At 34.9% G+C, this 144,179-nt stretch overlaps 1 protein-coding gene and 1 pseudogene across 1 annotated transcript; both read right to left on the reverse strand.

The window, feature by feature from the left end:
* Positions 1 to 55,652: 55,652 nt before the first annotated feature.
* ND-49 (NADH dehydrogenase (ubiquinone) 49 kDa subunit) lies at positions 55,653 to 117,012 on the reverse strand. Its single transcript, XM_089093062.1, has 9 exons — positions 116,880 to 117,012; positions 88,667 to 88,904; positions 84,711 to 84,912; positions 78,629 to 78,816; positions 75,907 to 76,070; positions 71,518 to 71,637; positions 65,064 to 65,193; positions 59,599 to 59,695; positions 55,653 to 55,878 (listed from the first exon to the last, which is right to left on the reverse strand). The coding sequence occupies exons 1-9, from the start codon at positions 116,948 to 116,950 to the stop codon at positions 55,700 to 55,702; spliced, it is 1,389 nt and encodes a 462-aa protein (XP_088949188.1). The 5' UTR covers positions 116,951 to 117,012; the 3' UTR covers positions 55,653 to 55,699.
* LOC148949691 (uncharacterized) lies at positions 110,143 to 111,200 on the reverse strand (annotated as a pseudogene).
* Positions 117,013 to 144,179: the final 27,167 nt, after the last annotated feature.

Below are 144,179 nucleotides of genomic sequence, written 5' to 3' on the forward strand. Positions count from 1 at the left end.
TCTCATCATGAACAGATTTCCATTACTCTAGTTCTACACAACCTCTTTCATCAGAGCAAATGTATGCGAACACTTGCATTGAACTGCACCTACTATATCATCTACAGAGTTGTTCATGATTCTTGCTCACTAAGAACTCTCAATAAACAAATCTATCCGGGCGCCCCCAAATATTTGCTGTCAGCGTACAATCAGGCAACTAATGAACCCCACGGCTATATCCCTTTAGTTCTTAATAAAAATAAGCTCGAGGATTTATTCGCATTCAGAGATATTTTTCACAATGAAATTACAGTATATCTCCCCGTGAACAGTAAAAATACCTATTAGTTGCTGTCATGACACTGAAGAAACTACATGAAAATATACATTTATCTTTAGTTCTAAGCACTTCAAACCCCCCACTTAGGAAAGCCATATTCAAACATGGTGTTAACAATGATTTCATTAATCTAATATCTGAACTTTGTTTAAATTTGACCGAGGGCAATGTTCAACTGCCAGAAGTAGTTGAGCAACAGGCAAAGCAACATCGTTCCATTGTACATACATTGGCCTCTAAAAACAAAGGAAAGAATTTTAAATTTAAGAATTTAAGAATTTTGTCTTCTTCAGGCGGGCGGTAACTTTTTTACACTTTTACTACCGATAATTGCAAGACTTGTAAACAGTTTTCTCTAGAGAATGGCCAAACCCTATAAATTGACACCAATTTAACTCGCTCTTTCACCCGTGGAACACTTTAAAGACAATCTGAGTAAATTCATTGACAATGAGAATATAGAGGATGATAAAAAACTACTTTTACTTCAAGATGCACTTCGCCGAGTGGACAAACATAAGCCCTGTCGTGCGAAGACCAGTGATATTGATCACAAAAAAGAATCATCTCCTCAGGATTCTGCTGCTGCTGTAACAAAATTAAAGAAGGAGGAATTGTATTAAATTGTATCTAGCATTGGAAATCTAATGCCCCAATCATATGGTGAACAAAGTACACGACTCCTAACATATCTCATGGAAAGTGGTCAAGATCATATTCAAGTTGATAGCAATGGGAAAGGGATTATAATTCAGGGCCAGAGCTATAATCTACTTGATTTAATCTATGATATGGTTACAAATCGTAAAGGGCTATTATTGGAGGTTTATCGTGCGGGGTCACCACTTTTAAAGGCAAAAATAGCGCAAAGAGTTGCTATGCCACTTACTGGAGGGGGAAGATCCCTCTTTGCCCCAAACTAGTGGGATTTCCGCGGTTACTCCAAAGGTTCTGTATACTAACGTGATCGGATGTTCTATAGCCAAATTCAAAGCCAAAGTTTATCGATAATGTTTTTTAACCAGCTCTTTTAGATTCGACCTAAGCTGAAAAATTAAAAGAGTATATAGAAAAATCTTAATGTGTTAACAATCATGCTGCATAAGAAGAACTCACTAAAAAAGGGACTTTTCCTCCCAGCCCGCTAGCCGCAGCACGCGGCGGGGGTTACTGGGGTGGTAGTGAATCTTTCGAGCCAATCCTTGGACTTGCTAATTTACTGGCCGACCTCCCTAACTGCGCAAATCTTTCCCTCGTGGTCTATTAAGCACGTACGCAGTTAAGAGGACCCAAGATGGCGACACAAAATAATAGGAAAATTAATATTTATTACTTAAGGAAGGAAAATAATTAAGGGGCCAAAAGAAATGAACCTGGGAGGGACATTTATCTGAAAAAACTAGGACCAAGGGTTCCAACACCTCCCTCCTAAGATAAATGGCCCACATCCTCGTTGGATTGGCTGGAAATTCGGACACAAAATCAAATTAAAATAAACACTAAACTTGTTTTTCATCTTCCTCTGGTCTTCCAGGTCTTCCAAGTTTATTTCTTCCTTAGAGCTCCTGCCGTACGAGGGTTTCTGCCTTGCCGAGTAGTGTGGGGTTTTTATGAAGTTTTCATCGTTTTTCAGTAGCCTCTCTTCCTCCTCCGTTGGAAATAGTTGCAGGATGTCGTCCTCGGGACTCGTAGAAATTCATTGTGCACAGCACAATCAAAAACAAAAATTTTCTTGCTCTCAGGAATTTACATTTGAGAGGAGCAGAGAATCAATTTCTGGCACATGTGATGATGCCAGCCATCGTGAAAAATTGGCTGCACTAGCCTCTTAATTTCCATCTGTGGAAACAACCCAAATCTCGATAAAAAAAAAGTAAATTGCCCCTTGGCATAATTTCAAATAGTCTAAGGCCGAAAATACACAGGCCTGTGAGAACGATAAGGGTTCAGAAAAATGAAGTAAAAATCTGAGCGAACCATGAATCGCTTTTTTCTGGTTTCCCTCCCCTGGGATAATTAACTGAAGAATATACGTTGATGCTAATTGAAAATGAAATTTGGATACATCTACCACTGAATACAATTTGCCGGAAATACTTGTCGACTCTCATGAAGAATAAAAGCTATGAATAGGGTTCCTGGACAACGGTTTGGGTGAAGTATGAAGTGACTGAGTGGAGAGAGTATCCCCCAAGGACTCCAGATCAGAAAGGCAAGATCTCGGTAAAGGGATCAAAGCTTGTCCGCCAGTTGTGCATTGAGGAAAATGGCTACCTTTTGCGACTTCCCGGAGGGGATATTCCCCAAGAAATTCCTCCCCATCATAAATGAACAAACCCTCTTTTGAGTTGATCAGACAAATATCAGATTTCTTTGCAAGTTTTTTCAATCCGAATCGACATTCAATATTTCCCAACTTTCCCCCAACCCGTTGTAGGCCCGTCATCTGTATTTTGTAGCCGTCTTGTTTTATTCCCCATGGGTCTTTGACCTCTTTTCCCCCTTATTATCTATGTTTTCAAGGCACAGCCCATCCAACATTTTTTTGTTTTTCGCCATTGCAGGCTGAATCTCCAAATGTCTCTTTTTTACACTCCTCTTTTCATCTCTACTTTTCTCAATGTCGTCATTCTCGCAAAATAATAAATCACCATTATATCTAATTTGGACTCCAGTGTCCACTATCTTTGACTGAATAATTTCATTGTAGCTCCGTTAAATATCTCTTTTCTCTCTCTTAGTTTTCTTTTGTTTTGTAGTAGAATTAAATAAATCGTCATGAAATCTGAATTGGACTTCAGTGTTCATCGTTGACTGCATTTCTTCATTGTATCTCCGTTTAATATCTTATTTCTCTCTTTTAGTCTTCTTTATTCTTACCGCAGAAACAATTATTTCGTCATCAAATGGGAATTGAACTCCGACATTTGGTTTTTCATATTCTACAAAAATTTCTCGAATTTTCCGACGAAAAGCACGCACAATAAATTTTGTCTCCTTTTTCTCTGGTACAATCGGTGTTTCATTTTGGCCTGTACTTGTTTGCGTCTCATATTCATTAAAAGTGTTCTCAAGTTTTCTATTATTTGCATATTTTCCTGAAAAATCAATTTCGCGCGTCTTATTTTCAATATTATCTTGTCTATTTATTTCCGCACCCCTTTGTTATCAACATTTTGAACACGCGTATCATGTATTTCGTTTTTCCAATAGGGTGGCACAGCCTTCCCATTTGTTTTATAGGCCGGTTCACCTCCCCGCCTTGTCAACGAAGTATCATGTTTTCCCGTAAAAGTCTTTTATGTTTGGTAATTTTTTTTTTCTCGCGATTGATTCTTAGACAAATTATAATGGCTATCTGACAGCCTAGAAGTTAGTTGTGATAAAATATCACTTTCTGGAATTCCCCAGCGGGCTTCTATTAGGCCTATCATGGTTCTTTTAAACTCTTGGTGATATCTTTTTTCTTTCTCTCTAGCTATTTTATCATTCTCCTTTTTCCGTTCTCTGGCTATTCTATCAGCTTCTCCCTTTTTTCTCTGGCTATCCTATCAGCATCTTCCTTTTTTTCTCTGGCTATCCTATCAGCCTCTTCCTTTTTTTCTCTGGCTAATCTTTCATTCTCTATGAAATTAACTGGGAAAAAACTGGAGAAAAAAACTGGGACCAAGGGTTCCAACAGCTATTATCATTTGACACACATCTATACAACTTTCTAAATACATTAAACTTCCCCAAAACCCTTATTAGCAATAGACAAATTCTAAAAAAATTAAATGAACATGCACCATTGTCAAAACCATTAAAATATGAACATGAAGAAGAAGAATAAGATTTTATATCAATTTTGGAAAATACTAGCACACCTAGTGGAAACTTGACAATAATAGGTAGCAGTACACTACTGATAGCTAGACAAAAGCAAAGACGTATCAAGTCAACGTCACCACCACCACCAACCACCAGTATACAAAAGGGTAGCGGACGTTACACTACACGTTTCAATTCAGAATGGTTGAAGTTCTGAAATGTGTTTATGAAAATATTGGTGAAGTGGGGAGTTTATGTTCCCCCACCACTCTTTCCAAAGTCACTGGTGTTAACGCTAAAAGTGTACAAGACAATCTACAAAATGAATCAAGTTACACTCTGCATAGAAATCATAGACTTCGTGCTAATAGATATCAAAAAACAAAAGCATTTTTCTTATTGCATATTAAGCAAGAAGATCTGTTATCGCTGCGTGAGAGTCAAAGACGTTACAATATACCGTAAAAGTATAGTCTAATTTTAGTCAGTACTTACCGTCATTTCGCCTACGCCATTCCTTTGTGGTAAGAGAGAGTTGTTGAAGTTGCTCAGGCCGTTGAAAGTATTCTCGAACAGGATTCGTATAAAAAATTCAAACGGATCGTGGTAGTGAATTTGTTAATCCCCATGTTGCAAAAGTACTAGCGAAATATAATACACTGCTCTATCATTGTCATAGCCCTATAAAGGCTGCATTGGCCGAACGATTGATGAGAACTATTCGAATTTTAATTTCAAGATATTGTGCATTGAAAAATACATCTGCTTTTATTCACGATTTAGATAAAATCATGTTGATTTATAATCAACGACCTCATCGATCATTGTCCAATTCAACTCCAAAGGAAGTTCATCATTCTGATCGTGATACAATTGACTCCTTTCTTAAACAATATTCCAATGAAACGATTGTGAAGAATAAAAAATTTAATGTTGGTGATACTGTTTGAATTAATAGAACAACTAATGTTTTTGAAAAGGGTAATTACTTGTGTTCCACAGAACTTTTTAAAGTGGCAAAAATCTTAGACACTAAACCCATAACTTATTGTTTGCGCGATACCAAAGATGAAGAAATTCTCAGTCGATTTTATGACTTTGAATTACAAAAAGTTGAAAATAATAGTGAAATCTTTAAAATTTAAAAGATATTAAAGACTCGTAATCACAGGGGTAGGAAACAGTTACTTGTTCGGTGGCTAGGATACAACTCTGATTTTAGTGTTGAAGATATTGACAATGCCCAATGATTTCTATGTAATATTTATGTCCAACGTTTCCGATCCTCTCTATAATGACTTGAATAAAACAAGTGATTTTTGGACGAAACTCTCCCCCGCCATCAAATTCGATGACGGAAAGTATGAAGTGGCTCTTGTTGACTGTATTCTCATAAATACCTATGACATCCTGAGTAAGGATCGTGTGTATGATATAAAAGTTATACCATTAGATTGGTCACTCTTTGTCAAGTATAAATGGGTTGAAACAGTTAAATCTAGCGAATATCCACATGTCAAATTGAAATATATTGAATATTATAATATGACAGATTTGTGTCGTACAATCAATAGAAAAATCTCATATCGTAGGAATGGTACATTCCATTTTAATTATTTAATGGAACACGATAGGATGTACATTACCTCACCTGTTGACAATGAAATAATTATTCTCAATGATAATCTGAGAGACGTTCTTGGCTTTAAACAGAATATGATCAATGGGAAAAACGTTGGCACTGTTTACGGGATGGATCAAGTTATTTTTGCTGACTATCCACCTGGTTTCGCCTTGGAGTCTTGCATATTTCTTTATGCATCCTTTGTGGAAACATCGAGAGTTGGTAATTCAACTGTCCCCCACCTACGTGTTCTTGAACGAAAAACAACCCATGAACTTGTTCATCACTATAACATAAAGCACCTTCAGTATGTTGCTGTAAACACTTCATATTTGGAACTCTGTTAGTTAACACTAAGAAGTGAATTGGGTGATCCTATAGCAATAACAAAAGGTTTAGCTGTGATTACATGTCGTTTTCGACCTATTGTCGGCGACACCACCTAAAATGAACAATGGAAGAATTCCATTTGTCTGTCCCGATATCGATTGCTATGTTGGTACTCTGAGTCCACGTCAAATAGGCAATGGATTGGACTACTACAAGGGGCGTACTACAATGTCTGGCTATGGTCTTGGTAGCTGGTTTGCTAGGCTATTTTGTTCTGCACTACCCCTTAACTGAAAATATCTTGTACCTGCTGCATCAGATTTTGCTACCTCAACACTACAGGACTAGGGTCGGGTAAGAATTTCAACGAGAGTGTTAAGGAAAATATTAGATCTTCAGCAAGAGCCGTTGGTGAGCAATTAAAATCTCGGCAAAATGGGGAGGGATTGAAAAGGATGCGTGCGCGTCATTCACTCATCAGTCTCTACCCAGGTGGAAAGCGAAGGACATCAACAAGGACTTTGAGGAACAAAACAACGAAGACCAATAAGGAGAAGAAGAAAAAAAAAGATTGCTAGATCAAAGAAGGATTTCTCCTTCTAAGGTTACTTATTTCCCTCAAAAAGAATCACATCCATCAATCAGTTCCTCACTGAATCTGTTCAATACCGAAAGTGTTGATGCTAGTATCAAGAATGGCTACTATGAACAATTTCATCCCCAGCAACCCCTCTCGGAAAACTGACACTTTCAAATATTTTCCAATGAAGACTATTTCATTAATTTGTCATCAACATTTATTGATTTAAATGGGGCGTTGAAGAAAAAGTCAGATAATACAACTCCAACTGCTGCCGATGGTCTCTCCTACGAAAACTGTATTCTACACAACCTGTTCAAAAAAATTAATGTATTTATTAATGGAACATTGGTGAGCACTAGCAATAATTTATCCAACTATGCAAGCTACATACAATTTATGATGATGACATCAAAGGCTTATAAGGAGTTGAGCGGACAATCATTGGGCTATGAATATCGATCAGGTGTTGATACTGACGGTGAGTTGACTACTGCCGTGACCCAGGAGTATCATCTGGTTGGAAAATTAAATCATGAGATATTCAATATATCCCAATGGTTACCTCCCAATGCCAAGATTGACATGAAGTTGCAACTAGCCCCATCGAATTTCATTTTTAGAAAAACACTTCCTGCAGCAACCAATGCAAATGTCGTTATCACATCGAAAATTCTCCACGTCCGATAACAACAGGTTATGAGCTCTGTTGCATTGGCAGTGGAAAAGCGAAGAGCCATTGGCAACAACATTAAACTTCTTGTCCCCCATACGATCACCAATCAACGTCGCATTGCCACCGGTTCTCGTAGCTATAACGATTCATCATTTATCAATGGAGAAATCCCATCAAAATTGGCTTTGGCCTTTGTGAAGAGTGGCAATGCCGTTGGATCCTGGACTGAATCCCCCCATGATTTAAATTTTTTCGGTCTATCTAGCCTTGTGTGCAAAGCGAATGGTATTTCACTGTACACTCTATCATTTGACAAAAGATCCTATAGAACTCTGTACGAGCTGACCATGCAATCCCTAGATACTGACTCCCAACTATTTGAAAATGGAATAACCGATTCAATGTTTTCAAAAAATCATGGTGTAATTGTTTTGGACTTGTCAGGGACCCAGGATAAGAGCATAGTACGAAAAGGGAACGTAAGTTTAGAGTGTACATTTGCCGATGCTTTGACTGAGAGTATCACGCTAATATCATTGAGTCAATTTGAAACCTATTGGGAAATCAAACCCGACGGCAGTGTTCTACTAGACCTAGCAACATGAACACAAACCAAATAATCAACGTATTGAGTATGGATCCATACATATCCCAGTACAAGTCCTATTGCATACCATCGGACTTCACTGAAAAAATTCCAAGTGTTAACAATACCCTAATCATTGTTAATAGCAGTCCATCGACTTTGAAGACAGGCCATTAGCAATGCATATTTCAAACAGTGAAAAATATTGAATTTTTTGATCCTCTTGGCCTATCGTATAAATTCTACACTCCATACATCAGCAACTTTACTGAAAGCAGTGGGAAAACTATTATTCAAAATCAACGAAGAGTACAGGATTTAACGACTAAGACATGTGGTTTTCATGCACTACTCTTTTTCATGTTCAGATGTCGTGGCTATACCTACAAACAGTTTCTCGACATCTACGTTGACTTACCTCGATTGAACGACTTTCTAGTGGGAAATATACTTACAAGCGTGTTTAATATTGATTTTAGTGCCCTAAAAATAAAATGTTCAAAAATGTATGTGAAATTGTTTATTAATAAATGAAAAATGTATATACATGATAAAAACGACTTTTTCTACTCTTTAGATTTCATCTTCTACTAAGTATAGGTATTTTTCGAGAACAAATAATGTAGGCAGAATATCTGAATTCACGGTATACTGATCCTGATGTGCTGCAATATCACGTTTGCATTTTGTACGGCAGAATTTTACTTAACTCTTATCATATCTCTTTGTTTTGTCACTAGTACTATCCGCTTGCATTCTATAGATTTTGCATGTTTTAAATTTTTTATTTCTAACAATGTCTTATATAGTTTCCTCAATTGGTAAATCACATTCCGTCACAGCCAAATAAAATCAGTGGGCTTATAATCTTAGTAGTCATTGCCTTCACAATGATGACGTAGAAACCAAAATCTTTCGTTTTTCCAACAGTTGAATTGTTGACCCGGCCCCTCCTCCCAAAACAATCTAAAGCCACGACGATACCAATCTCTTAGCAATAAACTAAAATCACGTTTAGAATTCTTTCCAATCATACCAGGATATGTATTCTCCCGCTGATTACATTTATCATAGTGGTAATTGGAGCATAGGTGCCTTCTAGGATGAGTGTCACACACCTCTTCAAGACAGGAATTACGACCTTTAATTTGTACAGCATATCCTCTATGCAATTTACACGGGTTGCATAATCTACACTTTTCATCATACTCATCAATCATTGTGCAATTCTCACATAATGGCCAGCTGCCCAGTGTGTATATACATAGTGGACATGTATGGAACATTTTTTCATGTGTGTTGACACTCTCACTGCCACAATGAAACTGAGCTATCAACAGCAATAAATTGACTGGGATAGAGAGAGAGAGAGAGGAGTAAATCATCCTTAAACACCATCTTTCTCACGAGAAAAAAGTCCTAAATTTCTAAACTAGTGTTTAAAAGCATATCCACAATATCATTTTGCCGTGTCGTGATTAATATATCAATAAATTGTGTAAATGCATTTGGACCACAACGTAGAAGCTTCATGCAATAGTCTAATGATGGAGAATCAGTTTTCATTATATCGACAAGCATTCCCTGTGAAAATATCTTCCTTTGAATAGGCAGCTCTAGAAAATCTTCATTTAGAATCAAACGTTTTTCCATAAGCACTAGATTCCCCATGATTCGCTCCTTCTCAAATCTATCCAATTTTTAGAGTCCTAACACTCTCACAACCAACTTCAGACTAACCAGAATTTTTTTTTCTAGTCTAAAAATATACGCTAGTCTACTATAGAAAGAAAAATACCTTTGATTTAGAAAAAACTTTTTTGAGCATAATTACAACAATAATACTCACTGATTCATTTTGTTCTCATCAATATATTTCACTAGCACATCTAATGCTGCCTGAAGTCTATTTATATGCACAATATTCAGTTTCGCAGCAAAACATAATTGCTCCTCAATGATATCACAATGATATCACATATTTTAGCATGCATATCATCCCATTCAAGGCATAGTCTACAGCCTCCTGTTATTTCTATAGCCACGTTTGGTACTCGTATATCTTTGCTGCTGCCGGCTCCAACATCAATCTCCAATAGTGTAAATGCTCCACTCATTTTCTCTACTAATATCCTCTCAAATAAACTATTCTCTCTGAATTCAACTCTCTTACTAATATGAATTGCAATGAAAATCACTCCTTTTGTTCGAATCCAATTACCAATCAAGTTATCAGTAGAAAGGGTGGTGCTACTCCGACGCGAACCACGTGGTTTATGGTTTTTGTCAGTGAGAATGAAAAAAACAGGAACTTTCTCACTTGAAAAAACATGAATTTTCTCACTTTTATGGATGTTTTTCTCACTTGAAAAAACATGAATTTTCTCTCTTTTATGGATGTTTCTCACTTGAAAAAACATGATTTTTCTCACTTTGATGGATGTTGTTTGGACAGTTATGAGTGTTGGTCAATTTATTTGATGTTTTTCATGGATGTCAACATCAATTTCTGTCTGTTTTATGGTTTTTGTCAGTGAGAATTAAAAAACAGGAATTTTCTCACATTAATGGATGTCAACATCAATTTATGGATGTTTTTTGGTTTTTGTCAGTGAGAATGAAAAAACATGAATTTTCTAACATTCATGGATGTCAACATCATTTTATGTCTGTTTTATGGTTTTTGTCAGTGAGAATGAAAATACATGAATTTTCTCACTTTATGGATGTTTTTTGGACGGTTATGTGTGTTGGTCAATTTATTTGATGTTTTTCATGGATGTCAACAGCAATTTATGTTTGTTTTATGGTTTTTGTCAGTGAGAATGAAAAAACAGGAATTTTCTCACTTTGATGGATATTTTCTGGATGGTTATGAGTGTCGGTCAATTTATTTGTTGTTTTTCTTTGATGACAACATCAATTTATGTCTGTTTTATGGTTTTTGTCAATTGATTACATAATATCTCCGAACAGATAACACTACCCACTAATTTCCTATTCTTATGCTCTATAAACAAGGGCTTTCTCACTCCAGGAACTATATTCAAGCTTTAGTTTTTTGGGGTTTAGGAGGAAAATAGGTACCTAGGTTAGTTTAGGTTATGTATTTATTATATGCTATGCTTTATCCCCACCCTCCTAATGTGCCAATATACAGCCAAAATTTGTTTCTAAACTATTATATTTTTATCCTATTTTGTTTTATTTAACTAGCATTACCCAAACTTAATTTCTCGCATGTTCCCCAGATATTAGAACAGAACCTTTTTTCCTGCATTGCTTTAGTATAAGTGTGACATCCTTTTCACTAATAAATACCCATAATTTTTTGAAGGCCTATAGGATATATGTTCTGAAAATTCAATCGATTATTATTATTGTTGCTGGTTTGTCTGTGAGTCCAGGCAATTTGATGTTCATAAGTTAGTCCAAAAACTCAGCTGCCCTTGCCTGAGACTATAGGCAGGCAGACCTTATGTCACTTGTTCACCTGCAAATCCAGGCAACTTGTTGGGTCAACCAATTTTGAATGAATTTTGTGGTAGTGTAACTGTCTGAGCTTATAAACTGTGTTGCCTGTCTAAGACTTTAGACAGGTAGACCCTATTCCACTTGTTTGCACACAAGGACTGGTAACTTTTCAGTAAACCAATTTTCAATTAATTCTGTTTTAGTGTAACTGTCTTGGCTTATTGGGTTTTCTGTCCGCGAACTGCAAGTCCAGGTGACTTAGTGGTCATGTTAATCCTAAAACTTGGTCAAAATGCCTTAGACTCTAGGCGGACAGGCCTACTTGGAAAGTCTACTTGAATTACAATAGAGATGAGCTGATTTTTGAGCTGATTTTTGAGCTGACTCACAACAGACAATGTCTATGGAACTTGCTGATGAAGAAGCATCCTAAGCCTAATTTTCCTGGCCATATAAATTCTCAGGTAGGTTGACTAAGTTTTAGGATTGATATGTGACCACCAAAGTTGCCTGAACTGCAATTGGAACTATGAAAGGCCATCTGTATGACTTAGTTGTTTTCTCTATGTATCACTGGGGTAATGTAATTTCTTTTGTATGACATTTTAGTGGATCATATATTCAATGAGAAAACCAAAAGCATTCTGTATAACTTTATTCATATTTCTCTATAATAATTTGATGTTTAAAAAGTCATACAGAAGGATCATTCTCCATGTTTAAAGGAAACACAATATTGCCTATTGTTTTGATTTTATAGTGCTTTGTATATAAGAGTAAATGACAATATTTATTGCTTAGAGTATAAAGAACCAATGATTTTAATAGGCCTAGTCAAACAGTGCTCACCCGAGTAATTTGTATTTTTAATATAAAAAAAACATAAAAGGTATATGCCACTATTATATAATAACTATGAGGTAGATTTATATCAAAATATTCAAGCAAATCACACAGCCTACTAGGTGTCTTACCGTAGCCTACATAAGGTAGGCTATCAGTGGAAGTCATTAGGTCTGCAAAACTACCAATAGGGTAGCCTATATATTGATACTTTCTTTTAGAATCATTAATGATTACCTTTACACTGCTTCATGGTTAAAAGATCCTGGAATGCCAAAAATCCTAGTAACATGAAGACTATGCCTAGTCTAGCCAAGCTCTTTTCAAGAAGCATTCCTTAAAAGTATTCTTCAAAGAAAAGAGCTTTGCTGAACTAGGTTCCGATTTCTGTTTTACCAGAACATACAAGAACACAACACTTTCTAAGGCTATATGCTGATTTATTTATTTTTGTGTCATTTTCTGCTGTTTTTCTGCTTTTTTAACAGCACACGTTCTTTATTTTTGAAATTGTCACGAACTTTCTTATTGGAATACATTATGTAAACAGGTGATCTTTCTCATTAAAAAATGAATTATTGGTTTTTCACACTAATTTAAGACATATATGGCTGTGTAAGTTTGCACTTGACCATTTTAAAGAATTAGTTTTCATTTTAGGTGTCCTTGGTACTTTAAGAGTTTAGAATTTTAGCTTAGAGTCTTAGCTTAGAGTTTTTGTTAGAGTTCTAGTTTATTTTAGTTTTAGTTAAGAGTGAGAAAAATCATGTTTTTTCAAGTGAGAAAAATTCTGTTTTTTCATTCTCACTGATAAAAACCATAAAACAGATATAAATTGATGTTGACATCCATGAAAAACATCAAATAAATTGACCAACGCACATAACCGTCCAAAAAACATCCATAAAAGTGAGAAAATTCATGTTTTTTCAAGTGAGAAAGTTCCTGTTTCTTCATTCTCACTGACAAAAACCATAAACCACGTGGTTCGCGTCGGAGTAGCGCCCCCCTTTCTACTGTTATCGTATATGGAGTAACCACCGCTCTCTCTGATTGGCTCTAAAAAATGGGTGTTGCCTCAAAAACCAGTCTGATTGTCTTATACAATCTCGACTATAGTTTCAAAACGTGTTTAATCACGTTGCTTGGAAAGGTACCAAGAGAACATAAGGCAAGCAAATAGCATGGCGAGGTACCAAGGAACGTGCTTCAAGCAAATAGCATGGTAATTCCTATGGCAGCAAGCAAAATGGTACTTAGCCCTCTACTCTCAACCCCTCGCTCTTAACGTTAAAGTTTGACTTTTTGAACCAACTCTTTCCGAACAGCTGCTGAAAAACAAAGGACGTTGAATTGGAATAAAAACTGTTTAGATCACTAAGAAACTTTAGCGTAACAATCAAAGTGTTGAGGAGGGGGTAGTCCCCTTCATATACGGAATAAATTTTGTTCGTTTTAAGCTTTAACTTTGATCCCTACTTTCAGTTGAAAAAAACATTTCCACTCGAGAGTAATCTTTTCTGAATTCAGAAAAACTTCAGAAACCTAAACTTAAAAAAATTCAGAAACCTAAACCTATCCTAAAGTTTCCCAAATTTCTAATTCGCTAATAACTTGTTTTTTTATTTAATCAAGACAAACGGATGCTATTTTTTGTCAAAGAAAGAATCTTCCTTTTATATTAAATTCTAAATATAATAAAATTATGTTTAGCCCTAAGACTAAATATAAATATTTTAACGGCACATATTTTCCGCTTTTGTTTTCACTTAGGCAATTCACTTCGTAGTAATTCATTCAAAATCAATTTCATATCCCTTTTTCCTCATTTTAAGTACAAACAAGCTCTTCTTGGCAATGATTTTCTTTATGCTTAAATAAATCTCTTTTACTGGTAATGCAAGTTTTGAATAGGTTCTTATAAATTGCTTTGGAAGTCTTTCGCCATCAAAATGCTACAAGCATCTTTGATTCCATTATTAAACCTGAGTGGAAGGCTTTACTAATATGTGCTCAAACTATAAGAGACCAGGGAAGCATAAAATATGGTTCGAAACATAAACAAAAGCAAAGAGTAATACAAAAAGCCTCTTAAAATACATCTTGGTCTGAAAATAGATATAAACGCTAGAATATCCATGTCTTAAATAAGAGGAGCTGATTGGAGCAGTGGAAAAAAAAATGTAAACTGGGAAATGGTAGTATTTCAAGAAATGCTCAAAATATTTTGGATCATTAAATTGGAACATGGTAAGTGGACAAGAAGTAATAGAATTTTTGAAGATGCATTTTCACGTCAAGAGATATGGGAAAAGTATGCATTATAAAATATTTGAAATTGGGCATTTTATTTCAGAAGAAAACCATACGACACATCATAATAGTTGACAAGTGTATTATACTCTATAGACATTTGTTACACACCTTAAGATCTCGGAGGATCTAACCTGCACACAAACCATATATTTTGGGGAATCTACAAAATATTTTGATAGGTAAATGTTTCACAGCCTGGGTTGTATCCAGGATTTTTTCTCTTTTTTGGGGGGGAAGGGGGGAGGGTACAAGGGATTTTTTTGGGGAAGGGTCCCAAAAAACTAAAAGAAAACGCATACAAAATTTATTTATATTCATTTTTTTTATATTTTTACGGGTTGGACAAACATTGCAGGGGGAGGGGGTTCAAACCCCCTAACCCCCTACTGGATACGGCCTTGTTCACAGCTTTTTATAACACTGCCGTAGACTGGGAAAAATCGGTAAAAGCTTTTTCCACATTTAAAACTATAAAACTATCGATTTTACTTGGAATTACTTTGGATTTTGGTCAATGTCATTAGTAACTTGAAGTCAAAATTGTCATTCTCTGTATAAAATTAAAAAAAAAAAAAACAAGTTTTTTTAACTGAAAGTAAAGAACGACGTTAAAACTTAAAACGAACAGAAATTATTCCGTATATGAAAGGGACTGTTCCCTACTCAACGCCTCGCTCTTCACGCTAAAGTTTTTCATTGTTTAAAAAAAATAGAGTTGTGAGAAAGTCAAACTTTAGCGTAATGAGCGAGGCGTTGAGGAGGAGACAGCCCCTTTCATATACGGAATAATTTCTGTTCGTTTTAAGTTTTACCATCGTTCCTTACTTTCAGTTAAAAAACTTGTTTTTTATTTAATTTTTGAACGTTTTTGAATTAATGCAGGTTTTGATTTTGGCTCACCGTACATGAATAATTAAAAAAAAAATTGAATATTAATTTAACTTTTATTTGGTTAAATGGCTTTCTCGAAACCTGTTTAATTTTATTTACGAACGTTTTTATTAGTAATAAATATACGTAACTTACGAATTAACTTACGTACTGAACCTCTATATTCTTATATTTTTAATACGTATATTAGAGGGTTCGCCCCCTAGTCAATACCTTGCTCTTTAAGCTAAAGTTCGAATTTTGTTCCAATTCTTTAAAAATGACCCCTTAATCACAAATGCCGTTAATTAGAATAAATAGCTCTTATGAAAGTACTAAATAATCTTTGGCTTAAAGAGCGAGGTATTGACTAGGGGATGAACCCAATCATATACGCAATGTTTTCTGTCGTTTTAAGTTTTGATGTTGCTCCTTACTTTCAGTTAAAGAACTTGTTTTCTTATATATAATTTCTGATCTTTATTTAAATAATGCTGGGCAATTCGGCGCCCCCTTCATAGCAATGTCCCTTCTTCCATGAAAACTTCCTTCATGGTAAGATCCTCCCATATAACCCTCGACGCACTCCCCCCCCCCCACTACCCGAAAAAATCCCTTCTGAAAACGTCTGTATACTTCCCAATAGCCAATATTATTTGTTAACATTGGGTAAAGTTCATAACTTTCAGCCCTCCCCCTGGGGACGTCGGGGGATTAAGTCATCCTAAAAAACATAGTTATCATATTTTCGATGATGCTGAACAAAATGGCTATCTCAAAATTTTGATCGGGTGACTTTGGGAAAAAATCAGCGTGGGAGGGGGCCTAGTTGCCCTCCATTTTTTTGGTCACTTAAAAAAAACCACTAGAACTTTTAATTTCCGTTCGAATGAGGCCTCCCACGATATTCTAGGACCACTGGGTCGATACGATCATCCCTGGAAAAAAAAAACAACAAATAAACACGCATCCGTGATCTTTCTTCTGGCAAAAAATGCAAAATTTCACATTTTTGTAGATAGGAGCTTGAAACCTCCACAGTGGGGTTCTCTGATACGCTGAATATGATGGTGTGATAACTTTTAGGGGGTCTTTCCCCCTTTTTTCGAAAATGAGGCAAATTTTCTCCGGCGCGTAACTTTTGATAGGTAGGACTAAACGTGACGAAACTTATATATTGAAATCAGAATTAAAATTTGATTCTTTTGGTGTATCTATTGGTATCAAAATTCCGTTTTCTACAGTTTCGATTACCATTGAGCTGGGTCGCTCCTTACTTACAGTTCGTTAACATGAACTGTTTGATAGCGGAAAATGGCGCATTATTGTACATGAGTTTATCGTTATATCAGAGCTATTCCCATTGATGTTATAAAAGGATGTTAGAGCATACGACTTTGCCACTTTGATAATTTCCTGGGTCATATGTCTAGTAACATTTGAAAAGACGTTATTCCAACGGAAACATTCCACACTAAACTACCTCAGGGTCTAGCTTCAAGAGTCAATTGAGTAACTGCCACAAATGAGCCTTCATTTGACATTTCAAAGGCGTTTCATTGAATCGGTTATAAAGACTTGCTAAAGAAACTGAAATTATGTGCAACCCGAGGTCTGGTATAGGGCATGATTGAAATTTTCTCCGCTATCTTCTATGAATATCTTATATGAAGATATTCTTTGGGTATTTTACAATCCATAAACACTTTGTGAAAGGTATGGTTTCCCATGTCCATGTTGATTATTGCACTCTTTTCTTCTTATATGAAGGATAAAAGTGAAGTGCCAGCCGAGTGAATCCCCTACAACCCTTTATCAAGGAAAAAACAACCCGTCTAACCGTATCAAAGGCGGAAAATCCTGTAAGCGCTTCAATTTCCTTGAAGCCCTTTTTCTTGAGATTACAACCAGATTTGAAACTGGGGTGACTACTTCAACACATGAAAACAAAGGGGCTATTTGATGGACCTTAGTTTTTAAAAATTAATTTGCCATGTGGTATTCATTTGAATATCTACCTGGATCAGGTCTAGTAAGTATTTATTCGTGAGTAAACCAAACAAGATATTTCACTCTATATACTAAACTAAAACAACAAAACATCAAAAAATACACAATAAAACACTATCAAATCTTAAAGTCTCAAATGAAGAAAAAAAACAAAAAAAACACTAATTTAATCTTAAAATCTCAAATGAAGAAATATGATCACCAACAGTAGTAACCAAGGTTCCATTTTGCTTGCGTATATAGCAATTTCCATGTTATTTGCTTGGACATATAGGAAATACTTTTGCTTAGACATATAGGAAATACTTTTGCTTAGACATATAGGAAATACTTTTGCTTAGACATATAGGAATTACCATGCTATTTGCTTAGACATATAGGAAATACTTTTGCGGAGAAATATAGCAATTTCAATGTTATTCTACAGGGCATTAAACCTTTTCAAAGAGAGTGAGTATAACTTGATTTGTGGTTGGGATTTGAATAAAAGGAATAGTTTTCTTTACAATTCATTTTAGTAAGAGAATTGAATTCAAAGAGAATAGTTTATTTGCGAGGATATTAGTAGAGGAAAAAAGTGGTGCATTTACATTATTGGAGATTAATGATGGAGCTGACAACAGCAGCAATGATGCACGAATACCTAATGTAGCTGTGGAAATAACCGCTGGTTGTAGACTATGTCTTGAATGGGACACTATGTATGCTAGATACGTGATATCATTAAGCAAATTTAAGCAGGAGGAGCAGCTATGTTTTGCTGGAAAAGTGAATATTCTCCATATAAATAAACTTCGGTCAGCATTAGATGTCCTATCGAGATATATGGATGAGAACAAAATGCGTCAGTGAATGTTATTATTGTAATTATGTTCAATAAAATTGTTTCTAAATCAATGGTATTTTCTTTCTATAGTAGACTAGCGTATATTTTTTTAGAGTAGAAAAAATTCTGGTTAGTCTGAAATTGGCTGTGAGAGAGTTAGGACTCTAAAAAAAAATGGATAGATTCGAGAAAGAGCGAATCATTAGGAATCTAGTTCTTATGGAAAAACGTCTGATTCTAGATGATGATTTTCTAGAGTTGTCTATTCAAAGGAAGATATTTTCTTGGGGAATTCTTGTTAATGTAATGAAAACTAATTTCCCATTATTAGACTGTTTTTTGAAGCTTCTTTGTTGTGGTCCAAATGCATTTACACAATTTATTGATATATTGATCACGACACGGCAAAATGATATTGTGGATATGCTTTTAAACATTAGTTTAGAAATTTAGGACTTTTTTCACGAGAAAGATGGCGCTCAAGGAGGATTTACTCCTCTTTCTCTCTCTATCTCAGACAATTTTTGTTGATGCTAGCTCAGTTTCATTGTGGCAGTGAGAGTGTCAACACATGACAAAATGTTCCATACATGTATGTTTTGTATGTACTCACTGGGCAGCTGGTTATCATGTGAGAATTGCACAATAATTGATGAGTATGATGAAAAGTGTCGACTATATAACCCATGTAAATTGCATAGAGGATATGCTGTACAAATTAAAGGTTGTAATTCCTGTCTTGAAGAGGCGTGTGACTCTCATCCTAGAGGTTACCTATGCTCCAATTGTCATTACGATAAATGTAAGCAGTGGGAGAGTACATATCACGGTATGATTGGAAAGAATCCTGATTTTAGTTTATTGCTACGAGATTGGTATCGTCGTGGTTTTAGATTGTTCTGGGAGGAGGAACCAGGTCAACGATTCAACTGTTGGAACAACAAGAGAATATTGTTTCTACGTCATTGTTGTGAAGACAATGGGTGTTATGATTATAAGCCCACTGATTTTTATTTTGCTGTGACGGAATGTGATTCGACACTTGAGGAAACTGTTTATGAAATTGCTTCAAATACGCAAATTGAAACATGTGAATTCTATAGAATGAATGAGAATAGTATCATTGACTATACAAAGAGATATGACAAGAGTGAAGTCACACTCTACTGTAGAAAATGTGACCCTGACAATGCAGTACATCAGGATCAGTACACTGTGAATTCAGATAATCTACCTGCACTAGTTGTTGTCGACAAATAGCTAGTAGTGGATGAAATCTAAATAGTAGAAAAGTCGTTTTATCATGTATATAAATTTTTTTTTTATTAATAAACAATTTCACATACATCTTTAGAACATTTATTATTAGGGCACTAAAATAAATATTAAATACACTTGTAAGTATTTTCTACACTAGAAAGTCGTTCAATTGAGGTAAGTCAACGTAGATGTAGAGAAACTGCTTGTAGGTATAGCTACGACATCTGAACATGCAAAAGAGTAGTGCATGAAAGCCACATGTCTTAGTCGTTAAATCCTGTACTCTTCGTTGATTTTGAATAATGGTTTTCCCACTGCTTTCAATAAAGTTGCTGATGTATGGCGCATAGAATTTATACAATAGGCCAAGAAGATCAAAAAATTCAATATTCTTCTCTGTTTGAAAGATGTATAGCCAATGACTGGTCTTCAAAGTCGATGGACTGCTATTAACAATGATTAGGGTATTGTTAACACTTGGAATTTTTTCAATGAAGTCCGAAGGTATGCAATAGGACTTGTACTGGGACATGTATGGATCCATACTAAATAAGTTGATTATTTGGTTTGTGTTCATGGTGCAAGGTCTAGCAGAACACTGCCGTCGGGTGTGATTTCCCAATAGGTTTCAAATTGACTCAGTGATATTAGCGTGATACTCTCAGTCAGAGCATTGGCAAATGTACACTCTAAACGTACATTCCCTGTTCGTACTATGCTCATATCCTGTGTGCCTGACAAGTCCAAAACAATAACCCCACGATTTTTTTAAAACATTGAATCGGTTATTCCATTTTCAAATAGTTGAGAGTAATGATCTAGGGATTGCATGGTCAACTCGTACAGAGCTCTATAGGATTTTTTGTCAAAAGATAGAGTGTACAGTGGAATACCATTCACTTTGCACACAAGGCTAGATAGACTGAAAAAATTAAAATCATGGGGGGATTCAGTCCAGGATCCAACGGCACTGCCACTCTTCACAAAGGCCAAAGCCAATTTTGATGGGATTTCTCCATTGATAAATGATGAATCGCTATAGCTACGAGAACCGGCGGCAATGTGACGTTGATTGGTGATTGTATGGGGGACAAGAAGTTTAATGTTGTTGCCATTGGCTCTTAGCTTTTCCACTGCCAATGCAACAGAGTTCAAAACCTGTTGTTTTCGGACATGGAAAATTGCCGATGTGATAATGACATTTGCATCAGGTGCTGCAGGAAGTGTTTTCCTCAAAATGAAATTCGACGGTGCCATCTGTAACTTTATGTCAATCTTGACATTGGGGGGTAGCCATTGGGATATACCGAATATCTCATGATTTAATGTTCCAACCAGATGATACTCCTGGGTCACCGCAGTAGTCAACTCGCCGTCAGTATCAACACCTGATCGATATTCATAGCCCACTGATTGTCCTATCAACTTCTTGTACGCCTTTGGTGTCTTCATCATAAATTGTATGTAGCTTGCATAGTTTGATAAATTATTGCTACTGCTCACCAATGTTCCATTAATAAATACATTCATTTGTTTGAATAGGTTGTGTAGAATACAGTTTTCATAGGAGAGACCATCGCCGGCATTTGGAGTTGTATTATCTGACTTTTTCTTCACCACAACATTTAAATCAATAAATGTTGACGACAAATCAATGAAATAGTCTTCATTGGAAAATATTTGAAAGTGTATATTCTACGAGAGGGGTTGTTGAGGGTGAAATTGTTCATAGTAGCCATACTTGACACTGACATCAACATTTTCAGCATTGAATAGATTCAATGAGGAACTGATTGATGGATATGATTCCTTGTGGGGGAGATAGGTCATTTTAAGAAAAGAAATCCTTCTTCTATCGAACAATCTTTTTCTATTTCCTCTTATTGACCTTCGTTGTTTTATTCCTTCTCAAAGTCCTTGTTGATGTCCCTTGCTTCCTGCCTGGGTGAAGACTGATGAGTGAATGACACGAACGCATCCTTTTCAATCCCTCCCCATTTTGTCGAGATTTTAATTGTTCATCAACGGCTCTTGCTGAAGATCTAATATTTTCCTCAACACTCTCCTTGAAATTCTTGTCCGACCCCCAGTCCTGTAGTGTGGAGGCAGCAAAATTCGATGGAGCAGGTTCAAGATATTTTCTGGCAAGGGGTAAGGCAGAACAAAATAGACTAGCAAACCAGCTACCACGACCATAGCCAGATATTATAGTAAGACCCATCTAGTAGTCCAATCCATTGCTTAATTCACGAGGACTCAGAGCACCAACATAACAATCAATATCGAGACAAACAAATGGAATTCTTCTATTGTTCATTTTAGGTGATTGTGCCGTCGTTGACAATGGGTTGAAAATGACATGTAATCACTGCTAAGCCTTTTGTTATTGCTAGAGGATCACCCTATTCACTTTTTAGTGTTAACTGGCAGAGTTCCAAATACGAAGTGTTTACAGGAACATACTGAAGATGCTTTATATTATAGTGATAAACAAGTTCATGAGTTGTTTTTCGTTCAAGAACACGTAGGGGGGACATTTGAATTACCGACTCTCGACGTTTCCACAAAGGATGCATAGAGAAATATGCAAGAGGCCGAGGCAAAACCAGGTGGATAATCAGCAAAAATAACTTGATCCATCCCGTAAACGGTGACAGCATTTTTCCCATGGATCATATTCTGTTTAAAGCCAAGAACATCTCTCAGATTAACATTGAGAATAATTGTTTCAGTGTCAACAGGTGAGCTAATGTAAATCCTATCATGTTCCAATGAATAATTAAAATGGAATATACCATTCCTACGATATGATATTTTTCTATTGATTGTACGACACAAATCTCCCATATTATCATATTCAATATATTTCAATCTGACATGTGGATAGTCACTAGCTTTAAGTGCTTCAACCCATTCATAGTCGACATAGCTCAATCCATTCATAGTCCAATCGAATGGTATAATTTTTATTTCATATTCACGATCCTTTCTCAGGATGTCATAGGTATTTTTGAGAATACAGTCGACAAGAGCCACTTCATACGCACCGTCAAATTTGATGGCAGGGGAGAGTTTTGTCCAAAAATCACTTGTCGTATTCAAGTCATTGTAGAGAGGATCGGAAACGTTGGACATGAAAGTTACATAGAAATCATTGGGCATTGTCAATATCTTCAACACCGATCCAAGAATCAAAATCAGAGTTGTATCCTAGCCACCGAACAAGTAACTGTTTCTTACCACCGCGAGTACGTGTCTTTAATATCTTTTCAATTTGGTAGATTTCACTAGCATTTTTAACTTTTTGCAGTTCATAGTCATAAAAGCCGCCGAGAATCTCTTCATCTTTGGTATCACGCAAGCGATAAGTTATGGGTTTAGTGTCTAGGATTTTTGTCACTTTAAAAAGTTCAGTGGACCACAAGTAATTCCCCTTTTCAAAAACATTAGTTGTTCTATTAATTCGAACAGTATCACCAACATTGAATTTATTTTTCTTCTTGACATTTGATTCATTGGAATATTGTTTAAGAAAGGTGTCAATTGTATCACGATCCGAATGATAAACCTCCTTTGGTGTAGAGTTGGACAATGATCGATGAGGTCGTTGATTATAAATCAACATGATTTTATCAAGACCATGAATAAAAGCCAATGTATTTTTCAATGTACATTATCTTGAAATTAAAAGCTAAATAGTTCTTATTAATCGTTCGGCCAATTAAGCCTTTATAGTACTATAAATGTGATAGAGTAGTGTGCCAAATTTCTCTAGTTTTTAAACATGAGGATTAAAAAATTCACTACCAAGATCCGTTTGAATTTTTTTATATGAATCCTTTTCGAGAATACTTTCAATGACGTGAGCAACTTCAACACCACTCTTTGTTTGCAATGGAATTGCATATGCATAGCTACTAAAAACACTGATTGCAAGTAGAATGTACTTGTACGGCGTATTGTGACGTCTTTGAAGCTCATCTAGAGTCAGGAGATCTGCTTGCATTATATACAATGGGTAAAAGGCTTTAGTTGTTCGATATTGATTGGCACGAAGTCTATGATTTCTATGCAGAGTGTAACTTGATTCATGTTGTAGATAGTCTTGTACACTTTTGGTGCGAACACCAGTGACTTTGGAAAGAGTGGCGGGGGAACTTAAACTCCCCGCCTCGCCAATATTTTCATAAACACCTTTCAGAACTTCAACCATTTTGATTGTAAACACGTTGTGTAATGTCCACTACCCTTTTTTATACTGGCTGGTGATGACGTTGACTTGATGCGTCTCCGCTTTTGTCTAGCTACCAAGGGTGTGCTAGTATTTTCCAAAATTGATTTAAAATCTTCTTCTTCTTCATATTTTAATGGTGTTGTTGGTGAAGATGATGATGCATGTTCATTTAATTTTTTTAGAATTTGTCTATTGCCAATAAGACTTTTAGGGAAGTTTAATGTATTTAGAAAGTCGTATAGATGAGTGTCAAATGAAAATAGTCCTTTACCATTTGTAACCATGTCATATATTATATCAAGTAGATTATAGCTCTTGCCCTGAATTATAATCCTTTCCCCATTGCTCTCAACTTGAATTTGACCACTTTCCAAGAGATAGGTTAGGAGTCGTGTTCTTTTTTCACGCAATGTGCTGGGCCATATATTTACCAATTTAAAAAAAAATTAATACAAATACTTCTTCTTTAATTGGATTCCAGCAGCAGCAGACTCTTGAGGAGATGATTCTTTTTTGGGATCAGCAGCAGCAGCAGTGGGCTTCGATCGATAGGACTTGTGTTTGTCCTCTCGGCGAAGTTCATCTTGAAGTAAAAGCAGTTTTTTATCATCCTCAATAGTTTCATTGTCAAGGAATTTACTCAGATTGTCCTCAAAGTGTTCCACGGGTGAGAGAGCGAGTTCTATTGGAGTCAATTTATAGGGTTTTGCCATTCTCTAGAGAAAACTGTTTACAAATCCCGCAACTATTGGCAGTAAAAGTGTGAAAAAGCTACCGCCTGCTTGAAGAAGTCGTTTCCTTTTAAAATTCTTTCCTTTCTTTTTATAGGCCAATGTACGTACAATGGAACGATGTTTCTTTGCCTGTTGCTTAACTACTTCTGGCAATTGAACATTACCCTCAGTCAAATTTAAACAACGTTCAGATATTAGATTAATAAAGTCATTGTCAATACCATATTTGACTATTGCTTTTCTAAGCTGAGGTTTTGAAGTGCTTAGAACTGAAAACAAATGCCTATTTTCATGTAGTTTCTTCAGTGTCATGATAGCGACTAATAGGTCTTTCTAGCGTTCAAGGGGAGATATACTGTAATTTCATTGTCGAAAATATCTTTGACTACACGCAGATCCACGGGTTTATTTTGATTAAGATCCAATAGGATATAGCCGTAGAGTTTATTAGTTGCCTGATTGTATGCTGAGAGCAGAAATTTAGGGGCACCTGGCTAGATTTGTTTATTGAGGGTTATTAGCGAGCTAGAATTACGAACAACTCTGTAGATGATTTAGTAGGTGCAGTTCAAAGCAAGTGTTCGCACACATTTGCTCTGATGAAAGAGATTGTGAAGAACCAGAGTAACAGAAATCTGTTCATGATGAGAGCAAAGAGTGAACATTTGTAGCATTTCCTGGGACCATTGTTCAATAGATTCAGCCAGATCGTCAATGATCAGCCAAGAGTTTGGTTCAATAATGTTGAAAACATCAAGTCGCTGTATGAACTGTATCTGCACCAATCCCATGGTGGCAATTGCTTTTATTTTATCGTATGACTCCTGCCAAATACAATAGCAATAGAATATTTTTTTGGCTTTTTCGCAAACATCTTATCGCAATTTTTAATTATTTTAGTTAAGAGTGACGTTTTGCCCAACATTGAGGACCCACACAGTAACGATCTGAATGGTGTTGTAAATTGATAAAAATTCCTTTCAACAGTTCACCTGGACAACTAACTGTAGACCCTAATTGTCTAATGACTAAATAATTTCCCTACTACTACTACTCTGTTCTTCAAGACGAATAAAGAATCATATTTTTCTTTTATTATATACATAGAAAAAAGTAACAATACTTAAAAAAAATACACTTTTTTAAATTTATTTATAATAAAAAAATACAACATTTACATAGGTACAGAGAGAGAGAAAAAACACTTGAATACTTTTTTTTGTTTATTTATAGAGAAAAAAATACAGCATTAAATTAGAGAACACTTGAAAAAAAAAATCACTTTTTTTTTAATGAAACATTTACAAAAAAAAAATTGCTCTAAGTCAAAAAGATAACTTTGATAGCGGCGGTGCGCCCCCCGCTGGCGGCGGCCACCCCGAAATTCGGCGGTCGAAATTCTTATCCACATAGCGCGTGGGTACTCCTTTGCAACGTTTCTTGATTTCCTCGTGTGTCTGTATAAAGTACACCTTCGGACCTACAAACATACCACGGGAAATCAAGTCGCTTCCCGTTTCTGTTTTAAAAAATAAAAGCTGATTGGGTGCCCGACGTTTCACTATCTCAGGGTAAAGACCACCCCAATTAGTGTAGTCCATTCGTGAACTGATAATTTAACCGTGCGCCAAATCATCAATTAGATTTGGGGTTTTTACTTTTAACAGTAGAGAATCCGTGTCCCCGTAGCAGACCTCTACTTGCCCCTTTTCAAGCCACTTTACCCTAACCACATTGTAGCAGAATTCCAACTTGAGCTTTTTAGAGATCTCAAAGATCGCACTGCCTGCAGAAATATTTTTATTCAAGACAATGCATCTTTTTTTCCTATTCAAAAGAACCATGTCCGGGCCGATGATTGTAAAGGAAGTGTATTTTGGATCGGGATTAATTTGAGCACATTTTTCAGGATTGGTCACAGCGTCAAAACGATTCCTATTGCGAACACTCTCACACATTTTGCTGAAAGCCGAATTCAAAATGAGTTTATAAATTCCTTTTTCGGCGTTCGTCTGCGGTGCGTTTGCTGACAAAAGTGTAAAAAAACATTTTCAGTTAAGGATTTTGACTGAACTCGAGTGCTCGATGAACCTGTGTGACACCGAAAGCATTGTTGCACATTCTTTTTAAAGACACACGATGTACAATTATGTCTTTTTTCGGCAGAAGGTCAGCGATGAATTTTTGTTTTGAAGGTGTCCAATGCAATCCGTCCACCTCGACTAAACGCCTATTGCGAGGGCCCAATGAGTCCTTAGTCACAGGTCTATTGAGGCATGGGAAAACAAAATCCTTTACTGAATCGTGAAGCTCGACTGGTATCTCTCCATCAATTTCAAAAAAACATCCAACCGGTCCATTCTCCTCAACACTGTTAATGTTGGGGAAATGAGGAGCTTGAGGGTCATTGAGCCATTTATAGTCACCGCAAGGTAGTGCATAATGGGACATGGCCAAGGGGTAGAGAGAATTCATATCAAGGAAAACTGCATCCGATTTTGTCCCCGTCTTCTCTCCAGTTGGATCAGTTTCCAAGATACGATACCCGTGAAAAACAAAACCCCCCTCATTGATCTTTCTATGAAAAGGTGCGGATCAATGTCATTGATTAGCCCAATTTTTTCCACACTAATTTTTTGGATAAGGTCAATCACTAGATGAGGAGATGAAAAATAATAGCCCAAATCAAGATTAAACTCCTCATAAATTTTGTCCGTATTTTTACATATAATATCTAACAGAGTTAACACGTCAGTCGACAAATGCAGCTTGCAGTAGTCAAACCCATTTTTACACCCTCCCTCGGCCCAAATTTTTTTGTTTGGAGCAAACGATCGTGAAAGACTGTCGTAAAACGATTCAATTGGAGGAATAGTTTCCTCGGCAAATCTCGACATGGAACAATAATAGTCATAAGGATATATCCCCTTGACCGTCAACAAATCATATGAATCATTTGGAAATTGTTGCTTGAGAAGGGGGAAAGCATTGCAACCGTCATCGTTTTTCTGCACTTGAATTAATTCGCTCGTTGATTTAGGGAAAAAACTGTATGAATCTAAAAAGCGAATTTTATTCGTATACTTAACGCCGGCTTCAACAAGTTTCCACATAAATTCCAAAACAATCAACTTTTCCGCTGATTTAGGTATGATTTTGTAGGTAAAGCTGTCTATCACCCATGCATCATCTATTGTTCCATTTCTTTGAAGATGTGCCAATGCTGGTACTAGCACATACTTCAGATCGTAGTTAGCATTATGTATAAAAACAGGAAGAAAAATTTGCTGTATAATTTTTAAATTACATGACCTGTGAGCTCATTCTCGAAAGTTACTTTTTTCCCGTTGAATTTGGGTCAATAAGGTGGTAGTGATCCTGCACCACGTCTTTTGAAGCAAGGGCACCCCTACATACCCAGCAAATCGTCCCCTTTTTCAGCGCCAGTTGCTCTTTATCTGACAATGTCATCGGGTAGTTGGTGTGACGCAATCGTGAAATTGCGCCGGTTGCTGTTTTTATTAAAGATATCAATAACTTTTCCATGCTGCCCTCCTCATCCATAGTAAAAAAAACTCTTCCAATTGCATTTTATTGTTGGAATCGCGACGAGCGGGCGCATAGGAACACGCAACTAGCTTGTATTCCTTGACTATACTCGCCCTTGATGGGTCTAATGCCTCAACCAGTCTTGAGTCACAGTCTAAACACACATCATAAGCATTTAGCAAAGAATTTTGGAAATTTTTAAATTGTAAAGTGTCCTTGTCTTCTACTGACATTCCAATTCGTTGATTGCCATGAGTTTTTCAATGCCCCATGTGGTCTGAGAATTTTCGATCAGATGTGAATGGGGAAAGGCACATAGGGCAATAGAAACGTTCCCCTTTCTTCAAATCTTGAGATAGGAGTCGACTTATTGCTGTAACGGGAAAAAAATGACCATAAGAATTTACATCTTTGGGAGGCTCGTAAATAACCCATACCAAATTTTTAACATTATCTACTGACGGTGTCCTCACTGAATACAAAACCCCTTTTTTATTTGGTTCTTTTCCCCACTCTACAAATTCAGTGTCATACTGGAGAACAACCACCCCACCCCAAGATTTTCATTTGCTTTTTCAAATATACTTAATTCTTTCAAGGACACCGGACACTTTCCCTCTAAACAGTCAAAATTTAATCTAGGGAAATTTTTACCACCGTGACGTGCAAGTTCGTCGAGATTTTTCATTGACGATTCTTTTTTTAATGTTTTATGGGCTGCCGCTAAAATTGCATACTTAAAACATTGAAGCCCCGTTTCAAAACCGAAACCTCGAACTTCTCCTGTAGCCGTCAAATCTGGGTGGCATTTTATTCCTTTACCTCGCCCTCCCCTTAAAATAAAGTTCTTTTTAAATCTACTGAGATTCAGATCCATGCGTTCAATGTATAAAATTCTGGCCCCACTACCTCTCTCATTAAACATGTCCAAAGTTGAGGTTAATTTATTTACCCAGTTGAAAAAGTTGTCTTCGAATTCGTTTAGACCTGGGTAAAAAGTCTGGTTGCCAGTTGAAAAATTAAAATAAAAAATATCCCCGGATGCACCCTTTTGTAAATAAACTTTTTGATACACCGATGCTTTAACTCCCCCTTGACTCCCCCATTTCTGAATCTGAATCTCAATTTTTGCTCGAATTCTGTCGATATAGCTATGGAGAACTTTCACAGGGTCAGTTAAAATAATGCCCGCGTTTTCCTCGGGAGGGTTAAAATCTACCTTATATGTTTGCAAATGACTTAGAGCAGACTCTTACGAATAAAATTCACGCAATTCCGGGGACATAGCACTATTTTCATGTCCTGCACCTGTTTGTACAGGACTCAATTCAATAATAGTAAAGTTATTGTTAAAAGTTTCCTTTGAAGAACTAGGCCTAACAATGTGCGTTGTTGCATTATTAAGTAGAAGAGCAGAGGGTGGATAAAAAGTGCTAATACTACTTTTCTTTTCAATTGCAGGGGGCTTAGATTACACGAGGTCTCCTATTAGTTTTTATAATGGATTTAGGGACGGTTGATCTAATAAGCCTGTATTTTCCTGCGACTTAATTTCTTTACAAAACCTTTATTTGGTTACACTAGTAGCACCACATAAATGTTCATGCATAAATCCATCTATCCGGTCCAGATCCTTTATCATATAAGTATCCCAATTTAGGCCGTCTAGGCTGGCTATGTCCCCAAAAATATAATTAAAAAAACTATCTTGTCATTCCATATTATCTACAACTAATGTATGCTCGTGTCTGATCTCTATTGACGGTGATAGACTGGGCCCAGTAAATTCCGATGTTTCATCATCCAACGGCAGTGCTATTCCATTAATCTGTAGAAAAAAGGTTTTATTTTCCATGTGAAATAACTATCATTTTTAAAAAGTTAATAAACTATGTTAATTTTCTATTGTCATTTACCCAACATCTTAACAATTAAAAGAAAAAAAAAGTTAAATTGTTCTATGTCTGTAATACTGAAACTTTAACATGTTAAAAAATATGTATCTCTTGCGTCAGGAAAAATGAATTTCTATTAGGAGAGGATACGTTAGAACAGGGGGGGGATATTTAAAAAGCTTTTAAAATGAATTTTTGAGTTTGGAGGGAAGGAGGATTTTAAAACCCGCTTCCTGTGATATAATTTGACCTATAACGCCGATTATGAAACGTGTATCGCTCAATCTATTAGGGCTTTAGGGAGGGACCGTTGGAGGCTGGGAGCTTACGTTGGAGTAGCAGGATTGGCGCTCTTTCGAATTAGGGTAGAGGACTTCATAATAACGTTCAAATAGAACTTGTGTATTATATCAACCCTAGAATTTCAGTCTCAAATTCTTGTTAAAAACAACTTTTAAGAATCATTTTTTGTCGTGTTAATATCTTGTTAAAGATAAACGCACTTTTGTAGTGATTGATTAGCATTCCAATTTATACCTGTAGGATTAAAAATTCACTCTTCTCGATGGGACATTTGATAAATGGATTAAATACATACAAAAGCTAGCCTAGTTTAAGAACGCTTGTTCGACTGTCAACAATGAAATAGCAAATTGATTTGTTTATATATTTATATTTTTTAAAGAAATAGTGTATTATTGCATTATAAAAACGTCTTGCTTAAAAGAAAAGTTACAAGGTAATGTTTTATGATCTATTTTGTACTTCTGTTTTACAACCATTCTTTTATATACTGCTAATTTGGTTAATGAAAGAATATAGAATAGTTTAGAAACAAATTTAAGTTATGCGCCTGAGAAAATTTGTCTGATTTTTTAAAAATACGGGAAAAAATATATACATTTATAAATTCTGGCTGCATTTGTACATCAGAAGTCCCTGGCAATGCATGAAGAGGAGTGTTCCTTCCATCTTGATCAGATGAGGCTGACTCGAATTTCTTGTCAGGTTGCATAGAGACTCCTGGCCGGTCCAACGAACGTGCATTGGAATTAGCAATCTGATGACTGATCGTCTTGCAGCTTGCATTGATGTGATATCATCCAGTCTTGGTCTCTTTTCAGAGGGAGGACATGAATCCATCTCAACATCCTTAAAAAAAAGAAGAAAAATTTAGTAATAAGCCCTCTTTTACAGATAAATTGCCCTCTAAAGTTTATTCTGGTGTTTGTAGCACTTTAGAAATATTTAAAAAGCTTTTAAAATAAATTTTTTGAAAATTTTGAGTTTGGAGGGAAGGGAAGGAGAGAAGGGTGATTTCAAAACATCTCCCCATAATATAATTTGACCTATAAAGTCAATTCTGATGTTTGTAATGCTCTATGTCTTAAAGCTTTACAAATATTTAAAAACCTTCTGAAGTAGAATTTTGGAAAATTTTGAGTTTGGAGGGAAGGTGGATTTCAAAAACATCTCCCCATAATATAATTTGACCCATAAAGTCAATTCTGATGTTTGTAGTGCTATAACTATTAGCAATTTAGAAATATTTAAAAAGCTTTTAAAATAAAATTTTTGAAAATTTTGAGTTTGGAGGGAAGGGGGATTTTAAAACCCTCTTCCCGTGATATAATTTGACCTATAAAGTCAATTCTGAAACTTGTAGCGCTCAATCTATTAGTGCTTTAGAAATATTTAAAAAGCTTTTTAAAATAAATTTTTTTGAAAATTTTGAGTTTAAAGGGAAGGGGGATTTTAAAACCCTCTTCCCGTGATATAATTTGACCTATAAAGTAGATTCTGAAACTCGTAGCGCTCAATCTATTAGTGCTTTAGAATGCCTGCTACTTTTTATAAATCAATATTTTTCTGCTCAAATGTTCCTTCGCGTAAATACAAAACGGGGGGGGGGGGGGCATTAGGCCTTAAATTCCATAGTAACAAACACGAAAATTTGACAATTATATATTTTTTTTTATATATGCAAAGCTTTTTTAAAAACTTATATGCCTAAATTACGAATATAATGGTACTTAAACCTAAAAATTTGAAATAAAAAAAAAATGACAAAATTTAATTACCTAGCTCAATTCTTAATTATTCACAAGATTAACAGAGGACATTGGACCTTCAATTCCATTGTATCGAAACACAAAAAAAAGTTGACAATTATGTGCAAAGCTTTTAAAAGTTATATACCTAAATTACGAAATACTTAAAATCACAGAAAAAAAAGGAAGACCAACCTTTGTGATTCGAACGAAATTCGAACTTTAGTGTAAAGAGCAAGATATTGAGGAGGGAGGCGACCTTTCATATCTGTCGAAACTAATATGCAAATTCTATTTTAATTTTTCATATACAATGAGCCAAATTCAAAGTGAACACGCCTCTCTTTTTTTTGAATATTTACTAAAATTGAAATACATGGACTGTTTTTTTCATATTCAATGAACCAAAATCAAAGTGAACATGTCTCTCTCTTTTTTGAATATTTACTAAAATTGAAATACATGGACTGTTTAATATTTAAAAGAAGGAAGCTTTTTTTTAAAAAAGAGGTAACCACACAGTGTAAGGAAGGAATTTCTTCCTTAAATTAATGACGAGACAATTTCTTTTTATTATAATAATGAGAAAATTTTACTTACCAGAAGCTGCTTAGAATATTCCATATCTATGTAAATGATCGCAAAAATACCGATACTGATAGGTTGAATGAACTATTCAAACTGTTAAAAATTATAACCTGAAACCTGAATATATACAAAAAATAACTGAATACATTAACAGCGAAACAAGACACGCTGGTTTTCTAACACAGGTTTACCCTAAAAAGACATGTATACCGTGAATTAGAAATCTGGTAAATTGCGTCAGAAAAACTTGCCCTTCATCAAAGTGAAAGACAAGTCCTCAAAGTATAAGACCATGTCCGGTTGGCCTAGAAACATGTCTGGTTGGCCCGGAATGGGAGGGAGCTCTGAATCTCTTTGAAAAGGTGTAATGCCCTGTAGAATAACATTGAAATTGCTATATGCATGGGGATAGTCACTCTCTTTGAAAAACCAAACCAGACTATACCCATCAAACCAGACTATACCCACCAAACCAGATTGTACTTACCAAACCAGATTATACCTACCAGAAACCTGTTTGGTACAGGGGCGTAAGCAAAGTATAAGGTTGATTACTACTACCAACTACGAAATTTCTAATCTCCTAGTACTTTTTTTAAAAAACAATAACGAGGTTTCTAACGTACTTACTACTAAATTCAGACTAAAAGTTGGATCAGGTCTGACGGGTATTAATTAAATGGGAGGGATTCTTTCCTCCGAAAATCTTCCCTCATCCCAACACGATCATTCCTCACTATGAGGCATGCAGCAAACATATTGTCGGTTATAACCTCTGGTAGTAGGGGAATATGTGCAGCCATTGTTTTTTATTTTGCCAATACAAGTCAAAGTGGCTAAGTGGACATACGCTGGGTTGAGAATTCTTTGTCCAAGGGGCACGGGTTCGATTCCTGGCGTGGCCAGTTATTTGGTTTGGGACGCGGGTCAGTGGTTTGACTCTGTAAGCTTAGCCAGAGTTGACCCAGCTCTAAATGGGTACCTGGAGAAATCTGGGGAAGGTAAGCAGGAAGGGTGTACGAAAGCACAGGATGACTGGCCCCCAGTCCCCCATTGTACTTCGGAGATCAGCAACGCCGGTTTGGACCTTAAGGCTCTAGTGCCGACATACTTACCTTTATTTACTACTTACAATACAAGTCAAGCAAGTGATTAGTGTAGCCCTCTTCGTACTAGCTTTTGATATTCACTAAAAACGAATTTTAACATCTAAGTCACGTCTCACAGCTACAGATTAACTTCCCTGTAGTATCCTAAATAAACTTTTCCCCCTTTTCCCTTAGAATCATCCGTTTAATTTAAAATGAAAACAAAGTGTCAATTTCTGATATAGAGCAAAGTTTTGACAGTAACTATAAAATTCTTTATAGGTTCTTATATGTAAAAATGTCATGTCTAAGTAGAAACAATGAATTCAAAACGTGGTTCGATGAAGCAAGAAATAGTAAGGAACTCCCAGGAGAATTGAAACGAGGGACAGGTTGAAAAATTGAAAAACTGAAAAATTTAAAGAACATCGTTGAAATGTTGATATTCCCATCCATACCATTTGTTATGCCTCTAAATTGATTTCCCTACAGGCTATTGATTCTGGAGAGAATCATTTAAATATTTACATGATATTTTCAGCTATTTATATTACACTTACATATTAGCAGCTCGTTTCGATGGTACATTTATCGCCGGTTACGGTTTAGGAGCTTAATCAGACTATCTAGTATAAATGGAGGAGGGGGAGTGGAGGGTAAAATTCAAACCAGTAATGCTACTTTTACAAACATCGGAGATCCTTTCACACTAGCATAACGTAAGACTATGCTGTGTATGTATTTAATTTGAAAAAACAAAGTTTTTTTGAGGGACGTAAAGAGCCAGGTTTAAATTTAAAACACAACAAAAATTGTAGCTTAACAGCTTATCTAACAAATATCAATAAAACTAGGTAAATAAACCAACTGATGATATTTCCCTATGATTGAATGATTATAGAGAACTAGCGCTGCACCGAAAAGACAAAACAATATAGGAGATTTGGTATAGTAAAAGCAAACTGATTAAAGAAACTTTTTACAGTATGAAAAAGAAGTATTTTAGGATTGTTGCTTAATTTCGTTTGTTTAATTTGTTATCACTTCTGCACAATGAGCTCTCGTTTTGGTTTTGAAAAGGACATTTCATAATTATTTTGTAGACATGTGGGAAGTGAAGCCAATTTGATAATATTAGGAATATTTTTTAATTTGAATGGTAACTTATAATAATTCGCTGTATAGAAATGTAGCTGGTTTTCCGAAGTTCATATTATGTTTTATTTTTTCTTCATTTTGAGTAATACTAAAGTGTGTTTTTTACAAGTAAAATTGTATTTTATTCACTATTGGCATTATAGCTGGTGATACCAAAATTTTACCTGAAAAATCTATCCGTTATTTTCGTAACCTGTTCAATGACTTTGCTGCTATTAAAATAATATTTATTTTTATATTTAAAATTTTGAGATAGTTTTCATTGTGTATTTTAAAGTTATTGATATCACAGCTGGTGTTAGACCGTGAAAAGCACTACAAATTAGTTTGTTGTTGCGAGGCTACGTACTCACTTTTGACTCCCAAATTGATATTCTTGCATTTTATACTTAGCTTTTGTGTTTTCAGTAAATTGCTAGTTTTCTATGATCAGGCAAATATAGGAAAATATCATCAGTTGGTTTATTTGCGCTAGTTTTATCGATATATCTTAGATAGGCTGTGAAGGAATAATTTTTGTTGTGTTTTAAGTTTCCACTTTGCTCTTTACTTCATAAAAACTTTCCATCAGAAAAACTTTGTTTTTTAAATTAATTTTTGCCTGTTTTTAATTGAAATTAACTTTTGTAAAATTGCATTCATCTGTTCATCCTAAGTAAGCATGTGCTATAGTAAAAGTCAGTTTGTTACGTTACGATAATTTCTAACTTCAGTTAGGCTCTCAATGAGAGAACTGTTTAGGGTACAAAGCAGCTATCCGATGTCGACTATATAATTGAGGATGGATATACATTGTATTCCGTGATTTGTTATTTTGAATGTCAAGCTGGTAGTTAAACTTAGATTTCAAAAGTTGTTAAGGCTAGCTTATATTACTGAGGTTTTATAAAGGGCTTAGAGCTAGATTAATATGAACTTCAGCACTGAAATTACATTCTACATCACACTCTGAGATGATGTTTCCGAATTTTCCCACAACTTTACAAAAAAAGCAAATTTATGTAATTCTAGTTGAATGACTCTAATGACTCGTCAAAAGTAATTCGAGATAGATTATAAAAAACTTCAGGAACAAATTTAGAGCAAAACTTATACTCGTGGAAGATGTTTGGTGACCCCGTCCCCCCCAACCACGAACTCTAATTTTGTTAGAGTTTGGGGGGGGGGGGGGGCATAATAGAAAATTTTGGGGGATTTGTTTGCAGATAAATTTCTTTGCTAGGGACCGTTTGAAATTTTAACAATCTGATTGGTAGCATGTTTGAGGGGTTATAAATTGGTCTTTCAGAGAAGTTTCAGATAAATGTTCAAGTATTTATGAAATATGAAATTTATAAAGATTTCTGAAAACTGAAGGACGTTTAAACAATTTTAGATTTATAGTAAATGTAATTTACCAAAGTTTGTGCGATAATTATTGTAACTTTTCTGCCGCACCGCTGCAAAGAATATTTAACTTGTCACAAGGCAGTATCCAGAGGAGTATCAATTAAACTTCTCTCTACGATGTTCTGGTAGACCACCAGCCCCAGATTTTCCAATTGAGACATGGCACCAATAGTATGATTTATACATCACTCTACGATGTTCTGGTAGCCCGATAGCCTCACCACATGAGACATGGCACCAAAAGTGCCAATTTTAGTAACATTTTGTACTTGTAGATGGTCGAATTTGTAGAAAGCACGTAGATATGAGCAAAAGCTTTTAAATGAACCATTAAACATCTCTCTATGATGTTCTTGTAACCCGCTATCCACATGTAATTGTGCGGAATTGTCTTTGACAATTATGCTTCATTAAATACACTTTTTTGTAGTCCTTCTGGAGTTGAACAAAACGCAGGAGATCTTCAAAGAGGTTGGAAGAAGCTATAAAGAGGCTCAGATAATCTCATTCATGGGGGGAGAGCATAAAGCAAAGCTAGGAGCAGTGAGGGACAGAGGATGTGCTTTTGCAGCTACGCTTGCTTCAAGTGGCTTTATGCTGGCATGACCTCTCAGCAGTAGTAATAAGAAAAACGTCGCACTCCAAGCCCTGTTTCAATGTAGAAAAGTATAAGAGGAACAATGATAAAATAAATAATTAATGTGACAGCTTATTACTACGCTTACCCCTTTAGAAGTTTCTTACGCCTTTATTTCATTTTGTAAAGCCTTCTTGGTCCTAATCGATTTACGCGCTATGTACGTAATTTATGGTAGGTGATTAAGTTACGATACAATAAATATATCTTTTCACAGCTAAACAAGATCTTTCACTCTAGGATAACATAAAAACCAATAAAAGTATAATTTTTGTTGTCTCAAATTATCATAACCATCATGCACAAACTACTTAGATTATAAATGTGGAATAAAGAGGGGGATTCATGTTCTGAACAAGCGTGAAGGACTTTCTAGAAAAAGTTTGTTACTTTGTCTACACTCTCATAGTTGCTTCTCTCTCCTTGGTTTCAACATTAAGTGCTTGCATTATTAGTCAACTATTCCGTTTTCTTTCTTCTTTCTTCTTATTGCCGCTTATTTATCTTCAACTTTGTCTTATGTCAACAAGACTACGCCTCAAGAGTTTCTATTAATTTTAGTTCTAGTTTAAAAATTAATTTTTGGTTTCATTCAGTGCGTAGAGCAAGGCCGTATCCAGGATTTTTTTTCGGTCGGGGGTACAAATTTTTTTTTAAAATCGCATTTAAATTTATTTATTTGCATTATTGTTATGTTTTACCAGTCGGAAAAAAATATCAGGGGGGATTCAAACCCTGTAAACAGCGGGGGGTTGAGGCGGAGGCATCCCCTTTCATATGCGGAACAATTTCTGTTCGTTTTAAGTTTTAACGCTGCTCCCTACTTTCAGTTGAAAAAAATATCGTTTTTCTGTCACTTTAAACATGATATCACAGCAACACACGACTAAACTGAATGGGATGTTTACATTTTGACCAAGTGGTCAAGACTACTTACCGATAAAGAGTTACTGATGGAGACTTACCGTTCAACTGAATGAGATGTTTACATCTTGACCAATTGAGACTTACCAGTACTTCCAGAACAAAAGGGGACTCCTAGTTTGCAAGTAATAGCAAACGTAGCGGCACTGAACTCGAATAATCAGTTATTCTATAGGCACACTTAAGTTTAACACGTTCATAGACACAATCTACGACACATTTGTGAGTAAATCTTTACGTCCAATATGGAATTAGTTGCCATGTAATGCTCTATAAGTTTGAACCCCCCCCCCCTCTGAAATCTCTGCTTGGCTCATAAGAATGTAACAGAATTGCATATAAACATATTTTGATGCGTTTTATAAAGTTTTTTTGTACCCTCCCCCCACTCAAAAAAGAGCCCATCCGCCGAACAAAAATCCTAGATATGACCCTAATTCAGTGTACTCCTAAGTGTGGTTCGAAAGTTTTGTGGGAGTATGCGTTGCATCGGAGTTTCGCAGGGATTTGTCCCGTACAAGGAACAGGCTATTGGTCGTGGAACCACACCCCTGAGTAGAACTACCAGACAGAGAACAAAATTATGACAATCTCAGTACAAACAGTTTTAACCCTTCTTATTGATTCAAATAAATATAACTCTTATTTATATTATATTGAGAAAATTATTTCTCTTGTATTATTACTATTTTGTGTATCTACCAGAAAAAAATAAACATACTTTAATTCTTAGTTTTTCTCGAGGGGTATTCAGCGTTACGAGAATTACAGAAAGGGGCAAACATGTGTCAAAATTTTGCGAAACACTATTATATTTTCTTTTGACTATATTAAAATATGGTATTGTGTGATCCCTTTAAAATCGTTGGCATAGCAACACATCATTCAATTGGAGAGACGGGAGCTAAGCTTAGTTTTTCAATTTAAATTTCTAACTGAAACTTACTAGTACCTCCAGAGAAGCAGAATGCTGTACGTTTACCAGCAAAGATAAAAGTTTGTCCTATATTCTTATTTAGCAAAATAAGAGAACTCATACAAAGAAAATTCTATGAACTTCTCCAGCTCTCTGCAACGAGAGTCTTAAAATTCCTTTTCTCTTTTCCTTTGAAATTAAAACTACCTTCGTTGCAAATTTAATTAAATAGTCCCAGAGCTTGGAAAGTAAAAAACTCAATGATAATTAAGGACATTTAGCAAAATTGACAGAATGGTAAAAGGTTAATAATATAAATATATAAAAATGATATCAATGATAAAAAAAATAAAAATCAAATAATAATAATAATAACAATAACAAATGCTAATAATATGTACATTAACCCGACCTAACGTTTTGAAGTTAAAAAGAGCTTCGATGCCATCAAAATTTCAAAGTACCATGGCAGCTTATTTTTGACGTAGTCCCTATGTATGTAAAGTAAAAACACTTATTTTTTTTTTTTTTTTAAGGAAAAATCAGTAAATTTTACAGAATGCTGTAAAACAAATATAAGGCTGAAAACAACCCAATATAAATCTATATTAAAAATTGTACAGCATAAGTGAGAATATAATTAATAATAATTAAAAACAATGAAAAATACAGTTTGAACCAAAGTAAATTTGATTCTAATTAAGTTTAAAGCAACCTTCGTAGTAAACCTAATTAGATAGTCCCAGGTTAATGAAAGTAAAGATGCTTATGGATCTTAAGGACCCACCAAGAATTTGGAGAACACAAAAGAAACAATGATAATGAAAAAAAAAATATAGATTGATATTGGTAAAAAAAATAATAATAATAAAAGAATAATACAATTCGAATTTTTTTATTAGCGGGATGATTTATCTGCCAGGATAAGCCTGGGAGACCATTCGCAAATACTAAACAGTTACGGCAAAAAAAAGCCACGGCTTTAGGAAAACCCGTGGGTTTAGAAATCCACAAATACGTGCGACCTCATAGAAAATCGCAAGAAACAGAGGTCGAACTCTCATGGGGAAAATGGTCAATTAATGTCGACCAGGGTGGTAAATGAGTTTCTTAATTATGGTGGCTCTGAGGTTTGAAATAAGTCACTGAATATTATTAACATTATTTTTTAAAAAAGGGAAATATCTAACAATTTTAGAAAAACCTTAATTAAGCCACTTTATAAGAAAGGTGATGAAAGCGAGCGTGGTAATTATCGAGGCATTAGTCTGATCTCTGTAGGTAGTAAATTACTTAGTAATATGATACTTTTTAGACTGAGAGATGCAGTAGACAAAGTTTTAAGAGAAGAACAGTGCGGTTTCAGAAAAGGTAGAGGAAGTGTTGACCAAATTTTCAGTCTTAGGTTAATAATTGAGAAGTGCCTGAGTTTTCAAACACCTCTGGTTCTCAGTTTTATAGATTATGAGCAAGCATTCGATTTTGTTGATAGAAGAGCTTTAGTAAAGGTTTTATCCTTGTATGTTATACCAGACAAATACATTTAAGTGATTAGTGCTATGTACGAAAATAGCACTGCTGCGGTTAAGGTAGGAAATGAGGTTAGCGGCTGGTTTTGTATTAAATCAGGAGTTAAGCAGGGTTGTGTTCTATCCCCCTTTATATCAATCAATCAATCAATCAATCAAACTTTTATTTTTAAATAAATGAACAAACGAAACAATTAACATGAACATTTCGACTCAAAGCAATGCTTGCACTAGTCACACCCGATATTGGTAAACATATTTATATCACACTATGAAATGAAAATAGATGGGCTGACAACATAAGAGAAGGATAAAGAATTAAAAAGGAAAGAATTGAAACGAGGTGGAGTATTCCACTAGCATTCATTCAGTGAACACCTAGCTTGAAAACGGATGTTTTATAGGCTCTGAACAATAAAGAACTGGTTTCTTCAACTAAACGGATTAAGACACAGGTGAAATTTGTTGCGCCATTGACTTTTTTTGAGTAAACCTACTGCGAGCCAATTGACCTGTGTTCACCTTTGGTGCCAAACTAATTGGTATGGAAGTAGACCGATATTAGTGGATTTTATAGATTATTTTGGATATATATTATGGAATCTTTGGAACATTATTTCAACTAAATTTTTCATTAAGGGGCGACCATACTTGAAGCGACCTTCCTATCTCTCCCATAGTAAGCGTTTTGAGTTTGTCTGACATTAATAGTTGAGGCAGTTAGGCGATCTCAGTCTTTTCTAATAGAATAGAATCAGGTGAACATTTTGATTTAGCAAAATGCTAAAGCCGACACCTGTTTTTCCTGAAATCCCAAAAAAACTCAAAAACCTATTTTGGGTTTGCCCGCAAGATCGCTGCAGTCAATATTGTCGTAATTGGTACTTAAAAATGCAGCGAAAAATATTCTATTGAAGCAGTTGCAGCATATTTTTATAAAAAACACTTGCTGACTGCAGTCCCTTCGAATAGTTTACATACCAACGTTTCAAATTGCTTATCACCCGACAAAGAGCCAAAAATACTTGGAATCAAACGGATGTGGGCGCATAAATTATGCTGAGGCGGTTAACGCTTCCTATTGTTCAAAAGCGGTCAGTTGTTCAAAAGCGGCTTCCTTTTGTTCAAAAGCGTAAGGAACCCCTGGAAGTCGCCCTCTTCGAGTTTGTTTACTCAAGTCTGTGTGAAATCTGATACCTTTGTGTTTGAGCCTTTTTGCCGACCAGGAAAAGGGCTCGAATCGACCAAAACAGCTTTGGACTGGCGTCCCCCCTTAAGGTTCTTAACTTACATAAAGATAAGTTGCTTTTACTTTTGTCCTCTCCTTAATAGGAAATGCCTGCATTTAAAGAGTTTGATATCACGTTAGCTAACTTCAAAAATTATCCTCATTGGCCAGTAAAGATACTAAAAGTGTCCAAGGATAGCAAAGGAAAGCCATTATATTTGGTATTTTGCTATGGGACACATGATGAATACAGACTTGTTGAAGCCAACTTGGCAGAATATAATCCAAGCGTTAGCCGAACTTCAACAAAACATACTGCAGGTGTAAAGGCTGCATTTGAGGAATTGAAAAATTCGCCCGATATTTATAAATCCCTTTCCAAGACATATAATGAATTAACACTTAAGGAATCTAATACAGAAGAATGTGCTTCGTTGATGGATAAAGTAATTTCTACAAAGCACTTCTAACTTGACCTAAAAAAAATTAAGTCAGAGTTAATGCAAAATATAACTTGGAAGCTTAACGAAAAAATTTCTAATGCTGATTCCTTCCGCCAATCATCCCACGATGTCATTTGTCAAATATATGATGCGATTACTCTTGATTATCAACCAAAATTTGAAAAAATTGAACAATCGCTGAAAACTCTTCGCAACCAAATTATAAATCAAGAAGAGAAAACCATGAAAATTGAGATGAAACTAGATTCATTTGAACAAGAAGTGCAGCTTTTGCATGGTGTTAAGCAGCAGTCCGGATCTGACCTCCAATCAACAATCCTGCAATTTTTCGTAACCAAAATGAACCTGACTGAAATTAATGTTGCCCATATTAGGAATGCCTACAGATTCAAAATATCTCCTGCTTTAACCGATGCCTCCCTAAACGACAAAGTCCCTCCTGTTTTAGTTAAATTTGTGAACAGTGATATAGTGAAGAAAGTCTTCAAAGCAATAGCTAGGTTAGCTTCTAGTGGAATTTTTCTATCCAAAGCATGGATATAAAGGTGCAGTGAGGTACTTTGCGTTACTTAAGAGAAATTTGGATATACATATGTCTGGCCAGATATTGAAAAAATTTTGGCAAGTTCGAACACTAAATGATTCACTATAATAGTTCATTCTCTATCAGAGTGTGTTTAAGAATATGTTTTTTGTGTGATTTTTTTGTTTTTTTTAGATAGTATCTTGCCATTCATATATTCAGCGTATTTTATTTATCTTTTGCTTATTTTTTTTTCTTGATGCGCGTATGTCTAATGATGTACTTTCGTTCCAATTAACTTCAATCAAATTTATGGATTTCAATAATTATTCTTTTTTGTTACATGCCTGTTCTCACAAGTCATTGCGTCAGTTTGGGATTTTAATCCTTTGTTATCTTGAAAATGATTTTACTTGTATTGGTCTCATGGGTACATTAATGCAGTGGATCTTTAGCGTTATATATTTTTTATTTTTTTTATTTCAGGAACTGAGTAGTATGATTAATGATTTAAGGAAGTCACTAAATTTGTCTGATATTATTATTATTAATTTGTTCAATAATATAAAATGTATATGTAACTTACTGGTATGAATATTGTGATTTTATTTATTGTTATTTTTGTTGTTATTTATAGCCTCTTAGTTATTTTTTTATTTATTTTATTTTGTCTGTGTTGCGGTGCAGGTTTGATACACAGTCTCCTTAAGTTTTATCAATTTTTCTAACTCAGGCTCTGGGGATTTTTACTCCCTTGATGGGCGTTTACTTCAATTACAAAGAAACCCCTTAGATGTTTTGAGTAGGCCTATTATTAATAATTCCATTGGTCAAATTAAAAGAAATTCCCTAAATACTTCCCAATCAATTAATAGTAAGTATGTTTCTGATTTAAAGTGGGCTACTAGACGAGATCATTTTTCGGTCCTTCAACTCAATACTCAGGGTCTATACTCATCGATTAATCAGTTGAGGCAGATAGTTTTTGATGGGTGACCCGATGTTATCGGATTATGTGAGACTTTTCTTAATTCTAGCAGTGAAATGCTTTTAGATATACCCGGTTACAAAATGGAGCAACTAAATCGCACAAGGATGGCAAAGGGTGGACTAGTAATGTATATATCTGATATTTTTCCCTAAACTGTTCGAAGCGATCTGTCAAGGAATGACGAATGGGTTTTTGAACCCCAATTTATTGAAATCAAATTAAAAAATAAGGTTTTGATAATTGGTATTGTTTATAGATCTCCCAGTGGATCCGTCCCTTCTTTTCTTCAGGTCCTTGATGAGGTCTTGGATTTAATAGGCAGACGTCCATGTGAACTTGTAATAATGGGAGACTTTAACTTAAATCTAATTGACATGGCTTCCTCTACTACGATGGATTTTCTCTCAGATATGCTCACTGCTGGGTTTCTACCAACAACCTGTATTCTAACACGTGTAACTGATACGTCAGCGTCTTTAATTGATAAAAATTTTTCGTCTCTTAATTTGGTTCGGAATTCTGTTGTAGTGAGTGATATTTCAGACCATTTTCCTGTATTTTCCAGTTTTATCCTTGAAAAAACATTGAATAGGGGCACTCCAGCATCTGCTTCCCCTTCTTTTAGGTTTGGTTTGAATGAATTGATCCGTCTTAGATCCCATTTAGCTGAGAAGACATGGAATATTTTTGGTGACGATAATGATTTTTGTTCTAAGTTTGATTCCTTTTATGAGTCAGTAAAGGAGTCCTCTGCTTCAAGGTCAAAAAGATCTATTCCTCTTAACCCATGGATGACCCCTGGTCTTTTAAAGAGTTGGAGAAAAAAAAAAAGCTTTGGAAAGCTTTTAAGTGGATATAGTTATCTTTGATTGTTGCATATTTACAGCAATTCAAGCTAGACATAAACGTGGTAAGTTCTCTGTGCCATAAGTCTAAATATATGCATTATTCCTAAAAATTCCCGAATTGTGGAGCTGATCTTCGAAAAACTTGCCAAGAGGTTAAATTTATCCTTACGGGTTTTTTTCCGGCCCTTTTTATCCCTCCAAGTCTTGTAGTTGGTGATGTGGTTGTTGAGGGTATTTCATCTGTTCAAGAAGCATTTACATCATATTTTGCCAATATTGGGAAAGCCACTGCTTCTTCAGTCAGGTCTTCACAGTCACAACCAGATTACAAATCTTATCTCGGTCCGCCTTGTCTCAAATCGATGGTGTTATATCCGGCTTCTGATGTTAAAGTAGCCACGATTGTAAATAGCTTGAAGGGTTCTTCGTCGTCTGGCCCTGACTGTATTCCAACTATGGTAGCTAAGATCATTCTTCCTTCAATTATTTCTCCATTGACGAAGCTTATGCATCTTTCTTTTGAAAATGGGATTTTCCCCAGTTCTCTTAAGCGAGCTAGAGTAATTGTTTTATATAAAGGTGGACCAAGAAGTTACCCAGCCAATTATCGTCATACATCTTGGTTGTCGGTTCATAGCAACTTTTCTGAAAAGGCCTTGTTTTCCCGTCTACTATCTTTTCTAGAGACTAGAAGATTTCTTAATGATTTTCAGTTTGAGTTCTAAACTAAACTTTCTACGGAGCATGTAAGCGCAGCTCTTTTCAATTTTCTCCACACTATCCTTAACTCTGGTCTAATTCCTGTAGCTATATTCCTAGATGTCCGTAAGGCTTTTGATTCTTTAACTCATGAGATTCTGCTGTATAAGCTATCACACAATGGTGTAAGAGGACAGGCTCATGCTTGGTTTGATTCCTATTTGTCAGGTAGAACTATCTCCGTAGATTCCCTTTCCCACTTTTCGTCTGAAGTTGAGTTTGGTGTTCCTCAAGGTTCTGTTCTTGGACCGTTTTTGTTTTTGATTTATGTTAATGACCCTATAGTTGCGGTTATGAATCAAGAACCTACAGTTTGCTGTCGACTATGTCATCCTGAATCTTTCAATGCTAAAAAAAAAATCCATCGTTTTCGCAGGATGTGGACACTCTCGTTGCTTCCGCTGATGACAGTACCATTGGTACTGTAGTAGGAACTGAGTCTGAGATGCTTCCCAAATTAGTTGACCTTTTTGAGAAAGTCGTTCTTTGGTTTGATGCAAATTGCCTTGCCCTAAATGTTGCAAAGTCAAGTTTTTTAAAAATTTTCCCGTATTTCTCTAGCGTGCCCTGAGTTATCTAAAATCCAGCTTTCAAGGGGCTCTCTCAGTAGACCTAAGGAACGATATGTCCGATTTCTCGGTATTCTTCTCGATGAAAACCTTTGATTCAAGCATCATATTGGACTAATTAATATGAAGATCTCAAGGAGCCTTGGAATTTTGAGGAAGCTAAAACACATTTTTCCTGGATCAGTTTTGAAAATTCTGTTCCATTGCTTAGTTCAGTCCTACGATTCTTATTGCCCTACAATGTGGATGTGAACTTTTCCCTTCCTTTTTTAAACCGCTTTCTAAGTTATATGATAAGCCAAAAAGGCTAATACGGGAAACAAATTGTTCTACATCTAACCCAACTAGCCTATCACTTTTCATCAAATTCATGGTGATGTTCCCACAGCCTTTCAAACTAGTCCTTCTTTCGTCACTGATAGGTCTTCGCATCATCTTCGCAATTCAAGGAATATTAATATTCTATTTACTCCATCGGTGAGGTCTGACTTTAATCCATTAACTGATTGTCATATCGTTTGGAATAGCCTACCTGAGTCAGATCAAGAATGTCACTCGTTTGGTACTTTCAAAAGAATCTTAAGAAATTTTTTAATGTCTTCATTTTTCATGTTCAAATATATTTTTTTTTTTGGGGGGGGGGGGAGGGTCTCATAAAATCGCTTTTTGTTTGGGTCTTTTAATTATTTTTTTTTCTCTTCTTTGTTTTGTTTTGTGTGTGTTGAGTCTTTGAAAGGTTGAAATGCAATGCATTATATTGAAATTATTTGTATTTGTTTCATTTTTGTTTCTCCCCTGTTTTTTTTCTGGCCATAGAGCCTGACGGGGGAGTTTATATTGAAGTGTATTTTGTTGTGTTTATTAATTGAATAAATTGATTGATTGATTAATTGAGTCAAAGAAGGAGAGTGAGAGGATAAGATACAAACCAATAATTGAGGCATTAACTCATGCAATATCCAATACTGTGTAGGAGAGGTATCGTTATTGGAGTGTGCCAAATGATTTTATGGATTTAATAGATTCATTAATTGAGTTCGATACAGAAATACTTCTATAAACTGGAGAGTGTTGAGACCTTGTAAGCCTTCTTTTCGGTAGCAAAAAATTGTTCTGGTTGCAGCGGAGAGCTCTTCCTTGATGAATTGTGCTACAAAGTTCGAAGTACCTGGAAAGACCTTGAGAAATTCCATTCGATATGATCGAGTGTGCTAAACGCAGATTACTAACGTTGATTATCTCTATTATATCTATTGTTCCAGTGTCTCTGTATAGGTCTGTTGAGGGGTATAGCCTGGGGAGGCAATATGACTGCATGGCCTTGACTGCACGGCCTTGACTGCACGGTTTTGTGATCTCTTTAATGATTTTAGATGAGATTTGAATGTATTTCCCCAGACAGAACAGCAGTAGTTCAAGAAGGGGAAGACAAAAGCATTATAAAGCATTTTCATCATGTCGGCACTTAGAAGCAGGCTAGCTCTATGTAACATTGATGTTTGCCGTGAGACTGTTGGAGACAGCTGGGATATGTGATTTTTGAACGAAAGAGAGGAATCTACAAATACACCAAGAAACTTTGTGACTGTGGTCTGAGGAATGGGATTTCCATTGATTGACAGTGCGACATTGTGATACAATGAGTAGTTTTAAGGAGCAGAAGTGAAAACTATGATGCAGTTTTTTGTAGCTTTACCTGTATTTTGTTACGAAAACACCAGTCAGATATTTCGTCAAGAGTTTTTTGGGCCTTTTTTGCAGCAGACTCGGATGATTCAGCAGCAATGAAGAAATTTGAGTCATCAGCGAATAGTACAGGGTGTACATTTGTAGTAAGACATATTGTCAGGTCATTGATATACAAAATAAACAAGATCGGTCCAAGTACCGACCCCTGAGGTACGCCAGATTTTACCGGTAATTCTGGCGACACACTACCCTCTACAATTACACACTGCTTACGATCAGTCAGGTACTATGAAAACCAATCGTAAGCAACACCATATATTCCAAATGAATGTAATTTTGTGAGGAGGATTGAATGGCATACCGTGTCGAAAGCTTTAGTGAAATGCAGAAAAATCCCTAGTGCCTTTTCTCCAGCATCCTGGCTATTTAACATACATTCAACTGAATCAACTAAGGCATGCAAAGTTGAATGATAACGCCGAAACCCGTATTGATTGGGAGAGAGTAGCTGCTTACCATTAAAGAATCCATATACTCTATTATAAACTACTCAATCGAAGACATTTGTTGTAACTATTACAATTGATATGGGCCAATAATTAAAGACAGGTCTCTTGTCTTCGGTTTTGTAGAAGGGGGAGGACTTGGATAGTTTTGAACACATTAGGATGAACTCTGGTTGATATTAAAAAGTTGACCAAGTGTGTAAGTGGAGCTACAAGACCTGTAGAGGCCTCCTTCAAGATGTATTTGCACAGCCCAAAGGTGTCTTGAGTTTTGCCATTAGGCAGCTTACTAATAATCACTTGTAATTCCTCTTCCGCACATGGTCCTGGAAAAAAACACGATACTGTTCGACTCAGGGTTTTTTCAGGAGATGGGCCAGAAGTAGGTAGAGATGTCTGATTAATAAAAAGTTGATCAAAAGGATCAGCAAGAGACTTGCTTGCTACTGTCTCACCACGCATATTTATTATTTCTTTAGGTATAGCCACCTTCTTCCTTTTTTGACATATTATTTCACTAGCAACCTCCCATACTTTTCTAAGGTTACTCTTACATTCATTTATTCTCTCCGCATAATACCGCCTTTTTACATTACGTACAAATCCGTTTAATGTATTTCTGTAATTTTTGTATGTCTCTCTCGCTTCAGGAGTTGTAGATTTACAAGCTTTCAGGTAAAGTCTATTTCTGTGTTAGGTAGACTGAACGAGACCTTTCGTCATCCAAGGAGTTTTTGGAACACTTTTGATCCGACTTGTTCGTAGAGGAAAACAACGTTCTTTTAACTGTTTAAGCCGGCTTATGAGTGCATTTGCTGCCATATCTGCCGAAGACGCATGAGTTACAGCAGATCAATCATTCGATTTCAGGGTTTCAATGAAGTAATCAATGTTTTTTTGGGAAAAACTTCGATACGTGAAAACACGATTAGACACTAACTTAGGGGATCGGCCTGCACTTGTTGGGACCATTGTGATGACTGGGTAGTGATCGGAAACATCAGATGTTATAATATGCGAGGTAAAAGATGTGTGAGGGTTAAAGGAAAGGAATATATTGTTAATTAGTGTTGCAGTATTTCTAGCTGAACAATATCGTGTGGGAAAGAATACAGTGGGGAGAAGACCAGATGATACAGTTGTATAAAGGAACGAACGCGAGTTGGCGTCACCGTCAGTCGTCAGCAAGTTGATGTTAAAGTCACCCATAAGACATGTATTTTTACCTCGACCACATTCATTAATCTCCGATATAAGCTGCTCAACTTGCGAACAGAAAATGTCACTTGGGAATGGCGGTGGCTTATAAAAATAGCACAAGAAATCTACTGGAGATGACTTTCCAACAATTTCAATGACTATTGAGTAGACACATTGACGACGTTCGACAACACTATTAAAAATTGATTCCAAGTCATCGCGGCGCTTGTAAGAGATAGAATCATTTACAAATAATGTAATGCCACCGGATCACTTTGTTACGTTCCGTGGAAGATGTATGGCTTCAAAACCGGGCAAACAGTATGGCGACATGTCATCTTGAGAAGACAGCCAAGTTTCAGTTAAACCAACTAAACTAAAAGGATTTTTCAGCAGTGAATGTAAGAATATCATCCCATTTGTGTTTAATTCAATGAACATTATGGCAGGAAAGATTAAATTTATGATTAGTAGAAATTGCAGGAAGTATTTCATTAAGATATTCTTGGGGTGTTACATCTGAGCAGGACGAGGCATTCACCCTGTCTATCACGGGTTCAGCAGCTGACTCGTCATCGCATCCTGGCATATTGAGAAACGCGGTTTTTAGCAGGGACTGTTCAGTTAAGAATGAAAAATCATTCATCGTCGAGATCAACGATGTTTTTTATTTTCATCAATTAGACTAAATAATGATACTGGAGGAAAATAGTAATTTCAGGAGTGTTCCGGTGTTTGTAGTATTTCGTGAAGATGTGTGCTGATGATGACTTGGCCAAAAACGGGCAACCCTCACGTGAAAAAATCTCTGGTCCTTCTCCCCCCCCCCTTTTTGAGTCTGAGAAATCCGACCGTCTATCACAACAAGAAGAGAGGCATAAGCAGGAAATAGAGCAGGAAAAGCATAAGTTGGGTAATGAAAAGATTCATCAGGTGGACAGCTTCACTTACCTTGGTAGTATTATTAGTAAAGATGGTGGGAGCAGTGAAGATGTCAAAATTAGAATAGCCAAGGCTCAGGGAGTATTTTCACAGTTAAAAAAAAGTTTGGAAGAATAGGAAGATAAGTCTGCAAACCAAGATTAGAATAGTAGAAGCTACAGTGATGATAGTGGTCAAATATGGCTCTGAAGCATGGGCGCTCCGAAAAGCAGATGAATATTTGCTAGATGTTTTCCAGAGATATTGCTTAAGGATTGTTCTGGGTACCCGGCTGACTGATCGTATTTCAAACAATAGACTATACGAAAAATGTGGTTCAATACCACTCTCTAGGGCTATAATGAAAGAAAGGTTGAGGTGGATAGGGCACGTTGTGCGGATAAAGGATGACAGATTGCCGAAGATTGTTCTTTTCGGCCCAACGTTTAGGTCTAAAGGGAAAATAGGTCTTTTACGTCTGGGATGGGAGGAGGTCATAAAGAAAGATTTAAAAGAAATGGCAACTTCCTGGGAGGGTGTAAAAAGGGAGGCTTTGGATAGATTGGGATGGAGGAGCATGCGTAGCTGTGTTGGCCTTAGGCGGCTTGTTGCTGCGGTGAGGTTTTAGTAGTAGTAGTAAGAGTTTGACGTACAAAGAAGCTGAAAAAAGTAAAGAAAAGTTTTAGGTCCGACAGACGGCAATATATGAACGAAAAGGCTAGGCAAGCCAAAGAAGCTGCAAGTCACGGAGACACATAATCCGTGCATCGCCTTACCAAGAAATAGTAGGTAAGTCAAGTTTACCCAAATACCCAGTAAAGAATGAAGGAGGGAGGCTCCTGACAGACATGGAAGAACAAGAGGAACGGTGGACTGACAAGACACTCTCAGCAGCTAAAACCTGAAAAATGAGAAGGCTCCCGGCAAAGACCATACTTCAGCGGAAATGATCAAGTCCAGCCTCAGACGAACCTTGACAATCTGGCTATCCTTCTTCTCACTCCTGTGGCAGACCAAAATCTTCCCCATAGAATGACGAACATGAGCTCTAGTCAAATTCTTCAAGAAATGAGAGGCAAAAGAATGCAGCAACTAAAGAAGAATCAATCTTCTCTCAATCCCGGCATAGTTTTTCTCGACCATAATACTAGAGACTTCAGACACTCTTTGATCCCCACTTGCGTGAAGAACAATATGAATTTCGGCCAAAAAGACCCTGTCCGATCCATATCTCTAGGCAAGATGCAAAAGGAATCTAATGAATGGAGACAACGTTTGTGCATACTCTTCGTGAACTTCCTGAAAGCGTTTGATTTGTGGATCGTCAGACTCTGTGGAGTCTTGCAGTTCTGCAGCAAACCCGAGAGGCTAGTTCCTCTAATAGTAGCCATGTACGAAGAGATGGAATGCTGTCTTACGACGTCTGGTAGCAAAACGCGCTACTTCAAAGTGATGAATGTTGTCAAGCAAGGCTGTGTTCTGTCAACCTTTTTCTTCGTCCTAGTTGTACACCACATCTTAAGAGAGATAAATGGACATGGAATCTGAATCACAGAAAACCTTCTCCAGGACGTCGATTTTGCCCATGAGTTGGGCTCATAGAAGCCGACATGCAAAAGCTCAGGAATTCCTGAACAAACTCACGAAGAAAGCTGAACAGTTGGGATTACACATCGACGCTTTGACGACTAAAGCTATGTCAATTAGCCGTTCACCCAAGGGAATGAAACTAGGGAATACAGACATCGAATAGGTGGCGTAACTTCTAGTGATGACACGAAAAAAGAATTAAGCAGCAGAATAGCCCTACCCAACGCAGCATTTCAAAGACTTCTACTAGTCTGGAAATCCATAGTTGACGCACAGAAGCTGAAACTCAGATTTTTCTGTCCTGAGTTACTCTATGGAATGCCAAAAGCTAACCGCGAAACAGGAGAAACATCCTACCGCACTTGAAAATAACTATCTTCACTGGATCCTAAGGATCAGCTTAAGAGCATATCAGCCACGATGAGATCCATACTAGCACAAGCCAACCAGACATCCCTCCGTTGTGAGGCAATGAAGACGGCGATACCTTAGACACATTCTCTATATGCCAGATCTCAGACTTCCTAAAATGCTCCTCCACTTGCAACCGGAAGGCACCAGTCACCGAGGAAGACCAAAGTATACGCTCCGTGGGACGTACAAAAGTAACAAAAGAGCCCTCCAGACGAGTTTCATCCCAGGGTGGGAGAACATCTACGCAACGACTAACACGAGAAAAGATTGGAGGCTACTCACTGACGCCCTGTGTACCTCTCGAGACACTAAATGAAGTCAGATAAGGACAATTCAAAACTTGAAACTGAATCAAATTTGGTGCCATTGAAATTTAAACAACCTGTGTAAAAAGTAAAAAAAAAATCTAAGGTCAGGCAACTTGATTACTAATTCCACAGCAGACGATGCTTAACGTACTCCTCAAAACTTTCTTCCATGTAAGTTTAAATAATTGACATTTTTCCTTATAATAGTGCAGATGAAGATCGGTTCAGTGGGCCACTTGGATTTTTTATCATAAAAGTACAAGTGAACACCGATTCAGCAGACCACTTGGACTTTTCGTCATAAAACTGAAGGTGAAGAAATATCCTGTTTCATTTCGCAGCGCATCAGATTTTAGCTGTTTTTTTTTACTTTTGGTTTTAAAGAAATACCGAATAGTGAAATGACGTATAATACGGGGCTCTGATTGACGAATGGAAATTGTTTTGATAGGAACAAAATATATTATTTGCTTGTAAAGCCATTACATATTTTTTTTTATTGCAAGTTTAGACATTACTTAGACATTATTTTAGACAAGTTTAGACATTACTTCGTATTTTCTCTTTTTAGAAATGAGTATAATTTTGCTGGCTGTCCTTGGCGATCATTGAACTGGATAAACTTGTCTATTTGAGAATTTGAATGCCGAATCAAGGGACTTCGCCCTTTCTTTTTCGATTTTCGATTGTTTTCGATTCTTTTTCGATTTCGAAATCGATGAACGATTTTCTAGATGAACTCTTGATGAACGAATACTATACATTTTCATAGTAAAATAACCTAAAAGTAATAGACATAAAGAGACATAAAGTGTTGAGACATAAAGTAATAGACATAAAGAGACCAAGAGACATAAAGTGTTTTTTTCTGTTTTTCTTTATTTTTACACTATTGTTTGGTTAATTAATTAAGCCATTGATCTTTTTATGAAGTGATGAAAATAAAGGAATCAATCAATCAATTTGGCAAGCAACCGGATTGTGCAGGTTTTAGTAAAGCGACGGCATGCCCGACTGAGGAAATCAGGTATATACATCGGTAGTATATACCTGACTAAATAGAAAAGTATTTCCCAAAGAAAGGTTAAGAGTGATATTAACACAAGATGGCCGATAACAACACATATACGAATTCTAACTTAAAGGGATCGTATTTCACCAAAAAAACAGATAGCTTGTGTCACTTTCTTTAACCTTGAGTTTCAATAAATCGACCACTTTAAGTATTTTCAGTTACTGCTTCTAAATGATCTGCTCAGTTATTGATTTTCAATACTTTTTAATCTGAAAAAAAGTCGATACAGACGTAATTTCTTAATAGAAATTGTGCTTTAACGCAATATGGAAGTATATAATTTTTATTCACCCCAAATTTTTTATTAGAGTTTTATATATTTGAGTAAACCGGAACTATGATCAAAAAAATATCTTGTTTAAATTAAATATTAAGCAAAGAATTTAGACAACTGAAAAAATTATAAATTCTGCTTGAGTAGGCTAAATTATTTAAAAGAGTAAGCAGAATAGAGGCTCTGCAGCGTGAAAAAAAGAATTACTTTCCTATTATTCCATCATGGAAAGTCTGCATTATTATCACTGGGTTACATTTGTGACGCATTTTCCTGAACCAATGCCGTTATTCCTTATTAGCAGCAGAGCCTATTGGATAACAGGAGAAAAAAAGAAAAACTTATACTCACTTTTGAGAATCAAAAATTATGCTGAATCTGACGACCTACTCGCTTCAGGTATCTTTCACGAAATATCACTTACCTGTTTTGTATTAGGGATTGGCTAGGAGTTACCATCATTACTACATCTATAAGTCGATTTTAGGAGAGACAAATAGACCTGCCTTTTTAAAATTTTCGGAGTGAAATTTTAAGGTAGTCAAAAAATTGAGAACTTTAAATCTCATTGGTTCTCCTGTGTGAAAATCGAAGATAGTAGATAGACAGAGAAAATTTTGAGTCACAGGTAGTTCCTCGGGTATTTTTACAGGTAGTTCCTCAGTTTAACTGTTAACTGGTAAGGAGAAATTCCATTGGGAAATATTAAAAAAGAAATTTGCCATTGATTGGATGAAGGTTGTTTTTGTTCTAGCTTGAATTTTGTGATTTTTTTGCTCTTTCATGCTCTATTTACTTTTGTCTTGCTCTATTTACTATTTACTTTTAATCAGTGCTCTATCAAAACTTTGAGATAGCCATCTTATTTAACACAGTAGAAAAGTCCAATGACTATGCCTTTGGGGATGCTATGAGCCTCCAGAGTCCCTGGGCAAAGGCCTGTGAGTTAAGCAATTTGCCCACCGTTTACGTATAGTATTTTTTACTGTTTTATTTTTTACTAGTATTTTTTTATAGTATTTTTTACCTGTTTTTCGAGTAAATAGAGCAATGATTAAAACCTCTGTTTCTTTGGGGGAGAGGTGAGGTTTAAACAAAACGCTAGAGGTTTTAATCATTGCTCTGTTTACTCGAAAAACAAGGATCACAAAATTCAAGCTAGAACAAAAACAACCTTCATTCAATCAATGGCACATTTCTTTTTAATATTTCCCAATGGAATTTCTCCTTCATTATTTTCATCTCTATAGAGAAATATTTTTCCGACGTGCTAAAGTGATTTCTGAGGAGATAAGTACCCTGAGAAATTTCCCATGAGCTAGAAAACCAACAATCTAAGTAATGTACGAAAGCTTGAGTATCTTATAACTTTGAAACAGACAACTTACATCTGTAATTCGATTCATCATAGATTTAACCAATAAAAGTAGTTATTTTTTCACGTTCAGCTATGCCAAAGAACAAAAGCAAAGTAACTTCCCATAATTCCGTGGTATAAATATGTTCTTTAATTTCATTGGTTTACGTCTGTGACGTCTTTTCGTATCCCAACCATTTTATTCCTTAAGCGTCAATTATTCTAGAGAGGCATTCAAACCATGCAACTTTTTTTAAAACCTGATTGAGTAAAAATCCGTATACAGATTTTTTTTTAACTTTGGAGGGGAGGGGGACTGATTTGGTATATTTGTTTTTCATTATATCCCCCCCCCACCCAGAACAATGTAATTGCCCCCCTCGCAAAATAAAAACCTTTGGTGCGTGCCTCTGAGACCCAACAGGGAATACATGAGGTCTGACAAAAAAGAAGATTGAAAGAGAAGTATTTACTTGGTTATATCTTTTCCTTAATATTTTCTTTTGTTCTTTGCTTTTTTGTCGCATGATTTGGTTTTATAAGGCAAGTAAAGTGATAAAAAAAAGCATTATGGTTTTGGATATATCTGAAGACAGGGGGAGGGCGGGGGCAACTACACAGGGCCTAGATATCGAATCGAAACTTTTTACCTTTCTCCAAGGGGTCCATTGCCCCTCCCTGGGAGCACTTCTTTACCCTAAGAAAATACGTCAAATATATTTACATAAAACTTTAATAGACATTTACCGGATTCGAATAAAAACTTAACGGTCAATTTCACCGAAGACAACATCTAGGGTTCCAATAATAGCCACAATGTCAGCCAACATATGATTTCGACCAATATAGTCCAGGGCTGCCAAATGAGCGAAGCCAGGAGCCTTGATCTTGCAGCGATAGGGTCGGCTTGAACCATCCGAAACTAAGTAAACGCCAAATTCACCTTAAGGAAAAACAGCATATTAACAATTCTTGACTTACAGTCATTTGAAGTTAAAAGCTTTTGACAAATGTTCACTGATAGGCATTTTTCATTTTAATGAATTTAAAATAAATAAAGAGAGAAAGAGAAAAGAGAGAGACCAACAAATCTTCGCCAGTCAAGTTTCTCGCCTAACTACATTTTTTTTTCCCTTATAAACTATTCGCCTAAAAAGTAAAATATTCTTTTTTTTTTCTTATAGAATTTTCTTTATCTTGTATACACTTGATTTTTAATTTTATTTATTCGTCTCCAATATTTTTTTTTTTTAATATGTTCCTGAAAAGTAAAAAATCAAAAAGTAGAGAAAAAAGGCTTGACTGTTCTAAGTGTCCTTTCAACTTTAATTCCTCTGCAAGGAAACTTTTTCTCAGAGGCATTTCTTACAACCATGGTCGTAGCCACAATTTTTGTTCGGGGGACGGGGTAGTTTTTTCGTTTTTTTTTAACAAAAAACTTTAAAAAATGCACGAAAAATTTGCTTATGTGTATTTTTGTTATGGTTTTACAATTCAGTCAAAGTTGTCAGGTGGTGGGTTAACCATCCCCCTGGATACGGCCTTGGTCACTGAATAAAGTTTTCACATCAGAAACTAAATGATATATATTAATCTTTTCTTCTAATAATGAAAAAATCACCTCTGGGTACCAATTTTACAAAAAAAAAACAGTACCTAATCATGATAAAAGGAAACCTTTCTTCACGGAAATCTTTCTTCACATTTAAACATAGAAATATTTTTTGGCCAATGAACTATCTAAAAGAGATTTTACAAAATACCTTTAGAAGTCATATTTAAAACATTTTACCTTTTATTCAACTTTTAAACAAATTTTAGCACATTCAAAACAATAATTTTTTATTGACATAGTTTCGACTTAAAATTGAGTCCCGCTTCATTTATTCTTTCTATATAAATGCATTTTGTCAACTGAACTTTCTAAAGGAAGAAATTCTCTTGGATCATTGTCACGTCACCATTGTCACGACAATATCCCTAATTGTTGTCACAATTAGGGATATCTCTTGGGTGATATTTTTATACAGTTCTGCCAAGATCAGACGCACAAAATTTTGATAAAGGATGAAAAGTACTAGATAGATTACAAAGAAAAAAAGAAAAGAAAACCTCTCCCTAGATCCATCTTAGGTCTATTCATACCGGAAAACTGCGATTTCCGACGATTTTCTTTTGGTTCTTTCACCATTATGAAATTTTAAGAGCGGGACCACATTTTCGTCAGAGTTGCCAGGTCAAACCGTCAAAAGAAATAAGCAAAACTAACTAGTTAGATTTCGCAACGCTTTTCATCCATAAGAACTCAAACACTAACAATATGTTAATTCTCAGAGACAATTCTAGCTTCGAAGAAAAGCTATAACTTCTCGAACTGTTTGATGCTATATATTGTAGCTGATATTTTACTTACATTTTTTTTCTTTTGTTCCAACGTTTTTGTATTTTCAGTGACAACAAGGGTCATATTGCCAAAACCAATGACATCAGAGCAGGGGCGAATCTCCAGAATTTTCATTGGGGGAGCAAGAGGGTGTTCATATCCGGATAGGGGCATGGGCTGTATAATATATTTTCCAAATGATTATGGGGGGGGGGGGGGGCAATTGCCACCACCAAAAACTGAACAAGGAAGTCTTTTCATTAAAAACAATATTCTTCAAAAATTCTTTTATATGCATTTTGTTACATTATTACGAGTCAGACAAAAATTGGGCAGGGGGCTCAAATCCAGACCCCCTTCTATCCGCTGGATAAGGTCTTGATCAATAGTGTAGATCATATAAAGCAGGATTTATAGTGAGCATCTCATTCTGGGATATTTTCGTCTGTGTCACAAAAATTACCCCCCGTATCCCCACCCCCGTAAAATAAATAAAATGGTACGCAAAACCTATGGATCACAGAGACAATTTGTCGTAGCCTACATAAGAACGCTTTCATGAAGAAAAAAAAAGTTATCCAACTGACAACCAATCATAAGTGTAAAGTTAATATCCGATGCACAACGATTTTTCATAGTTTCCAAGAAATCAGCGTACAAAGTCTACGATGTTTTACCATTTATGTTAGTTTCAAGGAAAAGCCAGACAATTACTAATTCTAGAATTTGATTTCAGCAAAGGAACAATCTCAAGCATCCCATAATTCCTTTTTTCATTATAGCTACCGCTTGACGTTGCCATTATACGCCATTTTAACTTTAGATGGTTAAGCCCGTCACCTTGTTCTATAGGCTATCTTAGAATTACAATCGTTTTTTCAACTTTTTTTCAACTGCTTTTTCAACCATCTGCTTTTTCAACTATCTGCTTTATCAACCATCTACTTTTTCAGCCATATCTAGTGTAAATTTGAAGTTCTAAGGGGGCGCTGCCCCCCCCTTCGCTAAAATCGATCATTAGAATCGATCTTTGAGCTTCACGAATAGTTTGGTTTGCTATATAGTTCTCTAATTTCTCTCTTCTTTATTAAATAATTTCTAATTTTTTATTAAAGTTCTCTAATTTCTCAATAAAATCTCTAATTTATTTATTATTTATTTTTACCAATTTCTCTATGAAAACTTTTCTAAGGGAAGAGTGAATGCTCTTCCTCCCTCCTCTTCCGCCATTCATTTTGTACTATTTTACTAATTTTTGAAAAATCAACTAGTAATCTAATTTAAAAACGAAAAAGCAAATAGTAATCGTCTCGAGCAAATCTTAAGATATAGACAACGACAGATCTCAAGATCCCCAGGGATTAGGAGATCCTTTCCGCAGGGGTTTGGTACTTCAGACCACGAATGTAGCATTAGGGGAGATAACGCAAATTTCATTTATTTAATCAGTATTTCTAATGGAAAGGAAGTCCGAAGAATATCAGGTTAGGAGGAATATATATCAGGAAGAATATCATATAATATCATACAATCATATCATATAATAAGAATTATCATATATTAATAAGATAATCATATAATAATAAGAAGGATATCATATAATAAATATCAGGAAATAGACATTTTACACCCTCCCTGTCCTCTGTGTGTAGGTAATACGGAGGCGCTAAAGTAAATCACCAAAACTATTTGGCACACACTTCAACGATTTATGCACGAACTATTTGGCAACTAACGCTGATAACAAACTTAAGAAGCTTCTTGACATTCTATCTGAGTGGCCTTGTTACCAAATAAGTCAATCCCATACAATTTTCAAATGAGAAAGGTCTTAAAGAAATTGCATAATACCATAGCCATTCATGTGCTTTGAAAAACTTGAATCTACTGACTGAAAAGGTCGACCTGTACACTATGAATTATATCCCTACTATTTCTTTCGCAGCGAGCATAGTTTTAAAATCAATAGGGTTCCAAACATATTTACATGACACTGGGGCATTATTTTCTTTCCCATACCTATAATTTTTTATCCATAAGCAAAAAAATGAAACAGAGAGAGAGAGAGAGAGAGAGAGAGAGAGAGAGAGAGAGAGAGAGAGAGAGAGAGAGAGAGAGAGAGAGAGAGAGAGAGAGAGAGAGAGAGAGAGAGAGAGAGAGAGAGAGAGAGAGAGAGAGAGAGAGAGAGAATCTTAGACGAAATTAATATAGACATGCATCAGTAAGCCGGCATCAAACTCGAGTCAGGATACCGCGATTTTAATAGGAACTTTTCTTTACCTTTTGGTGCTTCTATGGCTGTATAAGTCTGGCCCGGTGGAACATTGAAACCTTCTGTGTATAGCTTAAAATGATGAATCAGGGACTCCATAGATGACTACAACAATAAAGCATATTAATCCATCATAAATCAAGAGCACACAGATAATAAGTAAAAACGTGTTTTTCCTGATTTGGCTTCTGGGTTCTTCAAGTGCAGCACATTGTTCGATTTAAAGTTAATGAAGATTTCAACTGTAGGTGATGTCACTGAAAATTTATTTTTCTGAACTTTTTTGCTTGTTTTGTTTTACAGTTAGCACTGAATCAGGAACTTCATAAAAAAGTGAAAGAGTAATCCCATTAATCAATTATAAATTGAAAGCCGATGAATTATAACGTGTCGTGCGACTGGCTCAAATACAGCATATCAATCGAACTAAAGCGGGCAGTAGTGGGGATGGAGACTTTAGCTGCTTGTCTTAGTGTTTATATATGTTATATGGCAGTTGTGTTTTATGTTTGTGTTAGAAATGGCAGTGTGAAATCGCAGCCTCAAAGTACCTCGGAGTTTACCAGCAATGGAAGGGGATATGGGGTTATGAAATTTATTTCTAAGTGGGTTAAGAAAGAAGGAAATATTTAGGGATTAATGTTTCGAAAAATTTAAAAAAATCAAGACCTGACATCCATAGCTTAGGTAAGCGTAACACCATCTACAATTATCATGTATAAGAGTCAGGTTGGCCTCAGAGAATATATTACTAAAGTTGGTGCTAATGTCAGGGTATTTTTAACAATCAGTCTGCTTTACTTAGATCTTTTCAGTAATCTTGATTATTACGGTGATTCACTTTTATTGTTTGTTTTTTAAAAAAAAAAAAAAAAAAAAAAAATACTGTTCATAATGGTGGTCGGTGTTTTTGGTTTCATGGTTTCTTAAAGTATTTTTGTTTTTTTATTTTTTATTTTAAAGTATTTTTATTTTATTTTTTTTATTTTAAAGTATTTTTATTTTTGTTTTTGGTTTCTTAAAGTATTTCTGTAATAGGAGGGAAATATAACTTCCTCAGAATCCATATTGTACGTTTAAACCAAATATATGACCCTAAATGAAGGTTTAAATAGCGATAAAATTTAGTGGTATACCTTAGGAGTAATTTCCTAGCACTTTGAGAAGGAAGGAAATGTTTAGGGAGGTTAAAAGCGATGGATGGTCCTTGTGGAGGATGGATGTGGGGAGAAGTTGGCGAGTATCTGCTCCACTTTATCCCGAATCGCTGGATTTAAGGAAAAATTTATTTTCAAGTGAGGTGGGGTCAAATGAGTGGTTTGTTTCAGTGATGGGTTCCAATGATTTTGATTTGCAATTTAACAATTAAAAAAAAAATCCTAAACTGAGAAAGAAAAATAGAGAAAATTTTTATAGGGAGGGGGCGAGTACTTAAATGTTCTATGTTTGTAAGTTTCTTTTGCATGCGTTGTTGATTTGTGTGTTGCTAGGCCCTGTGGCTTTTTTGCAATAAATATCTGTCCATCTATGACGACGGTTTACTGATCGTTTCAAATGCCGTATTAGGGGCTTCATAAAAAAAGCGAAAGAATAAAGGGTACTCTTCTATCAAACGGACTCTTTTATATACGGCAAAGCATACGAGTCACAAAATAGACTGAGAGGCGAGTTGAAAACAGGTTTACAATGCCTTCTGGGATATAAACAAAGGCAAGAACTGTATTTAAATTGTTGTTTTTTGGGGTTTAGGGTGGGAAAAAGTCACCTAGGTTAGGTTATCCTACGTATTTAATATATGGTATGCTTTGCCCCCCCCCCTAATGTGCAAATATATAGCCCAAGTTTGTTTCTAAACTATTATATATTTATCCTATTTTATTTTATCTCATTAGCATTAACCAAACTAGCAGTATATAAAAGAGTCCGTTTAATAAGAGAGTACCGAATAAAGTGCACTAGTTGACAATAGATCAAAGACCAAAAAGTTAAAAAGACTTTGTAAAAAAGATACTTCATACCACAAACGCCTATTTGGAAAAAAATATAATATGATTTTACTTTCATTGAATTTGTACTATATACAAACTTTTTAAGAACCAAAAAATTGAAAAGTGGGATTTGTAAGTCGTTAACAGTTTTATCAACAAGCGAATAAACACAGAGCTAAAAATCAATAAATTAAAAGGTCTCTGAGAAAAAAACGAGATTTCATATAACTAATTTTTTTTCAAAAATAAAATAAATATCTATACTCTCTTTCAGCGAGCAATTGTGTATGTGTGTATTTATTTTTTCTCAAAAATGGCTCCATATGTTGTTTTTTTTTTTTAATTGACACTTTTCATAAATGAAAAAACGATTTAAACATGTCAGGAGTTTGAGAAAATTCATTTAGAGCCTTAATTTTGTAAAAATATTTTTCACGGAAATGATATCGCATTCATATTATTTTTTCTTAATTTGTTTGTTTGTTTTTCTCTCTTTGGTCACTCCACATTTTTTAGCATTTTAAAGAGTGAGTAAAAGTCAAATAATTATAAAAATAATGACAGCTTGTGTCCATATTTCAGTATGATACTGCTTATTAGATTCTGCAAGTTGAAGGTTTTTTTCTCTCTTCTTCTTTTCCCCCTCCTTTTATGTTATTTCTCTTTTCTTTTAGTTTCTTTCAAATTTTATGTGTTACTCTGTAACGGATATTCTTTGATTTCTATGTTGATTTGCGTCGCATTTTTATGTGTTTTTCTTCGTGATACTCCATGTATTGTACCTCTGTATAGTGTGGCTTAGAAACAAATAATAATAATAATAATGTGCATTTATAGATAAAAATCACATCATTTTTTCCCAAGGGTGGTCATGTCCTTTTTGGCATCTTTGACGCATACAAAATTGCACAACGATGAATAAAACCCTTTTTTTCTTAAAAAAAAAAATATGATTCCGAATAGCTAAAGCAAAAGACTAGAACAAGCGACAGCTAGACTCACATTGAATTACAAACAAAAATGTTGCACAACGAAATCTACGGTTAGAAGATATCTCAATATTACAATGGAATGAAGGAAAGTGTTAGTTTAGCGTCTGTGAAGGATAAACAGGAAGGAGGAATTGATTCACTCCATAAATTCTTAATTCAGCTCAAATTGCTGATGTGCTTTCCTGGAATGTAGGTACGTGTTATTTTAGCGTTTGCGATGATACACAGGAAGGGGGAAATGAATTCACATCGGAGTTTTTTAATCTAATTGAAGTTCACTGAAGTATGACTTAAAACTAAAGAATATTACGATAATCATGCTAAAACACAAGGCCGTATCCCGGGGGGGGGGTGGTTAGGGGCTTTGAACCCCTCCCCCGACATTTTTGTCCGACTCGTTAAAACGTAACAATAATAAATATAAACAAGTTTTTCATACATTTTTGAAGTGATCCCCCCCCGAAAAAATTCCTGGCTACAGCCCTGCTAATACATAAAGAGCAAATTGCAATTTTTTTCCAGGTCGTATCCTATTTGGTATCTATGAAGCATGCGAAATTATACAAGATGACAAATTATTCCGAACACATAAGGCCAAAAACGTTGATCAAGCGATGGTGAAAAGCACATTGAATTACAAACAAAAATGTTGCAAATCGTAATCTGCGGTTAGAAAACAAATCAAAATCTCAACAGAATGTAGGAAAATTTTATTTTAGTGTCTATGAAGAACAAACAGAAAGGGGGAATTGAATTCACGACATCATTTTTTAATCCGAGTGAAATTGTTGATTTGCCACCCTGGAATGAAGGAACCTGTTATTTTAGGGTCTATGAAGGATAAAGAGAGACGAGGAACAAGCGACAGCAAGAATCACATTGAATTACAAACGAAAATGCTGCAAAAAGAAATCTACGGTTGCAAAACAAATCAAAATCACAATGGAATGAAGCAACGTGTTATTTAGCGTCTGTGATGGACACAGGAAGGAGGTATTGAATTCATACCAGAACTTTCTAATTCAATTGAAATTGCTGATTTGCTACCATGTGAATTGAAATTAAATAATAAGAAGAACATTATGCGATTTCAGCGGGTTTATAAACCCACACACGAGTTATTTTCGCCTTAGGTCATTAATTTGATATTTTTGTGAAAACATTTTTTATTGATTAATAAAGAAGTTGAACAGATATTTCAGATTGCGTATGCAATAGAACATGCCTGATTGATACTGAATAAACAGCAAAGTAGTTAAAGCAAAAATATAAGTACCGGGGAAAAGCTGGAAAAAGTCCTTGTGGTTTCTATGACGTCACGCAAAATTAAACAAGACGATGAATGAATCCGAACAGCTAAAGCAAAAGGCATTGAAACATATGTTAGGTATTGGTGAACGCAAATGAAACACGACAAGATCTGCGGTCAGAAGATATGCAACAAGCATCACAATGAATCACAAATTAAAATAACGGACAACGAAACCTGTGGTTGGAAAATAAACGACAGTGAGAGTCACAACGAATCTCAGGAGAATACAAATCATATGAAATGTATGATTCTATAAAGGATTAACAGTGAGGAGGAAAATCTGATTGGCCATAAACGTGTGGCATTTAGTTCAGTTTACATGCCACATAATGAGACACCATCACCAAAGAAGGTGATAGAATTGCTGGAATACTGCTAAGATGAAGAAACCCTCCTAGTTGTGTCCTGTGATGCGAATCTGCGTGAGAAAGCACCATGAGGAAGCACTGATACAAATGGAAGGGGACTTGAGACTTAGCATTACCTGGTTGGGACGGTCTTGCTTGGCGCAACCAGGGCTCAAACCCTACATTCACAACAAGAGGAAAAATCTTACAATAATCTGAGAGAATGGTAAAGCAAGGGCAAATGAGCTATCTTCCCTCATTCTCTGAACATCGAATGACAGGATTCAAAGTAGATACATCCAAGCGACAAAGGAAACTTCAGAGAGATACAAGGAAAACGAACTGGCACCCCTAGAATCAAGTGCTAGCCGAAAAAACTTGCCATTCCCCCCCCCCTCGACCCGGAATAACCAGAGATGTTCAAAATTTAAGGCCAATATATATTTAATTACTTAGAATAATTAGTGTTGATAATTTAACCTCTGGTACTTTAAGATTATGGCTTATTATTTTTGCAATGGAAATATGTTTAAACACAGAGATTGCCATTAAATAACAAAGAAGGACCATACCAAAACACACAGGAAAATATAGAGTTTACATCCATCATGTGAAGCTGTGCCAGTCACAGTTCTATCACTGGCACAGCCAATCACAAAAAACCAAAAACTAGCATTTTACACTCAAATCTAAATGATTTAAAAAACTAGGAAACGCCAAGTTTTATTACTTATTATCCTTTATCTACTGAAAATATTAATAGAATAGACAACATTTTAGTACCACTAAGCAGAAATCTATAGACAGAGACTTATAAAATAAACGCCAAAATACCTTCATTTCCCCTCTTTTAGGTGGGACAACTTTAGAGTCGTCAGCACGGATTTCACCAGCTGGCATTTTATTCAAACACTGCTCAATGATCCTCAACGACTGCCTCATTTCTTCCATTCGGCACAGGTAGCTGAAATGCAAAGTTGATTACGCACTCTGCCTATTACGCTCATCCTACACATTGATGGTTCAGCCTCTGTATTCTGCAGCGCTTAGTGCAAAGAAATGTTCTACCAGGAGTCGAAATTCCATTTCAGCAGCCGAATTCTATTTATTTAACATAATCTAATTTGATTTTTTTTTAACAACGGCTCTAGGATGCAAAGATTAATTCATAGACCGCCCCATCCCCCCTGCTCGTTTCTGGCTATTTTCTTATCAAAAAATCTTTTTTTCTTAGTTTAATTTTGACAGGAGCCGAACTTATCATCAGCAGCCAGATTGCACGACGCCCTATAACAATGTAGGTAAATATTTGGTTCGCTTCAGTTTCGAACCAGAGTTGAAGAACCTGAAGTAAAGCGGAAGCACCAGAATGGTAAAAGCAGGTTTGGCCACAGGGCAATTTTATCTGGTATTATTCACTGATCCTTGAAGAGTCTCACACTTCTTCCAATCGATAAAGGTAACTGGAAAGTTGATTAATTACTGTAGCTACAAAACTTACTAAGAGCATATTTCGATTCACACTATGTACGCTGCAGTGCTCTCAGCAAAAAGCAAGGTTTTTGTAAGAGTCAAATCTTGCTTCATCAGCTATATTTTATATTGCCCGGTAATAAATGCCATGTGATCAAACGATTGGTTCGGTCTCATATCAGACTTGAAGAATTCGAAGGAAAGTCAAAGGACCAGAATCTTCAGGAATTGACCAGTGAGCATTTTGTTCAAGGGACTTTCTCGGCAACTCTCTCATTTTTCCAATCAATACAGGTAAATGAAAATTAGATTAAGTGGAGTAGGTAATTAACTTACTATTGGCATATTTCGATGCCCATTCTGTACGCTGCAGTTCTTAGCGAAAAGCAAGGTTTTGGTAAGAGTTAAATTTCAATTCTGTAGCCGGATTTCACATTGCCCGATGAAAAATATTATGTGAGCACATATTGAGTTCGCGTCTCTTTTGAATTATAGTCGAAATGCAGGATTTACCACCTAATATTTTCTTCAAGTGATGTGTCAAGTACAGTGACCCTCAATGAATTTTTTATTTTTTCCAGTCGACACAGGTAACTGAAAATTTGCTCATGTACTGCATATTTAATTTGTTATGGGCATATTTTGATTCACACTCTCTACGCTGCAATGCTTAGCGAAAAGCAAGGTTTTGGTAGGAGTCAAATTTCCCTTCAGCAGCCGGACTGCCAGATGAAAAACATCATGTAGGCAAATATTTGGTTCGCTCCTTTTTCGAATCTGAATCAAAATGTTGGATTTACCACCAATCATTTTCTTCATGTACTATGTCAAGTACAGAGATTCTCAATGAATGTTTTATTTCTATCAATCGATAGAGGTAAATAGCCACTGCAGCTTTTCTGATTTTAGTTAACCCTTTGCATACTGCAGTGGTTCTTATGGGAGTTGAATTTAGCTTTATTAACTGGATCATCACTCGACGAGCAATATCTTATTGGCAAAATCATGCAGTTCCCTTATCTTTCGAATGCTTCCTTTTAGTATTTTCAGTTCACTCTCTTTGTGCTTCAGTGCTCAACGTAAAACAAGGTTCTAACAGAACAAGAATTTCGCCTCAGCAGTCGGATTTCATGTCATCAATGAAATATGTCAATGCGGGATAAATATTAAGTTTAATTCACTTTCAAATCAGGGCTGAAGATGTCATTTCTTTGGCTTAAAAATGACAGCTAACGTTATAAACTCTTTACTTATGCACTTGTGAACTGTCAAATGCATTTGTATGCAACTGTTAAAAATGAGAGGTCAAGAAAAGCACAATTTACGCAAGGGTGGATGCAGAATTTATGTTCGGAGGAGGGTACCGAATTTTGCTGGTATTTTCCATCCCTGTAATTAGTGAAGCTTTTGACCTTCCGGAGGCAAGGGGGCAAATTCCCTTGAGTCCCCCGGATCCATCCCTCAGCATAAGATATTAACTTTCTCTCATTACGAATGAATGCAAGTTATCTAATTTAGTAAATGAGTCAGCACCGTCGTACACTCATAAAAATAAATTACAGAAGATGGTTTATTCAACCAAAAGGTAACGGATTATTCTAATACATTGTAAATTTGGTTACTCTATTTCTTGTTACTTTCTTCTTCTTGTTTCTGTGTTTTTAAGAAGTGCACATTTTTGTACGTAAATAAGGAAACAAATCGAGTTCCACCCTGTGTCTTCATTGCTTAAAAGTTGGTGTTCATTTGATTCTTCTTTAGATAGGTATTCAAAGGCTTCTTTTATTTTAAAAAAAAAAACAAAAAACTAAAAAAAAACAAAAAAAAAATCAAGGAAAACTGGAGATAATTCGCTTTCAATTTGAAATACTAGCGGTAATTCCAACAGCGACGCCAGATAGTTATTTTCGCTGGACAAAATTTACTGTCCTCTGTCAGACTTTCACTTTAAAAAGTTGAAAATTACTATTTTACTTTTTCTATATAATTAATATCAAATAGAACGATCTTATTCTAAAAAACCAGCACTGTCATGGCCATTGTCAAATTACGGTTTTCGTCAAAATAACAAATCATCAGTCAATATAACATATAGGTAAAAAAACACAATAGATACACAAATTATTAAAGGGCAACATTTTACTCACGCACGAAACGCAAGACAAACGTTTAATCATACTACACATGTTTGGCATTTATTTTGGTCAGCTTCAGGACTGGCCCTGCGAATCCCTTGGAGGTCGTTTGGGGATAAAATCTGAGGGAAGGGTATCCAACTATTTATGGATATCTAGTCAGGTTTTCCATTTTTTTTCACACTCACTTTAAGCCTTCATTGCTCCAGCGAAACTAAATCAACTAATAATTCAGAATATGGAATTTCCAGGCCTCGGAAAATAATAACAAGAGCACGTTTCTGATTTTAAGTATGATGCAAACGTTACCACTAAATACTGTATAAGGAAACACTAAAGGAAACCAGTCAAACGTGTATTTGCAAGAGATAAACGGACCGCAAAGCGTGGTTTCTCATTGCGTTTACAATATTTAAACCATTGTTTTTTGGGGTTAAGGGGGAAAAAAGTACCTAGGTTAGGTTATGTATTTAATATATGCTATGCTTTACCCCCCCCCCCCTACATTCCCCCCACCCCTAATGTGCAAAAATATATCCCAAATTTGTTTCTAAACTACTATATATTCATCCTATTTTATTTCATTTCATTAGCATTAATCAAAGTTGACTTCTTTCGTGGGAACCGTATAATGCATAAGTACCTATATTTCTCTACCACACGCCTTTTACACAATTCACATTTTACTAATTATAAAATTACTAATAGTAAAATTACTAATTTTACTAATTATTAGGCCTTTTTTGTTTTTTCTCGTTTTATAGAGGACTAAATGTTTGTGATTGAACTTATATCCTCCGCCAATCTATTAATTTGAATATAATCAGGAAAAGGTTATAATAATAATAATCACAAGATGGGCTCTGGTATTTATATAATAGGGTGGATAGATGGCGTTGCTGATGAACGAATGAATGAATTTATAACATCAAATTAATAAAGTGCAACGTAGTAACAATACTCCCCAACGGAGAGAAGAGCTCGTAAAGAGACTTGTATTTTACGATTAGTGCGTTTTGAAGCCTGTAAAGCGTACTAAATATAAGCAATGTAAAAGTTATGATTACGTTTTTCAACTAACAACAGAGACTTGCACGAAGCAATCATAGTATTTAACAGATAATATTATATATAAAAACATAAAATAATACACAAAATTACTAGAAAACTTATTGAGCATACTTTTTTTGAGGACCAGTATTTTGTCCAGAAACGTGCTTTAAACAGTAATACAGAAAAACCATTGTATCCAGAAATATTTTAATTACATAGTAAAACATCGTGTAAAGATTGCATTTAAAACACAATGAATAAATAAATAAACAAGAGTTATATTTCATTCAAATGAAACGCCAAAAAATTGCAAACAAATTTTTACGCTAAAACTCTGCGTGATGGACAGTGCCATCTGTGATGCTTACTCACTGTTTTATTTTTGTCACGTGTCAGTCAAGAACACTGTAGATAAATTTAACCAGTAGGGTCATAATCAAAAATATTTGTCTACAACAGTCTCGGCGCGTATAACAGCTCCTCCTATTTTCTCTCCCATCAACGATCCGGTGTATATTTTTCAGTCACTGAATAATGGTGCGAATTTGTATTATTCATAACTGCGAAAGCAGAAAGAAATATGGTGAGCCTGCGGTGATTCGCTACTGTCCCATCTCACAGGTATGACTTAACTGAGTGGCCTATCCAGGATTTCTAAAAGGGGGGCGTGGGGTAAATTTTAGTCAATACGGAAATCTCTACTACTAAGCTCTAATCAACAGTGAAATAGGCAAAATTTCATAATGGTAGGAGAGGGATCCAAGAAGTGGCGGGAGTATTTGAAATTTGCCAAAAAATGTTTTACCACAAAACGGCAAGCTAATAGTTTTAGCAAAGATTATCTATAAAGTTTCACAATAATCTGTGGTTTTAGATAGTTATTTTACGCCGTGGACCGTCAAAACCTTTTTCTTCCAGGTAAAGAAAAATATTCCCTTGAATTTTTCCTCTTTTTTACCCTTTTTGGGCCACAAAAACGTCCTTCGAAATTTGATATAGGACCTCTGTTTTTCTTCTAATAACTGGTGAAATGGCCCTATCCAAGACAATACCAAATGTCTGCTAAGAACTGTTTTTCGTGAAATTCTTAGTGAGTTTTCAGAAAATTGAAAGAACTCTATTTGTATTATAAGAAGAATATAAAGTAGTGTTTGTTGTAAATATTCTGCCACGAACCTGCAAATTACGTAAAACTTCTAATCAGAAGCACTTTTTTATGACTCATTAAGTTAACCCTCACGATTCTTTTCATTATCTTTCCAGTTTCGGGTTACACGCAAATTTGGTATAAAACTTGGAATTTTTCAGATTATTTAAAATTCTAGTTGCCAAGTTTATCGTCAGTTGCTAACCAAATTTTTTTTGCCATGGCATGTTTGGAGCCAGAGGGAGGAGGCATGGCCCCTCACTAGATCCACCAATGACCTTGCATTTTAGTCATGCGCATTTCTAGGATTTTCTTTGGTACTTCCGTATTATATGGTACACACTCGAGAATCTGGATCGGGAAGATCAGACAATAACCTATTTTCACATTCTTTATACCAGACAATTGGCTTCGAATCGGTAAAAAAAAACTACATTATAGCTTTTTTTTAATTAAATATTTAGTTGGTATTTTGGTTTAGGTTAAATTACGTATTAATGCGTTCTGGGCAGCGCCCCTTCCATAATTCTTTGTTGTAGTATTATATTTTTATCATATTTTGGTATATTTTATTAGGATTAACTAATTTCACTTCTCGAGTGTGTACCATATAATACGCAAGTATCTTTTCTTTTTTCGAGAAAGGGAGGGGGTTAATTTTTTTTGTTTTTTTTTTAGTTTTTGATTCTTTATATTTAATTCTCTAGCTGCTAGCATAAAAAAAAAGAAAAAAAAACATGCCAATGAAAGGGATCTCTAAATCGGCGTAATTAACCTCAAAATCTGCTGGAATTTAAAAGGTGCACTAAGTTTCAAAACAACATGTTTTGAGTAACGTGTGCAGGATAAAGAAAAAAACCTGTCATGGTAATACTGATTAGACTTAATGTCATAAAAACACTTACCGATACTATCAATGGATAATAAACCTCAAATTCTACTAAAATTCTGAATGGATACTAAATTTCATATGAACAAGCTCCCATGCATGTTTGGAACCGACCAGCATATGACTTAAATATGAAGTAGATTCGTATTCATACTGATAAACATACTACTGATATACTGCCTCCATCTCTATATACTACCCCTTCATGCAATTTCTTCACATTACTCATGCTGACATATGATTTATATGTATCTTCATATAAACATGAAGATTTTTCATATTGACATCTTCATACAAAAAGAAAGGAATTTACTGATCATAGCAATCGGTCAGTATAAATCTTAAAAATGTTCTGAACATATGCTATCATATGCTCAGTAAGGTAGGTTTGGGAAAAGAAAACAACTGATATAATTATACTGATTATACTTAATGAAACAAGAGAAACTAACTTACCGTGGAAAGGGATAACTATTCGAAAATAGAAGCTAAACTTCAAATCAACATAGGACATAAAATTAAAAAAAATGAAAAAAAAACATTACACTTATAATTACTTAGTTTGAAGCTACAGAAAAAACGACAACTTACCGATCATAACAATCACCCTTGGTGCCGATTGGAATATCAAAATCGACCAAATCGTAAGCATCATACGGCTGAGACTTTCGCAAATCCCATTTAATTCCTGAGCCACGAAGCATCACCCCACTAAAAAAACAATAGATAAAAAATTAATAAATAAAAAAAACCAAAAAGACAAAAAGACAAAGTTAATGTAAAATCTGTATGTGAATTTGGCTAAAGATTATACAATAATTAAGTACTAAAACAATTCAATATATAGGATACGATAAAAATAAAGTACATCTTCATGGCACAAAAATCGCCGTTTGCCTGTAATTAGTGGAAAGGCTTTCACACTACGTACGCAATTTTCTCTGCTAAGGGATTAAGTTACGTTACGTTCTTTAACACTTAAACAAGTTCCTTCACACTAGGCTAATGTAAAAATCCTTAAACCGTCATATGATCCTTAGTCTGAAATCATCATAAGGAAGCTATTCAAAATTGAAGTGTGGAACGGAGATTAGGATTCAAACTCTCGATCTCAAAATAAAGTTTACTTTATTAAATATTTATTAGTTTATTCTCAAACTTTGTTTATGGCTCATCCAGAAATTCAATTTTTTTACCACTAACGTTAACCATAACGTTAGATAAACTTACGTAACGTAAAATTCTCGTTTAATAATGTAAAATCTCCGAGGTGTGGCAAAAAGGTAATCAGACTGGCAAGAGTTCAAGCAATCTGGCAACTCTGCGCAGATTTCCTTTATAGAATACGTATATTAGTACCTGCCCAAAGCTCAGCGTGAACTTCAACTTTTTCCGTTCACTACGTGATTTTCACTACTGCTATCAGCGAGGTTGTGCCTTTACTGTGCTTCACGCAAAATGGAACGCCAGAACTTGGAGCCTCGTTGTACCATTACGTCATGTGTTAAGCTTGGAGAGTTGACAAGCGTGCTGTTTGAAAAGTTAAAACATGTCTATAGAGACTGAATCCAATGCATGTTTTCATTGGATTGAATTTCCGATTTTTCCCAATTTTATTAAGAGGTATACAGTTGTGTAAGTTTCCACTTAACCAATTTAAAGATTAAGATTTCATTTTTACTACCCCGGGTACTTTAAGCGAAGTCAGGTTTCAAAGTGTTTCAAATTAACATTAAACTGAGTTAGGTTTATTATAAAAGGCACAGCTAATACTAACAATATTTCTTCTCACAACAAATGCAAAAATGAAATGAACAAGTAGAGTCCTGATTCGGTGCAAAGCTAAGTTCCAACCCTCGTGAATTTTGTGAAATAAATATAAATTAGTACAAGTTTTTTTCATTTTTTACTTATTACTGAGTTGCTGGTTTTTTTTTAAGATTTAAAAAATCCTTATGAAAATCTATTAACAATATCAATTAGATAGCTTCGATAAAGACCACATCCAGGGCATTTCAGATTTGATGATTTTGTCCATAAATTAAAACTAAAGTAAACTAATACTAATTAATATTTCGTTTAAGAACTAACCTAAGAACGTGCAAGTCCTAATCGGATGTAAGAACTAGCCAATACCAAGCTTCAAAATTTAGGCGATACGGTGCATAAAGTCAAGACCCGGCATAAAAATGAACCAAGTCATGTTCGGTAGAAGAATTAGTTGAGCCTTGATTGGTTGCAAAAAGTTCTTATTCGATGAAAAGACGACGCAAGTCCTGACTCGATACCAAAGCGAGCTACGACCTCGTTCAATGCAAGACTAAGTCGTAATTCAGTACGAAAACTAGCTACATCCCAATTCGGTCCAAAACTAAAGAGCAGAATAATTTTTGCTTGCTAATATAGCTAAAGTACGTTGACTTGTCGCAAAATTTATTTCATTTTAGTCAAAAAAAAAAAAAATGGGAACAAACTGACGTGCTTTGTCTTTACGCGTAAGATTTCTAGGTAAAAAGATTGCTTTACTTTGTTAGAATTTCTTATTAGGACTCAACTCGAACATACACAATACAAGACATCAGTCACCCTGCCTTCTGTTTCTGCTTCAACTGATCTACTGGACGTGGTTAAAAACAACGACTAAAGTCTACCAGCCAAAAGTTTCTTTCGTTTTTCTTTTTGCTTTTAGTTGTATAGGATTTGTATTCTTCTAATCCTTTTCTCTAAGGTTAAAGTAGTTTAAGCAATTGTTTTCATATTCTCCCCTTTTTCCGTTAATAAAGGCTTCCGGATGTGAAGCCAAAATTTTCGGACTTTTTTCATTATTTGTTTAAAAGTTGTTTTCTTTTTTTTCCTTTTTTTTTTTTTTTTAGCGTACATTTTCTTGTTAAAAATCTTTTTTCTGTAAGGTTCAAGTAGTTTAAGCTATTTTTTCTCTCCTTTTTCAATTGATAAAGGCTTCCGGACGTGTAGCCGAAATATTTGGAATTTTTTCATTATTTGTTTAAAAGTGTTTTGTCATGTTAAAAATCTATTTCGGTTAGGGTTAAATAGTTTAAGCTATTTTTTTCTCTCCTTTTTCAGTTGATAAAAGCTTCAGGACGTGTAGCCGAAATATTCGGACTTCAATTATCATTTGTTCAAAAGTTTTTTTTAGCGTTCATTGTCTTGATACAAAAAAAAATTTCTGTGGGTGTCAAGTAGTTTAAACTAGATTTTTTTTTTCTCATTTACTCCCCTTTCCCCTTTTCTTATTATTTATTAAAAAGTTGTTTTTTTAGTTTTCATTGTCTTGTTAAAAGTATTACCCGTATTCAATATAAATCTGAACATGGTTGGTAATAGATCAATGTAGAGTGATATAATGAATGGCTGTAGTGATTAAGCAATTGTGACATCATCCAGCCTAAGATAAAAGGGTGCTTCTTATATTTTCACAATTTTGAACGGGGAAAAACGAGATAGGAGTTACATAATTTCAAATTTGTCTCAATAGATTGTTTTATGTCTCTACTAGCCAGAATCACAGAGCTTTTCTCTCTCTTTGTGCATCATGTTTATTTTTATATTACAATTTGGTTTCTCTCACATCCATTATCCCAGATCCCCTCTATTTTCTCAGCCGGGAATATTTTGCGAGAATAATTTTTTTTGCGGGAATATTTTTTACTTGAGCATTTTTACAGATTGAAATGAGAATAAATATATAAAAATGCACTGTGTAGCTGAATAGTGGTGCTATATTTTTGTGTGAAATTTTTGACCCAATCACAATTGGGACACCAGCTTCTTTTTAAAAAAATTAAGTAAACCTCCACAAATGCAACCAGCGAATAAAACATAAACTCGAAGAATATTATCTCATTTAAACTAACTATCAAAAACATATATAAGATATGATTGTTCATTTTATACAAAGCATTAAATCTAAAACGGGAAGAGCACCATTTTTAGCTGAGGAAGCTGCATATAATATGAATAATTAGTCATAAATTTTCTATTAAGATGCTCTCAGCTGGAACACCCTGTTTAAAAAATTTGGGGCAACTCTTAACCTACTGACAACAGCTTAGACATGCATATAGTCAGCTAATAAATGAACATAACTAATCTTAAACTAAACTAAACATATTTCCTTAAATAAAAATATAACTTAAAAATATAATATAAATATAATAGTTCTGGGTACCCGGCTGACTGACTGTATTTCAAACAATAGGCTGTATAAAAAATGTGGTTCAATACCGCTCTCTAGGGCTATAATGAAAGAAAGGTTGAGGTGGCTAGGGCATGTTGTGCGGAAGAAGGATGACAAATTGCCGAAGATTGTTCATTTCGGCCAACCGTCTAGGGCTAAACGGAAAGCAGGTCGTCCTCGTCTGGGGTGGAAGGACGTCATAAAAGAAAGATTTAAAGGAATTGGGAACTTCGTGAGAGGGTGTAAAAAGGGAGGCCCTGAATAGATTGGGATGGAGGAGCGTGCGTAGCTGTGTTGGCCTCAGGCGGCTTGGATCTGCGGTGAGTTGTTAATAGTAATAGTATATATATATATATATATATATATATATATATATATATATATATATATATATATATATATATATATATATATATATATATATATATATATATATATATATATATATATATATATATATATATATATATATATATATATATATATATATATATATATATATATATATATATATATATATATATATATATATATATATATATATATATATATATATATATATATATATATATACATAAAATAAATAATTTAAATAAAATATAACTAAACTTTTTCATAAAACACCTTCTATTGTTGAAGACTCTTCACGAAACATATTTATAGCCTGACTATAATATGCAAAGTAAGAGCAACTCGACAAATCTGGTCAGCAACCAGTGCTATTTCTCTTGAATATAAATAACAAATTTAAATGTGATTTATAAATATATGTGATGACTTGCCTGAATCCCCAGTTCAAAGCATCTTCAGCTGATACGACCCCAATGTCAACTGTTCGTTGTTTCCAAATTCGATTTTCAGTCAAAACATCTTCTACTTCATCAAGACGTTGACCAAACTGTTTAATAAAAGTGTAGATGTCGTCCATCAATCCAAGAGGAAGGTCCTTAAAATAAAAGAGCAATTAGGAATTGATTCTCAAGATTCAAAAAATGTAAAAGACGGAAAAAAGGAAGGAAATATAACAGCAAAATAGAAGAAAAGGATTCAGTAGAAAAAGAAAATGGAAAAAGTGAAACACCTGCTTCCTTTATTAATACCAGCAGAAATGTTTAATAAATTTTATATGAGTTACATCAATCGAACAAGAAGATCCTTAAAAACAATAGGAACAATTAGAAAGTGATTGTCAAGATTAAGAAAAAATGTAAAAGTGTGAAAAAAGAGCATAATACCAAAAAAGAAGCATAATAGCAAAATAGACAAAGAAATTGAAACAGAAGAAAATTTTAAAACGGGAAAGAACTGCTTCTGTTGTTAATACAAGTAGAAACATGGACCTAAAAGAGGACGTACCCTTCCATGACTCCCCCCCCCCCTCTCAGAACAATCGAGACTAAGGTTGTAATTAGTAGGTACACATTTCAAACCAAAGTCTATACTCAATATATAATAATACAATCAATCAAAATATAATACAACATACTATAAAAAAAACACATAAGAATATATTTGCTGTTCAACATTCAAAGAGTGTCATATATTTTCGTATGATGTAGTTGTAAATAAATAATCATTATTATAGATAACTGGTATAAAAGAATAGTACATGTTAAAAAATGGCATTTGACGCTTTTCCAAATCAAAAAAAAAATTAATCTAACTTAGGAAGAAGTTTTTCATTCTTACTAGTGACAAATTTAAATTTGATTAACAATTGAGTTCAATTAGCCAAAATTGGAACTAGAGTCACTTTCAACGACATGCATAAAGACAAGTACATTTAATTACTATGATGCAATAATTAAAACTGAATATTTAAATGTATCCAAAACCAAGTCCTATAATTAGAGTATCCATTTTTAATTTTTATCCTCTGGAGATATTTGTATATCTTCACAAAATTTATTGTGGATATTCTGAAGGATCTTTAAAATCAGAAAAGCGTATACTGTCAAATTACGCCATGAAATGGAACAACTATATAATTTACCACCATCAAACACTTTACAATAGTGTACACCAGAAATGGCAGATAAAGTCAGAATCAGAATCATCTATTTCAAAGAAACTTCCGTAGTCTTTGATAAAAAAAAAAATCGCAAGCTAAATGGTGCTGTCTTTTACAATCCTAGTCGTAGGACATTCTATTAAAGGCATTAATAAAAAATAACACGCACGGAGAACTCACAGAGCTCTTCGTAATCACCTACGACGTGCAGCAAGGATGCTCAGCTTCATCGATCCTCATCAACTACATAAATGATTGGATCTTCAAAAATTCAATAAGATCAGAAGACGAAATCGAGCTAACCAGCGATGAGAAAGAAGAAAATATTGAATATGTAGACGACGGTACAATCCTCAATGAATCAACGGCCCAAGCCATGGACATATTGCAGAGTGGCAAACAGTGCTAGTCCGAAAGGCCTGGCCATCAGCGTCCACAAAACCAAGAACCTGTCAACGAATATAAATTCGTCAGTCACCTTAGATAGACAACAGCTTGAACAAGAGGGAGAATTCCGTTCCTTTGGGTCACTGATTAATATTAAGGGCGGGGCCTCAAACGAAATCAAGGCTTCAACAAGTATGGCATTGAGTACTTTCGACCAGCAACGAAAGTCATTGGTCCACCTATTCACTCCTCTGTGCTGCATGGGTGCTAAACCTGGCCACTAAAGGCAGCAGAAGAACGCTCACTCGACTTCCTTCACCAGAAGCGTCTAAGAGTTATTTGTCACGAAAATCTTAAACAAAGAGCAAACAACGACTACCTTATACAAATGTGTAATAAGAAGCATTCATTATCCGCAATCATCAGAAGTAGAAGGATCAGATGGTTTGAGCACGTTATACGGCTCACAACCGAGAACCTGATCCGCCAGTCCCTCGAATTTAAGCCCCTTTTCCAGGGGAAGAAAAAGCAAGGAAGCCAATTTAAATCCCGGCATGCCACAAGGAAAAAAGAGCCTGAACCATTGTATGGATTCCAGGAGCACGGATGCAAACGGGAATAGCCATGGCTGGAAAGCATTGACACCAAACATTAGACCGAAAAGAGTGTAAGACTGTGGCCCGGCACGTTCCTGGTACCGCGTTGGACTGAACATCCTATGCCTCGTCTCAAATACAAGCAAGTTTTTTTTTTTCTTTTTTTTTTAAATACCTCTCCTCTCAGTGACCTTCAAATTTTCTTTAAAAATATCTCATAATTTATATAATGTCACCTACTCTTTTCTTAATAATAACTAAAAAAAAACTTCTTCAAAAATTCAATTTATTAAAATTATATAAAGATTGAGCATTCCAAAATATACCAGGGTATAAAAATAGAGGTATACCACAAGTAAGCAAGTCTTATGAGAAAGAATTTACATTTTTAATACAACAGTCAATATTCACTTCTTTTATTAGGCCACTTATTAGACAAAAAAAAGTACAAAGACAACAAATTTAAGAAACTACAATAAGAAAACTAAAGATAGAATGAGTTAGTCTTACTAGATATACTCCACCAGGTCGAACATAAGCAGCATGCATCCTAGCACCAGAGACTCGCTCATAAAACTCCATCATTTTCTCTCGCTCTTCAAAGAGCCAAAAGAATGGAGTCAAAGCTCCAATGTCCAAAGCATGGGTGCCAACTTGCATCAAGTGATTTAGAATGCGAGTTATTTCGGCGAACATTGCTGAAAAGAAATTCGTAAAATATAAATAAAGTAAACAACGCTTAAAACGCCTAGATAATATTTCAATTAGTTCAGCATTAACTTCACAGACAGTAAAAAGGAATCAAAAGAATTGAAAAACAAAAACATTGCAATCTATAATCATTCATCAGTACTGAACCAGTAGAGATGTTCTAACATCTAACAAACGGTGATTTCAAGCATCTTCCAAACAGGTCGCATAACGAACTGTCAAAGCCAAACTCTAACCAAAAGTTTACAAAAAACGAGTGTTCATAACATTAGGTACATAAAAAGAGTTGTTTTTTTATGGTGATCAATTTAAAAAACTTTTTCCACAAAATAAGTTTTTCAAAGAAAAGTAAAGAGCTCCGTTAAACCAAAAATTAGCAGTAATAAATTCAAATAATCTTCCGAATGTAAAACTACCATAAATCACCATTAGCAAATAAATGAAACACAAAACAAAAAGAACCTACACGAAATAACTAGGTCAAACTCAAAACGAGCAGAAATTAACATGAATAGGGCTGATAACCCCCATGCCTTCTCAAGACCAGAACTGAATGAAACCCAAAACGACCAAAAATTACAAGAAATAACTAAGTCTAACTCAAAACGAGCAGAAATTACCACGAGTAGGGCTGATAGCCCCCATGCCTTCTCAAGACCAGAACATAATTCGCACTTCACTGAAAACAAAAACAAGTGAATGTGAATTGTCAGTTTAATATATTTATATTGATATTTATTCCTTGGTCTTAATAATTTTCGGTTTATTAAAGTTAAAACATTAAAAAAGAATTTTGTCTTCCGTAAAGTGCAAATTATGTTCCTTTTTTTTAATCCTCTCCTCTCGGTGACATAATAATATTTTTCACATAATTTCAAAACTTTAATGTCACCTACACTAATTTAAAAACATTTATTTTTTAAATTTGTTATCCAAACAATATTGATGAAAACACACTCTGCTACTATAAATATTTAACATGATCAAAGTTTTTAATAAGGATTATTAGCCTTCATTATCGTTTTATGTATTTTTATCCTATATTTTCTTTTTTCCCCTTTCCTTTTTTTCCATTTTTGCCCCTTTTTCCCGATTACCCCTCATCTTCATTTTTCTCCTATTAAAAAATACATTGAAGAAAATTACAAACTTCAACCAACTACAACCACGCAAAAACTTCTCTTCCTCTATTTTCTCCTCCTTTATATCTCTGAAATTTAAAACAGTAAATTGATCCAATATAACATTTTCATCATCCTAACTATAGACTCCCTATAGTTAGTGCAAACTATGTTATGTTCTTGAGAAGGCATGGGGGTTGTCAGCCAAATTAAGTTGATTTCTGCTTGTTTTGAGGTTGACAATTGTAATTTCTGTTCGTTTTGGGTTTTATTTATTTATTGATTGTGATTTGCTCCCCTAGGATGGATGGATGATAGACTATCATCAAGTGACCTGACATCATTTTTATACAACTCTGAAAAAAGGTTATGCCAACTTGCCTCTCACCAACTTAGAATATTTTTCTTGGCTTTACTCCAATTTGGCACGGCTCTCAAATTTTTCATCCCATTCCACCAAGTTGATTTTAATTCAATACCTGAGTTTACACCATCAAATTAAGCATATCTGTGCCTATTGCCGAGGTTTCAAGTCCCTATCTACAAGAAATAGAAATTTTGCATTTTTTCTGAGGAGGGATACGGTTTTATTTGTTTGTTCCTTTTCTATTCTTTTTTTAACGGATCATCATCTAGAATCACTGTTTACAAAATATAGGGCAAGGGCAAATAGTGACGATAATTGCATTTTCTAGTGCCCTATCTAAGTAAAACAGGAGATCATTAAACAGCTAGAGTCTATTCATTCCATTTTCCCTTATAAATGTATAATACACTATATTCCGTCTATGCTGTAATACAATTGTATAACGATTACTACAGTATATTATGTGAACATAATACAAACAGATAAATGACATAACACATAATAAATAGATGATACAATATATGAATATTATAAATGAACAAAAAACACAAAAATTGATTAACCATAGCTGTAAAAAGAAGGGGAGGGGGAGGAAACATCCTCCCTTGACACAAAAGTTAATTTTAAGCCCCCCCCCCCCACTCCCGAAAAAAAAAATTGACCTGAAAATTCACTTTTCATGAACTCCAATTTCACGTCTCAAGGGCTAATTTAGCATAAGTGACATTTTGTTGAATGTTTCTCAAGTAAGTTTGCAAAATGAATTAACTAAAAAAAAAACAAGTTTTTTTTAACTGAAAGTAAGGAGCGACATTAAAACTTAAAACTAACAGAAATTATTCCGTATATGAAAGGGGCTTTCCCCTCCTCAACACCTCGCTCTTTACGCTAAAGTTTTTTTTGTTTTAAAAAATAGAGTTGTGAGACAGAGTCAAACTTTAGCGTGCAGAGCGAGGCGTTGAGGAGGGAACAGCCCCTTTCATATACGGAATAATTTCTGTTCGTTTTAAATTTTAACGTCGTTCCTTACATTCAGTTAAAAAAAAATTGCTTTTTTTATTTAATTTTTGAATGTTTTTGAATTAATACAGGTTTTGATTTTGGCTCACCGTACATGAATAATTAAAAAAATTGAATATTAATTTTACTTTTATTTGGTTAAATGGCTTTCTCGTAACCTGTTTAATTTTATTTACGAACGTTTTTATTAGTAATAAATATACGTAACTTAAAAATTAACTTACGTAACGAACCTCTATATTCTTATATTTTTAATACGTATATTAGAGGGTTCGCCCCCTACTCAATACCTTGCTCTTTAAGCTAAAGTTCGAATTTTGTTCCAATTCTTTAAAAATGACCCCTTAATCACAAATGCCGTTAATTAGAATAAATAGCTCTTATGAAATTACTAAATAATCTTTGGCTTAAAGAGCGAGGTATTGACAAGGGGATGAACCCAATCATATACGTTATGTTTTCTGTCGTTTTAAGTTTTGATATTGCTCCTTACTTTGAGTTAAAAAACTTGTTTTTTTATATATAATTTCTGATCTTTTTTTAAATAATGCTTGGAAATCCGGCACCCCCTTCATAGCAATGTCCCTGCTCCCATGAAAACTTCCTTCATGATAAGATCCTCCCACATAACCCCTAACCTACTCCCCCCCACTACCAGAAAAAAACCCCTCTGAAAACGTCTGTATACTTCCCAATAACCAATACTATATGTTAACATTGGGTAAAGCTCATAACTTTCAGCCCTCCCCCCTGGGATTTAGGGGGATTAAGTCATCCTAAAAGACATAGTTATCATATTGTCGACCATTCTAAACAAAATAGCTATCTCAAAAATTTGATTGGGTGACTTTGGGAAAAAATGAGCGCTGGAGGGGGCCTAGTTGCCCTTCAATGTTTTTGGTCAATTAAAATGGACCCTAGAACTTTTAATTTCACTTCGAATGAGCCTTCTCACGAAATTCTAGGACCACTGGGTCGATACGATCACCCCTGGGGAAAAAAAACAAACAAATAAACACGTATCGTGATCTTTCTTCTAGCAAAAAATGCAAAATTCCACATTTTTGTAGATAGGAACTTGAAACCTCCGCATAAGCGTTTTCTGATAAGCTGTATATGATAATGTTATTTTTCTTAGGATTCTATTACTTTTATAGGGCGTTTCTCCGTTTTTTCGAAAATCAGCCATACGTTCTCAGACTCACAACTATTTACATATAGGACTAAATATGATGAAGCTTATGTACCTGAAATCAACATTAAATCTGATTCTTTAGATGTATCTATTGGTATCAAAATTCCGTTTTCTACAGTTTCGGTTACCATTGAGCCGGGTCGCTCCTTACTTACAGTTCGTTACCACGAACTGTTTGAAAGGGATAATTTTTCATTTTTGTCCTGGTTTTCCATATAAATAATTAGTTTAATATATTAGAATATGATAAAAATGAACAAATAATATAACGTGTAATGAATAAATTATTTAGCATGCTTTTCTTGAACAAATATTGCTGAAACACAGAGGGTAGGTACTTTTTCTCAAATGCGCAATGTTTCTTATGCACCTACCCCATACTAATTCACCACTGGCTTTAATTAATTACCGCTGGCTTTAATTAATTACCTCTGGCTTTAATTAATTACCTCTCATTAATTAATTAAAAAATTAATTACCACTGGCTTTAAGTAATCACCACAGGCTTTAATTTGAATGGACGATTTATAAAGCTTAACGTCACAAAGCGTGGGATTAAATGAAATTGCCAAAAATTAGATGGTGCCGATAATTTTTCTTTTGTAGACACTAGCGTCAATTCCAGCCCTTATAAGTTTCCTATGCTCTCTGGTCTGAACACTAAAATAATTCTCCATGGCCGATTATACAGACTAAATGACTGTTTGAACTTATCATAGGTGCTTCTCTAAGCCTGGAACTGGTAAGTTCTCTAAACTAAGAAAGTGAAACACAGAACAAAGCCCTAAATAACCTTCTATGAGAGGTCATAGTGAGATTTTAATAGATTAGTTTACTGAAGACATTTTAGACCTTTCTATAGTGGGAAACTGATAATATTAAGGCAGTGAGATATTAATTGATGCTGCATATGTAAATATCTCTTTATACCTATATATTTTAACTTTTAATCAATCAAAAATAACATAATAAAAATATACTATTCTGTATAATAAAAATAAAATATCAAAGTTATGAAGCTTTTATGCAATTCTCTTTCTATTGGAGAGACCTCCATCTCTCCATACCATTTTCAAGTGACCAAATTCACAGATGTAATGTAATAATATCAAAGGAGTGAAAATATGCATGATTATTGCTACTATGCATGTGAATATGCTAATAAAATGCACGATAAACATGTGCAAACTATAAGCCGTTTTAGTTGCTACAATATATAATCAAACAGATATCAAAATAGCTTATATTTCTGAGTAATTGACTCCAATAACTCCTGCGAAGAATTATAGATATATAAAGCACACAGTGCACAATAACATATTTCACCCTACAAAAAATATTCTATTGGGAATGTTGATTCCCAAGTGTGATTTTTTAATTATGTTACCTGGAAACTTGCACAACTATATATATATCTTACTAAACTAGCATAAATCGGGAATTCAATTTCTAATGAAAGATCTTCATATACAGTTAAACATTTGTCGATAGCAGCTGGCTCCAACTTAAATAAAAGAAACGTGCGTGAAAAGTAATAAAAAAAGAAGCTAAAACATACGGAACTTAACGGCTTAAGAACGTGTAGCTTTCCTTTGAAAGAAAGCTTCACGTTCTTAAAGGAAAGCTTTTCCTTTGAAGGAAAGCATTGAAGGATATCTTGGAGAATCCACAGTTTGTTAATGTTCGAATTTTGGCGGACGGACAGTGTTGTCAAACTGAACTACCTAGTTTTTGATAAAAATGTGCTACTGCCCTAAATATTTTGAAGTTTCAGGCCTAAATAGACTTAAGGTGGTTCCAGGGGGGATGTTTTATTTTGATTTCCTTGGTACTTCAACAAAATATTCATTAAAACTTAGAATACGTGTTGGGATACAAATTTCACAACTAACATTCCCACCATATAAAGACCCAAATCGTCAGGGCTACGACGAGAGAAAGGTTGAGGTGGCTAGGGCACGTGCTGCGGATGAAAGATGACAGATCGCCAAAGATCGTTATTGGACGTTAAATGACTTAAGGGACATGGAAACTCCTTGGGAGGGTGTTAAGAAGGAGCCTTTAAATCGATTTGGATAGAGGACCAGCGTGCGTAGCTGTGTTGCAGTGAATTGTCAGTAGTAGTAGTAAATCGTCAGTGGGCCTTTCAATGTAAATAAAAAGAGGTATCCAACTTACTTCTAATATATTTGGCCCGGAGCGGCACCTCTAGATTGAGCAGTTTTTCAACAGCTAAGGAGTAGCATTGTTCATTGCACATCATAGACACGTAGTCAAGTCGATCGAAATAGGGTAGAGCTTGCATGTAAGTTTTATATTCAATCAGCTTCTCAGTTCCTCGATGAAGTAAACCAATGTGAGGATCAGCTCGAAGGACAGTCTGAATGAATCAATAATAATGAAATAAAATAATGAAATAAAATTCATTATATGAAATTAAATACAATTCATCTAATAATGAAATAAAATTCATTAGACTTCATTGTCAACATTAGACAGAAAAATAAAAGCGTTAATTATAATTTTGTAAGCGTATTAACATGAACTTTTTTCTCTCTTCTTCTAGTTCTCTTTTGATTAAAAAGTAGCATAACTTACAGTTCATTTTTTAGTGCTACGAGGGCTATTTAAATAAACGAGTACGACAAATACGCAAGTGGGTTAAAAAAAAAAAAAAAAGGAACAAAAACTAACAGTCAATTGGCAAAGAAGACCTTAGTACTAGAAGACTTCCCGGACACAGAGCCTTGTGACGTGGTAATTGATATTGCATTTTTCTTTTATTAATAAATCTGATCTTAATGAAAAGGGAAATAACGGTTTCCTGTATGCCCATTAATAATGTGCGCTGCACTTTTCAGTAGTGATTCACTAAAGCTAAAAAAAATTGAACTGAGTACATAAAAAGTAAAACAAAAGAGCAAATGATAAGTTATTTCAGAGGGAGGGGCGGGAGTGATAAGCTTTTGAAAAATCTTGAGATTTTGGAAAGGAAAAGGGGGTGTCCTGAAGCCGCTCTCCAGTATACATCTCAAAACAGAGAGCAAAACTTGATTCTTCTGTGAATATTCCACTACCAGTTTCAAGATACACCATATACCATACAAGATATACCATACAAATGAAAATACAGTTGTGGCATTTCCAAGTTATTTTTAGATGACTTTATCGTTTATAGTAATGCTCCTGAGATGGAATTTTGAGCCAGGTCTTGCTCAAATTCCAATTATTAATTGCTCAACTTTGTATTAATTGTTCAATTATTAACTTGCTTAATGATTTCAATTATTAATTTATGAATTTTGCATTTAAAAAGTTCAATTATTAACTTGCTTAATTATTAACAGCCAATTATTAATTGCTCTATTATTAACTTGCTAAAAATTCCTACTTTCTAATTATTCAGAAGACAAATCATTGGTTTGTTCTAATTTCAATAAAGAATGCATCTTTCTACTAGAGCATACAGCTCCGTGATGTGTCAGTATAAGACTAAGGTGAAAGAGCAGACTTTATTAGCACCACAATGAAGCACAAACAGTTGAATTAATCACAAAGAACCTCCATTCCACAGAAGAGCACAGTAATTTTCAGTTTTTATCCCTATTTAATTATTTTTGTCATCATTAGCATTTTGAACTTTAAGTAGCGAAAAGAGTATAAGAAAGAATTCAGTAATTTATTTTTGAATTACTCTTGAGCCGGGTTGAAGGGATTTGAATTGGTTACTCTCCGGGTTGAATTGGTTACTCTTGACCGTTGAATTTTTGAATTACTCATGAGCCGTGTTGAAGGGATTTGAATTGGTTACTCTCTGGGTTGAATTGGTTACTCTTGAGCCGGGTTGAAGGGATTTTTGAAGGAAAACTACAATGGTAGGTAAAGATTAGGATGGGATGACACAAAACAAGTTTCTACTTCTCTTAGGCTTGATATGGGGGTGAGGGAAGGTTGGAAGGATGATGGATGTTGTATAGGTGATTGCGAACAAGGTTTTTAAAGAAATAATTTGTGTAAATATTATTAAAATATTTCCACGGTGGATGGGGTGCCCTATTTAATCAATTATATTTGGCTACTACCATTTGAAAAAAAAAACAGTTGAAAGTTTGAATTTAGTATAGGTGACATTAAGTTAAAGTAAATTTAAATGAAATGTTTATTATGTCACTGAGTAAAGCGGATGTGAGATTATTATTAATTTTATGAAAAAAGGCAACATTAAGGGTAGAAAAGGGGCACCACAATATGAATCACCTGAACGAATAGTTTTTAAATAAAGATTTATATTAATAATTACAATCCAAATATTAATACTTCATAGCAGCGTTAACACCAGTACCCGTACCTATGTATCAAGTGCGTTATCCGTTCCGAATTTTCTAAATACATTCTAAAATCCATAAATAAACATAAGCTTAAATTGATACTCATAACTGTCTATCCCCAAAACAAGATCCCTCAGTGACTGAAAATTATGCATAGCTACTTAAGATCGATCATTTTTTTTTTTTTTTTTAATGAACTTAACATCAGATACTGCTATACACTAAAAAACTAGTTCTTTAATCAAACAGTTTGTGGTAACGAACTGTTAGTAAGGAGTGACCTGGCTCAATAGTAACCAAAACTCTAAAAAAAGGAATTTTTATACCAATAGATACATCAAAAGAATCAGATTTTTAGGTTGACTTCAAATATATAAGTTTCATCAAGTTTAGTTTTACCAATCAATAGTTACACGCCTGAGAAAATTTGCGTTATTTTCGAAAAAATGGGGAAACAACCCCTATTAGTCAGAGTTTTAATGAAAATCACACCATCAGATTCAGCGTATGAGAGAACCCTTTCACGATATTCTAGGACCACTGGGTCAATATGATCACCCCTGAGAAAAAAACAACAAATAAACATGCATCCGTGATCTTTCTTCTGGCAAAAAATACAAAATTCCACATTTTTGCAGATTGGAGCTCGAAGCTTCTATAGGGTTCTCTGATACGCTGAATCTGATGGTGTGATTTTCATTAAGGTTCTATAACTTTTAGGGGTTGTTCCCCCTTTTTTCGAAAATAAGGCAAAATTACTCAGGCATATGTAACAGGCTTATATGTAACTTTTGATGGAACTTATAAATTTGAAATCAGCATAAAAATGTGATTCTTTTGATGTATCTATTGGTACCAAAATTCCGTTTTTAGAGTTTTGGTTACTCTTGAGCCGGGTTGCTCCTTACTTACAGTTCCGCTACCACGAACTGTTTTAAAACTTCAAATATAAATTTAGATAGATGCAAAATAAAACTGCATTAAAATGTGACAAAACGAGTTATTATAACTAAGATCCTATTGAAAATTTGTGATCCTACCATCAACAGGACTTGTCGCCTTGAGAGCTTTAAAACATACATCAGAAAAGACATTTAAAAAGGTTAAACATATAATTTTAAACAGATACTTTTACATATGGTTAAACATATACTTTTATACTTAAACATACAAACTTTAAACATATACTTTTATTAAGATACATTTATGTACCTCTTAGAAGTCTAAACCAAGTGTATGGGACACAATCTACAAGTTTTATATTCATGTATGCCCTACATATAATTTAATACCATTGAAAAGCAAAGACCACAATGTGGAGTACAAGGAAAAAGAAATGAAAATAAAAGGAAACAAAAAACAATACAAATTAACTTCTAATACTATAAGCAAAAAAAATTGATTAGCCAACTTCAAGAATGAAAAAAAATGATAAAGAGAGTCATAATCAGAAATAAAATTCGAAGTTCTCACACATAAAGCTTCAGTAAGACCATTTATTTGAGAGGGCGTATCAATAAGGTTCAACCTATCCATTGAATTGCTGTTCCGATACCATCGTTTTCATGATAATTTTCATCATTTGCATGATAATTTTCACTGAATAATTTATTTGGGAGATGGTCCCACCTACCACTCCTCTCATTTGCAGGCTTAGCCAATACACTAAGCTGAATTGGAAAGCAATCTTTTGTTCTTCTCATCTTCAAAATCCTGATTATGACTAGAAACAGATACTTTAATAGAAACTGAGAGGGATCAGATTTCCTGAAAACACTAAATATTTGACAAAACATATTTACAAACCTCTCCATCTAATTCAAGGACAAGGCGGAGCACACCATGAGCAGCAGGGTGCTGAGGGCCAAAGTTCAGCTGCAAATTAGCTACTTTCTTTTCTACAGGAGCTTCATACCTCACTGATTCTATTGGTAAGGTCCATTTGGTGCCTTCAGCCTCAAATGGAGGCACCATGATAGGTGATTCATACTGTTTCAGGAATTCGGCATCTGGGATCCAACTTTTGGCACCTCGTGTTGATTGGCTGAAAAATTCAATGCAATTATACAAAAATTTTAATGTTTCAAAGAGGAAAGCAGAAGAAGGTGATACTAACAAGTAAGAAAATATCAAAGAAAATTGAATATTATTTGATGGATTGTCACAGCTGAGGAATAGAAAAATGTTCTAGGGAATTGTTCTATTCTCCTTTGGTAACAGGATACTGGCCATGGTTGTTAGGAATATAAATTATGCAATACTCTGAATGATCATTTTTTTTCTCTATTCTTCTTTCTGTAATGTACCTTAGTTACAGGTACATTTGCGCAAAATATATTGGACCTTTTCTGGAAAAAAAAGAGGACAGATCAATGCAACCCATGCAAAACGGATTTCCCTTGTTGTTCAAGCCAGGGGACTGTAAGTTTCCTATACAGGGTTTTTAGCCATGACATTCCAATAGTGTATTTTTTGTTTCGACCCAACGCCATTTTTCAGTGGTTTCGGGTTATTTTCCGAAATTCCCTTAAATTCATTTTGAAATAACATTCTACTCTTAAGACTAATTTAGATAACGGTTGCCATTCAAGAATCAGCTAGAAATTTATTCTTAAAAGCCAGTTTTTTTTTCCAAACGCGTTTTTTAATTTTTGGTTACTATGAGGCGTGGTTTGTCCTTTACTAGGTTACACGTAACATTGCAACTAGACCCCGGCGCCACGCCGGCGCACCGACCGAAAGCCCCCAACGAGAGGCCCGGTTGGCCGCCGCCGAAGCGTAGCAACGCCGCCGGCAATTCTTTATTGTGTCAACCGCAAAGTCGGAGTTTTTCCTTCTCGTGTGATTAATTATTTCGATTTTCCTGATTGTGAATCAAGCAGGGCTTGCACTATCCCCGAATTTTCAGAGATTTCCCCGAAAATCTATGTGTCACCCCGAAAAAAAATTCGATTCCCCGAATCCCCGAAAATCACCCAATCACGGTGCCACCCCTAGTGATTTATCACTAGTGACTATCCCTGCCAAATATTACTTTGTATACCATAATTCTTCACTACTCTCTTGTTTGTTAATTTTCGTCTCTTGTGTTACTTTGCATATAAACCAGACTGATACAATTGCAATATACACGGTTCTTCATATGTTAACAAAAGTATCGTCTTTATGAAATTAAATAAAAAAACAAGATTTTTAACTGAAAGTAAGGAGCGACATTAAAACTTAAAACAAACAGCAATTATTCTGTATAAGATAGGGCCTATCCCCTCCTCAACGTCTTGCTCTTCACGCTAAAGTTTTTAATTGTTTTAAAAAGTAGAGGGTTAAAAAATGTCAAACTTTAGGGTAAAGAGTGAGGCGTTGAGGAGGGGACATCCTCTTTCATATACGGAATAATTGCTGTTAGTTATAACTTTTAATGTCGCTCCTTACTTTCAGTAAATAAAAAAACTTGTTTTTTATTTAATTTCTGAACTTTTTCAACTAATGCAGGTTCGATTTTGGCTCATCCTGCATGAAAATTAAAACACAATTTGCATATTAATTTTGGCAGATTTAATCCGAATATGAAGGGTCGCCCCATTTTTAATATCTTGCTCTTTACGGTAAAGCTGTTAACACACAGCCCCTGTGTTTCAATTTTAGTAAACAGTCAAGCTTTACCGTAAAGAATAAGGTATTGAAGAGGGGGCAATCCTTCATATATGGCATAATTTCTGTTTGTTTTTCAAATAATACCGCTAAATCTGGCTCACCCTCTATGAAATATACCCCTCCCCCTCTAGGAGCTCCGGAGAGTTCCTTCCTCGCTGAGAATCCCTCCCCCTCTCTGCAAAATTGCTTGTGGAAGATTCACCCTAAAAAATTCTCCTTAGCATTTTTTCATTGGAATAAGACTTTAATCTATAATCGGTTTCTTGGCACTCCAGAAATACCCCCTTCCGAAAATTATTTTCAAGAAAACAAAACGTGCGGGAAAAAGCCACCGGATAATCCCCCCGGAACATCTCCACATAAAAAAAATCGTCAAACAGAATATGAGATAATTAAAAATAATTTCGTATAGTAGCTCTGTCAAAACCCCCCAGTGTAACATTCCCCTAGGAATGCTGAATCATCAGAGATTTTCCTCCCAAAGAAGATTCTCCCCTTACAAATCCACCCCAAGCCCAACCCCCTCCCCCAGAAAATGGCTGTATACTTCCCAATAACAAATACTATATGTAAACAATGGGCAAAGTTCACAACTTGCAGCCCTTTTCCCAGGGACTGTGGCGGGTCATTCTACACATAAAGACATAGCTAGTAGATTTTTCGACTATGCTGAATTAAATGGCTATCTCAAAATTTCGATCCGGTGACTTTGGGGAAAAATGAGCGTGGAAGGGGGTCTAGTTGCCCTTAAATTTTTTGGTCACTTAAAAAGGGCGTTAGAAATTTTTATTTCCGTTCGAATGAGCCCTCTCGCGATATTTTAGGACCACTGAGTCGATACGATCACCCCTGAAAAAAAAAACAAATAAAAACGCATCCGTAATCTTTCTTCTGGCAAAAAAAATGCAAAATTCCACATTTTTGTATACAGGAACTGTAAATCTCTACAATAGGCTTATCTGATGCACTGAATCTGATGATTTGATTTTCAGGAAGATTCTATGACTTTAGTGGGTGTTTTCCCCCTTTTTCGAAAATAAGGCAAATATTTGCAGGCTCGTAACTTTTGATGGGCAAATCTAAACATGATGAAATTTATATCTTTGAAATCAGCATAAAAATCCGATCCGATTTGAATCCGATTTGTGTATGCTCGCTTTTAATTAGATTCATTGGATCTTATTGAATGCCACAGCGAATCTATTATCTATTATTTCAACTATTATGCAAGGGTTCTGAAACGCCAAAGCCATTTAGTTTCTACCAAATTTCTACTTCTCTTGATGAATAACGAAGAAGACCCGCGTCCAGCAAGCGACTTGCGAAGTTTTTAACTCATGAATAGGCCTGAATCTTTTAGAAATTCAAGGTGGGATTTGAGAAAAACTGATGAAAGCATTAATGTTTGCGGTCAACATTGATAGAGCTGGCGGCGCGCCGCCGCCATCTCACTGGTGGTGGCACAGAAAAATAGTCGGTGGCACGCCGCCGCTACTATTTTTGGCCCCGCCGCCGCCGGTCTTCCCTTATCGACGCGGCACCGGGGTTTAACCATGATTATGGACTCAATACAAGAGTATCACACATCTAAAATCACTCAAAATTGCCAAAAATAGCATTTAACAGCTGAAGATAAATCTAATGATTTTGACAAAAATGGAAAGAGAAATGTAAAAAAGATATCTAACTGAACAGGCTGGGCAATCCTGAATCTTTTTTCTTTAAGTGGGTTTGCACTGTTTGTGATTGCACCTCCGGTTCATTCATTTTTATGCAATTTGTACAAGTTTTTATTTTTTTTCAACTAGTTCTAGGCATTTTTAGGATTTTGAGGGGGGGGGGCTAGCAGAAAACTACTAGGTTTCGTAACTTATCAACAATCCAGTCAATTACTGTCAAATTCTCCTTTATTTGTCAGGAATATAGTTGTAGAATTTGTTTATTGCTATGCTTACTAAAAAAAAAAAAAACAGCAATCAAACTATTACTGGTAATGAATCAGAGACAACGCTGTAGCGTTGTCTATAGTAAAGGCCATACGGCTCCAATGTTTTATTATTATTTATTATTATTTTTTCTCAGAGGCACTTCATACGGAAGGGGTCGTCGTAGAAACTTCAAAGGGTGCTCATTCGATTGGAAATTGAGAGTTCTAGTGCCCTTTTTAATAGTCAAAAGTGATTGGAGGGCAACACGCCCCCCACGCCCATCATTTCCCCAAATACATCCAATCAAAATTTTGAGATAGCCATTTTGTTTCCAGCGTAGTTGATTTCCAGATAAAAAATATGTTTTTGAGGAGGACACTCCTCCACAACCCTCAGGGCAAGGGTTTTAAGTTATGCCCTGTGGGCATACAAGGTTTTTATAGAAGGCGTTGTCGTAGAAACTTCAAAAAAGGCTCATTCGACTGGAAATTCAAAGGAATTTTTAATAGTTGAAAGTGATGGGAGGGCAACTAACCCCCCCCCCCCCCCCACACGCCCATCATTCCCCCAAACTCACCAAATCGAAATTTTGAGATAGCCATTTTGTTCAGCGTAGTTGATTTCCAGATAGAAAATATGTTTTTGAGTAGGACACACCCCCCACAACCCTCAGGGCAAGGGTATTAAGTTATGCCCTGGGGGCATACAAGGTTTTTATAGAAGGCGTTGTCGTAGAAACTTCAAAAAAGGCTCATTCGACTGGAAATTCAAAGGAATAGTGCCCTTTTTAATAGTTGAAAGTGATTGGAGGGCAACTAGGGTAAAGGCACCGATGATTCGACAGTGCAATTTCGGAACCACTGTCGAAATTTTCCTTCAAAACGGGATAGCTCCGCTTAGCCGTGACTTAGAGCGCCATCTCTTGGAGCCGTCATTATATTTCGACGGTGCGAAACGTGGACACTATATCCGGTACACCCAGATAAGAAAAGAACATTCAATTTGGTCAGTTTCCTGTTTTCGACACGAAAGGAGCTCCCGACAATTTTTCAGGTATGTAATGTTCAAACTGTCATTACTTGGTTATTTATTGCAAGAAAAAGTTGGGATAAGCGTCAATGTGTCGAGATATATCTGATCTTCTCTGACATGTAGCCACATTAGCTTTTCCTTGATAAAATTAAATGAAAATGGCGACGGAAATTGCATTGTCGAAACTAGGTTCCAAGTGTCGAAAATTCTTGTTCGATGTAGTGGAATACCAGGCGGACTAAAAATGTTCCTTCAGCCGCATTCAAGCGTAAATATCAGCTTCTATCAAGGGATTTATTTCTTTGGCGAGTATCTCGTAGTAAAATTGTCGAAATTTTGGACAGACAACAACAGGCTCTGTCGAAATATAGGTGACGTTGTCAAAACTTCACTGAACATGTAAAACAGATGAGAAATAATAGGTGTTGAAATTCCAGGATCCACTGACGAAAACCATAGGCACCATAGCTGTTGAATTTATGGGTGCTTTCTGCGCAACAAGAGATTTTGATGATTATTATTTCTAATAATATTTCAGATGAAAGAACATTTAAACAAAAGGTTTTTTTTTAACTTTGAAGTTTTACTTACACACACTGGATTTTTCCATAATCTGAGTACCTGCCGCTTGGCCACATACCATGCAGAGGCGTAATTTGCTATGGGGCAGGGGGGGGGGCAGTTGCCCCCCCCAGATCTTTTTAGATTATAAACTTATATATCCTTCATCCGAATAAAAAATACAAATTTTATTGAATAAAAAATCTTATACGAAATGACGCGTAGGCCTACGTTTTGGACGAAACTAAGAATCTGCATTTGAAAATAAAATCCACTAAATCAAATAAATTTCTTGAAATCCACTCCCGTTTTCCTAGACCCTATCCCTTCAAAAATGCTAGTGAAACGATTTTACTGTATTGAATCAGTTATACTAAAAACTATTTGTATTTAATAATGTCTATTGAAATTTGTTCAACCAATTTTGTTATACCAAATACTGCGTACTTGAAACGATTTTGTTAGTTTTATTACTTCTACTTTTTGCATAGGCTTTTATACTTTTATACATTAAATGAAGTTGAAGAAAAACAAAGAAACAAGAATATACGTGTCAAATACACCAGGTTCTGCCCACAAGCATTCCCAAAGTATTTAGACGCGTGTCGAATTGGGTTCCGACTTGTGTCGAACCCAAAAAACAGGTAACTTTTTTTGTTTCGTTGAATTTGTAGGTGAAAATGCTCTAATTTCAGAAAATTGGAGTTTTGTACCCTTTCCAGACAAAACTTCAAACTTCTCATCAAAAAGTTAGATTTCTAGATGTTTTTCCTACATACTGAAACCCTTTTCAAACCGAAAGTCTTTAAATTAAGACTTCTAGAGTAGAAAAACTGGTTTTTTACAAAAAATGTCGAATCATCGGTGCCTTTACCCTACCCCCCCCACGCCCCTCATTCCCCCAAACTCACCCAATCGAAATTTTGAGATAGCCATTTTGTTCAGCGTAGTTGATTTACAGATAGAAAAAAGGTTTTTGAGGAGGAAAATCCCCCACAACCCTCAGGGCAAGGGTTTTAAGTTATGCTTTGGGGGCAAATTAGGTTTTTATAGAAGGCGTTGTCGCAGAAATTTCAAAAAAGGCTCATTCGATTAGAAATTCAAAGGGCTAGTGCCCTTTTTAATAGTAAAAAGTGATTTGAGGGCAACTAACCCCCCATTCACGCTCACCTTTTCCCCAAACACATCCAATCAAAATTTTGAGACAGCCATTTTATTAAACGTAGTTTTAAGTTCTGGAAATTAGGTCTTTGAGGATGACAACTCCCCCACGGCCCTCAGTGAAAGAGATTTAAGTTATGCCCTGGGGGCATATAAAGTTTTGTATAGACAACATTGTCGTAGAAACTTCAGAAAGAGCTCATTTGATTGGAAATTGAAAGTTCTAGTTCACTTTTTAAGCGTCAAAAGATATTGGAGGGTAACCAGCTTCCCACCCACCCCCCTAAACCCTATTGTTCCAAATGCACCTACTAAAAATTTTAAGATTTTAAGATATTTAGTTAAAAATGGTTCAGAGATTTTATAAGGCAAAATCCGGTGAGAACACAACTCCCCACGGCCCGAAGGCAGGCGTTATAAGTTATCCCCTGGAGGCATATATGGGTCTTACGGAAGGGATGCCCGTAATAACTTCAATAAGGTATCATTTCATTGGAAATTGAAAGTTCTAGTTCACTTTTTAAGAGTCAAAAGAGATTGGAGGGCACCTAGTCCCCCCCACCCCTTTTTTCCTCAAACCCATCCGATAAGAACTTTGAGATAGCTTTTTTTTAAATAGTTCAAAGACCATATAACAAAACCTCAGGGGTCAACACAGCCCCCTAGGGCCCGAGAGTAGTTGTTGTAAGTTATGCCCTTGGGGAATATATGGTACTTATTGAAGGGATGCTCGTAAAAATTTCAGAGATGGCTCATTTGATTGGAAATTGAAAGTTCTAGTTAAGTTTTTTTCAAGTCAAAATATATTGAAGGGCAACTAGCCCCCCACGCCCCTTTTCCCCAAATGCATCCAATAAAAATTTTGAGATAGGCATTAAGTTAAAAAATTTCTCAAATGTCAGATAACAAAAACTCAGGTGTTGTCAAAAACCCCCAGGACCCGGGGGCAGGCGTTGTAAGGTATGCCCTGAGGCAAATATTGTTCGTATGAAAGGGATGCTCGTATAAACTTCAGAGAGGGCTCATTTGATTGAATATTGAAATTTGAATTGATTGAATATTGAAGTTATTATGGAAGGCATACTCGTATAAACTTCAGAGAGGGTTCATTTGAATAGAAATCAAAAGTTGTAGTTCATTTTCTCAGAGTGAAACAGATCGGAGGGCAAATAGCCCCTCCCACCCTCCACGCTTTTGGGCGTATCGGATGGATAAACCCATCCGATAAAAATTTCAGGTAACCATTTTGTTAAAAATAGTTCAACCATCAGATATTGAAACTCCAAGGTCGACACAACCTCCCAGAGTCCAGGGACAGGCGTTATTAGTTATACTCTGGGGATTTATATGGTTTTTATAGAAGGGATACTCGTATAAACTTCAAAGAGGACTCATTTGATTGAAAATAGGAAGTTCTAGTTCATTTTTAAAGAGTCAAAAGAGACCGAAGCTTAATCTAGTCCCCCGAAAACCTTTTTCCCCAAACCCATCCGATAAAAATTTTAAATAGCAATTTTGTTAAAAATAGTTCAAACATCAGATAATAAACCCATTTTTGACACAAACCCATTTTTTCACTTTGATATTGTTACTTTGATATCAGTATTTATACTTTGATAAATATTGGATTTTTTTTTTTAAGTTTGATTTTGAAATAAGGAATTTTTAAAAACTTGAAATTTTTTGAAATCAAAAACGAACAAAAATTAATTAAAAAAAAACTTTCCGTAAAAATAAGTTTTTCAAAGAAAACTAAAGGCCATTTTAAAATTAAGCTAAGAAGATACAAATACCTTTTAAATTTCAAAATAAAAACGACCAGAAATTGCTATTAAAGAATAAATGAAACCCAAAACGAACAGAAATTAAATAAGCAATCATAGCAAAAACATACAAGTAATAATATAAATGAATAAAGAGATCTTGAAGCGAGCAATTCTTAGAATGAATATAGATGAAGCTTAAAACGAAAAAAAGATATTTTCCTATTGAAGTACAAATGAAACTTAAAAAGAACTTAAAACGAGTGAAACTTAAATTGAATATGCAAATTAAGCTTGAAACAAATAAAAATCACCACAAACAAGAGTTTGGGTATGACCTCCTTCTCTCCCTGTAAATGTCTAAAACCTACTGCGTCATTGGCGCTTTACTGAAAACTATATGCGTCTTGAACAGTCTTGGAAAGTATTAACAACATCAAATTGAGTATTTGATGTATAATGATATTAATTGTTGAAAGATCCATCAACTCAAGAATTTATTTCGCTGTAATTGTATTTTTATTTTCAATGCTGTAAGAACTGGAAAAGAAAGTATTTGTAATATAATCCGTTTGCAGTTAAGCGCCAATGACGCAGTAGTCTTTTGGTTTTTATTTACAGTTAGGAAAGGAGGCAGTATCCAATCACTTGTTTGTAGGGAAACTATATTCGTCTTTTAACAACTTTAAAAGCTTCTAAATTAAACTGAATATTTGATGTATAATGATATTAATTGCTGAAAGCTCATCAGTTCAAAATGTTACTATAATTTTAATGTTTATTTTCAGAGATAAGTACAAAAGAAAATATTTGTCACAAAATTGGTTTTCAGTAAAGCGTCAATGACGCAGTAGGTTTTAGACTTTTACAGTGAGAGAAGGAGGTCATGCCCAAACTCTTGTTTGAGGTGATTTTTGTTTCTTTCAAGCTTAATTTGCATGTTCAATTGAAGTTTCATTCGTTTTAAGATTTATTTATTAATTTAAATTAATATCTATTGTGTGTTTGTTTGCATTGATTGTTCATTTAATTTCTGGTTGTTTTCAGTTTTACTTATATTCCAATAACAAAATATTTTTTTTTCGTTTTAAGGTTGATTTTCATATTCAATCTAAGCATTACTCGCTTTAGACTTATTTATTCATTTATATCCTTACTTGTTTTATGTTTTTGCTATGATTGCTTATTTAATTTAAGTTCGTTTTGGGTTTCATTTATTCTTTAATAGTAATTTCTGGTCGTTTTGAGTTTGAATTTTAAAAGGTAATTGTATCTGCTGAGCTTAAGTTTAAAATATCCTTTACTTTCCTTTGAAAAACTTATTTTTTCAGAAAGTTTTTTTTAACTAATAGTGAAGAAAGATCCATGCTTTGTCAACATAAATGTATAAAAGACAAAACTTATTATTTGTATGTACCCATAGAGAATTTGCGTAATCATAGGCACCGCAATAGCGCTGCCTAAGTAAAGAACGATGTGGGCACAAGGTATTATTTACTTTTCTTCTTCTTTCTCCTTACCCGGGCACTTCGTATCGAAGGAGTTGTCGTAGAAACTTCGAAAAGGGCTCACTCGATTGGAAATTGGAGTGGCTAGTGCAATTTTTAATAGTTGAAAGTGATTGGAGGGCAACTAGCCCCCCCCCCCGCCCATCATTCCCCCAAACACATCCAATCAAAATTTTGAGATAGCCATTTTGTTCAGCGTAGTTATTTTCCAAATAGAAAACATGTTTTTGAGGAGGACACTCCCCCACAACCCTCGGGGCAAGGGTTTTAAGTTATGCCCTGGAGGCATATAAGATTTTTATAGAAGCCATTGTCGTAAAAAATTCAAAAAAGGCTCATTCAATTGGAAATTCAAAGGGCTAGTGCCCTTTTTAATAGTCGAACGTTATTGGAGGGCAACTAGCCCCCCACGCCCCTCAGTCCCCCAAACACATCCAATCAAAATTTTGAGATAGCCATTTTGTTCAGCGTCGTTGATTTCCAGATAGAAAAAATGTTTTTGAGGAGGACACTCCCCCACAACCCTCGGGGCAAAGGTTTTAAGTTATGCCCTGGAGGCATATAAGGTTTTTATAGAAGCCGTCGTCGTAGAAACTTCAAAAAATGCTCATTCGATTGGAAATTCAAAGGGCTAGTGCCCTTTTTAATAGTCGAAAGTGATTGGAGGGAAACTAGCCCCCCCCCCACGCCCATCAGTCCTTCAAATACATCCAATCAAAATTTTGTGATGGTCATTTTGTTCAGCGTAGTTGATTTCCAGATAGAAAATATCTTTTTGAGGAGAATACTCCCCCACAACCCTCACGGCAAGGGTTGAAAGTTATGCCCTGGGGGCATATAAGGTTTTTATAGAACGCGTTGTCGTAGAAACTTCAAAAAGGGTTCATTCGATTTGAAATTGAAACGGCTAGTGCCCTGTTTAATAGTCAAAAGTGATTGGAATGCAACTAACACCCTTTCCACGCCCACCATTTCCCCAGGCATATCCAATCAAAATTTTGAGATAGCCATTTTGTTCCACGCAGTTTAAAGTTCAGGAAATTAAACCTTTGAGCAGGACACTCCCCCCAAAGTGTTCAGGGTAAGGGTTATAAATTATGCCCTGAGGGCATATAAAGTTTTTTTTGAAAGCTTTTTTATGGAAATTTAAAAAAGGTGTTATTTAATTGAAAATCCAAAGGGCTAGTGCCCTTTTCAATAGTCGAAAGTGAATTGAAGGCAATTAACACCCCTCTGAAGCCAACCTTTTCCCAAACACATCCAATAAAAATTTTGAGATGGCCATTTTATTATACATGGTTGAAAGTTTTGGAAATTGGGTCTTTAAGGATGACAACCCCTCCCCCCCCCCACAACCCTAAGGGCAAGGGTTGTAAGTTATGCCCTGGAAGGATGTAAGGTTTTTATAGAAAGCGATGTTGTAAAAACATCAAAAAGGGCTCATTCAATTGAAAATTGAAAGGGCTAGTGCCCTTTTAATAGTCGAAACTGATTGAAGAGCAACTAACCCCGCTCTCACGCCCACCATTCCCCAGACACATCTAATCAAATTTTTGAGATATCTATTTTATTCAACGTAGTCGAAAGTTCTGGAAATTAGGTATTTTAGGATGATAACCCCCTCAGAGCCCTCGGTGCAAGGGTTTTAAATTATGCCCCTGGGGGCATATAAAGTTTATACAGAAAGTTGTTGTAAAAAATTCAAAAAGGGCTCATTTGTTTGGAAATTGGAATTGCCCTTTTTAATAGTCGAAAGTGAGTGGAGAGTAATTAGCCCCCCTCTTACGCCCACCATTTCCCCAAAAACATTCAATCAAAGTTAAGAGAAACCCATTTTGTTCAACGTAGTTGAAAAATCATGAAATTATGTATTTAAGGATGACAAACCCCCCAGAGCCCCAAGGGCAAAGGTTGTAAGTTTTTCCCTGGGGCATATAAGGTTTTTATAGATATAGTTGTCGTAAAATTTCAAAAGGGGCTAATTCAGTTTGAAATTGAGAGGACTAGTGCCCTATGTAATAGTCGAAAGTTATTGGAGGATAACTAACCCCCCTCTCACGCCTACCCTTCCTCCAAACACATTCAATCAAAATTTTCAGATAGCCATTTTGTTCAACGTAGTAGAAAGTTCAGGAAATTAGGTCATTGAGAATGACACCCCCCCCCCCAGCACTCACAGCAAGGGTTGTAAGCTTTTCCCTGGGAGCATAACAGATTTTTATCGAAATTTTTGTCGTAAAAACTTCAAAAGGGCTCTTTTGATAAGTAACAGTGAGGCCTAGTGTTATTCGTAATTAATGATAGTAATTGGAGAGTGACTACCGCAACTTTCAAACCCATCATTTCCTCAAACACATTCAACCAATATTTTGTAATGAGCATATTCTTTAACGTAGTTGACGAAAGTTCTGAAAATTCGGTTTTTGAGGATTACAATCACCCTAACAGAGCTTAGGATATGGGTTTTAATTTATGTCCAGGGGGCATATAAGGTGTTTATAGAAAGCGTTGTCGTTTCCAAAAGCGCTCATTCGACTGGAAATCGAAAGGCCTAGTGCCCTTTTTAATAGTGGAAAGTGATTGGAAGGCTTGATATTTTTATAGTAAAGATCGATGTGGGTATAATGTACTATTTTTTGTTGTTGTTGTTGTTGTTTAGACCAGGGCACTTCGTATCGAAGGAGTTGTCGTGGGAACTTCGAAAAGGGCTCATTTGATTGAAAATAGAAAGGGCTTTTTAGTTGTCGAAAGTGATTGGAGGACAACCAATCCCCCTCCCACGCCCACTCTCCCTTTTGCCCATTATGTTTAAAAACTAAATTTTGCCTTAAGATTAAATCAAAATGCACTGTGTTAATGGTAATTCCCAATAAGGGATCTTAGAAATATCCCAAGAACGACTGAGGGTATTATGTTCAAACATTCGGGACTGCTTCTGATCTTAAAATTTAACCAAGTTAAAATAGCGAAAATGTATCCAAGATATCAAAGAAAGTAAACAGATTTTTGCAAATGGTATCAAGTGTTCCATTTCACGTCAACTAGAGGAGGTATGAAACGAAATTAAACACTACTCTTTGTGTCCAGATTTTTAAAAGGGTGTATGTTGTTAAAAATTGCTGAAAATTTTTCTCCAGAATACAAATAGCCAGCCAAACTATGAACTCTTAAAAAACGAAAAGATTTAAAGTATTATTTTCATTTTCCCGGAAAAGACTATGTCAATATAGAACGAACAGAAATTAATTAAAAAAACTTTTTCCACAAAATAAGTTTTTCAAAGAGAAGTAAAGAACTCCATTAAACAAAAAGTGAGCAGAAATAAAATCAAACAATCTACCAAGCGTGAAACTACCACAAATCAGCATCGATAAATAAATGAAACCCAAAACAAGCAGAAATTATGATAAATAATCGAGTCAAACTCAAAACGAGCAGAATTTAACATAAGTTGGGCGCAAAAACCCTATGGCTTCCCAAGGCCAGAAAAAAATTTGCACCTTACTGAAAAAATACAAATGAATGTGCATTGACAGTTTAATATACATATACTGATATTTAGTAATCAAAATATTGATATTATTTGATTTATTAAAGTTATAAAGTAAAAACATTTATATATTTTTCAGTTAAGTGTAAATTTTGTTCTGGCCTTGGGAAAGCATAGGGGTTTTGAGTCCAACTTTTGTTAATTTCTGCTTGTTTTCAATTTGACTCAGTTAATTATTTTAATTTCTACTTGTTTTGGGTTTAATTTATTTATTGATGCTGATTTGTGGTAGTTTCACGTTTGGTAGGTTATTTGATTTTGTAGTTGCTCTTTTTATATAATAGGGTTCTTTGCTTTTCGTTGAAAAATTTATTTTGTGGAAAATGTTTTTTTTAATTAATTTCAGAAAAGAGGAGAAAATATCCCAAAAAGGGGTAAAATTTTGTTTTGAAATTACACAAAAAAAATGCAATATACCCAAGGGCCCTGGAATCAAGGTTTGAAGCTTCAACCTACAAAGCAAAAAATCCAAAATTCTGTCCTTTCCAAAGAGGAATGGTCATGGGTCCCAAGGATGTACACCCCCCCCCCCCAATTTTTTGCCTTTTTTCTAGGGTTTACTGTGCTAAGTCAATGGTCGTAGAATAGAGAAAAAGGATTCAAAAATTTTAAGAGTTGGCACAATTAATAGTTACCATTAGAGATCATAAAACAGCTGCCAATTTCTGAATATTTTGCACAGCAAAACAACAATGCTGGTCAGAAAAGGCCAAAATAATTGAGAGCAAGAATTAAGAGATAGCAAATAAATAATCCATTTGTTAATTAAAAACTTATTTTCCCATTGCAAGTACCAGGATGCCACAGCCATGACAAATAAGACAAATTAATACAATCAATGTGCTTTGAAACCTGAATTTATTTTGCTGACTAAGGCTGTATTCAAAGCTCAGGAAAACGATACCAGCAAGTCTAGTACCTTGAGGGGCACCACAGGTAATAGGAAGAAATGAACAGTTTGTGTCACTTTCATTCAAGGCAAAGACACACTGTTTACGGCCAGACAGGAAGTTGGCAACTAAAAGCTATATGTCAGTTTTGGCACCCATTTCACTTAAGTTTTCAAGAGCAACAAGGTGTCGGACCTAGTCAAATGCTTTTCTACTGTCGGTAATGGCAAGATCTATAAAGGATTTGCCCTTCTCTAGCCAGGATAGAATATCATTGTACAGCCCAATGAGATATGCTGAGGTGTTGGAGCCATGAAGGCATCTGTATTGATAAGGGTCTAATTGGGGCTCTATGTCATTCAAAATTAGCCTTAAAATAAATGTCTCTGTAATTTTCGCTATAGATGAGGTTAGCGAAATTGGCCTCAAATCATAACACAAATTTGGAGATGATTTCTTAGGTATCACTTTAATGTATGACTTTATCCAAGTATTTGGAAATTTGAGGACAGTCAGGCACATATTAATAATACTTGCTAGAGGCGTTGCTATGAAAGGAGCAAATTCACGCACAAGTCTCACAGGGATTTTGCCAGGATTAGATGAGCTCTTGGGTTTTAATTTGAGTAATTGATGAGAAACTTTATAAGGCTCTACTGGTGGTGCTTGCTATACTGTCTAGATTTTTAAAGAACCTGTGCAAGTCCTTCACTTGTAAAGCTTGGAAAAGTGCTGCATATAGCAGTGAAAAAACTATTCACCTCTGATGTTGTCAAACAAGAGTTGATGTCTTAAGAATTGGTAAATGGGGGTCTTGGGTTTTGCTGGTCAGGTTCTTTACTGAATTGTGCTATTTTTTGCAATGGGTAAACAGACATGGATCAACATGGATTGCAGCAAACAATTTCTTAGCTTTGCAGCAGAGGGCAGCCACTTTGTTGCACAAACATTTATCATGACTTTGAGACTGCTGTTTTATAAGAGCCTTGATTTCAGTTCTGATCCACAGGCAATCAGAGGAGGACTTGTAATCAGTCTTTTTTGGGAAGTGTTTCTTGTACTTTTCATACAAGATCAAGTTTAGGAGTTCTGTTTTTCTGTCCAAGGCTTGTTCATTGATCACTGCTGAGAAATCATACTGACTTATCCATCCTCCAAAGGACCATATGTTCATACCAGTAACAGGTCTTACTACAACTGGGACACATTTACCAGCTGCTTTGGGAGTTTTTGCCAGCCAGAACAGTATAATGGTCTGATTTTGCCAATGATCCCAGGTAGTGGGTTTTTGAGGTAGAAGCTTTCAAAATTTGTCAAAATCAAGTCTAGTGTACCACCAGCAATGTGAGTAGCAGTTTTGACAACTTGTTTCAGATCAAGGCTAGAAGCCAAATACTGCTTATTTATCTGATTAAAATCTCCACACACAACAATGGCAGGGCAGCTGAACTTGGTGCAGCAAAAATCTACCCCCTTTTGCAAATGCAAAAAAATTCTTTGTGGTTTCTTGCGTTTTCTGGATAGTAGATGGCTGCCAAAATAAGGCAAGAGAAGCACCAGGGTAGTTCATTAGGCTTTGTGTAAACTCACAAGAACTCATGCGCAGGGTCTTCAAACTGGGGCAGGAACCTGTGGGGATCTTGTTTCTGCAGAATATTGCTACACCACCACCATTACAACTGAGACCTCTGTCTTACCGTGCGATTTTTCTAGTGGTAAAAACTAGGATAATACAAGTTGCAAAGATATTTTAGATGAAGTCCTTTTTACTAGGCCCATCTTGAAATATAGTCAAATATGAAAAAATCAGTTTTAGGAAGAGGTTCAGAACCTGAATCATGTTCATGCCATGAAGTTGTTTTCATGCTTCTCTTCTCTTATTTCTGAGGCTTAGAGAATTACATAGTAGGCTACAGACCTATACCATTCTTAACTTTGGATTTTTTTTTTCATTTTGGTTTTTAGTCTACTTTCCTTTAATATTAGTTTAATCAGGATTAAGAAGAGAGAGTTTAAGAAGGAAAAACAGCTTTGATTTAAATATAGCAGTGACAGGCATACTAAACGTACTAAAAACAAAAGCAACAGCAAAACATTGATTAAAAAAAAAAAACTCTGAACATTTTGATTCCACATCTGGGAGCCTTATCAACAGGAAAAAAAAAGAAAAAACTTAGTTAATCATCTGAAGAAAAAGACAAAGAACGACACAAACCAAAGAGAAAAAAAGACAAAAAAATAAATAAAAGTCATACCCGAATAAAACTTCAAATGTACCACACAACTATAATCACAGATAAGACACCTAAATCTTTAGATGATTTTTCTCTATAAAATCAGATTGGCAAATGGGATCTATCAAAAATAAAATACAATTTTTATTTGAACAAAAACAAACCCAAAGTCACCATCCCTGATTAAATTTATAGGTTAACACCCTTGAACTGTTTAGATATGGCAAATAGGTCAACAAAACTCATGCATTATAAATTGAATGATTTTTTTTACTTGCAAGTTTAGCTGCTGTCTGTTGACTCCTGCCAGTCTTAACCTTATCCCAACTATTGCTTACACAGTTGTCAGCTGTTTGAGGACTATCATGTAAATTACCACTGTTAGAAAATTTTACCCACCCCTTAATTAAGAAATTATAGATGGAACTAATTCTAAAATCCCCTTCATCTCTATTGATACTAATCCCCCAATAGATAATTTTTTGAATTTCAATAATTTCTCTTAAGCCTTGCAAGAGGCCCACAGACATGTCTACAATTTTTGTCTGGTCAGATAATATGTTGTTGTTCAAATAAAAATGGTATTTTATTTTTTATAGATTTCATTTGCCAATCTGATCTTATAGAGGAAAATTATGTAAGATTTTGGCTTCTTATCTGTGATTACAGCTGTGCTGCACTTTGGAAGTTTTATTAAGATGTGACTTTTATTCATTTGTTTTGTCTTTTGTTCTTTTTTTCTCTTTTGTTTGTGTTGTCCTTTGTCTTTAGACAATAAACTAAGTGTTTTTTGTTTTTTTTTCTGTTGATAAAGGCTCCCAGATGTAAAGTCAAAATATTTGGAATTTTTTTTTATTAATTAATGTTTTGTTGTTGCTTTTGTTTTTAGTATGTTTTAGTATGCCTGTCACTGCTTTATTTAAATTAAACTTGTTTTTTTCTCTTAAACTCTCTCTTTTAAATGGAAAAGCAGTGCAGTCTAAGAAGTTATTTATCAGGATTTAGCAGAGGCATGAGGCACAATGTGCTTCCCTTGGGCTGTGTTTTCACTGTAAATCTATTTTAGATAGTAGTAAGCCCATCTAGAATTTTACCAACATGTTTACTTAGCTTTGATTTGAATCTACTTTTATTTGACTTAAAAGTCTTGAAAGCACATTTCAAAGAATTTGAGCAGCATTTTAAGGCATAGTAGGAACGTCAAAGTAATTCTATATGATCCACTTTATCCTATGTTATATAGGGGGTAAGATAGGTCAAAAAAACTATTTGGAAGAAAAGGAGCATAAATTGTGCCTCTAGTTGAGCTCCTCTCAACTTCCTTTTTTATTTCATTTCACAAATTTTAAACATAGAAAACCTTAATAATAGCCAAATTTGTGCATATACACTAGTTTGGACTAGCCTGCTGGTTGGTAAATCCAAACATTTTATGGAAGAGTTGTCTATAATATTAGCCATCTAGTTGACTAAAGAAACGTTTCTATACATAATGTTTGGCAAATGATTTATTCCCAGAAGGGCCACAAATAACTACTATCAAGAGTAGCTATAGGCTATCCTGGAAAGTAGTTGAAAGAATTTCAAGAAACAGTCTACTTTATGTTCTATTTGATAAATTAAACAAAAACTTACCAAGTTTGAAGTTTGATTGTAATTCTACTCCAAAGAAGGAGCGCCAGCGTAGCTGAGAGTTCAACGGAGATAGACCTTTGCAATCGCCTCGATTGACCAAAACAAAACCAGTATTTTAAAGTCATTATAATATGCGGTGGTTAAGCTCATGATGAAACGCTGAGAGTTCAATCGGGAAGGGAAATTGGGAGGGCGGTTGAACTCTCAGCTACGCTGGCGCTCCTTCTTTTGAGTAGAATTACAATCAAACTTCAAACTTGGTAAGTTTTTGTTTAATTTATAAATTCTACTCCAAAAGGAGCGCCTTAGCTCCGCCTTCGAGTTCAACTGACATTTTAAAGTTCAGCATGAGCTATACCAACACTAATGATGAATAATAGCCCCATACATTAAAAGGAGCTGTTTTACAAAAATTCATTTATAAGACGATATTTAAAAAATAGCACTCTACAGTGAGTAAATTCAAAAGACAGATAACTGCTGACCACTTTAAATTGGTTTATCGTAAAACCTTGCAAACACTTTGGTATTTTTCCATCCTACATATTTTATGATTTGATCTACATCAAGTCCTCTTGCTTTAAGGTGGGACGTTGAGGCAGACCCTGTGCTATGAGCACCATAAACACTGATATCTATACCTGCAAGAAATAAAACTTCTTTTATACATCTAGAAATAGATGACTTGGACACAGCAGTATGAGGCTTACGATATGTAAGAAAAAGTGCGTCGTTTCTATTTGGATATGATGTCATTCTAATATACCTAGCTAGGTGCGTCGCCGGACACAGGGACGACTCTTGAAAAGGTCGAAATTTAACTACTGATTTGTGGTTGCCCGGTTTCGATCTTTTTACCAATACATTGATTTGAAAATCAAAACTTCCATCGTCATATGTACCATATTACTAAGATATAAACTGGTCAAAAACTGAACTCTTTCACAAGCTGATAAAATCCATAAAACTGCTAATTTTTGTGTTAGTGTCTTTAATTGAAGATTTTCGATATCCCAAGCTGGCAGTCTAAAGAGATCGAATACACATTTTACATCCCAAATACTTGAAATCTTTGGTAGACTAGGCCTTCTATTAAAGACACCTCTCATAAACTTCTTGGTGATGTGATTACTGCCTAACTGAAGGCTTGGTAGAATTGCCGATAAAGCACTCCTCGCAGTATTAATAGCACTGTATCCAACACCTGAGTGAAAAAGTTCCATAAGAAATGTCAAAGTCTCCGGTAGAGTTGCCTCCAAGGCCTGGATTGTGTTTCTTCCACAAAAGTCGATCCATTTTTCAATGTAAACTTTGTACTGGCGCTTAGTTGAACTCCGCCACCCATCCATGATAATATCGACTGTGGAGGGAGAATATCCGTGGTGGTGAAGCCCTTGCCGGAGACGACGCAAGCCGCTAGGTGTAATGTATTGGACAATGGATGGTGCAAGGTTGGTTTCTGTGGGAGAGACAAAGTAAAATTATCATTTGGTAGAAATATTGGACTTCCTATTAAAAGCTTTAATAGTAAGGGATACCATACTTGTGTGGTCCAATTTGGAAAGATCAAAATACCAGTGGCCTGATCTGTTTCCACCATCTGAAGGGTCCTCAGAAGCAAATTAAATAGGGGGAATGCATAACAGAAATGAGGTTTACTACTCATTCTAAATGTATCTATGAAAAAACAACCTGGATCTGGTTTCCAAGAAACAAATGGTTTAATCTGAAAATTTAATCTAGTCGCAAACAAATCAACATCTTTTGACTGATATACCAAAAAATTCAAAACAGTAAATATTTCAGAATCCAATTTCCATTCCTTTTCATTATCAAATTTTTGTGATGCCTTATCCGCAATATTAACAACCCCAGGAACATGTTCTGCAGATATCCATCCTTTGCCCTGCAGTACTACCTGCCAGACCTTATTTGCGAAATAATTAAAAAATTTAGATTTTGATCCTCCCATTTTATTTATATAAGCTACTGTGGTTATATTGTCAGAACGCAGCCGAACATGCATGACTTTATTATCATGGGCAAAACATTTTAATCCCAGATAGACAGCCTTCGTTTCTAAGACATTGATATCAAATCTCTTCTCTTCTGAGGACCATTCACCTGTGGCCGTTTTCATGGAATATTCATCCACGAGTTCCCAACCTAGTTTCGACGCATCACTACATAAATATTTGTCAATTGATTTAGATTCAATTGCTTTAGAAGCATGATTGGCAATATCCAACCACCATTGTAGTTCCGAATTTACATCGGATGTTAAAATTATCCTTGCCGCAAAATTACCCTTCGCGTACCTTAATCCTCGAGTTTTCAACGATTCCGCTTTTCGGTAATATAAAGGCCCTAATTCTACTGCTGGAAATGTTGAAACAAGAACGCCAAGAGTTTTAGCCAATTCTTGAATCGTAGTCAATTTTTGACTAAGAATTTTTGAAACCAAATGTATAACTTTTTTAATTTTTCTTTCCGGCAGGAAAATACGCATTGATCGCGAATCCAACAAAAAGCCCAGAAATTCTATTTGTTGGCTTGGAATGAGAACTGACTTTCCCTGGTGGATCACAAACCCCAGTTCTGACAGTAATTTCACTGTTTCATAGACATTATTTTGACACTCGAAATATGACCTTCCCAGAAGGAGAGAATCGTCTAAATACGTAACTGACAAATACCCTTTTCTTCGAAGGAGAGAGATAACAGGTTTCATAAGTTTTGCAAGAACCCTCGGGGCAGATGATAAGCCATTCGGCATTAAAGTGAACGCATAACAAGGGTCAACTTTAAAACAAAGCCACATTTGATCTTCAAAATCAACAGGGCATGAATAATAAAAATCGACTAGGTCAATAGAGGCCATATAACAATTTTTTGTCATCAAAAAAACCGTAGAATGAACACTTTTCATTTTAAAATGGTAATATTTAATGTTTTCATTTAAATTTTTAAGATTAAGAATAAACCGGGTAGACCCATCTTTCTTTGGGACTGTAAAAACGGGAGAAATACAACGTATTTCCTTTATTCTGAAGTCAGGTACTTTAACAATAACACCTTTATGCAATAAAATATCAACTTCTTTTCTTATAGCCTCTATTTCTTCAAATGTAAAACTTTTGTTTTTTGTTTTCAAAGCTTTTAGTGGTGTTTTCTCAAATTCAATCTTATAGCCTGAGGCTAAAATATTCAAAATATTCAAATCACTGGTTATTGACTGCCATTTTGAGATGTACTTACTAATTCTCCCAGCTTTAAAGTTATCAGCCAAATGTTGTGACTGCCTATTGAAATTAACAACAAAATCATAAAAATCAAGAGCAGGGTATGATAAATAGTACATACCAGTTATTTGCGCTCCCTTTTCTGGAAATTCTGGAATTTCTGGAATTTGGACCCCGCGTGACGGTCCTGGCCCTGCTTTCTGTGATAATTTGGACGGGGGGCCTTGCTCTGCTATCGACGATAACGGTAGGCCCCCCCTTGCACGTTTTTTGGTTTTCTAAAGGATTTTTTTAAATCCGCCACGGATTTAGCTTTAGATGTTGTTTTGGCAATATCTTTGCCAAAAACATACTCCGTGACTTTGACTTCAGGAGCACACAAAGCTGATGCTACAGTGGGATCTGGGCTCAATTCGAATTTCATCGCATGACGTCTTTTTAAACTTAGATTGTAATTGGTGAGGCCAAGCATGTGAACTGCATCAGTAAGGTTTTTGACAACCTTTTCTTTAATATGCTCATTTTCTAGCTCAAGAATCGCATTTGCTGCCTCTAAAACACAAAATGTTGAGTGAGCAATTGTCGGCTGCACTTGAAGTGCCTTAGCATCCCTCTGTTTAGCCTGTGATGAGAGAATAGCCCAAATTTCCCTATTCACCTTTGGAGGAACAATTTTTTCGGTATTCGCAGGCCTAGGGTGGTGCTAAAATAACTCTTAGCTTCACTATTTCCAAAGGCTGAGAAAAAGCTCTATTTGCAACTTTGGCAAGTTTCTTATGGATCTTGGGACCCTCTTTGGTACCAGAATGTTCTTCAGAAATCTTTTTGAATAGAGCGTCATTTGATGTGTTTTCTTTTAATCTTTTACCTTTGTGTTTTTCCGGAGAAGCCTTCTGCTTTGTGTCATGGATTTTTGTGGGGCTCCGAGAGCAAGATTTTTCGTTCCTAGAACTAATTTCAGGGCTCCGAGAGCCATACCGAGCACGAGTTTGAAACTCTGGGCTCCGAGAGCCATTTGTTTGATCTCTATCACTCTCACTTGAGAGTATTCTGCGACGCGAATGAGTTTTATATTGCCTGCCACGCCTCTCACGATCATAATCTTCATCGATTAAATTGTCCAACAATCCAATCACTAACTCACTATCACTCATTATTTAATTTGGTCTGAATCAAAGCGAATGCTAATGTCAACTGGTTTTGTTTTGGTCAATCGAGGTGATTGCAAAGGTCTATCTCAGTTGAACTCGAAGGCGGAGCTAAGGCGCTCCTTTTGGAGTAGAATCTGAATTAAACACTGTTTAACAAAATTATTGCTTCATCATGTTTTGAAAAACTTGTATTCATTGGAATCCCATAGGTAATTTCAGTAACCCCCTAATACCTTGATATAACCCTAGGCTAAACACTAAGTTTGCTGGGTTTCTTTTTTTCTAAGATAAAAAGCAGAAAAACTTGGGCACTACCAATCAATTCATACTTATTGATATATACAATCTTGCAGCAAGAAAATGGGAGTCAGCCTGGCAAGTATGGGCAGGATATGAAAAACAATTAGGAATCAAATTTAAAAAAATTTAGTTTTTTCAACTAAAAGCAAGCACCAGCATTAAAACTTAAAAAAGACAGAAATAATTCTATATATGAGAGGAGCTGCCCCCTCCTCAACTCCCTAATCCCTATACTAAATTTTGAATTTTTATCAAAATCCCTTAAGATTAGCACCTGAAACAAAAGGGCCATAGAATTGGGATGTTTACTGTTTACTGTTTATTTGATTAATTCAACATAACAAAAAACATATACCCCCAACAGAGAGCAAAGCTCGGGATAAAAAGCTTTTTTAAAGCACAACTAAAAAAAAAACTTTAGCAAAACAAGGAAGGAGTAAACCCTTTTTTTAATTACTGTTCATGTTGTTTATTAAAATAAGTTTGAAGAAAGTCTTTTCTTCCTGTAGATTGATTAGTATTTACTGTAAAGTAATAAAGAAGAAGAGAGTTTGACTGAAAAATAGGCCTACAGTTTGAATAGGTTATATAGAGTTGGTTATATATTTTCTCATCAGGGGGGGGGGGGTAAAGTGAAGCAATACACATCTAGAAATGAGATAAGTAAGTGTTTAAGATGGTTTTAACACTGTTTTCAGAATCTCTGGAGGTAAAATTCTACTTTAGCTACTTTTGGTCATCTTAGAAAGGGGTTAGGTTAAGAAAATGAAACTTTTAGGGATGGGTCTACAGGCTAGAGTATGTCCTGGGAAGGTATTCTGAAGTACCTACCTCCACTCCTTCTCCCTCAAGAGGGTCCTGACCTTTAAAATCTGTGTGTTATAAAAGTGAAACTTTGCAAAATAGATCTTCTGCTTAAATAAAGTACAACAAAATTGTTTTCAGCTTAACAACTTTGCTCAGTCCCAATTTATAAAGTTTTAAATATATGCAAAAACATTTCCTAAATTTTGAAAACAAAGCACTGCTATGGCTTAAAATTCTATTCAAATAACAGGGATTGCATTTCAGAACTAAAGTCAGAGAGAAAGAAACTGATAACATGTTGTTTTGTCAAAAATTCACCTGTCATGTAGGCAAATTTCAGGACCCTCTAGAGAGAGTAGTGGATGTGGGTGCTTCAAAATACCATCTCAGGGCATGTTTTAGCCTATAGACCCATCCCTAAAAGTCTCATTTTCCTAACCTGACCTCTTTCCAAGATAATCAGATAATCTACTTTCCAAGTAGAATTTTACCTTTCTGGAAACTATCTCTTAACAGACTGCTGGTCCTGACAACATTCACTCACATGTTAAAAAATGACTTTTCAGAACAGCCAGCAAATTTACCCACTTGCAACCTCGCGAAGTCCTAAATGGGGTTCCCCAGGGAACTGTTCTTGGACCCATACTGTTTCTTCTTTACATTAATGACATCATACCTGAAGTCAGCACTAACTTTAATACCTGAAGTTAATAAACCTTTAAACTGATGATTCAAGACTACTTAGTGTACTTCACAAATCATCAATAGGCCTACAACCCAACCTTGATCAAATAGCCTAAAGGCATGTGCAGACAGGTGGCTTATCTCTTTTCAAAATGTGTCACTATTGTTTTTGGCCACAATAATCCTCAGCACCAATATACTATGATTGATAACCATTTATTGTTGATAAAATAAAAAAACAAGTTTTTTAAACTGAAAGTAAGGAGCAACATTAAAACTTAAAACAAACAGAAATTATTCTGTATATGAAAGGGGCTGTCCCCTCCTCAATGCTTTGCTCTTTATGCTAAAGTTTTTTATTGTTTTAAAAAATAAAGTTGTGAGACAGAGTCAACTTTAGCGTAAAGAGCAAGGCATTGAGGAGGAGACAGCCCCTTTCATATACAGAATAATTTCTGTTTGTTTTAAGTTTTAATGTTGCTCCTTACTTTCAGTTTAAAAAACTTGTTTTTTTTATTTAATTTCTGATCGTTTTTTAGTTAATGCAGCTTTTATTTTGGCTCACCATCATCGAATAAGTAAACAAAATTTGCATAAAAATTTTACTTTTCTTTTGCTAAATGGATGTCTAAATTTGGTTATGACATAATTTACAACTTAACTTATGTAACTAACTTCTATATTTGTGTATTTTTCTTCTGGCAAAAAATACAAAGTTGCAGACTTTTGCAGATATGAGCTTGAAACCTATGTAATATGGTTTTTTGATACACTGAATCTGATGGTGTGATTTTCATTAAAATTCTTTCACTTGTAGGGGATGTTTCCCCCCTATTTAAAAATCAGGTAAATTTTCTCAGGCTTGTAGCCTTTGATGAGTAATACTAAACTTAATAAAATTTATATATTTAGAATCAGCATTATACACACATTCTTTTGATACATTTATTGACATCAAAATTCCGTTTTTAAAAGTTTTGATTACTATTGAGCCATATTGCTTGTTCTTTTTATTACGTATATGTTATTATGTATATGAGGGGGTTCTCCCCTTAGTCAATACCACACTCTTTACATTAAAAGTTAAAAAAAAAATAATTCACAAACCCCTGAATCACAAAGGCCGTTTAATTAGAATAGATAGCTCCTTTGAAAGCACTAAAAAAAACTGTAGCGTAAAGACCGAGGTATTGACTTGGGGTAGAACCCCCTCACATACGTTATAATTTCTGTTTGTTTTAAGTTCTAATGTTGCTTCTTACTTTCAGTTGAAAAAACTTGTTTTTTTTATTTTTAATTTCTTTTTAAATAATGTTTGTTTTTTAAATAATGCTTGGAAATCTGGCGCCCCCTTCATAGAAATGTCCCTTACCCCAAAGAAACATCCTCCACAGAAAGATTGTCCAGAGAAACCCCCTCCTCTAGACCCCCCCCCTCCAGAAAAAAATCCTTCCTGAAAATGTCTGTATACTTCCCAATAACCAATAAATAATGCTGGCAATTCTGGCGACCCCTTCATGGCAATTTCCCTTCCCCCATGAAAACTTCCTTCATGGACAGATCCTCCAACATAACCCCCAACCCCCCCCCACTACCAGAAAAAACCCTCCTGAAAACGTGTGTATACTTCCCAATAACCAATACTATATGATAACATTGGGTAAAGTTCATAACTTTTAGCCCTCCCCCTGGGGATTTTGGGGGAGTCATCCTGAAAGACATATTTATCCTATTTTCGACCATACTGAACAAAATGGCTATCTCAAAATTTTGATCGGGTGACTTTGGGAAAAAAATAATGATGGAGGGGGCCTAGTTGCCCTCCATTTTTTTGGTCACTTAAGAAGGGCACTAGAACTTTTAATTTCTGTTCGAATGAGCCCTCCCATGATATTCTAGGACGACTGGGTTGATACAATAACCCCTGGGGAAAAAAAAAAAAAACATGCATCTGTGATATTTCTTCTAGCAAAAAATGCAAAATTCCACATTTTTGTAGATAGGAGCTTGAAACCTCTGCAGTAGGGTTCTCTGATATGCTGAATATGATGGTGTGATTTTAATCAAGGTTCTTTAGATTACAGGGGGTCTTTCCCCCTTTTTTCGAAAACCAGCCAAATTTTCTCAGGCACGTAACTTTTGATGGGTAGCACTAAACTTGATGAAAGTTATATATTTGAAATCAGCATTGAAATCTGATTCTTCTGATGTATCTATTGGTATCAAAAACCTGTTTTCTAGAGTTTTGGTTACCATTGAGCTGGGTCACTCCTTACTTACAGTTCATTACCATGAACTGTTTGATTGTGGTTTAATTGTTGTTTTTAACTTTTTTTTATACCCAAAAATAAGAAAAAAGTGTATCATCTTTAAGTGTCCCTTAAGGGGCTTAAAATTGAACTTCTGAGTAAAACAACAATTATGTTTGAAATGAGCACAAAAAAGGCATCAAGTGGTATATTCACCAAATTCATAGCTCAGTAAAGCAGCATTAAAATGTATGTCTAGCTAGAATTCCATGTCTAGACATGTGTCTAGCCAGACTTCAATGTCTCAGCAACAACCATTCACAAGTAAAATTTGGTGCTACGCTAAAACTACAAATTTAGTTTCAAATAGATTACAGTTGTCATTTCTAGCCTATCAAGAGAGTTTATGCAGGCAAAACTTTAAAAATTATAATCACTATTTTTACTGTCACAAAATAATCAATGAGATAAGCCAAACAATTGCCTTAGTGTGTTTCACTATTAGCCTATGTCTGGTGCTGAATATTTGCCTAAAATGAAAAAAAAAACAATTAATGAGAAAACAAAAACCAAATTTCAGTTTAAAAATGTAAACATAGATGATGAAAATAGCAGAACTTGACACATTCAGATTGGCTGTAACCAAAATCCTAGACATTAAGTTCTAGAGTCTAGAACTCAAAGTATAGCCAAGTGCCTTGTCTAGCATGTCTAGATAAGCACCAAATTTTACTTGAGAAGGATATCCACCACATGGTTAATATGGGAGTACAAGGGAACGTTTACAAGGGAACGTTTTTTTTATATATTCTATATAATATAATTAAAAACTACAAGAAAAATGTAAATTAAACAGACATCCACCACATGGCTAATATGGGAGTACAGTTCATTTGTGATCTAAATGGATGTTATATTTAGATTGAGGATACAATTATATGTATATATTTGCACATTAGGTGGGTGGGGGTATATATTTTGTGAATATAGGCTACAGGTTCTAAGAAATTCATGAATTCTTTAAAAAAAAAACTGGAAAAAAGGGAAAGAGGTGGAGATAAAGGCTCTCCCCCTGCAAAATATGTTAACTAGGATTATTCTGCATATTATGGAGTAAAAATTGTTTTCTTAACATGTTTCCTTGTCAAGCTGGACTACTAGGCTTAAAATACTGGTTGCCTGGTTGGCTAATTTAAAGATTTGTATATATAGACTGTCAAATTAGCCATCTGGTGGTATTCCACATGTGAACACTGCTTAATGGGAGTATCTCCAATTTAAAATTTTTATCCCAATTTGCTCTGTTTTCTTATCAGTTTTATGAATAAATATGTTAGTTTTTTACATTGTCTAGGGCTAAAAGAAGCCATTAGAGGGGGGCTGGGGGTGAATTGTCTAAAATGCAAACAAAACCAGTAATCTAGGCTAAAATCTCTCTCTTTTTCTTCTTGTATGTCTCCTTCTGAAGAGCTGCTATTCTATGTTTTTACAATATACTCTATACATAATTAAAAAGGTTGCTCATTTAGGTTAGGATAATACTGGATAGGCTACTGACCAATTCTATCTATTATGTAATAACCCCAGTAATGTTAGCCTAGGTTACCTTAAAATCAGAAATGGAGCTAAGCTAAATAATTTTTAAAACGATTAAAAATCAGAAAACTAACATGGCATAAAAACCTGAAAGATTGTTAACTAATTGTCCAAGAGCTTTAGTTTTCCTTAAAACTGAGGCCATTATTGAAAACCTCCAAACTTTTTGCCAATATTTTCAATGAAAACGGTCAGATGGTCATAGCATATGAATGAATAGATGGCCTTTAAACAAATGAAAGTAACAACTGAAAGTAGGAGCAACAATAAAACTCAAAAAGAACAGAAATTATTCTGTATATGAAGAGGTTTCCCCCTCCACAATACCTGGCTCCACGCTAAAGAGCCAGCACTTTTAAAAAAGCTTCATGTTCTAATTAAGGGACACTTGTGTTTTAGGAGTCGTTCTTAAAATATTGGGATAACTTTTTTGTAAAGGGCATTTATTGAGGAGGGGGTGGTAACCGCTTCATTTTGAATTTTAATGTAACTTCTTACTTTCAGTGGAAAACTCCTTTTTCTATTCATTTTCTTATTGTTTTTCAAATAGTGGCGATAAATCTCCACGAACAATCCCCGCCCCCACGAAAACTCCGTGGAAAGTTCCTCCCACGTAAAATACACCTCCCCGGTAAAATTCCATGCAGACAGTGCCATCCTCACTGAAACCCCCTCCCCCTCCCGTTAAACTTTCTGCAGAAGATTCAGGTTGAAAATTTTCCCGTGGCGTACTTTCATTTGAAAAAGGTTTAAATTCTAATCGTTTTTCCGATCATTCTGGAAAATCGCACTTCCGTGGTAATTTTTTCCAGAAATCCAAATACGCTGTAACTTTCCCCGGAAAATTTTCCCCGAAGATCTCCAAAAGCAAAATTGAGTTAACAAAGAGAAAGTAACAAAAATAAAAATAATTTCGTATAAGAATTCTGTCAAATATCACCCGTGTAAAATTTCCCCTGGAAAATTCACCCCCAGAGACTTCCCTCCCCACGGTAAATTATCCCCAAGGAAACTCATCCTAAGTACAAAATCCACCCCCCCCCTCCGAAAATGTCTGTATACTTCCCAATTACAAATACTATACGTAAACAATGGGCAAATTTTATAACTTAAAGGCCTATCTTCAGGGTAGTCCCCGAAGCCGTGCCACGCCGAAATGACGGCGACGAATGTGTGATTCAGTATCGGCGGCGGCGAATTTTTTTGGCGGCGTGGCGCCGCCGATTTTAGACCGGCGGCGCGCCACGGCGCGCCGATTTTTCCAATTAAAAATAATAATAAAAATTCCACTTCACCAAGCACGTTCAACCTCGATTTTAGTAAGCATTTTTAAATGGTTGGCTAAAAACATACAAGAACAATATGACAAAACAGGAATTTTTTGGAATTTTTTTTAGGAACAATATGACAAAACAGGAACATAAACACTTTCCGTACGGAAAGTGTTTATGTTCACCGTCGATCAGACCAAGTAGAATTCTCATTTTTAGCCTCTAGACCCAGGGAAACCTATGTTGTGTTTATGTTTAACATCGCAGTGTTCCTATAAAATCCCGTGTTTAGTCATTTCCTGCTTGTTAATGATTTGGGCTAATGTGTGTATAACTTTAAAAGTTTGAAGTTCAAACATCTCCTTTTCATCAAATACATACGAAAAGTAAGTGAAAAAAAAAACAAACAAATAACAACATCGAAAAAACACTGTATACAAATCAAATACCATGGCTTAACAACACCAACAATTTTAAATCAGCGGTTACATCACTTCAGTTACAATTGATGTAACAAAAGTGAGTTTGTTCACTCTGCCTGGAGCCATTGATCTTTTTGCAGTCACTATCAGTCCTTTCGTGCTAAAAAGCCGTTTAGCTGGGGCACATTTGGCCGGTACAGCCAGAACTTGACGAGCGTAAACTGCCACTCGCGGGATCTGATACTAGTACTGGACCTTGGGGTCCCACAGAATGCCGCAAATGGGCTTCTTCTTTTTATCTGCTGAAATAAGTTGTTTTATAAGGGAGAACAAACCTGCACCTGCACCATAGGGCTCCTGCGCACTACACTACAGGAGGAACTAAACTGCACCTTTACCCTCTTTTCTTATCTACACGGAATAACCCTCTGAAATTCTTTTCTGAAAGAAGTGGTCAATATATAACGTTTCAAGTCAAAGTTTAAGGTTACTTCAACTTTAGTGTGCTCTCCTAACTGTGTCAAAAAATGTAATTCATTTCTATAGATATATTTCTATACTAGCTCTAGATAATCTACCAAGCGGGAAACTACCGCAAATCAGCATCGATAAATAAATGAAACCCAAAACGAACAAAAATGACAATAAATAACTGAGTCAAATTCAAAACGAGCAGAAATTAACATAAGCTGGGCTCAAAACCCCTATGCCTTCCCAAGGCCAGAACGTTATTTTCACTTTACTGAAAAAATATAAATGTTTTTACTTTTATAACTTTAATAAATAAAATAATATTAACATTTTGATTACTAAATATGAGCATATGCATATTAAACTGAAAATACAAATTCATCTTAATTTTTGTCTGTAAAATGTAAATTATGTTCTGGTCTTGAGAACGCCAGGGGGTTTTGAGCCCGATTTATGTTCATTTCTGCTTGTTTTGAGTGTGACTTTGTTCTTTATTATAATTTATGTGTGTTGTGGGTTTCATTTATTTATCGATGCTGATTCGTGGTAGTTTCACGCTTGGTAGATTATTTGACTTTAATTTTGCTCATTTTTGGTTTAATGGAGTTCTTTACTTTTCTTTGAAAAAACTTATTTTTGGAAACAGTTTTTTAATTAATTTCTGTTCATTTTATATTGACATAGTCTTTTCATGGAAAAAGAAAATCATACTTTAAATCTTTTCGTTTTTTTAAGAATTTAATGTTTGGCCTGCTATTTGTATGCTGGAAAACAATTTTCAGCAAAATTTAACAACATAGACCCTTATAAAAATCTGGACACAAATAATAGTGTTTAATTTAGTTTCATACCTCCTCTAGTTGACCTGAAATGGAAAACTTGATAACATCCGCAAAAAAATTTGTTTACTTTCTTTGATAGCTTGGATACACTTACGCTATTTTGATTTGGTCAAATTTTAAGAGCAAAAGAAGCCCTGAAAGTTTGAACATAATACCCTCAGTCGTTCTTGGGACACTGCTGAGATGCCTTATTGGGAATTAACAAAAACACAGTGCATTTTTATTTAATCTTAAGGCAACATTTACTTTTTAAACATAAATGCAAATGGAGGGTGGGCGTGGGAGGGGGATCAGTTTTTCTCCTATCATTTTAGACAATTAAAAAGTACATCAGCCCTTTCTTTTTTCAATCGAAGGAGCCCTTTTCAAACTTCCTACGGCAACTCCTTTGATACGAAGTGCCCTTGTCTAAACAACAACAACAAAAAAAAAATTATACATCATACCCACCTCGATCTTTACTATAGAATTTTCAAGCCTTCCAATCACTTTCGATTATTAAGAAGGGCATTAGGTTTTTCGATTTCCAAATTAATGGTCCCTTTTTGAGTTTCTACGACAACGCCTTCTATAAACACCGTATATGCCCCAAGGGCATAAATTACAACCCTTACCCTAAGGGCTGTAAGGGTGGTTGTCATCCTCTAAGACCTAATTTCCAGAACTTTCAACTACGTTAAACAAAATGGCTATCTCAAAATTTTGATTGGATGTGTTTCGGGAATTGTTGGGCGTGGACGGGGTGTTAGTTGTCTTCCAATCACTTTCGACTATTAAAAAGGGTACAAGCCACTCTAATTTCTAATTGAATGAGCCCTTTTCGAAGTTTCTACGACAACTTCTTCGATACGAAGTACCCTGGTCTAAAGGAAAAAATAATACATTGTGCCAACATCGTTCGTATATACGTCCAGGGCATAACTACGAAACCCTTGCCCAAAGGGTTTGATGGGGAGTAACCGCCTCAAAAAAAATATTTTCTCTTTGGAAATAAGTTACTCTGAACAAAATGGCTATCTTAAAATTTTGATTGGATGTTTTTGGGGAAAGGGTGGGCGTGGAAGGGGTGTTAGCTGCCTTCTTATCACTTTCGACTATTAAAAAGGGCACTAGTTATTCCGATTTAAAATCGAATTAGCCATTTTTGAATTTTCTACGAAAAATCCTTCGTTACGAATTGCCCTGGTTTGGAAAAAAAAAAAAAAAAAAAAATACATTGTGCCAACATCGTTCTTTACTTAGACATCTCGATTGCGTTGCCTATGACAACATCCTGAATTGCCTAATGCTCTTTTACCTACCTCTTTTCATCCGAAAAATAACAAAAAAAAATGAAAAGAATTTTATAGTTGAAGGTAGAATTTTTGTTTCAAGAAAAATTTCTTCTTCTCCTTCCTATGAAACGATATACATGACGAGACCAAGATGACAGTATTTATTTTTAAGAAACAGATTAGCCGGGATGACGGTTGAAGCCCAGAGGTCGATATCGATAACCAAAAAAGAGAGAAAAAAGAGAAAAAAACGGCGGCGTATTAGTGACGCCGTCGCCGGTAGAATCAGCGGCGTCGTCAGCGCGCTGATGAAAGTTCGGCGGCGCGCCGCCTTTCTTTTTTGGGTGGCGCGCCGCCGATTTTTGGCGCGGCTTCGGGGTCTACTTCAGGGGCTCTGGGGGTCATGTTATCTCCAAAGACATAGTTTAGGAACCTTCCAACAATGGTGAACAAAATAGAAACCTCAAGATTTTCATCGGACAGTTTTTGGGGAAAAGGAGCTACGGAGGGGGGCAAGTAAAGTTGCCCTCCAATCTTTTCGGTACTTGAAAAGGGCGCTAGAACATTTAATTTCCGTTTGAATGAGCCCTCCCCCGATGTTCTAAGACCATTGCTCCGATACAATCACCCCAGGAAAAAATAATTTTACACCACGAGATCATTCTTGTGGCAAAAAAAATCCACGTTTTTGCAGATTAATTAAAAAAACTTTTTCCACAAAATAAGTTTTTCAAAGAAAAGTAAAGAATTCAATTAAACCAAAAAATGAGCAAAAACAAAATCAAATAATCTACCAAGCGTGAAACTACCAGAAATCAGCATCGATAAATAAATGAAACCCAAAACGAACATAAATTACAATAATTAACCAAATCAAACTCAAAACGAGCAGAAAATAGCAAAAGTTGGGTGCAAAACCCTTATGCCTTCCCAAGGCCAGAAAAAAATTTACACTTTACTGAAAAAATCTAATTGTTTTTACTTTTATAACTTTAATAAATCAAATAATATTAACATTTTGATTACTAAATATCAGTATATGTATATTAAACTGACAATGCACATTCATTTGTATTTTTTCAGTAAAGTGAAAATTTTGTTCTGGCCTTGGGAAAGCATAAGGGTTTTGCGCCCAACTTCTGTTAATTTCTGCTCGTTTTCAGTTTGACTCGGTTATTTATTGTAATTTCTGTTCGTTTTGGGTTTCATTTATTTATCAATGCTGATCTGTGGTAGTTTAACGTTTGGTAGATTATTTGATTTTATTTTTGTTCATTTTTTATTTAATGGAGTTCTTTACTTTTCTTTGAAAAACTTATTTTGTGGAAAAAGTTTTTTTAATTAATTTCTGTTCATTTTATATTGAGATAGTTTTTTCAGGGAAAAAGAAAATAACACTTTAAATTTCTCGTTTTTAAGACTTTATAGTTTGACCTGCTATTTGTATGATGGACAAGAATTTTCAGCAATTTTTAACAGCATACATCCTTATTTTAACTGGACACAGATAGTACTATTTTATTTAGTTTCATAACTCCTCTAGTCGACCTGTAATGAAAACTTGATACCATTCACACAAAATCTGTTTACTTTCTCTGATAGCTTGGATACACTTACGCTATTTTGATTTGGTAAAATTTTAAGAGGAGAAATGGAGGCGTGGGAGGTTGGGAGTGGAAGGGGGATTAGTTCCCCTCAAATCACTTTCGACTATTAAAAAGGGCATCAGCCCTTTTTATTTTCAATCGAATGAGCCCTTTTCAAAGTTCCCACGACAAATCCTTCGATACGAAGTGCCCTGGTCTAAACAGCAACAACAAAAAAAAAAAATAATACATTATACCCACTTCGATCTTTACTATAAAAATGTCAAGCCTTCCAATTACTTTCGACTACTAAAAAGGGCACTAGGCCTTTCGATATCCAATCGAATGAGCCATTTTGGAAAGACAACGTTTTCTATAAACACCTTATATGCCCCCAGGGCATAAATTACAACCCCTTACCCTAAGGTCTGTTAGGGTGGTTGTCATCCTCTAAGACCGATTTTCCAGAACTTTCAATTACGTTAAACAACATGGCTATCTCAAAATTTTGATTGGATGTGTTTGGGGAAATGGTGGGCGTGAGAGGGGCGGTAGTCACTCTCCAATCACTTTCAACTATTAAAAATTACCCTAGCTCTTTCAATTTCCAATTAAAGGAGCCCCTTCGGTGTTTTAACGACAAAACTTTCAATAAAAATCTGTTAAGCCCCCTAGACACAACTTTCAACCCTGGCCCAGAGGGCTGGGGGGTGGGGGGAGTGTAATTATCAAAGACCTAATTGCCAGAACTTTCTTACTATGTTGAACAAAATGGCTATCTGAAAATTTTGATTGGATGTGTTTGGAGGAATGGTGGGCGTGAGAGGAGGGCTAGTTACTCTCCAATCATTTTCGACTATTACAAAGGGCACTAGCCCTCTCAATTTGGAATGGAATGAGCCCCTTTTGAAGTTTTACGACAACTCTATCTATAAAAACCTTATATGCCCCCAGGGCAGAACTTACAACCCTTAAACTGAGGGCTCTGAGGGGGTTATCATCCTAAAAGACCTAATTTCAAGAACTTTCAACTAAGTTGAACCAAATGGATATCTCAAAACTTTGATTTGATGTGTTTGGCAAAGTTGCAGACGGAAGAGAGGCATTAGTCACTCTCCAATCACTTTCAACTATTAAAATAAGCAGTAGCCCTTTCAATTTCCAGTTGAATGAGCCGTTATGAAGTTTATGCACTTTCGATAAAAAACTTTGACGCCCCCAGGGCATAACTTACAAACCTTGCCCTGAGGTCTGTGGGGGGAGGGGAGGGGTTGTCTTCCTTAAAGACCTAATTTCCAAAACTTTCAACTACGTTGAATAAAATGGCTATCTAAAATATTGATTGGATGTGTTTGGAGAAAAGATGGGCGTGAGAGGGGGGTTAGTTGCCTTCAAATCACTTTCGACTATTAAAAAAGGCACTAGCCCTTTGAATTTCCAATCAAATGAGCCAATCAAAGGGCACTAGCCCTTTGAATTTCCAATCAAATGAGCCCTTTTTAAAGTTTCTACGACAAAGAGTTCCATAAAAATTTTAGATGTCCCCAGGGCATAACTTATAACCCTTGCACTGAAAACTGTGGGTGGAGTGTCCTGCTCAAAAGTATAATTTCTTGAACTTGAACTGCGCGGAACAAAATGGCTATATCAAAATGGATGTGTTTCGGAAAATGAGTGGCATACTAGGGGTGTTAGTCGCCTTCCAATCACTTTGGACTATTAAAAAAGGCAGTAGCCACTTTAATTTTCGATCAAATGAGCTCTTTTTGAAGTTTCTACGACAATGCATTCTTTAAAAACCTTATATGCCCCCAGGGCATAATTTAAAACCCTTGCCACGAGGACTGTGTTGGTGGTGTCATCCTCAAAGACCTAATTTTTGGAATTTAAAACTACGTTGAATAAAATGGCTATCTCAAAGTTTTGATTAGATGTGTTTGGGAAAAGGTGGGCGTGAGAGGCGGGTTAGTTGCCCTCTAATCACTTTCGACTATTAAAAAGGGCACTAGCCCTTTGAATTTCCAATCGAAAAAGCCTTTTTTGAAGTTTCTACGACAACGCCTTCTATAAAAAACCTTATATGCCCCCAGGGCATAGCTTACAACCCTTGCCCTAAGGGCTGTGGGGGAGTGTCTTCAAAAACATAATTTCTTTATGGAAATCAACTACGCTGAACAAAATGGCTATCTCAAAATTTTGATTGGATGTGTTTCGGGAAGTGGTGGGTGTGGAAGGGGTGTTAGTCGCCACTAGCCCTTTGAATTTCCAATCGAATGAGCCTTTTTTGAAGTTTCTACGACAAAGCCTTCTATAAAAACCTTATATGCCCCCAGGGTATTATTTAAAACCCTTAGCTTGAGGGTTATGAGGGAGTGTTCTCCTCAAAAACATATTTTCTATCTGGAAAGCAACTACGCAGAACAGAACGGTTGTCTCAAAATTTTGATTGGATGTGTTTTGGGGAATGATGGGCGAGGGGGGGGAGGCAAGTTGTCCTTTAATCACTTTCGACTATTAAAAAGGGCACTAGCCACTCCAATTTCGAATCTAATGAGCCTGTTTTGGGGTTTTTAAGACAACGCCTTCTATAAAAACCTTATATGCCCCTAGGGCATAAATTAAAACCCTTGCCCTGAGGGTTGTGGGGGAGTGTCCTCCTCAAAAAATATTTTCTATCTGGAAACAACTACGCTGAACAAAATGGCTATCTCAAAATTTTGATTGGATGTGTTTGGGGGAATGATGGGCGGGGGGGGGCTAGTTGCCCTCCAATCACTTTTGACTATTAAAAATGGCACTAGCCACTCCAATTTCCAATCTAATGAGCCCTTTTTGAAGTTTCTACGACAACTCCTTCGATACGAAGTGCTCGGGTATGGAGAAAAAAAACACATTGTGCCCACATCGTTCTTTACTTAGTCAGCGCTAGCGCGCTGCCTATGATAAGAGCTTGAAAACTCTACAGTAAGGTCAAGGTCGTACCCAGGATTTTTTTCTGGGAGGGGGGTCTTACGCCAAAAACCTCAAAAACGCATAAAAAATTTGTGTATATCCCTTTTTTGTTACGTTTTTACGAGACAAACATTTCGGAGGGGGATGTGAAAGGTCTATTTTGGCAATGTGAAACCGGCTTAATTCCATGGTAAAAAGTATGCCTTAATTTCAGTGTCTGATTTTGTGAACCATTTTTGTTAGGCAATAAATTTTCTTTAGTTTCTGGAAAGTGAAGTAGCCCCACCAGATGGATTTAAACTCATTTTACTCATATATTTTAAGCCAGAAAAGAACAAAAAGTTAAAATCAATCCGAATGGTTCTCCTGTGAAAAACTTTTTGCCACTTACAAATTATGAGACTAGAGGAAATTCACTTTCAAGTAACTTCACAACTATTCAACACAAACAGCAGGCCCAATGTAAGGCTAATTTCCCCCCCCCCTCCCTTGTCGAACATTCCCCCGCAGAAATTTCTGCCGGAAAAGGCCCCATTCTCGCGAAAAATTCCCCCATTAAAAATTTTCCCCTTACGGATTGCTCTTCTGGGGAAATTCCTACCTCTGCTACAAATTTCCTCTAAAAATCCGCCCGCAGATAATTGCCAACCGGAAAATTCTCCCAACATGTAAAATTGAGCAGCCAAAGGAAAAGTAAGACAAGTAAAAAGGATTGAGAAAAGAATTCTGGAATATTCTGCCTATATTCCAGAATAAAGGTAGAACTATGGTGTGTACCAAAAGATGTTGGTTCAAGACCAAGTCGATAGGAAGTAAGTCGTGTAATCGTGTCTAGAATTGATTGGCATATGATGTTAAATCATTTTGCTTAAAAGCTAACTCTAATTGTAAAAAGGGTATAGCATTTGCGAACTGGACTGTATGAACGATATTAATTGAATAATAGGGGAAAAACAAAGCTAGATAACATTTGCGAATTGGAATGTATGAAGGTGGTAAAAAAAGGGTTAAACTAATCACCAGTTAAGGTAAGCCCGAAGGGCTTGTTAACTCAGGCAATTTGTTATAAATTTGGAACAACATCAATCTTTGAAAATGGTTAACGATGATAAAATGGTCCTGTCAGTTGACCTGGCTTTAATTCTTCGATATGTTCTGTATAATACACAAGTGGCGTTTGAACAGTGTTGTCAATTTAAAATAGAGTCTAACGCTATAGTATACTAAAAAGTTGATGCTAATAGAGATGTAGATGTCAAGAAAAGAATTTTAATAATGAAATTCAGAACAACCCTTAGAAATCCTTTCAAATCAAGTAGTGAGGGGATTTTAGGTTTGAAGCATCATGGATCATAAGCACCAATGACCCTAACCACCAAGGACCTCAACCTCCAAAGGTCCCATACCTCCAAGGGGCCCCTCCCTCCAACTGTTTGGCTCCCCCTCCCCCATTTTTTTATTTTTTTTTGAAGTTTTTTTTAAATTTTTTTATTATTTATTTTAAAATGATATATTTTTTCAACTTTTTTTTTACATTTATTCGAATGAGATGAAACATACTTAAAACATTAAAAATTTATATTTAATATTTTCCAAATTCAAAATGAGAATGATATAGAAATGTTAGTCGTGATTTTACTATTAGAAATTATTCTAATTTTTAATATTAGACTTCGAAATTATTCAACTTTTTTTTCTTTTTTTTACGTATCTTAAAATGACATGATACACAATACAGATATTTTATTCAAGAAAGAATTTGGTGAACTATTTCATGGAACAGATTCAAAATGTCCAAAGTTAATCATTGATATTAATAATGTATCATAATATATTTTTGTATTAATATTCTACATGGCATTATTTCAGTAAAAATATATTATGCATTACATTGTTATCTGTTCAATATTTTTAGAGTATGCTAGCATATCAAACGCTTAGAATGTCTATTAAAACATCTGAGATGTAAGAAAAGAAATTTGCATACATCTATTGTCATACACATGGGATAACATTGATAAAATCTAAGTATCAGATTGAATAAATTCTTTATCAACATCCTTTATCGGATACGTTGGATAACATTGTCAAAATCTATGTATTAGAATAGGATAAATTCTTTATCCTCAATTATCTTGTCCTCAATTATCTTGTCCTCAAATATCTGAAATTCATATGTCCAAAGGCATTATTAGTAGACCAAAGGATGGCCATGTCCGTTTCCTAGGTATCCTACTAGATGAAATTTTATCTTTTAAACACCATATCGATTTGATTAAAATGAAGGTATGCAGAAACCTCGGTATTCTAAGAAAACTAAAACATATCTTTCCAGGACCAAATCTAAGAATTCTATTTCATAGCTTAATTCGTTCTTATGCTACCTATTGTTCAGTAATATGGATGTCTACTTTCTCTTCTTTTCTCAAACAGCTTTCGAATACTTATGATAAAGCTATAAATCTTATCCAGGATGTAAATCGTTCGGCAACTAAACCGTTACTTGAGATTAAAAAACTTTATATTCTTTCCTCTGTGTGGTAAAGCTTTCTAATTTAGTTAATTATTAATTGAGTAAAAATATATTAAGACGCAAAAACAAAGTTTCAAAATACCACTTTTTAAGATAAGGATACAAATCGTGGAATGTGTGGGCTTGGAAGGAACTTGCTCAATAACCAATTTCCTGGCTAAATGCGTCAATTTACCGGAAGGACGTGGTTAGGGTTTTCATATATATACCCCGATTTTTGAGACTGGAAGCAGACTTTTTGACTTGCCGGGTGAACCTCTGCCCATTTGTTTTTTCATTAGAAATACCTTGGACTTTGTCTTATCATTGTAAGTGCCTAAGTATCTATTTATATATTACTGTGGTTTTATTGAGACTTGTGGTCTACTTGGGACAGCCAGTCCCAGTAGACAGAATATATCCGATTATATTATATGGTAAATGAATAAAAGTATTGTATTTTAGACGAACTCTCTACGATCTATTTTTAGCCTCTCGAACATCCCCAGTCGGGACGCCTCATTAGTTCGGTCATAGCCTAAGGCACGCTACCAAAGTTTAGTTACCTTAGGGCCAGAGTTTATCTCCCCTATAAAGGGAGAATAAAGGCATCTATGACTACAACCCCCAAATACCACAAATAACACTTCACAACAACTGATGGCAGCGGTGGGATGGTGGTCGCTAGAAAAACTGGGTCGAGAAGGCTATATAAAAAATAGTAAATTGAAATAAAATGGCTTTACCAGAGGAAAAAATGATTTCCCTATCAACAGTACTTGAAATTGCAAAAATTGTACCAGAATACATTGGAAATTCAGACATAGATAAGTTTATCGAACAATTAAGAATTTTCAACGAACTAACTGAGTCGTTTGAGGATAATGTCAAAAACCAATGAATTGAAGCCATATTAAAGACAAGCTCCTTCAAAAATTTTGAGGAAATTAGAGAGAAAGAGTCAAAGCACATCGGTACTATAAATGAATCTTTTAAAACAAGATCCATTGAGACAATCGTCTCAGAGAGGCTAAGAACAAAGGAAGTCACATTCCATACCTCAACTAGTATGAGGGAATATGCAGACAAAATTTGTAGATCCGTGTGGTTACAATTAGAGAAAGGAGGAAATGACAAGACAGTACAAAAAGTGCAACTACATACTTTTACCCAAGGGTTACCAAAAATGTTATTAAGACTAATATTATCGTGGAAACCTGAAAATTTAGAGCAGGCTATAATACTAGTCGAAACAGAGGTAAAAATTGACGAGGCTATGAAAAGGTTTGATCAGATGTCAATAAATAACACAGGAGCCCAAGAAAGTAAAAAATATGAAAGGGGACAGAAGAGGATGAACTTTGAGGAGCTTTGAGGCACGAGGAAGGCCAATCCTTCCCACCATGGACTGACCCCTCCCCATTTGACGACCAATCCCATGGTATTAGATCCTTAATGACTTGGAATACCAAGTATTATGGACACCCACCTCCTCCTGAGGAAAATTATAGAGCAAATGGTGGCAGGTCAAGAATATATAGAAATAGATATAGACCCCACGAGGAAGGGCAAATTACCAAGCAATATAGGAAAAGATTCAATTGCTATAATTGTGGCAAACCAAATCACTATGCGGCAGATTGCTGGCATAAAATACCCAAAGAAGGCCAGACGTACAAAACAAAACACCAGTTCAGAACGCAGGGGGACAGAAATTTAGAAAGGCAGGGAGCAAATAATACTTGGCAAACACCTAATAATATTCATGAATTCAGGCCTAGAAGGCAAACGGTTAATAATACCCAGGGTCAAAGTAGCAGCGCTGAAGAAAACTGGGATAATCCCAGAAATTTTTGGTCAAACAGTGGGCATTTAAACGGAGAAACCAGCCTGTAAGGGTCGACAGAGCTGTTTCCTTACAAAGACCCCTATATAGTTTAGAATGTTGTGATACAAATGCAAATAATAGTAATCTACCGATTCTGTATTGTTTTAAAATTGAGTGTTTTCAAAATTTACCATGTTTACTAGATACAGGCGCATCCAAATCAATATTTCGAGATGAAATCTTTAATAAATTTTCTCCTAGTGTCAAAAATCGATTAAGCAGATGCCAAAATACCCCAATATCAGTGACAGGGTACAAGCTGACAATATGGGGAGAATGTCCACTAAAATTTAGTGCGGGGGATAAAGATATGACAGTAATCGTAATAATATGTAAGCAGCTACCATTTCTTTGTATTCTAGGAGTAGACTCCATCAGAAAATATGGGATTGTATGGGAACCCATATCCAATACAATCACAATAAACCAGGCACATGAAGGTAATAGGCAAATTTACGTAACAACAAATAAAGAAAGTGAAGATTCAAAGAGTAACCTAAAAGTAAGTGGAAAAGTCAAAATAGACGGGGGAGCGAGAGCTCCAATTCTAGCTGCACTAAATGAAAACGATGGAAAGGTTAAAACAACAGATACCATAATAGGGGGGTACAACACAAAAGAATACACTATGATTTTCGCGGAGAATAAAGTTATAAAAATTTAAAATGGTATAACATACTTAAAACTATCAAATATAAGTAATGATAAAATAAAACTGAACCAGGTAGAACTTGGATCAGTAGAAAAGATTTCAAATTCAGAAATAAAATCTCTCAACAGTCCAGAATTAAGCGTAAACTTCACTTCTAGCCACGAACATTTATCCTCATTAAAACCGCAACCACAAGAAGATTATGGAATGACGAAAACGGACTTTTTTCAACAATTTGATTTAAAACATTTACCGGAAAACGTAAAAACTAGGTTGGAAAATATTCTTTGGGATTTTAAATGGACTTTTGCAAGACACAAATCAGATTACGGATTAACTCACTTAATCACGCACAAGATATCAACAGAGGCCCCTCCAATAAAAAAGTCACTGTATGAAACACCTTATCATTTAAAGCCATGGTTAGAAAGCCAAATAAAAGAAATGGAAGATCAGGGTATAATTAAAGAAAGCATTAGTGATTGGTGCTTTCCATTAGTGATAGTCAGAAAAAAGATAGTACCTGGAGATTTTGTATAGACTTTAGAGCACTAAACGCCGTTACGGTTAAAGACGTAATGAAGCTACCAAGAATTGGTTTGATTTTAGATTCCTTAGGGGGTTTAAAATATTAAACTAGTTTTGATTTAATAGCGGGATATTGGCAAAACGCTTTATATGCAGAAACTAAGCATAAGGCTACAGTAATCTTAGACGATGGGAGAACCTTCACATTTGAACGGATGCCATTTGGTTTATCATTTAGTCCAAATTGTTTCAGTAGGCTAATGAATTTGGTGTTAAAAGATACTGAACTAGGAAGGAAAAAAGATACCTTGGCTTATTTAGATGATGTAATTCTGTTTAATGAAAACTTGGAAGACCACTTGGTCGGACTTAGAAAAATACTGGAAAAGTTTGAAATAGCAGTCATAAAATTAAAACCAGAAAAGTTAAAAATAGTGGTACCAAAATTAGTATTTCTTGGACACCTGATAAACCAAGGTACTATTTCACCAAATCCAGAAAAATTTACAGTCATAGAAAATTTACAGCCTCTTAAAGATAAAAAAGCTGCAGATCAGTTTTTGGGCTATTAAGCTATTTCAGACGATATATTAAAAATTATGCCACAATAGCACAACCTTTGACGAACCTTTTAAAGAAATCAGGTAAATTCGAATGTTCAGAGGACGAAAAACTAGCGCTAACTGAAATAAAAAGGCACTTATTACTGGCACCATTACAAGAACTATCAGATTTGTCTCAAGACTTCTGTTTGTAAACAGATGCCTCGGGTTACGGTATAGGGGCCATATTAATAAACATTAATTCTGAGGGAGTAGAATCAATAGTTCAATACGCCAGTAGGTCACTGACGGAAGCAGAAAAAAATACTCGACAGTTGAAAGGGAGTGTTTAGCAGTTATAGTATTTACAGAATATTTTCGACAATTTTTACTTGGAAAAAAATTTATTTTAAGAGTAGACCAAAAATCATTAGTTTGGCTACATACGATGCAAAATACTTCTGCCCGGCTGACACGGTGGATACTACGTCTGCAAGCATATTCACATTCTCAAATATATATAAAGGGTCCTACAAATATTTTACCAGACTATTTATCACGAAATCCGGATAAGAAAGAAAATGTGATAGCAACCATCCAGAACGAACTGGAAGGGGTAGAAATACTGTCTAATGAAAATATTTCAAAGCATCAAAATAAAGATGATTTTTGTTTAGGAATGAAATCCTTTTTATCAAAAGGAACGGAACTGCCAGAGCACTTTAAACATTTTTTAAAGGACTTAGATAATTTTGATCTGGACGAAAGTAAAATTCTTCTAGTAAGATACCATAGACCATCACAAGAATATAGAAAAAATGACTTACAAATTATTCCAGTGATTCCAAAATCTCTGGAAGAAGAAGTTTTACAGATGGCACATGCAACGATTGGCTGTCACATGGGAGAAGCAAAAACTATGGGGAGACTGAAAGGAAATTTTTATTTTCCAAAAATTTACTCCAAAGTAAAAGCTTTCATACAAAGCTGTCAAGAGTATGCCAAACAGAAATTGCCACCACAGACCCCTAAGGCAGTATTAGCTCACTATTCCACTCCTTTCGGTATAGGAGGCATAATGCCTATTAATTTTTGGTGATCAGGGGGACGTTATTCAGTTCCAAGGACAGGAAACAGGTGTGTGCTCACCATAGTCCACCCTTCAAATTCATATTATACGTTTTTCCAATTAAAGATGAAAAGACAAAAACAATTGCGAAAGTTTTGGTCAATCGCCTATTTTTGAAACACGGGATTTTTCCTAGATTTTTACTTAATAACAATGGACCAGACCTTAAAGTAAAATATGAGACGAAATTACCCCAGACTATGGGGTTAGAAGATGGTTTGCCTTATCATACCTTGTAACATCGAATGGAAAGGCTGAAATTAAGCATTGGGAGTTTCCCTAAATGCTTGGACTACATTCTAGAGAGGAAAATGAAAATTATGATGACGATTTACCATTTGCAGTCTTTGCAATACGGCTTTTTCACGTACCTTGAAAGAAACGCCATTTTTTTGCAACACATAAGAGATCCCAGAATTTGTTTAAATGAAATAGAAAATGACAGAATATATTACAACTTAGACCAATATAAGCAAAAGGTGGTAGTGTGAATGAAAAAAGCTATGGAACAAGTTAAAGACAATCTGGAAGATGCGAAAACAGAACAAAAAGAAAAATATGACAGAACAAGCAAAAATAAAACGAGTTACTGTCTAGGAGATTTGGCTTATGTTCCAAAACGAATCTGGAAAGAAAAAAAAAGTAAAAACCGAAATGGGACGGACCTTATAGGATTACAAAAATTCTACCAAATAACTTAACATATGTTCTAAAACATCAGCATAAGGAAAAAGAAGAAGTAATACACCGTATTAGAATGAAAAAGGGATATTTTTCAAAACCGTGGAAAACAGAGCCTATACTTTCAGAAGAAGAAATAGAAGAAACGATCTCACCAGTATATATCAGAAGACCATATAAATTTTATGACCTTTTTAATGACCACAACAGTTGGGAGAAGTGGAAGGAATATTTAGCCCAGACTTGGCTGCGAACTTTCCACAACAAACAAGAGAAAAAAAGAACAGTTCAATATTCATTGGATACAGGCGATGAAAGCGACATAGAAGAGCCTCAAACACAACCTACTGGTTTAAGACATAATAAACCAGAGGTTAGATCCAAAGAGAAAGAAAAATTGGAAGAAAGCAAAGAATTATCTGATCTTCATACGCTAGACTCACCTACTGTCTTAGCGCAAAAAAGGCTTTTGGAACAAACGCCATCTACCAGACGCGAGCTAACAGAATATGACACCGAAAATTCTTCGACAGAAATAGATATAGCTAAACCTGGACCATCGTCAAGAAAACCTTCTTTGAGAGAAAAATTATGGAGAACAGTAAAGAAACCAAAGGGGCAGCAAGAATTTCCCTTGTCAGCAGCACAAGTCACCAAAACACATGAAAAAGGCCAAACATCAAGAGAAACAACGATTAAAGAGATTTGACGAGGCAACAAAACAGCACTCGGAATCAGAGCCTTGTAAGCAACACTATAGAAACCACGGAAAAACTTGTGAATATTATAAAGAATAAAAGCAAAAATTTGGAGTCCAGAACTCGGACCAGGAAACGGAGAAAGGCAGAACCAGTGCAGCCCCCAGCAGATTAATATTTGAGTAAAACAATAATAACAAAAAAAAACAATAGATAAAAAACAAACGAATAAAAGCCACTAAATAAGTATCTATATTTTCTTTTTTAATTGGCACATACATAAAATCAAGTTTTCCTTCAAATATATATCACCAGTAAAAATACGAGCGTCACATTCCAACGACAAATTATTATTTCCGATCGGAAGTGACATCGTAGGTTCCTGCAACAAATTTTGTTTCCAATATGAGATAAGACTTCGCGTGCGGTGAAATGTCAAGATTGGCAAAACGAATTAGGCTTCGTTTCATAGAAAAAGAAAATAAGTAAGGCCAAGTAACTTTTAAATGGGTGTAATAAACCTAACTAAATCATACATATTTAGAATCAGAATTAAAATGCGATTCTTTTGATATGTATGTTGAAAAAATTATTCTTTTTCCTTTTGGGGGGGATAATTTAAAAAAAAAATTGTTTTTTTTAAGAATTTTGAAAAATAATATTAATAAGAAAACCAGCAAGAGTTTACATTAAGTGCACTGCATGTACAAGCTGGCTGTAATCTTATTATAATTAGTTATAGTCTGGGAGAATATATTTTTTATTAGTTACAAATGGTAAGGGGAGAAAAAAAAGAAATTTTAAAGAAGCGCTATAAAGGTTTAAGCAAAACTTAGAATAAGCTTAGAAAGCAAAAAGAGTGCTTGGTTAAGGAAACAAAAAGCGAAAAAAAAACTAACCAGGAGGTGAAAGCCAACGAAGAAATCCATTAAAAATCAGCACAAAATTAACCCCATCGTCACAAGCAAACCACGGTTCATTGTTCACGATTACAATTTTAACTCTAGCGATATATTGCATCTGAGAAAACGAATTGGTACAGGATATCCCTAGTTTAAACAATTGGTTTTCAGCTTTGCCAACCCAAACACCCAAATCCCAAGCCGTCAAACCGTAACAGAAACTAAACGTATCCACTTTTTAATTGAAAATAAAATATAACCTTTCACAACAAAAAAACTTACAGTAATGAATAAATTCATTCTTGTAATTCTCCCAGACTCAAGCTTATCAATAAACCGCAGATACGGAGCAAGGCATTCAAAGCTATTCAGCCTTGCCAATTGGATTATTTTCTTTCTTTCCTTGGCAAAAAGGATCGTAATTAAATCTAGAATAAAATTTGCAACCAGTATATCGTAAAAATTGCATTTTTATGAATAAATGAGGGCTAGAAAATGCGGCGCAACACTTAACTAAAAGTGCTCTAAAAATCAACTGGAAAATACAGTGCTTTTAGAATACAAACACTTCTGGACGGAGAAACTTAAATAATTTCAAAATAATACAGGTTGCGACACTAGACCCCCCTCCCCCTCCCTTAAAAACAAGGAGATAATGAAATTGACCAAAGAATGGCAATCGGCGTAAAAACTTTTAAAAGCTGTTGAATAAAAAAGGAGACATATAAATATAGGATTAGAAAAGACCTATTAAACTGAAAAAGCTGAAAAAGATGTGAAAAAACCGCTTAGGCTTCACTGAAGTAAATAATAATAATAAAAAGTTCAAGTTCAAAATATAGTCAGACGAAACTAAAAGGAAAGTAAACTGAATGAAGGCAGTTAAACTCTATTATACGCACTTATTGAACTTGCCGAACGAACTAGTATGAAAATTGTACTAAATAAGTACAAATAAGTAGCATTAATACTACGGAGCCAACGTTACATTGGCAAACGCGGGCCGAGATTAATAGAAATATTAGACTAATGCTCAAAGTAGTCAAGAAAAGGAATTTGGCTCTCATACGTGGAAGTCGTTTTCAGAAAAATGACTAGCATGACATAAATTGAAAGTAAGGCACATAATAGCCTTAAAGAATTTGATTATTGTGTGCAGAATTATTTTGTGTGCAGGTTCATAATAGTCTTTTTAACTAGCTGATGACAAGAGAACTTAGAAACGTTATAGGAGCTACCAGAAGGCAGCCCTGGTAAACAAACCTTCAGAGTACGGGCACAAGTCAATTGGTAGTGCCAAAAAAAGGTAAATAGACGAATAGCTAAAATTTTTGGCTTATCAGATATAAGCTGTAAGCTAAGCCTTGTCCAAAAAGGACATTAAAACTGGAAAAAAGAGATGACAGTCGAATACTCTATTAAATTGTCTCAATGACTGGAAATTCAAAAAAAATGTCGTATAAACGAATCGACATAGAGTAAGCTGAACAAATGTTATTGACGAAATATACAGTTATAAATGTATTTTGCAAACCTTTAATAAATATGGAATTTGCATCGTATAAAATTGCAAATGTATAATTTAATAACAGTCGTATTGTAAGAACTGTTGCTAAGCCTTTAAATAGCAGCTAATCACAGTTCTCTGTTATAGTGTATAAATCCATTTGTTAGAGTTAAAAACAAATGGTGAGAATATTGCAATTGCAGCTTAATACTTATAAGATTAAAAGTCTTGCTGGATTCATTTAATATTTTTACAAAAAATAAACATTGCAGTGTTTAAATGAATTGTAAGATTAAATAGTTATTGTCTGTTTTAAAACGATTAAGTTATGCATCAACCTAACTTATGTCATTATAAACAATATATAAATATATTAGATTAGTACTTTGAGTGTGCTGTTTTAAAAAAAGAGAGTATACCAATCACTAGTTTTTCTTTGTGAGAAATTTACTTGAAAAAAAATGCTTCTTGTGTGGTTATAATACTACATATTATCTTAAATTAAATTTTAAAAATTTTAACCAATAATTATGGGGTAGTTGTTCTTTTCAAGTTTTGTGACTTCTGGTCAAATGATAAATCAGCGGTGTTGTTAAAAAAAAAGAGAAAAATATTCTGTATTAATGCTTTACTAATATGAGTGTTTAATATGGTATTAAGTGTTTAATAATTATTACTAATTTTAATATGTAAAGAATATAAATACAATTAAAATAAACCAGAAACGGATTGTTTCTATTTTAGCGGCACATTGTGTTTAGAAAGCGAGTAAGAAAATAATTATAATGGTTGGCACTACGAGTGCTTAAATATGAAAGCAAAACAGTACGATAAATAGTGAAGCGAATTCTTTGCTATGACAGTAATTATACTTTTGATTGTAATTAAATTGGTATTTTGAGCGTTTTGCTAATCGAAAAAAAAGAGTTATAACACATTTTAGTGTTGCTTTTTGAGAAATTTACTTAAAAAAAAATGCTTTGTGTATATTTAAATTACTATATAGTGTCTTAAAATAACTTTTAAAACTTTAACCAAATGTATTTTTGGTAATATTGTATCTAAGTTTTGTTACTTAACACTGCTTGTGTAAGTTTATTACACAATGCTTGTGTATATACTGTGTTTTAATTTACTTTAAATTTTAACTAGTAATGTAATGTTATGTGTAAATGTTTGGCCTCGAGTCAAAATATTATTAATTTATAAATAATCAGTCATAATTAAAATAATCAGTTTATTATTTAAGTTTGAAATAATAATCCCGCAAGAAACATAACTTTTCAATTTCTGCGGGATATTATTTTTCGAGTGATTAAAAAAAGTGGAGAAAGTAATTAAAGTAATTAACTTTCGAATGTATTGATATATACAAAAATTGAGTGTTTCATTCTACTATATATGTAAAAATATATGCTTTATATGTATACTAATGTGAATATTTATTTTAGATACAGTCTTAGCTATATTTTTTTTGGAAATCAAATTTTTCATAACATCCTTTTGGACCCATTTCTCAATCATTTCTTTGACGTATTTTTGGAAAGTAGAAAATTTCAAAGCCAGTTCAAATATATCCTGATACTATCATCACATACCATCGGAAGCCAAAACATTCTTGATCAACTGATATTTGGAAACTATAGCAGAAATACAGACTTTACTACAAGTTCATCAAAAGTGAGATAAAATCAGAACTTAATTTAGGCCTAGAGAATATACTACATAGCCCAATGGATTATGTTATTGAAATATGTGAATATGCTTTGTGAAAATTTAAAATCAAAATGTTATGTGAAATCTACAAAGGAATTTCTAAAACGGAATATAAATAGTATATCAGCCACGTAACACATATAAATTAAATTATTAATGAGAATTAAATTTAAACTCAAAAAAATTCATAAAACTTTTCTAATATAAATCTAATTTAAGCAAAACCACTAATATTATGTTTAAGCTGCTTGGGGTTAAGTAAAACAGAAGATGCATATGAAGAGGGTAAAAGAGTAATTGTCAGTCCTAGAGACAGAGAAAAAGAGAAACAAGGATGAATTTCAAGTTGAAATCCTTCGACAGAAAAGAACATGGCCTATATTTGACCAGAAACATGACCCTAAGGAAACCCATTGAGGGTAGATGCACATAATGACCCAAAGATGGCAGCATAATAGCTTTAAACGAAATTAAGTTGTTTTAAAAGTAAAATATTGAGAATTGGGACAATCTTCTTCTTTATATGAGTAGTATTGCGTTAAAGCTCTCTAATTTAGTTAATTATTAATGGGGTAAAAATATATTAAGATGCAAAAACGAATTTTCAAAATACCACTTTTCAAGATAAAGATACAAATCGTGGACTGTGTGGGCATGAAGGGAACTTGCTCAATAACCAATTTCCTGGCTAAATGCGTCAATGTACCGGAAGGACGTGGTTAGGTTTTTCATATACCCCGATTTTTGAGACTGAAGGCAGACTTTTTGACTTGCCGGGTGAACCTCTGCCCGTTTGTTTTCTCATTAGAAATACCTTGGACTTTGTCTTATCATTGTAAGTGTCTAAGTATCTATTTATATATTACTGTTGTTTTATTGAGACTTGTGGTCTACTTGGGACAGCCAGTCCCAGTAGACAGAATATATCCGATTATATTATATGGTAAATGAATAAAAGTATTGTATTTTAGACGAACTCTCTACGATCTATTTTTAGCTTCTCGAACATCCCCAGTCGGTACGCCTCATTAGTTCGGTCATAGCCTAAGGCAAGCTACCAAAGTTTAATTACCTTAGGGCCAGAGTTTATCGTTTGGCACCTTCAAAATACTAGTAAAAAAAATATTTGTTTTCATGTGATTAATTTTCTTTACTTTTGCCTGCTGCCAATAGTTTTTTTTTCATTAAATTGTTTCTTTTTTTTAGATGTTGTGATTCACTGTAGTTTGATAAAGCTTATTTAGTGAACTCTCCTTTCTTTTTTTTTCGTTTTATGAAGCAAATGCTTTACATGTTAAAAGTTCAAATGCTTATGTTTATTTGTTTAGATATTAATATTATGTTTATATTGTTTAAATCTTAAGCGTTTAAATGTTTAATGTTTATTTGATCTTTTCTTAATCCCCCCCTACAGGCCATGAAGCCTTTGTGGGGATTTGTTATTGTTATGTAATTATTTTACTGATATATGGAAAATAAATCTATCTATCTATCTACAAAAAAAATAAATTTTATATCAACTTCTTTGTCTGATACATCAGATAACATTCATAAAATTTAAGCATCAGAGTGAATAAATTCTTTATCAACATGCTTTGTCTGATATGCTTGATAAAATTGAGAAAATCTAAGTATCAGAGTGAGTAAATTCTTTATCAATGTCTTTTAACAGATACGTTTGATAACAATGACATAATTCAAGCACCGAATTGAGCAAATTCTTCATTAAAATTCTTTATTGATATCATTTGCCAGATACGTCGGATAACATTGACAAAATCTATTTATTAGAATGAAAAAATTCTTTATCACCATCCGTTGATGGATATGTCACTATGAAAAAATTGTCAGTAAGTAAGTAACAAACTCTTTCTTGAATTCACTTCTTGGATACACAATACAGTCAGGAATTTATGAAAAAATTGAAAAAATTATTTATTAACATTCTTTATCGATTGAATTCGCTTCCTGGACAGACAATACAGCAATTTCACAAAATCTAAGTATCAGAGTGATTAAATTCTATATAAACATCCATTTCTCGGATACATAGGATAAAATTGACAAAATCTATGTAATAGAGTGAATAATTTTTTTTATGAACATCTTTTGTCAGATATATCGGATAAAATTGACAGAATCTAAGTGTCAGAGTGAATAAATTTTTTTATCAACATTCTGTGTCAGATACATCGGATAAAATTGACAAAATCTAAGTACCAGAGTGAATAAATGCTTTATCAGCATCCATTGTCGGATAAAATTGACAAAATATAAGCATCAGAGTGATTAAATTCTATATCAACATCCTTTTCTCGAACAAATAGGATAAAATTGACGAAATCTAAGTGTTAGAGTGAATAATTTTTTTTTATCAAAATCTTTTGCCAGATGCATCGAATAAAATTGACAAAATCTAAGTGTCAGAGTAAATAATTTTTTTTATCAACATCGTTTGTCAGATACATCGAATAAAATTGACAAAATCTAGATATCAGAGTGAATAAATGCTTTAACAACATTTTTTATCGGATATGTCAAATAAAATTGACAAAATCTAAGCATCAGAATGATTAAATTCTATATCAACATCCTTTTATCGGATACATAGGATAAAATTAACAAAATCTAAGTGTTAGAGTGAATAAATTTTTTTATCAACATCCTTTGCCAGATACATCGGATAAAATTGACAAAATTTAAGTGTCAGAGTGAACAAACTTTTTTTTCTTATCAACATCCTTTTACAGATACATCAAATAAAATTGACAAAATGTAAATATCAGAATGAATAAATAGTTTATCAACCTCCTTTATCGGATATGTCGGATAAAATTGACAAAATCTAAGTATCAGCGTGATTAAATTCCATATCAACACCCTTTTCTCAGATACATGGGAAAAAATTGACAAAATATAAGTATCAGAGTGAATAAATGCTTTATAAACATCCTTTAAATGCATTATCAACATCATTTGTCGGGTATATCGGATAAAATTGACAAAATCTAAGTATCAGATTGATTAAATTCTATATCAACATCCATTTCTCGAATACATGGGATAAAATTGACATGAGCTAAGTGTCAGAGTGAATAATTTTTTTTTATCAACATCTTTTGTCAATTACAGCGAATATAATTGACAAAATCTAAATGTCAGAGTGAATAAATTCTTTGTCAGCATCTGTTGTCGGACAAATAGGATAAAATTGACAAAATCTAAGTGTTCGAGTGAATAAATTTTGTTTATCAACATGCATTGCCTAATGCAACTAATATAATTGACAAAATATAAGTATCAGAGCGAATAAATGCTTTATCAGCATCCTTTGTCGGATATCTCGGATAAAATATAAGTATCAGAGTGATTAAATTCTATATCAACATTCAGTTCTCGAATACATGGGATAAAATTAACAAAAGCTAAGTGTCAGAATGAATAATTTTTCTTATCAACATCTTTTGCCAGATACATCGGATAAAATTGACAAAATCTAAGTATCAGAGTGAATAAATGCTTTATCAACATCTTTTAAATGCATTATCAATACCATTTGTCGGATATGTCGGATAAAATCGACAAAATCTAAGTATCAGATGTGATTAAATTCTAAATCAACATCCATTTCTCGAATATATAGGGTCAAATTGACAAAATCTAAGTGTCAGATGGAATAATTTTTTTTTATCAATATCTTTTGTCAAATAAAACGAATATAATCGACAAAATATAAGTAGCAGAGAGAATAATTGTTATATCACCAACCTTTGTCGGATATGTTGGATAAAATTGATAAAATAAAAGTGTCAGAGTGAATAAATTTTTTTTTATCAACATCTTTTGTCAGATACATCAAATATAATTGACAAAATATAAGTATCAGAGCGAATAAATGCTTTATCAGCATCCTTTGTCGGATATCTCGGATAAAATATAAGTATCAGAGTGATTAAATTCTATATCAACATCTAGTTCTCGAATACATGGGATAAAATTGACAAAAGCTAAGTGTCAGAATGAATAATTTTTTTATCAACATCTTTTGCCAGATACATCGGATAAAATTGACAAAATCTAAGTGTCAGAGTGAATAAATTTTTTTTTATCAACATCCTTTGCCAGATACATAGGATAAAATTGACAAAATCTAAGCGTCAGAGAGAATAAATTTTTTTTCTTATCAACATCCTTTGTCAGATACATCGAATAAAATTGACAAAATCTAAATATCAGAGTGAATAAATACTTTATCAGCAACCTTTATCGGATATGTCGGATTAAACTGACAAAGTCTAACTATCACATTGATTAAATTCCATATCAACACCCCTTTCTCGGATACATGGGATAAAATTGACAAATTCTAAATACCAGAGTGAATAAATGAATTATCAATATCCTTTGTCGGATATGTCGGATAAAATTGACAAAATCTAAGCATCACATTGATTAAATTCTATATCAACATCCATTTCTCGAATACATGGGATAAAATTGACAAAGCTAAGTGTCAGAGTGAATAATTTTTTTTTATCAACATCTTTTGTTAGTACAACGAATATAATTGACAAAATCTAAATATCAGAGTGAATAAATGCTTTATCAGCATCCTTTGTCAGATATGTTGGATAAAATTGACAAAATATAAATTTCAGAGTGAATAAATTTTTTTTATCAACATCTTTTGTCAAATACATATAATATAATTGACAAAATCTAAGTATCACAGTGAATAAATGCTTTTTCGGCATCCTTTGTCGGATATCTCGGATACAATATAAGTATCAGAGTTATTAAATTCTATATCAACATCCATTTCTCGGATACATGGGATAAAATTGACAAAATATAATTATCAGAGTGAATAATTTTTTTTATTAACAACTTTTATCACTTACAACGAATATAATTGACAAAATTTAAATATGAGAGTGAATAAATGCTTTATCAGCATCCTTTGTCGGATATTTTGGATAAAATTGATAAAATCTAAGTGGCAGACTGAATAAATGCTTTATTAGCATCCTTTGTCGGATATGTCGGATAAAATTGACAAACTCTAAGTGTCAGACTGAATAAATGCTTCATTAGCATCCTTTGTCGGATATGTCGGATAAAATTGACAAAATCTAAGTGTTAGAGTGAATAGTTTTTTTTATCAACATCCTCTGTCAGATACATCGGATAATAAAAAAAAAAACTCCGAAAAAGATATTTTTCGAAGAAAATTAAAGACCATATTAAACTAAAGATCGGCAGAAATGAAAACCTATTATAATTCAAACTTGAAGCAACCAGTTATTTCTTATAAAGAATAAACGAAACGCAAAACAACAGAAGTTAAATAAACAATCATAGCAAGCCAAAATGCAAAAGTTACTAATATAAATGAATAAATACATCTTAAAACGAGTAAGAGTTTAATTTAATATGCCAGTCAAGCTTAAAACGGACCAAAACCCTCACGAATAAGAGCTTCGGTACTCCCTCCTTCCTTAACTGTAAAAGTCTAAAACCTATTGCGTCACTGGCTTTACAGAAAACTATATGGGTCTTGAACAGTCTTGGAAAGAATTAATAAAACTAAATTGAATATTTGATTTGTAATGATATTAATTGCGGATAGCTGATCAGTCCAAAATTTTATTTCACATTAATTTTGATTTCAACGTTGTAATGACTACAAAAGATAATAGTTGTAATACAATTTGTTTTCAGGGAAGCACAAGCGTGGGGGGAGGGAGGGTATTTGCCCGCCGATCACTTTTGACAAAATTTTCGAAGTTTTGATTGAATGT

The sequence above is a fragment of the Artemia sp. Qi Xiang Cuo genome, chromosome 8, assembly GCF_049724085.1.
Source record: "Artemia sp. Qi Xiang Cuo chromosome 8, ASM4972408v1, whole genome shotgun sequence".
Lineage (NCBI taxonomy): Eukaryota > Metazoa > Arthropoda > Branchiopoda > Anostraca > Artemiidae > Artemia > Artemia sp. Qi Xiang Cuo.

Excerpts from the sequence above, each read along its gene's own strand:
- ND-49 (XM_089093062.1), bottom strand. The coding sequence starts at position 116,950 with ATGGCCTCAGTTTTAAGGAAAACTAAAGCTCTTGGACAATTAGTTAAC. Across the intron at positions 78,817-84,710 it reads CCGGGCCAAATATATTAGAA|CAATGTTCGCCGAAATAACT; the intron begins GTAAGTTGGATA and ends ATTTCTTTTCAG. Across the intron at positions 59,696-65,063 it reads CTAAAAGAGGGGAAATGAAG|TCATCTATGGAGTCCCTGAT; the intron begins GTATTTTGGCGT and ends TTATTGTTGTAG.